The sequence below is a fragment of the Semicossyphus pulcher genome, unplaced genomic scaffold (genome assembly GCF_022749685.1).
Source record: "Semicossyphus pulcher isolate SPU_LCO1_2020_fin unplaced genomic scaffold, fSemPul1.0.p SCAF_22, whole genome shotgun sequence".
Lineage (NCBI taxonomy): Eukaryota > Metazoa > Chordata > Actinopteri > Labriformes > Labridae > Semicossyphus > Semicossyphus pulcher.
In genome coordinates, this window is record NW_027211696.1 from 14,567,877 (window position 1) to 14,712,055 (window position 144,179).

General features: G+C 41.9%; 4 protein-coding genes and 1 pseudogene across 5 annotated transcripts; 1 reads left to right on the forward strand and 4 right to left on the reverse strand.

The window, feature by feature from the left end:
- Window positions 1–1,097: 1,097 nt before the first annotated feature.
- Window positions 1,098–1,249, forward strand: LOC138602476 (U1 spliceosomal RNA; annotated as a pseudogene).
- Window positions 1,250–14,346: 13,097 nt separating this feature from the next.
- On the reverse strand, window positions 14,347–85,292 carry LOC138601741 (carboxyl-terminal PDZ ligand of neuronal nitric oxide synthase protein). Its single transcript, XM_069672898.1, has 11 exons — window positions 85,116–85,292; window positions 82,187–82,258; window positions 50,170–50,262; window positions 49,386–49,444; window positions 47,086–47,194; window positions 45,458–45,599; window positions 42,790–42,962; window positions 36,344–36,505; window positions 34,525–34,714; window positions 30,981–31,311; window positions 14,347–17,197 (listed from the first exon to the last, which is right to left on the reverse strand). The coding sequence occupies exons 1-11, from the start codon at window positions 85,218–85,220 to the stop codon at window positions 16,651–16,653; spliced, it is 1,983 nt and encodes a 660-aa protein (XP_069528999.1). The 5' UTR covers window positions 85,221–85,292; the 3' UTR covers window positions 14,347–16,650.
- Window positions 85,293–96,386: 11,094 nt separating this feature from the next.
- On the reverse strand, window positions 96,387–103,241 carry cacfd1 (calcium channel flower domain containing 1). 2 transcript variants are annotated; one of them, XM_069673601.1, is made up of 5 exons: window positions 102,653–103,241; window positions 100,306–100,378; window positions 99,349–99,474; window positions 99,017–99,124; window positions 96,387–97,582 (listed from the first exon to the last, which is right to left on the reverse strand). In XM_069673601.1, the coding sequence occupies exons 1-5, from the start codon at window positions 102,762–102,764 to the stop codon at window positions 97,492–97,494; spliced, it is 510 nt and encodes a 169-aa protein (XP_069529702.1). In that variant the 5' UTR covers window positions 102,765–103,241; the 3' UTR covers window positions 96,387–97,491. The 2 variants fall into 2 exon arrangements, with proteins under 2 accessions (XP_069529702.1, XP_069529703.1); XM_069673602.1 differs by lacking the exon at window positions 96,387–97,582 and adding an exon at window positions 97,769–97,834.
- A 1,123-nt stretch (window positions 103,242–104,364) lies between these two features.
- ptcd2 (pentatricopeptide repeat domain 2) lies at window positions 104,365–108,208 on the reverse strand. Its single transcript, XM_069673707.1, has 10 exons — window positions 108,079–108,208; window positions 107,524–107,616; window positions 107,297–107,426; window positions 106,547–106,664; window positions 106,329–106,407; window positions 105,929–106,020; window positions 105,683–105,796; window positions 105,513–105,587; window positions 105,310–105,423; window positions 104,365–105,026 (listed from the first exon to the last, which is right to left on the reverse strand). Exons 1-10 carry the CDS (start codon window positions 108,206–108,208, stop codon window positions 104,805–104,807), a joined length of 1,167 nt encoding a protein of 388 aa, XP_069529808.1. The 3' UTR covers window positions 104,365–104,804.
- Window positions 108,209–113,067: 4,859 nt separating this feature from the next.
- map1b (microtubule-associated protein 1B) lies at window positions 113,068–131,213 on the reverse strand. Its single transcript, XM_069672895.1, has 7 exons — window positions 130,859–131,213; window positions 128,629–128,730; window positions 122,086–122,168; window positions 121,165–121,305; window positions 115,773–120,906; window positions 115,426–115,664; window positions 113,068–115,316 (listed from the first exon to the last, which is right to left on the reverse strand). The coding sequence occupies exons 1-7, from the start codon at window positions 131,040–131,042 to the stop codon at window positions 115,161–115,163; spliced, it is 6,039 nt and encodes a 2,012-aa protein (XP_069528996.1). The 5' UTR covers window positions 131,043–131,213; the 3' UTR covers window positions 113,068–115,160.
- Window positions 131,214–144,179: the final 12,966 nt, after the last annotated feature.

Below are 144,179 nucleotides of genomic sequence, written 5' to 3' on the forward strand. Positions count from 1 at the left end.
TATTCCACATCAAACATCCCTGATGCAACGTTATGAGATGCGTTTGTGCGTCGGCTCTGTGAGTTGATTAGTGCGAACAGATTAAGGCTTCATGTTCTGCCTTTCAGGTTACATCTGCCTCCGTCAATTACAACATTATCTAACAAAGAAATCCCAGGTGGGGACGTGCAAACAGGTGTGTTAGAGATGCATTCCAGGCACACAGAGAGAGAGAGAGAAAAAGGAGGTAATTATGGAGAATAATTAGTCTCAAATGAGGATAAATAGGAGCTTTAAGGGAAAGAGTGAAGGGTGGGAGAGATTAGGAGATAAAAAGAAAAGGTGAAGGACGAGACAAACGTGAAAGCGAGAGAATGGAGCAGGAGGATAAACTGAGACAGAATGCAAATGTTTAAAAATGAGACTAATCTAATGAGTGTCAAAGGTCAGGGACAGGCCGCAGTCAGAGCACAGTCATCTATCTGAATGAGCCTGATGTGTGATGATCCTGCAGGCAGAACGCAGCTGCAGCGGCAGCTCTGAGGCTCATCAACCCTTTAAGATAATACCATAAAAACACCGTCTGCTGACGTGCAGCTTGATGCGATGAAGGTGGATGAATGGGGCTTTGTGCGTCCGCAGCCTGGCAACATGACAAAGTTACTGCAATGATACAGACGCCGTCTCCTATAAAAGAGGAGAGGACAAATTAAAATGCATAAATCTGTCTTATAGAAACAGATAAATCAATGCTCCTCGGCCAAGGTGTGTCCCCGTGTTTATGGCATGATGCATGTGTGTTTGTGTCCTTGCACACTTTCCTTTGTGACAAGTACAAGATTGAGTGCTGCAGATAAGACGGGATGTTTTCCCGCTACGCGTCCCTCCAGAGAGAGGCGCACATGCTGCTTCAGCATCACTCCGATCAATTTGTCACTGTAGCCTGAATAATCTGATTCATCTACGCAAGGGAGGAATTCGTTTAAAACAGTGAGACCGGAGGGAGTGGGGTGGCTTTAAAGCACATTAGATACACGCCAAAGACTCGAGCTTCTTTGGTGGGATGGCTGCGGATTATCTTCAAAAGTTAAAGAGAGTAGGAAGGAGCTTCAGTTTAAATCCTTACCTGGCAGGGGAGATACCATGATCAAGAGGGTGGTGCACACATGGCGAGGCCCAGTCATTGCACCCTGGCTGGGCTGACCTATGCGAATTGCACAAATGTGGGAATCTCGACTGCATATTTTCCTTTTGGGCTAGACGGTAGCTCAGTCTGTAGGAACTTGGCTTGAGAACCGGAGGGAGGTTTAAGTCCTGGTACAGACCACCCATGGAATTGGGGCTGGTAGGTAGAAAGAGGTGCCAGTTCCTTGGGCACTGTTGAGGTGCCCTAACTGCTCAGGGCGTAGCCCACTCACCCTGACATATCTCGATTAATGCATGTCCATAGGCCTATGTTTGTAGCAGAGTGAAAAATGATTGTCCTTGATTTTCCTCGCTGACGGTCGCTTTCCTTTTTAGACTGTTTGCCTTCATCTGAGCATCGAATTTGTTTATTTTTCTTTGGATTTTCACTTATTTTTGAAGTTGTATCTGTAGTCATCCATCTTTTCTTTGTTTGTTCAGCCATAGTAGATTACTGTTTACTCACAACACTTGCAGAGACCGGAAAAGCAGTCGCTTAGCTCCACCTACCCTCTCTGTCAGACCAACCACTGCTGGGTGATGGAAAACGCGTCACTAACTGGGCGCCGCTTGTGATTTATTTATATGAAAGTCGCCACAGACACCCAGTCTGTAATACTGCAAGTGCAGATAGTGACTTTATTTAAATAAAAATCTTCAAGATTATTACTTTAATGATAGATAGTTTCAATTAAATAAGAAAGGTCATGATATTGGGCGCTGGTTTAGCTCAGCCGTTAAATCAGCCGCCCATGTACAGACTCCCATCCTCGGCCCTTTGCCACGTTGCATCACCATTCTTTCTTCCCCTGTTTCCAACATAACTTACAGTCCCCTCCTTCAATAAAGACATAAAAGGCTAAGAAAATCATCTTTAAAAAAAAAATGAAGTGCTGAAGTGCCAAACACTGCAGTTCCTCAAGTGGCCACTTGAGACTGACTCCAAAAGCGAGTCAATCCCCATTAAACGCAATGTTAAAATGCCAAACTTTACAGCAGAACAACACGTTTACAGCCTGGTACAAAACATTTTTTTGTCTCTATAGCTCATTTTTTCCTTATGAAACTATACAGGGGGTGAGTTTAATATATCTCACCCTTTGAATCATTTTAAGCCTTAAAGGGCCGTGGACACTTTGAGTGACAGGTGGATACTGCTAGCTGTCTGTAGGTGTCGCCGCAGCTAATTCCAGTCACTCAACTTAACCACTCAGCCATGTTTGTGTGTTGGTGCCTGTTAGAGATTTTTACTGCAAATGTCAGACAAATAATGACCTGCCGACCTATTGGTGACGTTTGGGTAAATAACCCCACACTAATATAAGCGCAATGGATCAATCCAGGTCTTAGTTTTTTCCTCAGTTATTTCACAGGATAAGCAGAAGCAGAATAATCTGGCTAATGAATTGCATTTTATATTCATTAATACAGCTCCCCATTACATTACAGATATCTTAAAAATGACAAAGAACAGAAGCTGTGGTTTTATTTTTATCTCGTTGTAATTCTCTTCCAAAGACGCCTCTCGTGCTGCAGTCAGATCCGATCTCTCGGCGGGATGTGATGAAATAAATTGAGTGTGAAAACGCTCCACATTTGGAGAGAGCTGAAAGTGCACAGCTGAGTGAGCTTATACTGACTGACTCACCGCTCTGTGTCACTGATATTATTACAGTCAAGCACACACACACACACACACACACACACACACACACAAATCAAAAGCCGGCACAGGGGGTCTGATAAGAGGCGACAGGTATCTCATCTAATGAACGGGGAGGCAGAGGGGTAGGGGAAAGGGCTTAAAATGCTGACTCATGCTTTGGTATAATACATTTGGCACTCGTCCTGCATTTGCACTCTTCATGTACTCTTTGGTGTTTGGTAGCTGTCTGTCATGATGTATGTTATTGATTTTCACCAGGACAGACACGTCTAAAGCTCATCTTTAAAGAGGAGGTATTATGCTGTTTGACATTTTAAGACATATATATATAATGTTACAATGTTGGATGTCCAGACTAAACATGGGTGAAGTTTCAAATCTGTAGGTGAAAGTATGTTGGAGTAACCCCCAGGCTTCTCAGCACAGTCTGCAGGCTGCTGTAAACGCCAGGTTTCGCACAGTTTTTTCTACATGCTGCACTTTGTGACGTCACAAAGTCTGCAGGCTTCGGAGAGCTGGCCAATCAGAGGAAAATGGGCTTGTAGGGGCGGGGTTTATTAAAGGGACAGAGCTCCTTTCAGGCAGAGGCTGTATGAGGGCCTGCACAGAGCACCAGTGTGAGAAAAAAAAAATGTTTTAACTAGAAATTATGCTAAGCTACTCCACAGGTGAAATATGAAGCTTGAAATTAGCACAATACTCCTTTTTAACTGCCAATCAAAGCTTTTTTTAAACGCACCGATACAACTTCTGCATTACAAATCCTACCTAAGAATACAGTTGAGTACATTATCTTCAAATTATACTTTAAGCATCAATGATGAATGCTTTAATACAGCAGGAAAATGGCTCCTTGCTGCTGATACGTCACTGCATTGGCAGCATTTTGCTCTTGTTGCTGGAGTTTTAACGTCTCCGTATACACCCGTGGTCCAGTGTTTCCCACCGATGGGTCGGGCCACTTGAAAAGGATGCACAAGCAAAAACGGAGGTTTCTATGATAAATGAGGCTAGAATGATGCAATTTTTTTTTTTTTTTGCGCATTGCTATGCTTTCTGTAAAATATTCGATTCTTTGACCTTTGTGAGCCTTTAATTATTCAAATCTGTATCGGATGATTTATATTCTGTTCCAAGGTTATTTGTTATGACATCTTTGAAAGTGTCTTTTTATGTTATTTGTGTTTATTTCTGGACTCCAGGAGGAAAAGCGAATGCACTACCTCATGGGGGCTTTGTAAGTGTAGCACACTTGGATGGATAAACTGGGCTTTTTGACTGCATGACCAATCTTCTACCATCACTGGGTTCTGCCATGCATCAGGAAACACCATATGCCCGTACATCAAGAGTCAGACTTCCTTTAAACCTATATAAGGCCCCTATAGGCAGCCTGTCAGTTCTTGTCATGTAACTATTGATGATTCATTTTCTACTTTTGTTTCTTCACCTTCATATTCAGTGCAAATGCTGTAAAAAAAAAAAAAAAAGTGCTTCCCCTTTAAAAAGTTCCCATTGGCTTTACATATAAAACAGAGGGTGGAGTTTACCCAAAGTTATGACACTAACTTTAAGTCACACAAAGAGATACTTCCAGAATATTCTTCTTTGTTTGTAAAGGATACCATGGTGTAGAAACCAAGCTCAGCTGTTGAAGATAGGGGACGTTATCGAGTGCAAGTGAAGCGTTTTATAAACATACAGTTTTCCACTGCGAAGAACAGCGAGTAATTATCTCCCACTGACAATTTGTATAAAGCCTGCGCTCAGCATTTTGTCCAGATGGCAGATTACAAGCAAGGTCACACACGCAGATAAACACGGAGGATTGTAACGAAACGATCGCTCGCTGCTGGAAAATCAATGAGGCCATGCTCCTCTGGTATTTATGTTTTGATAACCATTAGAAGGAGTCGTGATTGTCTGAAACACATTCAAAATAACATGTCAAACACTGTCAAAAAACCACTTGGTATACATCTCTCTAGCCTCACCTTCAGTTCAATCTGTTAGGCCTAATAGTCATTAGTACATTTTCAACATCCAAAAGCAGATTCTTTTGGCCACTAGGGGCAGCAGTGACATAATATCAGGCTTTTAAGTGGATACAGTAAAGTTGTTAGCATCCTGCAGATATGGAGCATTCATCGGGGGGTTTGTGTATCGCCATCCAACTGTTTTCCCCTCCACCAATATATATGTTTTTAAAGGCTAAATGCTCTAAAATGTTCACCAGCTACACTTAGATTTTTACAACTCTTCGGCATAAACAGGCGCCTGCCTAGGCCGAAAACATCATTAAAGACACAGCCAGAAAAATAGTAAAATTACAGGTCAGAGAATGAAGGCATTGAGCTGAAACGATGAAGCTCAGTAGAGCCGAATGGGCCTGCGGTGTTGGGCGATAATACTGTGTATTCAATGCCACAAGTGATCCCTGTCACATATAAGTAGTCAATCGACTTTAAACTTGAAACCTTGGACAATGTCAGCACAAAGAGGAAGTGAAAGTGTGCTGAAACACTCTTTGACCAGGGCAGAAACAGGGTGGAGACACATTTTGGGTTTATGGGTGGGGATTGTTAATACAGCAGATTTAGGAAAAGTGAGAAGCGGGCATGTTGCACAATCTACTTGATCGCCTTGAGTCAGTAAAACACAGAGGAGTTAGCTTCCAAAGAAGTCCAATCTATTAAATCTCAGTTTAGTGTTTGAATTGCACAAAGTAGTACTATAATATATTATGGTGATGGAGACAGTAAGCTCAAATTCACTGTTGAGATGGACATCAATATGAGTATTGACTTTCTAGCAACAATCCCTATGATAAAAGGCCATATAACATATATTAAATTGCCCCATCAACCAGAGCTTGTCCAATCTCAGGAGCTTTGTCTAGGTTGTTAGCATAAGAAGGCATGGGGAAGAAGAACCCAGGAAACTGTCATCCTATTTATTGAATTGTTTTCACCCGTTCTTTCACGGTGTTACAAAGCCCAGTCACACGCTGCTTAAAGGACATAACGATGTACACCTGTTTTCAATCATCACCACAGTGATGTGAAGTTAATAATTTAACAACAAAAAAAGGTTACAATGTTGGGGAACAGGGCCTTGTTAAACAAACAAAAGCACCTGTTTCACAATCTGATTTTGTATTTCTCTATTTCTCATGTACTTGAGGAATAACTTGGGAACAGCAAAGGACCCAAAACGGGACCCTGGGGGACGCCACAATTTATTGACTGTCTAAGATGATTATTGAATATGGTTCTGTATAGGTTGGAATAGTAGGGGTTGGATGTCTGATTTTCTGAAGACATGGCTAGTGCTGTGACTTATGAATTTGCAACATTGCATTTTTTATAGCTCAATGATATTTGAGTAGACAAGCTGTGAAAACATTCTGCATTCCTAACTATCTCGTCTTACAGTGCTTTGGCTTTAATTATGACTTTAATATTGCATACTTTCTCAGTAAACAGGGGAAATTAATCAAATAAACATGAATGACTGAATGGTTCTTCAATTTCCTTATTGTTGAGGAGTGGTATTTCTATGACACGGCTAATGGAAGCTTTTCTGAATGCCTGTTTGCAGGAATGTTGATGTGACAGGAGCCTGGTGGGTGCAAAAACACCATCAAATAAATGACATTCTTTAACATACGGATGTTTATTGTGTCTAAAACTGTTCCATGCTATAAAAAAGGATAATTTATATAACAAATAAGACTGTGTGAGGGGAGGCTCAAATTAATACTTTAATCATTTAAATGAAAACATTGTCATGGGTTAAAAAATCATTGAGAGAATTTTTTAATAAAGGTTTTGTTATGGTTGGATGGTCCGACAAGAACTTGTAAACATTTACCACAAAGCGAGAAGGCAAAGTAACCTAGGGAAACAAGGAAAATTGTTCTTACAAATTACACCCAGCCTTTCCCCCACACTCGGAGGGACTGAGATGAGATGTGACCTGCTTCCCTAATTGGCCTTATTCAACAAAGAGTTCTGAAATGGGCAGGGGGCCGTCTTTTTGGCCTTTGTGATTATTTGAGTACTTGAAGGGAGCGGGGATAATAAGTCCTGTGGGTAATAAGATAACCCACAGGGAGCAGGAATGTTGGCTGTGGCTGATGTGCAAAGGGCTGAGTAGTTATCGAAGACATATGAGTTGTAAGGGAGTTCAGGTCGGTGTACAGCTAACAAGCTGACAAGATCAGATGTGCATGTACATCTAAATGTCTTATTTGTTTAGTGATTTTTGTTTGTTGCCATGCTAGTAAAAATGCTCTAGCAACAGCAATGCTTGAATACTGAGTTATATATCTTAAACATGGGATGAGTTGATGAGTCCTTGATTGTCTGTTCATCTAGTGCAAATTGTAATTTGGCCACTTTACAGTAATGTTTAGTGCTAATTAGCAGATGTTGCCATGCTACACCATAGACTGTCCATTCATGTCGTTGGTTTAGGGACATGGAGATAGAAGTTACCACATTAAGACGAGAGGGTAGCTTGCTAGTTATCAAAGTTGTACTGTTAGACAATCTATGCCTGAGGCTTTGGCTGGCTGTTTAGCTAATAAACTAGCTAAGCTAACACAGTAAGCACGGACACAGATACCTGTTTATTAATGCTTGATAAAAATAAAATACTCATGTCACAGACTTCTTGGAAGGTACAATAAACTGCACAGCAGGCCATGTGTCCAATATTTGCATGGAAAATGCCCCAACACAGGTGCCAATGCCTGCACGTTAGTATGCTAATGTTATCATTTAGCCTCACAGGGCTGCTAGCTTGGCTTAAGACTATCTTTTTGGGTTATCAGTGGAAATTGACTGAATCACTTAAATATTGGAGACATTTTTAGGAAGTCTAAAACAACAAGGTCCTTAAATCTCTCTACTTTACTTAATTTAAAGTCATCACAAAGTTGGAAATGGTGACGAAGACAAAGAGTAAAAACATGATGTGAATTGTGTAACACAGAAATTGTATTTTCTACATGAGGTTGCCTGCATGTGCCAGATTTAATAAAGTTATTTATCAATGATCAAAGTCAAGGATATAGACGACTTGTGACAATACATAGTGATACAGTTACGCTGTTGAAATGATCCCATGATGACTGTACAATGGCTGTAGGGTGTATATTTATTGGCAGTTTTTTATGGAGCAAGAAATTTAGTTTGACTGTTTTTTTCCCCATATATTTATATATGTTCGTGTGAGTCCTCTTATATTTAGATGTGAGAGAATTAATTAAAGTCCTATTATCTTTTACCCTGGTGAAGGTTTAAAGGTTGTAAAAACACAGACGAAAAATAATCAGAGTTGAACCGAACAAACTCTGTTGGACCTACAGTTCTGTGTGCATACTCTAATGGCACAGATGTTAAATCTCCCAGGCAGCTCAAGGCTTTCAAACACAAAAAAACCCCCCACTGCATTATTATTCTGCACCACACCACATCCATGTTCACAGAGACCAAAGAGTCGCAAACCACCGACCCCATGTTAACTCCTACATAACATGCAGTAATCTTCCTCCCTCCTGCTTCTTTCCTCTGATCTGAATGCAAAGCTGCTGCCCATCCCCTCCAGCATATACAAAACCACAGCGCTTTTCAGTCTGAGCTGCCAGAGATAATATTATGCTGTAATTCCATATTTCAGACATTCTGTGCAAAACCATCAATTATCATATTCCTGAGAATCCCTCTGGATATTTAGCTTTTTAACAAAATTATGTTTGCATTGGTTTTCCCACAATATAAGTACAATAATTCTCTGCACTTTCCATCCACACATTTTTAGACCTCACCCTCTTCTGAACACTTTGTTACATTTTTATTGCTGTTTGTGTCTTTCGTTGACAGCGAGAAATTGAGTGAATCACTGGTTACAGGATGTTTACGGAAATGCAGGTATTTGATATTAAATCTTAAATATACAATTAGAAATTGTATGTTGTGGTTTAACAGGCAGTTGTGTGCGGGACTATTTCTTGGCCAGGGGCTAACTTCCTGCAGTTTTTAAGCTAAACTTAGCTAGCTAATCATTTTCTGAGGTTTTTTTTTTTTTTTTTAAAGACACATAGTATGAGCGTTTTCCTACAAGGCTGCCAACAAAAAAAACTTGCAAACTGAGTTATTATCAACAGGAAAGACCTGGAGTTGACTCAATATTGTGTCAGTCGCTAGCAGTAAAGCAGCTATACTTTACCTTAAAGTTAACTAGCTTAGCTAGCTAACTATTTCCTGCCGTTTGTTTTTTTGAAAGACACATATTGTGATCTTATTAGCGCTGCCTACAAAAAAAGCTTGAAAATCGAGTTATCAACAGAAAAGACCTGGAGTTGACTCATATTGTGTCAGTTACTAGCAGTAGATGCCAATAACAGTAGATCAGCTACACATCACCTTAAACTTAGCTAGCTAACTATTTCCTGGTGTTTTTTTTTTTTTTTAAAGATACATATGAGCGTCATCTTTCAAGGGCCGCCTACAAAAAAGTTTGCAAACTGAGTTATCAACAGAAAAGACCCAGAGTTGACTCGTATTGTGTCAGTCACTAACAGTGGAGCAGCTACACATCACCTTAAACTTAGCTAACTTAGCTAGCTAACGATTTCCTGGTGTTCGTTTATTTGAAAGACACATGAGCGTGGTCTTACAAGGGCTGCCTACAAAAAAGCTTACAAAACAAGTCATCAACTAACAGACGCAGAGTTTACTTGCATTTTGTCAGTCGAATCTCCAGACTTTTGTTTTTAGCTGCGTCATTGTACACAGAGCCATGCAGGAGCAACAACATGGCAGCCTCAAAATGAGCCTTTAGTGTTTATAGGGAGCTAAATTATCTGCAGAGGTCTCATCCTCCAAAAGTTTCAAACAATAAAGCAGCTTCTCTTAGACACTGTTAGGGAAACACTGTAAGGATCTGCGAGCTGAGCTACTGCTAATGTTAGCTAAGCTGGTTTCTCTGAAAACGTAAGATAAAACCGTTAATGCTCAAAAAGAAAGTGAATCAGCGTGTTTTCCAAGATGCCAAGCTTACAGAAAAGTAGACCGTTCATAAAATATGTTCAAGTAAAATTTTATAGCACTAGGAGTGTGTCAAAGTGCTAGCATACTGTAAGTAACAGCTGGTGGGTGGTTAAAGATGTTTTTTTTAGCCCGGAGAAGTAGTCTGGTACATAATCCCCGGAAAATCGCTCTTTCATTTATTAAGCTTTTAAAGTGCTGGTGGGGTTTTTAACCTGTATTTCCAGACTTAACGTTGAACTAAACTAACTGCTGCTGGCTGTAGCTTCTATTGAGTTGCCAGACATGAGAGCTAGCTTGAACTTCTCGTGTAAATCTTGGCTAGAAAGCAAATATTTCCTAATCTCAGTCTTTTTCTTTGAGACAAATTGAGCAGACTGGATTGCTGCTTTGTTACAGGTGTAAATTACATCAACATACAGCGTGTAGCTGGATTTTTCCCGGAGCTAACAGGACCATCGCTTACTGCAACCCTTTCTCTACTGGCCTTCTCAGCTTCACACCCATAAAAGCTAAACATTGGACCATCCAAGCAGCAGCTCTGAAGCAATATATCCTGTGGAGCTCTTGTCAACTAGCTAAACATATTGAGGTAGTATTTCTTTCTTTGGACAACCCCCGTTAGCTTAAAAAAGCAACAAGCAAACATCACTCTCAAGCTTGTCATCACAAGCTAAGTTTAGCTTTTCAGAAAGGCCAGTTTGTATTAGATCTCAAGGCTCAAACAAGAGCTTCTTGGCTTGCAGACTGTTGCTGACCCTTTTTGGGCAGGCTGTAAAAGCAGTGGGTGGACACCCTGAGTATTTCTTCTCCTTCACTTGACCGCAGAAGAAAACATTTCTGTGGAAAAGGAAATGACTTTAACCCGAAGGTTATTGTGTCTCCTTCGGGGGATGACTCCAGACACCCCTCACCTAAAGCCCTCAATCAGAGTGGCCTCACGGGCTCTTCAAGCTACACAGCGACTCCAAACAACACTTAAAGCCTGTCTGTCTTGGTATTGAGCTTGCTAGAAGCTAATAAAAAAGGAATGTGTGAGTGGTTGTGTGCGAATTTTAGCATCAGGTTAAATGTCGGGCTAATCTAAATGACGTGTGAAGACTTTTAAAAGGCCAAAGAAAAGGTAAAGCAGCTCAATGTTCCTTCTGCGTGTTGCATGTCTCAATGTTTCCTCCTATTCCCAGCTCCATCTGTCTGCCTGACACCAGTGTTTACATTTCTGAGATGACTGTCTTCCTAATAAAGCGATGACATAGTGAAGCAAGACTCTAGCTGGGCAGGGCCTGAGAGGGATGCTTTATTACTATGTGTCTGAAGAATTTGGGTTGTAGCCTACCCGTACTTCAAATCCAACACACAGATATGATCTTTTCTGAATGGCACTTTTGTCTATTTGAGATGTTAACTTTCTCAGAGCATGGAGGGGCAGCACAGTGACAAATCAGCTGACAGCCTGCTCGCTGAATCATCATTTCTGATCAGCCGCTGCTCACAACGAGGTGACCCAGTTCAATGCGACTTCCTTTTCACTCATCCCTGCTACACCAATGCCGCAAACACATCGCTGCTGCTGCTGGCAATGCTTTGCCGTCACCACCCCAGCTTCCTCCTTTCTGGTCTGAAGCCTTTTTCCCACTCTGTATGCCCAAGGGAGGTTTTGCATTGCGCTCCCTTGAAAGCCGTAGCATGCTGCTCGGCTCACCCAGGGAGCAACCTAAGAGCAGAGCCAGTGTTCCTGACTGAATTTAGTTGAAAAATCCGTAAATAAAAGTTGTTTCTTCCGAACTGCTCTACCCGTGTCCACCGCGACCTCCCGGAGTTGATGGCGCCCACTCTAGTCAGTGCTCCTGTTTACACAGCACGCGCTGCATTCCGTCTCCGACGAGTCCTAGAAGAGGAAGAAGAATACGAGCCTATTTTTTTATACGGAGGAAAAAAAAGAGCAAATCGTTCCAAACAGGAAGTCAGACATGAAAACAGCATAGAGCATCCGATCATTTCAAAATAAAACACTATGTACAGACCGGTACAGACTCCCATTTTTAAGTAGTTTAGTAGTAGTGTACTCACTCATGGAAGAAGCACGGAAAATCACGGAATGAAATCCCAATGAGCAGATAATCAACCTCGGAGGTGCAACCTGAACTGTTGATGTTATGTTATTGCGTGATTTCGCAAATCATGCGATTTTGTGATCTCGGAATCCAGCTGCTTGGGCTGCACAGGGAACACGGCGGACACGGATCTTGTGGGATCCAGGCGTAACACTTTTTTATTTTTTTACAATATAAGACTTAATTCTGCATATAAATGTATAATAAAAGCTCTGACATTTGCCGTTACTGTGAAACGGAGCGGCATCGTGGTGTGGTTACTTTCACGACCTAGTAAGAGCTACACCATATCAGTAAGCTCGGGGGCGAGGTCGCTACAGCTACTGTAAGTTTATCATAAGACTAATTAAAAATATATATTCAGCAGAAATGTCTAAGATATCCACATTTTCAGTCAGAACTAAATGAAGCAGCTAATTTTCATCTACATGAAAGATGACCAAAACGGTGCTGCCATTATCTGTTTATCATTAAGCTTAATTATGCGACGCTTTGCTGCAGCTGCTGTTTTTTCTTAATGTGCAATCCTCTAGAAATGAAGACTGTAAATAATTCAGTGATCCATTAAGGCCTGTTTATCTTATAAAGGTCGATCAGAATTACACTGTGATGCTCAGGCATGTTGAACGATTTAAAATCTTTAAAAAGTGCCAAGAAAGCCAAACCTGCGCTCGTCTTTCTCTTGGAAAGCACCTGTTTCAGTGAGCCGGCGTGTGATGCGAGTACCTTCCTGTGCCTGTGATCAGCAGCCTCACACACGAAGCTTTGATCACTGACAGGCTCGCTCCTGTAGACACAAAGACTAATGACTTCTCAGCAGCATTAATGGGCACATGAGGGACTTTCTACTTTAAGCAGCTATGTAAAGCCACTGAGCCGAGGTTAACAGTGAGCGTCACGCTGTGATCTGGCTCTCTGCAGGTACGTGGGATTGATCTAAGATCAGATGCAGTCTGGTATTGAACAGGATCAGAAGGAGGCCACCTCTCGGGGGAGTAGCTTCAGCTATCCTGAGCTGCGCAGACATCCTGCATTATTGATCAGCCAGGTGGGGAACTCTTAAGTTGAAGGAGGGCATGAAGGTGCCTCAAATAAAACACACAACACATCAATTCTTGTTTTTTAGCCCGTACCAAAGGTGGTGTTTGTACTCCTGAGATCAGAGCGGTGCAGGGGAAATAACAGCTCTTATACCTTTGAGCGGCAGAATTTTGCTGCTTTGCCTCTGTTCTCATTACTGCAGCACCACTGAGGCCCTGAACGCATCAAGCCTGTCAGTCACCTGTTCCCGCCTCGGAGCGACAGTGTACACTGTGGAGGCGGGATGCGTTCGCTCGGGGACAACAGAGAAGAAAACAGCTCGCTTTGTGAGCAGACAAGAAGTGACAAGAAACTCTGAACGCGCTTTGAAAATGTCAGAAATAGTTTTGGAGACGCAAAGTTTTAATGCCAAATGTGGATGTAGGGAGGCATAATTAGTGGAAAGTAAAAGGGCAGACTTGTTACCATTCAAACTGAAGAGAGAAACCGTTTCTTCTTTTAATGGACACAGTTAAACCCAATGGTTTAAGTCGAGCTGTAGGCTGCTTGTTACGATTTCCTCAGCTGTCCCTGTTTGACTTCCATGTGACAGCTTTTCAATGTAAAGCCTCATCTTCCTGCACTGCATTCAATCTCAGTCATTAGGTGAAATTATGGTTACAGGGCTCGAGGTAAAATTATAGAGAAGATGCAATCACAGGTCATTTAAAGCGGACATATTTTAGCTGTGCAATCAATTTTCTATTATTCTAATCATAATGTTTTTGAATCACGTTGGTCACATTTTCTGACCCTCTCCTTCCTCCTGAAACGGACAAGCCAATTGGCCACTCACAGGTCAGACTTTAGCCACGATTGGCTGACAGTATTTGGAGTGTAGTGGCACTTCACTGTCACTCCAAAGTTGTAGAAAACATGGCTGCTCTTGGATCGTTTATTTGGCCTTTTTTGTACGAGCCGGAATCGCCAGGAGGTATGGGAATGGTAAGTTGAAATCTTGACGACGACTTGACTACAAGCTAGTGTGAGAAGGCAGCCTGAGGTGAACGACGGTGAATGATGATTGGTCGATTTCAGCGAAAGCAAGGCTCTACGTAGAAACCTGCAGCTGTTCTGAACGGCCCATTTCAGAGGCGACCTTTTTAAACGTGTCACTCAGGAAAAACACGGAATTATGCAGTTTTCACTTTTTCTCTGTGAACAATAAACACCCAGAAATGTGAAACACATGAAAATATGAGAATATCCCTTTAAAAAATATGGCCCCTTTAAGTGAGCAGAGGTGCACTACCTTCTCTCCCCGTCGTGTTGTGTGCAATCATGCAGTTTTCTAATGAAAAAAAACCCCACAACTTCTTCAACTATTCCTCTTTATTTTTTTTCTTCCACGTGTTATTGCTGTTTTAGCTCCCTGCCACACGTGATGTTGAGAAAAGCCTCGTTTCTGGGTGTTAAATGCCTTTACCTGTGGGCACTTTACACCTGCACCCCCCCTTCTTCTCACACCTCAGCTGCTTTTTCCTCTCGCGGCCTTTTATTGTCACTTCTACCTGTCAAAGGTTACACCGGTGCGCTTAGTACTTGAAAAAAAAAAAAAATGCACTTAGTCATGGCACAAAATCAACATGTAACCTGCTACACGTTCAACTCCCTGAAGGCAGCATATTATTCCAACTTATTTTCTCCTTTGTTTTAGTGCTTCACCTTAAAATGCCAAAAGTGTCAGTCTAAAACGAAACTTATTGAATATCTAAGAGTCAATTATGTTGAGAATATCACAATTTAGAAACCGTCTTGTTTGCCGAATACAAATTAATATCGACTAATCGATAATTGGCAATCATTGTAGCTCTAATCTGACAAACTACAATGACGCTAAAACAATATTTCCAATGTTTAGTTTAAGCTACAAACATTAAAAGGAAAAAGTATATACACAATGTCAGCGTAATTTGTCCTGATGGCTCTAAATGGACCACATTTGCGGCTTATTCAGGCTTTCACAAAGCCAGGAGCAGAACAGAGAAAGCTCCTCCTGCAGAGCTGTCCGTCTCCAAGGTCCTCTGTGACTCCCCGCTTATCTTCCCATTGAGACTGAAGGTTCATTTTATAACAGACTCCCCGCTCAGACAGGTGCCGCCCAGAGCTTTAAAGGCCATTAGCTCCATTTTTTTTGCTTTCTCCCCCCCAAGGACTGTTCCTCAGAACTGAGGTCTTTTTTTATTTCTGAATGGAAATCCTTTTATTATGAAGGATTGTAAATATGCCCTCAACAGAATCAATGCTGCTGTCCCACTAATTCTTCCAGCGCTGAAAAACCCAAACAGAAGTAGCATAAAACATACTAAAACCCAATCAACAAACAACTAGGGCTGGGTATCGATAAGGATTTCTCAATTCAATTTACGATCCGATTCAATATCGATTTGGTTAGGGGTATTTCAGCTACAATATCAATGCACTTCTAACCTGGTGCAATATCAACATTTTTCATGTTTACAATAAGAATTGACCCCGAAGAAGTTACATCATGTACTTTTTACCTTACATGAAACACAGCAGTCAGCACAATATTAACAATGTTATGAATTAGACAGCTTATTAACTTTTTTCCCAGTTCAGATTTTCAGTCTGAACATCTGGCTCGTGGTTTTGATTGAACGAACTGGGGTTCAACTCGCGCGAGATTTGGCAACGAGATCTCACAGCGCGAAGAACAAAGCCACACAAGAGTTACAGGGAAAGGCATACCGTCAACATGCCGAAAATACACTCGTGGTCAAAGCTGACGCTAACGGAGAGTAACATAAACATCAGTGCAAAACTGACTTACATATTCATGGCCGCAGACACGGAAGAAAGAGTCCGTCGGCGATCACTGATGTCTCCGTAGTAGGTGCAGTAAACAAGTCTGGGCATGTCTCCCTCACTGCTGTGTTTTGGGGAGTCATGCTATGTTCAGGAGCGCTCAGAAACATGAGCAATCAGACACGTTTTTACATATTTTTAAAGATCGTTCTCGGGATTTATGAAACGATATTCAAACAAGGATCGATCTGAATCGGGAAAATCGATTTTTTAAACCCAGCCCTACAAACAGCACAGCCACAAACGGACGTGCATAAACCAAAAACTACCTATTACCATCTCTTTTTCCTTTATCCAACTTTCTTGTTCTTTTCTTTCCACCCTTCATTCGTTCAGGTGCTTTACAGACAACGAGGCTCTTCCCAACATCAACAACAATAGCTTGCACCACAGCGAAGCATCATACAAAATAACGTTCTCATGTTGACTACTAGCAAAAATAAAATGTGTTCCCTCATTGCCTTGGAGTTCTACCGTAAATTACGTGACCTTAACAGTGCAAGAATTGCTACATGTATTCTGCTTAACATTCTAGTCACTAAAAAGTAAATTAGATCATTCAATTCATTACAAAAATACTAAATCTGTCCATTGGCTAATAATTTATATGATTTCTCAGTAACTGGTATATGCTACTGGACGTCTGGAGTGTCTCACAAGTGGACGGAATAATTAAAAGTCCCAGTGCAAACATAGGAGGGTCTGACAGGAAGTATTGCATTAAAATCTGATTGACGGTCTCCTAACTCCTCTGTGGGACATTAGCGTCTTCCTGGCTGTTCTCCAGCAGCTCATCCTCGGAAAAGCTGATGTGAAGGCAGGTATCATTCATGGGCGAGGAGAGTGGCGGGTGCTCGCAGGTGTCCGAATTTGAGATGATCGTAGGGGGCTCGGAGGGAGACAGAACCGCCTCACATCTCTCCTCAAGGGGGCTGTCACAGCCGCTGGAGGCCGTCATAAACGTCCCGCGGTCCCCGAACAGGTCGTCATCATCTCTCAGCGGCGACAGCATGGACTTGGTCTCGGAGCGGACGCCCGAGTCCTCGCTGGCCGAGCAGGAGCTGCTCTCGCCGTTGCTGAGGGAGTGGAAGTCGGCGGACGACAAGGAGCCGGGGGTCATGTCCGGGAAGGAGAGGCTGCTGCTGCGGCTGGGGGGCGGTTCGTTAGCGGTGACCTCACCAGGCGCGAGGACAGCTGTGACTTCCGACCCCGGAGACAAGGTCCGGCTGGCTCGCTTGCGGTTCAAGGAGGGCGGAGGGGGGTCGAGTTTGGGGATCATCTGTGTACACCTGCCAGGGGGAAAACAGAGGAAGCAGTTAGTGAAATCTTACAAAACATCTTTAGTTCATTTTCTTTTCTTTTGCTAATTCAGTTTCTCTCTATTAAAATAAGCCTCAAGCCAGTTTTCCTCTCCATCAGTCACATTATACCCCATTAACCCCAGCATGCTGTGACGTTAGCCGTTACTAGACAAGACAGTTTCTCTCTGGCTCCCTGTTGTTTCTGCTCCCTAGGGACTTATCTACATCCCACAGCTCCCCTGTTGCGAGAAGACAACCAGGGATACAAAAAAAGAGTGGGTGTTAGGGAAGCGAAGGAGAGAGCTGCAGGCTTTCCCCCTCCTTGTACACCAGAAATAGCAACGTCGCAGCCTCCTTGATTGTACTGCAGAAATGCCTCGACAGGCACCAGTGCGCACAACCACACACAATCACGGCCATTCTCCTGGAAAATGAGTCCTGACACATACCCGCTAACAAGCCTCACTTCCTCCCTGACTCCTCCCATCTGTATTGTCCTGGTGGCTGCTAACTTCGTTCCCCTGTGAGATCCGGGTCTGTGGTTGAATTCTGGTCTCTGTAATGAACTTATGTTACTCGCTGATGTATTTACTGCCTCTGCTTCTGTTGGATGTTGGGGTTGATGGATACAGTAATGACAGACGTGTGGTAATGGTGCAGGGAAAGTGTCTCCAGAGATGATTATCCGTTGTCTTCTTGCTGCCAAATATGGCACCAGCAGCGCTGTGGGGTTAAAGTAAAGGTGAACTCTGACTCCAGTGTCACAAGCAATGTTTGATTAGCGTTGTCGGGATGGCAATGTGGTCCGTCACTGTTCAATGCTTTGGTGCAGAAATATAGATGGATTGATATTGTACAGATATTTGTGGTCCCCACTGGATGAAGCTTACCGTCTTTGGGGATCCAATAACTATTCCACAAACAACATGAGGCGAATGTAGAAACATGTATTCATGCTTCCCAGAGGATAATTCCTGGGGACTACTGATTCATGATACCCATGGTCGCTCCTCTAGCGCCACCAGCAGTCAACGTTTCCCTGTGAAAGAGCTTAACCTCTACTTGGTGGTTTGACATGCATTCATGGTCCCCACTGGATCAAGCTCACTGTCCTTGGCGTACCAATAACTTCTCCTGAAGCGACAACATCTAACAAAAGTTTTTGAAATTTCACCACAATGTTTCAAAAACCACTGGATGGATTGACTAAATCCTGTTACAGGCATTCATGGTCCCCGCTGGATGAGGTTTCCCAACATTGTGAATCCACTGACTTTTAGTGAAGGGTCACAATGTGGCTAGCGTTTTGGATTTTTATTGCAATGCTTTGAAAAACAATTGGCTGTATTGACATAAAATCTGGTTCAGGCATTCATGGTCGCCAGAGGACAAATCCTGATGCCATTATTATTCCTCTTGTGCCGCCAGCAGATCGAACACTCCAGTTAATATCTCAAAATCTACTGGGTGCTTTGACATGAAATATGGATCACACGTTCATGGTTTCCACCGAATAAAGTCTACTGACTTTGGTGATCTCCTAAATTTTCCTCAAGCAACTCCAGGAGGATGGCGTTTGGCGATCTTTGGCAACCCTTTAAGTTTTTATTAAGCACCATCATTAGGACGAGTTCTACATTTTGAATTTACAACTAAAGAAAATGTTGTGGGAAAGATTTGCTTTTCAAATAATTTAAACAATAGAGTACTACAAGACTGGCAGCTACACTACCAAGCCTGCATTGACACTTTTCAATATTGTATTCAAAATATAATTGTGTATTTTGTATTCACCACTTAGTTAAGTCACAAAATATTCCAATAAGACAAACTGCGTACCTTTCCACTGGCTAGTCTATAAATCTGTGTGTCCATACTTTTGGCCGTTTCTGCTCCATTTCCATCAACAAATTTCTGCTCATGAAAACAAGATTTTGTTTATTTTGAGGAAATTACACAATGGATGCAACAATGAGAGACAGAATAGCCCGCATAGCGCTCTTAAGTGTTGTATTATTTTGTTTTCATCCCGATTGTGTGAGCGTCTTTGCGGCTTCTGCTGTGGTTTCTTATTGTGTTACTCGCGCTGCCGAGCCTCGGAGATGAATCTGCAGCTGGATCAAGGAGCGACCTGCCTCATTATCATAACTTTGAGTCAGCACTTCTCTTTTCTGTCACACCGACACTTCTCTCCACCTCACTGCTTGATCTCCCTCTGCTGTATCCCCCACCACCCGTTTTTCCTCCTTTCTCTTTACTACCACGTCTTCGTCTCTCCATTCATCCTGCTTCATTCATCTGCGATAAGGACCACAGTAGTCAAATACTCAAACCTTCCAGCTCATTATACCCCAATGCAGCACAACAGTTGTCACACTGAAGGAGATTATTAGGAGCTTGTTGAAGTCAGACAGCTCTTACGACAGCTCTTGTATACTTCATATTCCTACTTAAGAGGCAGATCTGAATGCTTTGGTCTACAGGACCCTTTAGGCAGCCACTGGTGTCAGTTCATTTCAGTGTGGAATGAAAATTAACTTGAAGACTTTAAAGTTACTCCTCTTTAAGGTTGTTATCCAGCATAGTGAGCAATTCATTTGTTTTTTCTTCTCAAACTAAGATCATGTTTTTGTTGTAATGCAGTTTAAAGAGATGATTTTTACCTCTTCTAAACTGATGCTTTTAATTGTGGATGGATTTATTTTATCCGTATCACCTTACTGTTTGTTTCTGACAACTCTGACGTACTGGGATGATTGATTATTGCTAGAAGCAACACTACAGTAGAGCTGCTTTCACACATGCACCACACTCCTGTTAATTTCCTGTCCCTGTGTGAACGCAAACAGACAAATTTTTCACCCCAACTTCAGCCTCCTAGTGAAATGTGTGTGTGAACGCAGCAGGTAATAGCAAAGACTGTATATATAGATGTACGACGCGTCTCCATCTGCTCTCATTGTAGCCAAAATATACCCCCGTGACGGCCGCTGCCATCTTGCAATGGTGACGTCATTTGGAGCCAGAGTTGCGCAGTAGAGATCGGCCGGTGGAGCCACCGTAGCCACTTCTGCTAACCAAAACACACACTTAACTTACAGATAAAAACGGCAAAGATTCCTCATGTCAGCGTTTTTAACAGCAGAACAGCTTCTTGTTATAGTTACGTCTCCTCTCGCCGTTCCTCCTCTACTCTGCTAATCTGGAGCAGATCGGCTGCAGGAACTGGATTTGTCAACAGAGCTGTCAATCATCCTTTTGACAGCATCAAATAACTAATTCAAACTAAACAAGTCCGAAAATTTACATTTGAACATAAATCAGCATGATAAGAACTAACTATAATGACAGAAACCATGTTTGAGAAACATTTATTTGTCGTGTATTCTGATTTTATAGTTTGACTCATGTCCCATCTGTTAACATGGAGCTTTATGACCTATACTGCAGCCAGTCAGCAGGGGGCGATAGAGAGGGTTTGGCTTCACTTTTAGGGAGCTGTCATGTCGTCCATCTTTTTATACAGTCTATGCATAATAGTCAGCCGCAAGCGAGTTTGTAGGATGATGACGGTTATATGATGCGACCAGAAGAGCGGCACCTAACAGGATGACGACAAGCGTACAAGGTTGAAAAAGAAGGAACATTTTTAAAAGACGACAAAAGCAAAGATGTCCTGAGATGAAGAGATTCAGGAGCTTCTGCCTGTGAGGGCTGAAGGGAATATTATTCGCCAGTTGCAGGGACAGCAGCGCGTCATGTCACGTCGTGTCCTGCCTCATGAGACTCACAGGGACACTCTGGAAATTTCCAGGGGCATGAAATGTTCCGGAAATTATCAGGAGTGCAAGTCTGAAGAGGGCTAATGTTACACCTCTGATGGAGGATAACCCTCAGGAAGGGAGTTATTTAGTAGGACTTAATAAAGAAAATACATGCACAAGAACAAAACACACACACTTAACACAAACTCTTCTAACAGCGAGTGTAAGACAGGTAAATCAAGAGGTACTTGTGCCTCTGCTCTGACAGCTTTACTGTGCAGCTGAAACTTCCACTGACAGTTTAATACCACATCTTGACGGGAACATTTCTCCTACTTTGCCAAAAGTACGCGAGACAAAACAAGCGCTCGCAGTCCGGCAAAGTGTGGCACAAACACAGACAGTGCCTCCATGCATGAGACGTGTGTGACTCGCTGATCGCCTCGATGCTAATGTGGTTATGAATTTGCAGAATAGCATCCGCAACGGAAATGGAGGTTATTATGCAGTCATTAGCAGAGAGAGATCGCTGGTGAGACCCACACACGCGCCGGCAAACACCCACACCGACGGTTCATCCACCACATGCCCGGCCCCCATGCTTGTGCCACATTCACCGGTTCCACATGCTGGTAGTCATGAGTTATACTCACATAGAGGGAGGAGAAGGGGAGGAAGAAGAAGAAGAAGAAGAAGAAGAGGAGGAGGAGGAGGAGGAGGGGGAGGAGAGGCGGGCTGGTGCAGCGAGCTACAGGGATGGGGGACGGGATGATGGATGTTTTTTTCTGGGGTTCAGTTTGTTTGTTTGAGCAGACTGACGGGGAAACGGGGGATGGTTAGAGGAGGAAGAGGAAGAGCAGGAGAGGGTCCTCGCACCTGTACCAAAGAGAGGCAACAGTTAGACTACAGACGATCAGCGAGCTAAGCTAAGCTAAGCTAAGCTCATTTAAAGCCAATTAAAGCAACTATGTGTAAGATTGCCCAGTGGGTGAGTCCAAAGAGACAGCATGAAGTAACAATTCTATAGATATAACTTTCTTTGAGCTGGAATGATGCCATTAGTTTGGTGAATACCCATGAGCCTCGGATGACGTGAGTAAAAAGCCACATCAATCCCTTTTTCCCAAGACGGAAGTTTTTGGCTAGCTCCTGATATTGGTGCATGAAACTAAATTGCTATGTGGATGTTTTTTGTATTGAAAAGCACCTTGGGAGTCGTAGTTCCCACCTTACATTTTGTACTTTACTTTTAATCGGAAAGGTTTTAGCACAATTGTTAATCTCAGCGGGGAAAGTTTCAGGCCCATCAGAGCCGTGTAGGAGCTCCAGCTGTGACTCACCAAACATCTATTGAGAAAATTAATGAGATTTTTACATCTGGAACCAGAAGAGTCCGAAATAGACCGTCTCACTGATCCACCACAGGAACACTGAGGTGGATGAAACGGCTCCTATTTTCTTTCATTAGTACCCCAAGATGAAAATGGAACTCAGGTCATATTTGCTCACTTTGATGTAGTTTGAGGTAGTATTTCACTGAAATGAATGCAAACTTAAGTCTCACTAAAGACAAGAGATGAATCAGTAAGGGCCTGTGTCCACTAACTGCGTTTTTTATGTTGGAAATGCCCAAAACCTCATTTTCAGAGCTTACTGTTGCTAGGTTACCAAAGTTTTCTTGCGGCACTTCCGCTTCCCTCCATAGTGACTGTTAAGATCCCAATCAGACAGATGACAGCTGGTGGCGGCTTTTTTGTATTTGTTTTCAAGAGGGAAGCTTTTTGTGCGCTGCTTTTGCGTTGCTGAGCGCCTCGCGTTTTTGAGGAAAAGCTCTTGAGCGCCCGAGTTGAAAAAAGTTCAACTCAAAGCAGAAAACCGCCCGACGTCATTGTCGTTTTTTTCTCATTGTCCAGTCAGACGAATGGAGAGGCGAGCCTTCTGTGGGGGTGACGATATCGAGTTTACCGATGGGCCAGCTGCTGCTACTCGCCGTGATCTTTCCTCTTTCTGAGGGTCTCACAAGGATCTCACCCTCCGTCAAAGCCAAAACCAACAGCCTGTTTTACAGCCTGCAGAATGTGCTCTGTCTGATCGGGACCTAAGTCTGCAATATTTGCTTTTATTCATGGAAATTTTACAAAGAAAGCATAAAAACAATGGAGGGAACCGTGTCCTGGCTTTAGCAGCAGCTTTACACCTGGAAATTGTACCCTTGAAAAAAACAAGGATTAGCTTCTCCTCCGCCATTGTTGCTGACGAAGTTGATATAGTAAGTCCCGCCCCTTTTTGATTTTGATTTGTCGGGAGAAGTGACATTGAAGAGCGTGGTTCCAGAAGTTGAAGGGCCTGTGTGCACTAACGGCGTTTTTTTACACTGGCAGCATCCACGATTTCAGAGGCGCTTCTCACAGGCGATTACTGTTGCTAGGTTACGAAAGTTTTCTTGTGGCACTTCCGCTTCCCTCATTAGTGATCGTTAAGTCTGTTTTAAATCGCTCTGTATGCTTAATATTCGCTTTATTCAAGGAAATTTTAACAAGGAAATCGTAAAGGTTCCGCCCCTTCTTGATTTTAATTGGTCGGTGAGGGAGGAGTGACTTTGGTGAGCGCCGGTGTTCCAAAAGTTGAACTATTTTCTAATGAGACTGAACAGCTGATGAGGGCAATTTTTGAGCTGAAAACACTGAACTGCTTTGATTTTGTATAGAAAATAGGCGTCGTTAGTGGACACAGGCCCTAATGGATAGTTTAAAAAAGACAACTTATCTTTTTATTACTTTTTCAATCGCCTTTTTGTATTTGACTGTGAATTACTTTGTGACCTTGCATGCGTGTTTACTTGTAGTTAGTGGAAGAAAACATGCAGAGGATGTGTCAGGCTGTTCACTGAGACTTGTTTGGTATTAAGAGCATTTTGTGTCACTTTAAAATCAATATAGAGCCTAAAGCAGAAAAGGTGTTTTTGAGAAGTTAAAACGAGCCTGTTGTCTGCAATACAAACTGTGTGACTCATGAGCACAGCGGTCTTAGTTACTCGTCCATTATATGAACAGGAAGTCTTTTAAAAACAAGCGGTAGGAAGTCTGCAGATCGACAGGAGGAGACAAAATAAATCAGTAAAACATCTTTAGTCATGTTTTAGCAAAGAACTGCCTTCAGTAAAAATCTTCAATACTTCAACCTTTGAGGCGGATAAACAGAAAGCGACTGAAAGAAAGAAGTAGGAGGTAAAAACTCAAAGGAGGGACACTGGGCCTTTGTGAAAGAATCATGCTTTTATAGATAAATCAACACGTAACACCCCTCTCAGTGCGAGAGAAGCGTGTGTGGGATGTTTAAGCATGTAGATGGATGAATGTGGGAGTCTGCGAGAGAGTGACGAAAACCTTAAAGTGGCTGAAAAACTTAAAAATCAGGAGTTTTTATCTGAAAGAGCAACCTGTCAAATATCACTCAGTGACTGACAGGCTGACTCACAGCGCTTTCGATACCACATTCAGCCCGAAATGATACTAAAAACACAGGTTGTCCTCGCCAAAAAACCCAGAAAAACTACTTCCTGTCTCGCGTGTCAGTCCAGCTGACGGAACCAGCTCCACCACAACGCCCCGAATCCATCATCCATTACGCTCCGATCACATCTCTGCTATTAAATTAGCGGCTAACGAGGCTGCCGGTTCACTCTCACTCTCGCACACACACACACGGTGATGTTAATGATGAAGGGGGGATAACAGAAAGGGGACAGAGGGGAAGAGAAGATCACCTGATGGGTCTGGAAATGTGATTACACAACATACAATACTGTCAGAGTACGAGCGCGTGTGAGAGAGAGCAGTCCATACCCTGCCAAAGGAAAACATGACTCACTGCTGAATAATATATCGCTGGATGTTCATATAAGCTGGTCACCATATGTGTCTGTTCCCGCTCCGTGTGGGCACGCTGCATTTTTTAGCGGCATGGCTCTAGGGATGTATATCTCAACATCTATTGGATAGATTGCCGTGAAGTTTTGCACAGATATTAATGCTTCCCAGACGGTGTGTGTTTCTGATCATGGTCATCATCTGACTCTTATTTTAGGGGCACTGAGAGGTTCACATTTGTGGTTTTTGAACAAGATTTCTCAACAACTTTTGGATGAATTGCTTTAAAATTTGGTACGTCTAGCGTTATCATCAGGTCGAATGTTTGAATGATACTTTTTGGCTGACCGCCTGGGAGAGAGCGAGTGCAGGGAGCGAGCGCAGCAGGAGACGTATCTGCAGAACACGGCAACGTGGACTACACTGTAGCCAAATAGAACGAGTTGTGTGCGTCAGGACTCATCACAATCCATTTTCACCGTGTATTATGGCCGAGTACCGCTCGCAGCTAACAGTAAACATAGGCGAGCCTCCTTCAGCTGTGTCAAGACTCTCGTCTGTTTTCATGTATTTAAAATGAAAATGAACACGTCCCGCAGCCGTCACACACACGCCACGCTTTTAGTGTGGCCCTCAAAAGCGCACATTGACCTGCTGCGGTCGGCCACATGCTAGGTTTTGACCTCGTCTTGTTTATAACAAAATATCATAGTCTGTATGTAAGCAATCTCGGATCCCACCGGCTATAGTCTGACAACGATTTAGCCTCTGGGGACAAGGGGGAACATGTCGGGCGTGTAGCCAGCAGTTAGCGATAAACGACTTTCAGTCAAGACTTCCTTTTCTGTGTGCTGCATTGTTTTCTTGTGATTTACTTTATTTAACTCCCGTCACCTTAATACGCCAGCAGCATACCTAAACTGTACATTGGTTCTGTTGTTTATAAAGCCACCGATCACTCTCTTCTGCTGCTCCGGTCCCCGTCACTTCGCGTTACACGTGCATACACAGTTACTTTGTCTCTCGGTCGCTCTACCACCCCACTCTTGCGCACCTAGCTCTTCAAACTTGATTGTTGGGGAAAAGTGACAGCCCTAATATGCATAGCGTCACCCCGTCTATTAACGGGATTGGCTCCTTGGGCTTGTGATGTCACAAACCTGCCAATCTGAAAACATGTTGTTCAGCCTGTCCTTGGTACACTGCAGTTTAAAAGCAGACAGGCCCAGCCATGGAGATGACTGCTGATGTTGTCCCTGATATGTCTTGTAGCACATGAAGAACACCACATGGAGATGTTTACAAGGTTAAAAATTGGCTTCGCACTGGAGGGGGTCTTTAAAACACTAGCATTTGGCTCAGAGCACTGCTGCTGCCTAATTACAGCCTAACAGAGAAGCTGGCGTGGCCGCCGCCTGTTGTTTTTGTTAGTTTTTTTGCATTTGCGTCATAAAAAGGTTGATGACTCAAAAGTTGCAAATAACACGGTTCAATGTTTGGCCCACAAAGTGTATTTTAAGTCGACTATTACATCCTGTTTGGATCCTGGTTCCATTCTTCTCTTTGTTGTGTTCAGCATGACTCACTATATGGTCAGATATGTGTGAGAATGGTCCAATGCCAACATACCATATGCAGAGATTATATACTGCTCGAGTCAGTTGGCCAGCTTTAGAGCACACATGGATATGTTGGGTGATAATGCATGTGTGATTTAAGGCTGCTCTGATAATGTGCGGTGAATGGATGCCAACGCTCTGCATGACCAGAGCTGGACCTGGGAGGAGGTCAGCTAAGGTAGGATGATGAACAGGAGGAGGATGAGAGACAGTGTGAAAGGATGGCAGAGGAGTATCTGTCTGCTCGTTCGCAGGACATAAAATAAAGCCACTCAGGCTGTAAACATTGATTCGCTGGGGAAATCCAGAAAACAAAAGCAAATGGAAGCAATAAAATTTGACTCGCTTAGGGGGAGGGCGGATACAAGAGTCTGACTGCGACAGAGGTAATGCAAAGGAGTTCGGAAACAACACAGTGAGGCTAAAGTTTCCATCTCTCCAAACCAATTATTTCCATATTTTTCCGGTGTTTTTGTGAGATTAAAAGCTGCAGTCGAGTCACATGAGCTTCATTACATCTCCGATTCCAAACACTGAAAGGTCACAGTTGTTTTCAAATCATAAACGGAGTTATTGGTGTTTTCTGCGCAGTAAAACTTCTCATTATGTTTATATGCCATTTGTGTATAAAACCAGCCTCAGCTTTTACGACGACTATTTGCAGAAAGATGATGTCACGCAGGAAAGGTGGCAAACAACAGCCAATAAAAGGAGGGGAGGATGGCGGAGAGGGGGGAAGTCACATTAAAAAAGAGAACATGGCTGCTTCATTTCTAAGCTGCTGCATGTTTTTAAAAGGGAGCAACTATTTGAAATTGGCTTTATAGCTGTGGAGAAAGTTGTACAAACACCTCATGGTTTCGCCCATTCTACATTCCTACAACACCCAGCGTGCATTGCACCCCTCCTTCTGTAAGGAACGGCCCAGCGAGAGACGCTGGAGTGAAATACGACCGTTTCGCTGCAGGCAATGGCTCAGAGTGGTACAGAATCGGAAACACGACGAACAAATACCGGTGGATCATCTAGAAAATCTTCAGGTCTGCAGTCTACATTTCAAACCTGACGATTTTGAACGAGACATGACATCGGGGGCGGGCGTCCTAGATTGAGGAAGTGTAGTTTAGCGAGCTCCCTGGCCTCCGCCAGATGACGCGTTTTACGTAGTCTGGTGGAGGTTTTCCAGGGCCCATTGGAGAAGCAGAAAGCGTCCTCCAAAGGCACAGAGACAAACTGCGTGTTTTCCTACCATAATTGCATTAGCTCCTCATAATAGCATGATAGGACTGAGGTTGAAAATCGGCGGACTGGCCCTTTAAGCCTTTGAGACAAAAAATGGAAAACGTGGTGGCAGAGAAGCTCAGGAGGAAGAGGAGAGATGCTGTGTGTTACATAATAACACATAAAAAGAAAAGGGAAGGAGGAGGGGGGTTCAGCCTGGCATTCAACACGCTCGCAGATGAAGCTAATGTTCAGATGGAAATATACAGTAACAAGGAGGAGATGTTTTCCTCTTGGTGCACATGCAAAAAGGAAAAAAGAATAGTTGGACATGTGTAGCCGGGTAGAGTTTCAGGTTGTGGAGGATTGAGGGCTGGGATTGGCTGGGAGTTTGTGCTGCAGGAAACCACAGGATGTGAGCCTGGCTGCATGGAGCAAAGCTGCAGACAAACGCACACATGCACACGAGAAGTACACGGTACAACCACCTGATCACGCCAAATACACACTACACCTACGACTCCTTGTCGGTTTTGAAATCGACTTTAACACGCTCTCCTTTGGGATTTCGTTGTTGATTACTTTCTGAGACAAAACAGCAAAAGATAAGAGACAAATTAAGTGAGGAGAGAGGAGGAAGGATAAAAGAGTTCGTCCTGCTCGAGAGCACGGCTTGATCTCACGTAGTAAATGTTTTCTCCTTTACAGTAGCAGGTCTTAAAGGAGATTAAAAGCTCATTGTAAAGCTCATTAAAGAGTCATTACATGCTGTGGCTTCATATATGTTTGCATTCAAGCTATAAGCAGCTTGTGTATCACAGAGCTGTAGCGTCGGGGAAGCACTTCACGAGATAAACTGTGCGAGACAGCGAGAAATAGAGCTTAAAACATCCTCGAAAGGCACTCCTCATAAATTATTCCAAAGAAAATGATTCCATTTACCGTCTTTACTCTCCCGACACGTGTTTCAACGGCTTCTTAAAATGAGTTATTTCACGAAACGGAGACGCTGGGACCGAGTTCAAGCTGATGGAGTTTCTGTGTTTCCTTCTTTCAAGCATCCCTGATCCTCTCTCTCTCCCTCTGTTTGTCTAACCTCGACCCCCTTTTCTCTGTGTGTTCTGTAATCCCATGATTACAGTCACACTTTCATTAGCTGGAGGCTGTTTCTGCTGAGTCGAGCTGTTTTTTACGCTAATAACACTAAAAGCTACGGGCTGTGTGTGTCACCGTGTGGCCCGCAAACACAAACCGACTGGTGCCGTATGAGAGATGTGTACGCACATTAGAGGAGCAGTTCGACATTTTGGAAACATTTGCTTTCTGGCTCAGTGTCAGGCGAGATGATCAATACCACTCTCATGTGTGCCCATTTAATCCCAATCTATAGCCAGAGGGCACTTAGCTTAGCTTAGCACCAAAATTGGAAACAGGGGCAACACGGCTCGGGCTAATGGGAACAAGATAAGAGCTACCAGCCCCTCTGAGGCTCACAAGTTTACATGTTGGAACTTGTTTGTTTTGTCCGAACAAAAACAGGTAAAAACAAAATTTCAATGAGTCTCTGAAAGGCAAAAAAACCCAGTAATAGTAATGTAATAGTAATCCTTTCTTCTATGCCGTTCCTTTTTAGTGTGTAACATTGGCACCAGGAATAGTTGCAGTTTTTACGTAAGGATTTGATAGCACAGAGTTTTCATGGGCAGTGAGAGCGAGCATGGAGGGGGTTGGTTCTGGGACGCCAGAGCTAACTGTTGGGGCTAACTTGACGAAACACAGGTGATAACAGGCGCCCACTTGATGACTACAAGTCTGAGTTGTGGAGGCCATTAGGAGCCATGTGGTTGGGTAGGTAGTATGAGTGTTGTCAATACCTGGAGCTCACATGAACGGAGCCTTGATCTGGAGGTGGTAATGCTGAATGGGTTGCAGTGACCACTAAGGGGTCATGTGGTAGGTTAATTATAAGTATTGGGATGAGCGCTTATCCTTATCCTTAGGGTTAGGGTTACCCCCTACCCTAATCTCTATTTATAGATTCTACATAGAAAGGTAGAATCTGTAGGCAGGGACGTGGATTTTAGGGACGGCAAGTGTTCTGATTTCCGTTTGTACTACGCTTGTAGCCCGACTAATATTGACCAATCACGTATCAGCAAGCTGCAGTGTACGCAGGAAAAACAGCCCGTGTGGAGAGCAAAAACATGTGGAAGTAATGCAGCGTAATGACATCCGAGATTGGGGTTGGGGCAATCTCGGATCCCACTGGCTATATTCTGATGACGATACACAGTGAACATGCCGGGTGAGTAGCCAGCTGTTAGCGATAAACAACTTCCAGTCAAGACTTCCTTTTCTGCATGCTGCATTGTTTACATTAAAAGACTGATTTACTTTTATTAACGGGTCTTACCTTTGCTGAAATGTCAACATCATGATGCAGATTAGTAAAAAGTAAAAATGAAGCTCTGTCAGGTCTGTCCTCGAGAGGAGAAGAAAACTACTTTAAAATGGTCGTTTGTTGAACGGAGGTTGGATCGATCTGATGCATTCGAGGAAGTCGGGAAATCTGAACGCTGAACGACTTTCGTGACACAGTGTCAAGGGAATATATCTCAAGTTGAATTTTAGATCTAGAACAGATTGTTAGCTGTTAGCATGCAGATTATTAAGAAGCAAAATCATGGTCAGATGGCCGCTGATGGGGATGTCATTACGGCGCATTACGCTCCGCCTGCTTTTGCTCTCCACACGGACTGTTTTTCCTGCGTACGCCGCAGCCTGCTGATACGTGATTGGTCAATATTACTCAGACTACAAGCGTAGTACAAATGGAAACCAGAAGACTTGAGAGAGATTACCCCCTACTCTAACCTTAACACCTCACATCTTCCTTGCTCTCTCCCCTCATGATAATAAGGGAGTAGGGGGAGGTAGAGCGTACATCCCGGCCCAGCGGGGGGTGAGTGCTAGCTCCAGACAGGGCACCTCACCCTGACTCTGCCTTCCCTGTCTTCTTTCTAACACACCTCTCTCTGCAAACTCTTCTCTCTATATTTTTTCACACTCTTGTGTGTTTAATTCAAAAACTCCCGTGTCAAATGTCCCATTGACATACTGTAGTTTTTATTTTCCAGGTACACTGACAGTTTCCTCAGCCATAAAGCCAAAAGGCATAATGACCAAAATGTTGAACTATTCCTTTAATGTATAATGGCTTCATGGCATGCTTCTGTGTGTTGGTACAGTTCTAACAAACTTTACCTTCTCTTTTTGTAAGTACTACAAGTGTTCTTACTTTTCATCCAAGCTGGCAGAGTTCCTCAGCGTGAACGGGACGATCTCACTGCACGAGCCCTCCTTGCTTTCCGCCGCCATGTTGGCCCTGATGAAGGGGTCCAGGTCACCGTTGACCGACGCGCCCGGTTTGGTGCTGTTCTCCAGGTTGAGCAGGTTCAGGTAGGACTCGGCGTTGTCCACTTGGGTGGGGGAGAGCGGTGAGGTTTGGAGAGGCCATGCGGGGGTGGAGGTGATGAGCTGGTCCAGGGTGTGGCTGTAGTGATTCTTCAGATTCAGAGACAGAGACTTTGCTGACGTAGGAACGGGGCTGCTTGAGGACTGCTGATCACCTGGAAAGACAAAATGCCAAAATCAAAAACATAGAGAGACGATCCAAACACAACCAACTTCTTTTCTTCTCTCCGTCTCATCACAGAAAGGAGCAGTTGGCGCTGGTCCAGCAGCAGCACTTAGGCCAGCCATGTCTGAGATTAGCAAGATTAGCATTTTCTATCAGAGGGACTAACATGATTAATACAAGCATGAAACATGAACACTTCAATAAGTATACAGACTCGTACACAGACTCTCACAGCTCGGCCCAGTGTGTGTGTGTGAAATTATTATTTGGCAACACTGACCGTTCTTTTAGCTGCTATAAATAATTCCCCTCCTCCAAAAAAATCCTCCTTTGGGATGAAGGTGTGTGCCTGTGTGAACGTGTGTGTGTAGGTGTGTGTTTGTTTGCACAAAAATAAAAGTTGTTCACACCATCAAAACTCTCACCGAGTCTGGGAGTGTGAGATAATGCGACAGAATGGTTTTTAATCCATAAATGATGATATAACCTCGACTGTAGAGAGGCTATTGTTTTGGAGAATATGTTGATTACGCACGTTGTGTTACGCAGGCTGAGAGTGGTTTCTAACACAATGTGGAGTCCTTGATTTTAATAACAAAGCTTATGTAAATCTCAACTTTCATTTCAAAGTGAGATCGATACCCAGTCTGTTCTGTAATGGACACAACTGCAGCAGCAAACACACTTTATGTACACACAGTAGCCTTTTGAAAATCTCACGCAAGCCATAAATTACACTTAATGAAACCTGAACATTGTCTTTGTATGACACTAACAGAGAGGAATCCATAGCTGCTTTCCCACTGGTCAAAAAACCTGCTAACACCCGGCTTTTTTGCTTAATGGGAAAGGTTAAAATCAGCATTCAGACCCGGGGCAAATAACTCTGCAGTAGACCCAGGTAACTATCGCCTTGGCTCTGATCAGCATTGATGGGAACACAAAACTTGTGCCGACGCGCTAATCTCCGCCCCCTTTCCAGCGCGATGCTATGCTCCGTCGGTAACTTTTGCGACTACTTGTCATCTCAGCTACAAATTCAGCCCGCCTCCGTCCGAGCAGCGCTCGAACATTGTTCCAGATTTGTCAGCATCGAGTTTTATAAACAGACTGAATGAGTAATAGATACAATAAAGACCTAACCGCCGTAACATCTTCACTGTTTACTAACCCTGCTTCTGGCGCATTTGTGACGTCAGACGGTGACACAGCAGAAAAGACACCGAAAGGAGTATACTTCACGGGCAATGGGAAAAGAGACAATCGGCATCTATAAGCAGCTCTTCCCAGGTCTGAGAAACCTGCGTCAACACGCCAATTTCGATGGAGTATAACTATAGCTGTGTCCCAATCCAGGGGCTGCAGCCTTCGAAGGATGTATTTTAAGGCCGATTGCGCATCGAAGGCTGTCCCGTTTCGAAGGCTCCTTCAGATGCGGCGGACAAATGCGCCCTCCTTTTCTCGGGCCGCGAAGGATCCATCAGGTGCATCCTTCGCAGCCCAACATATCCCGAGATTCATTGCACGCCAATTCAAACAAGATGGCGGACTCTTACGCTGCTGAGGACTACACATTCAAATGTAAACGTATTTGGTTTCAACAAGAATAGCTAGCGATACACATTAAAAATAAGAACGGAGACAAATTAGCTTTAAAATAATAGGTTAAGTTACGTGACGTTAGGTATGCTAGCTAGTTAGTCCGTTAGCTACCTGTTGCTGATGTAAGGGTAAGGACGGGAACAGCTGGTGACGCAAACAGGAAATGCTCCGTAGACCAGACCGTCTCATTTCAGTTCGGCTGTAACGGTCTACGCAAGCTGTGAATGGCTCATCCTCCGTAGACCGCCTCATTCGAAGGCTGCAGCCCCTTCAGCACAGCTTACATGTACTGTAGATTGCAGCGTTGTTGACCTACTGCACTGTATTGTGTTAGGTGTTGTGTATTTAAGCGGCACAATCATTTGGAGGGGAGTAAGATTATTGGAAACACAGTTCAATCCAGGACAAAAGCACCGTTAACTACGACCTTTGTAATAATCGTACAGCTGATTTAAACCTATTAGAGAGTGTAAACTTTGATCTTCTTAAATGTACTTTGGCAGATTAGTTCAATTGGACTGAATGAAACAGTACGAGTGAACCTAATACAGTCCAGACTGAAATACCTCAGAAATGATTGGACGGATGCATTACATTGATGGTTTCAGAGACGATAAATCCTAATGACTTCATTAATCATCTTACTTTTCATCTACCACCGTCATCAGGTTAAATACTTTAAATATAAAATATTAGGAGCAATAAAGTCCAATAAGATGAGGTGTGGCCCACTGCTGGGTGATGGAAAACACGTCACTAACTGGCCGCTACTTGTGATTTTTTTTCTGCTAATGTCGCCACAGACACACAGTCTGTAATTCTGCAAATGCAAAGACTTTCATCAGTGGGCCATAGGCTCACCATTGTGTTACCTCATTCGGCGATAGATAGTAACTTAACAGACATTTATTTACATGAAAATCTTTGAGATTATCACTTTAAACACTATTGCTAAGTTCAGCTTTCGAAAAAGTAAGATACAGAAGTTCTCTTAAGTCATGAACTATTTTTAGCTTACTTTGTTTTATATTTCATTTTCTTTAAATGTCTTTAAAGTACGATTTATTTTTATTGGTTTGTTTTATTGTCTTTTAAATTATTCATGTTTTCTTCAGGTCTTGTTTAATATTTATTTCTCCGCCCCTGTGAAGCACTTTGATTTGCCTTTTATCTGAAAGGTTCTATGTAAACAAACTTGCTTTGCGTGGCCTCCTTTGATACTTTGATGAAGACATCATAGACACAAAGTAATGCTTTAAAGTGCTTGTGATTGCACCTGCTGGACGACCCTTCAGTTGAGATAAAAGCAAAGCGCCTAATTGAAGGACATCCAGGTGGCGTAAAGGGAAAAGCACCCATGTTAACCTGCAGAGCGGGGTTTAAACCCTGGCAGCTGTGCTTCTGCCCCATCAAACACGGCCGAGGATGTTTGCAGGCAGGAAGCCAGTGAGGGATCCTAGTTTGTGTCATGACTGATTACACCATCCCCCTCGTCTACAAGGGACTGAGCAAGGACAGCAGCTCGTGAGGGACCCTGACCTGACATGAGTCCGTCTGAGGGATTACAATGTTCCTACCGGCCCCCTCGGCAGTCACTTACTGTGTCCGTTAGTCAGAGGCTCCTGTTGTGTTGATTTCGGGGAGCGGTCCTCCAGCTCCTTCAGCTGCTGCACCAGCAGGGCCAGGTGCTGCAGCAGGTCTCTGTTCTGCAGCAGCAGCTGGTGGACGCGGGCCTGGGCCTCCATACGGGCAGCCGTCTCCGCTGCCATCTGATCCTTCAGCAGCTGCACCTGGAGCGGACACAAAGGGTAAGGTGTGTTTGTTGAGTGAGGACATTTATGGTTTGATTTATGTGAACAATATAGCTGTGTTTTTGATCCCTTGAATATGATAAGAGTCAATATTCTGTCTATATTTATAACCCCGAGACTGTGAGCTAAAGCACTGACAAGGTCCTTTTTTTATGGCAGCGCAATCAAGTCTTTAAATACTTAAGTAAATATGCACATTTCCTTAGGTGATGTTATAAATAGAAGGCTTGATGAATCTCTGGAGATACTTTATTAAAAATGTGCATCTTAATTTCAGCATTGCTTGTATTTAATTCTGCTGCACAGACTGTCTTTCCATTTCTGTGTTGGTGCTGCCCCCTAGAGGAGAAGCAGCGGTAAAAGACAAACAACACAGCCAAATAATGGTTAATAATTCATGCCATATTGGACGAGGTGAATCAACAACATGAGCCAGAATCAATCTGTCGGATTCAGGGAGGATTAGAGAAATTAAACTAAGAGTCAGGGAAAATTGGAGAATTAATTTGTACATGCCCGTGGATTTAAAGAAGGTGAGTTTCTGGATTGATTCATTTGATAATGATTATTAGGGGCTGCGCGGTGGTCAAACACAAGCTCATTAGGTTCATTGGTGACCTTTAAATTGCCCGTAGGTGTGAGTGTGAGTGTGAAAGGTAATCTGTCTCTATGTGTCAGCCCTATGATTGACTGGCAATCAGTCCAGGGTGTACCCCGCCTCTCGCCCAATGACTCTGCTTCAGCCCCCCCGTGACCCTGAACAGGATAAGCGATGATTATTGAGATTCCCTCGCTTAAGGCCCCGTGTCCACATAGCGCCTTTTTCTGGCAGAAGAGCGCTGGGATGAAGCGCTTGTGCGGTGAGAAAAAAAAAAGCTGCACACGGGTTCTGTTTCTATGACAACAATAAGTTTAACTTACGACACAGTTAACAACAAGCGTAGGGCGATAAAAGCACTCTGCTCCCACAAACGGGCTGTTCAGTCTCTATTGTGATACTGTTTGTCACATGTACAGCTCTGGGTAGACAGAAACGACCAAAAAAAGTTGCTCCTCCATGTTTGGTGGTAACCAGGGTGACGATTGGCGCGCCCAATCTGATTGGTCGCCTGAAAAAAACGGCGGTGACGACACAAGCGTCTTTCTGAAAAGTTCTGAGATTTTCAACTCGAAGCGCTCGGAGCGGCCGCACAAAAAAGGCAGAGCGCTCTGAACAAAAGACGCTGTGCTTTTTCTCGAGGCGGCTGCATACACTCCGTCCTCACTGGGAACAATTGTAAAAAGACGCTTGCTCAGAAAAAGGCGCTATGTGGACACGAGGCCTAAGAGAGACTGTAGATTTGAAATTAGCCGGTCAAAGGATGATTATAAAAAGATCAGAGATTCGGGGAAATCTAATAAAGCAAGTGAAGGCGATGTATTTAAAGCACAAATAAACACTAAAAGAAGAGATGAGATTATTCGATAATAGATTTCTCTTTCAGCTGAAACCCTCTACCTGACCTTGTTATTGCAACATGTGTCGAGGGCTCACAAATATTTCACAGCTTGCTCATGAAGTGTTTCCAGCTCGGTCTGCCGCTGTCAGATTCTCATTCTGTTTCTCACCTGCGCGACGGCCACCTGCGTGTGCTGCTGCTGCTGCTGGAGCTGCTGCTGGAGAAGCTGCAGGTAGTGCTGCGATGCCAGCGGGGTGAGAGACTGAGAGCAAGGGCTGCTGGGAGTAACGCCTTGGGATGTGATGGTGAAGAGGGACCTTCGATCTAAGTCCTGAACACAGACGAACACATGGACAGAAAAACATCAAAAACACGACGCCAATTTTCCCCCCATTCCTGCTACATTATAGGAGCTATTTTTAGACATAAGTCTCCAAAGATTAATGCAATTAACAAACCAGCAGGAGAGAAACCACCTAGTGTTCCGAGTCCCTGTTTCCAGGACTGTGACCCACAGATCTGGTGCCCCCTGGAGTCCTACATTAAGTCCTCACCAGAGCCGAAATAATCTCTAAGCTCATTATCGCACCATTAAACACTCTGGCGCAATTTATGTGTCACATTCTGCTTCTTCTCCACATTTTTAGACCATTTTGCAGATGATCTTTGGTAGTAAAATGGTCCTTAAGCAGAATTTCACTTCATACCCAAAGCAATTATGTGCTTATGTCTCCAGGAATATCAGAGTTCTCTTAGAGAGAGGGTGTGTGTGTGTCTGTGGATGTTCAAGTAACACACAAAATTCACATCTGTGTAACTACACAATTTGGTCCTGCTGTGATGCAGAATTACTTTGCTGGTCAAGTGGTGTATTGTAATGTCTACCTCACACCACTAGAGGGCGTAGAAGTAGCACACTTCACAGAACAGGCGTGCATCTTGGTGAAAGGGGCCTTTACTTCCGTGTATCATCAGAAAGAAACTAAAAGAAAAGTTAAAGGAACTTGGTAGTAAAATTAAAAGATTCAAAACTGACTTTTAACAGGGAGAATCTGTCATCCTCTCTCTGTGCCCCGAACACCTGTTCTAGCGCTGTATAACTTCGGTTGAGCGGGTACGATCTCCCGGGAGAAGTCACGGCACGGCTTTCGAGCAGGAATCCCCGAAGGCGAACACCTTCCGTTACCCGTCTTAGCTCGGTGTTCTCAGTGAAAGCGTCATGGCAGAGACTTAAAGAACCGTTTTTGTCCACTGTTTCATATTAGAGATTTCTGTTTTGGTATTTTTCATCATGCTATTTTTTATTGGTCTTAATGTCACGTACCTCAATGCATCAATCAGGATTTAGCAGCATTTTAATCCGATCAGTTTGGTGACTGATCACACTGCACCATGAAGAGTTGATGAAGCAGATTATCTGCTATAATATAATTTTTGAGTGTCAAACTTTTTCTGAAAAAAGTTTTTACCAAACTTAATTTTGTTGCTTAAGTAGTAATGAATATTTGTGCAATTAAAACCCTTTTGTGCAATACTCACTCGTGAATATACAACACCTACAAGTGAATGTATATTTCCGCCTCTGCCTTAAATGTGTATATTTTGCCTACGTTGTATATACTTAGAAAAATGTACACATCCTTATTTTTTACTTTGTTTTATTACTGCATCCTTTATTGTTAATATATCATATTATATTTTATATGTCCCTTAGATCTAACATTAACCCTTGTAATTGGAGCCTCCCAGCATTAGAATTTCACACAGTTGTACTTGTATGACCGGAGTGACAATTAACGTCTTGAATCTTGAATAAAACAAACAAAACTGGCCGATTAATCAATTACTTCATTGTCAGAATAATTTTCATACTGATTGTTATGATCACTTTGGAGTTTAAGTCATAGTTTGGCTTATTTTCTGAGGCTGTTGGTCATCACAAATGGGCCATTTACTTGCATCACTTTAATCTCTTGTAAATTATAAAACATTTTTTACAAATCTTTATGTTTTCTGACATTTTTAGGACAAAAAAACGAGCAGATCAAAGCCTCAGCAAACTTGGTTTAAAATGTCAAGTATCACTTTAAATATGCACGAGTAAATTAGATACAATTAAAGATAAAATTCTAAAAATAAATTCTTGGTTATTATTTATTCATTGTAATTATTTATTCATGACTAACGAGCTTCATCAGGACTGTGCGGATTTGGTGTGATGTTATTGAAAGGAGCCCGCGGCACAAACAAACAACAAATAAACAATCCACCACGACCAGAAGACTGTCAGACTTTGACTCAAATGTTGCTAAGGTCAAAACCTAGTATGTGGCTGACCGCATCAGAACAATGTGTTTCAAGGACTGTCCTTATGAGGCCGATGACAACGTGTTTGAAAGCAGGTGCTTGCTGCAGACGTAGGTGAGGACAGCGGATGAGCAACTCTCTCTGTCAGTCAGTTACTCACTCAGTCACATACAGACCCATGTGTAGGGCTGATCCCGGTGGTCAGCCAAAAACACACATACAGATTTGTCTTGTGAAATAACTGAAAGTGTTCTAACTTTTAGAGAAATTGAAGAGCCTATAAGCCTGAGTCCAAATTTCCCTACGGAGACAATAAAGTATTTCATGTCGTATCGTATCGTATTATATCGAGTATCGAGTGTAGGCAGCTGAATGTATGCAGCATCTGAGTCCAAATGTACCTACTCAGACAAAGTATTTCACATCGTATCGTATGACATCATATCATATGACATCGTATCGTATCACATCGTATCATATCACATCATATCTTAACGTATCGTATTTTATCGTAACGTATCGTATCATTTCGTATCATATCATATCGTATCACATTATATCGTATCGTAGCGTAGCTTAATCTATTGTGTCGTATCAAATTATATCGTATCGTATCATAGTATATCGTATCGTAACTTATCTTAATCTATTGTATCGTATCATATTATATCGTATCGTATCGTATCATATTATATCGTATCATATTATATCGTATCGTAACGTATCTTAATGTATTGTATCGTATCGTATCGTAACGTATCGTATCGTATCGTAACGTATCATATTATATCGTATTCTAACGTATCATATTATATCGTATCGTAACGTATCTTAATGTATTTTATCGTATTGTATCGTAACGTATCGTATCGTAACGTATCGTATCGTGTCGTATGAAGAAAATAATCTCCACTGGAAACATTACAAACTATAGCCTGAAAAAGTCCATTCAACAGCTCAGATGATCTGGGAGTTGTTTCTGTCCACTCCAACACAACCAGCATCGAGTGCAGTCTATATCTTTTGTCAACTCTTTTTCCCACGTTATCCTGATCTCTCATCCCTCCATCTCGCTCTGTTCTCTCTCTTTTTCCTTCCCTCGCTTCTTTGCTTATCTACACAGAGCAGATGTTCGTGAACCCCTCAATGGGATTATCGTGGCGTTTCTCAGAAATCAAAGAGAACAGACCGGGGTTTTTGGGATTAGGTGTCCCCCTTTCACAGCCAGCAGGAATATTCAAGTTCCCTCAATCCAATCCCACTCCTCCTCTCTCTTTTAGCAGCCTGATAAAAGCTGCGTCTCCCACACTTTTGCTCTGATGACAAATCCAAATGAACACATCATGACACACCAAAGCTCTTATGTCTGCATCTTTTCACCCTGTAGCTGTCAAAATATTTCGTACCTTCATGCAGATTTAAAGACGTTTCAAATCCCAAAAAAAGAGACACAAATGTAGTCTTTTTCATTTTATGCAAGAGCGACCAGCATGGTTCATACCTACAGTATCTGCTGCCAACTTAAAAAAAAAGCTGCAGTCAATGATCTGGTCAGGTACTGCAGTAGATGACAAAGCACTTTGCTGTGCTTTCTAAGTTCAATGAGCCATTTGGCAGCAGATTGCCTGGATAATAGCAACACAACACGACTAAAGCCAAAGCAATGAATCAGAGCCGAGACAAAGTCCTGCAGCTACAAGGCCAGAAGGACTCCGGAGCGAAGAAACCTGTAATCATTCAAATCTAAATGCTGCTGCTACCTCATCAACCCCTACTACCGGTGTTGGTAATAAAGGAGAACTTTTATTACAGCTGTGATAGATCTTGGAAATGTCACACACAAAAAACAATCTGTTAAATCACATCAATTCCAACATTAAGTTTATCCAATTTGGCTACTTGTTAGCAACTTCTTTTCACAGCGACCTTTTTCAAAAGTCCCTAAGGACAAATCTTTTAAGCCTTACCCTTTAAGATACTCCCTTATACTTCTCAATAAAGGTGAACTCATGCTGACTTAAAGTGGCTGTGTTTTCAGTGAGTAGGAAAGAGCAGCAAATTAAGTCAAATGACCATCAGACAGACAGTAATGTGACTGACCTGTAAATGCTAATTAGGCAATATCACATGACGACCAAATCGCAGCCGTGCTGATATTCAGTACGACATCACGACCTCCAGTGTGATGTTGCTTTTATACAACAGTTATACACCAGCAACAGTAATAAGCGACGACAGATTACTTTTTGCTCCACCAACTGGACTAGTCCCACAACTTAACTGAAACTGGACTCTTGTTGCCTAGCAACCCAAACATTCTCCTGCACTCTAACTACAGGCTACCACAGATCAGCAGTTTTTTATTTATCTGTATGTTTTAATTTATCATCAACAAGTGAAATAAGAGTCTGCTGTGTGGTTCAGAGGGAGCAGCTTGATCAATGTAGAGTTAAAGAGTCTGCTGTAACGTTAATTAACAGTATTAAGAACATGTGGCTGAGGCGGAGTGATACACAGAGTGAAAAGTCCCAGTGAGTCTCATGGAATGCCTCTTGTCCAATCAGATTACCTGTTGAACTAACTGTTGTATAATAACTAATAACTAATCATCATTTTTTGTCTTCGGGGTTCCTTTGTGTGTGTATTAAATTATATAATTATAAAAAAATTGTTTGGGTCCTCTCTATTTTAAAGTTTCTAATATAATATATGGATTTACATGTATTGAGATGAGATACAAGCAGCTTAAATAACAGTAAAAGCTTGTCAAGTAATCATTTGAGTTAGTTGGACTTTTAATATTTTATTTCAATATTTAAAAAATGTCACCAACTTGAAAAATGGCAAGACAGTAAAAGGTCACACAGGTTTTAAATAGCTGACACATCATGTTGTCAGCTGCTGTTAGTCCTGCGTCGAGATTTGATGACAAAGTAAAGAGCACTGTGGTAACACAACTACTCTTTACTGTGAGTTTAAACAGGGTGCTTACAGACAGCTAACATTAGCTTAAACTCCTTTCTGTAGTGCAGAACAAACACAGCACTAAGTGTGCAAAAGCTGTTGGTGATTAAATAACAAAAAACAAGTTTGTAAAATTCAGTGATGTACTTTGAAAAAAAAAAAAGATCATCTAAAAAGTGGGCTGCGTCCTATATACCGGTGCGACCAATATACCAGTATAAAATGCAGAGAGAGGTATTTTATTGTGTTACAGTATTTTACCCAGACGATGGACATGCACTGTCATGATTGCCAGTGCAGCCGCCATCCGCACAACAAACAACGTTACCGTAGGCTGAGCTCAACTACCGCACAGTTAGCTAGCAGCATTGCAGACACGACACGGCGAAAACATGGAAATAAATTGAAATAGTGTTGAAATAACTTGCATACATGTTTTTATTAATAAATAGCTCTCTGTCATACCCCCCAAAACAGACCGTGTCTTATATTCCAGATTTTACGGTAACCTATAGTGGGAATTAGAGCTAATGTCAGCAAGCTATGCGAGCTAGCTAACAATGCCTGAATGGAACATAGTTAGCCTAACTTGCTAGCTTATAATTTCAAAGTGGAATACAAACGTAGCTTAACACCAACATTTTGGATGGAGTTTAAGTCTTTATATACACAAGAAATGCTGTAAGGGTGTTTTTTAAACTTCAGTATGCTACATCGCTAAGGTCATCGTACCAGTCGAGTCATGCTAGCTTTCAGATGTCCGTGGACTACTGCAATGAGATATGCTTATCCAATCTCCAACAAATACTGTGTGTCCAAAACAGTTTAATCCATTATTTGTTTTACATTAAATCTTAATCCCATTTTTGACCTTTGATATTGTAACGCTGGGTATAAGTCGCTGTTCATGCTGCTGTTGTTTTGCAGTTGTTTATTGAGAGAGGTGTCCACCGTAGTGGGTAATTGACAAGTAGCTCCAGGGGAGGAAGAGGGAGTTATTGTTATAAAGCTACTTTTAAGCGGGAGTTCGGCGTTCTGGGAAGAATAAGACGCATGTTGAGCTAGCGAGAAAAGCAGTTAGCCAACCTGTTTGTTGTATTTTCCGGGGACAACCTCCACCTCGGGTTAGCCATTGGTGCAACAAGGATATAAATCTGGGCTCTGTTGACATAGCAACGCACATCGCCTCTTCCTCGTTCCACCGGTCTTGCTAACCCCGTTTGCCTTTATACTTTGAGGCAGGACTGTAACCAATTATCATATCAAGCAAAATATGTCAAAAAAATATAGTAACCTTCAGTAATTGCATCTATATATGTGTCTGAGTGTGCTGCAGTCTCTTACTATGATAGTCTGTCCAGGTTTGACCATGTTCAGCTCAGCCAGACTCTGCAGAATCTCACTGACTGCCTTTTCACACAGTGAAGTGCCGGCTGAAGGATCTTCTCCTTCTTCTCTTCCTCCATTTTTGCTCTCCTCCTCTTCCTCGCCTTGCTCCGCCCCCGTCAGTTTACGACCTGTAGAGGAATACACAGAGAAATTAAACATGGCAGTCACGGTGTGGGTTTTATGTTTGGTCACTTTTGTGCAGCGTTATTTTCCTGCTTAGAAGTGTAAGGATATGCTTTCATGAGCACTTTAATGTTTAATGTTATTCAAAATACCAAACTGACAGTGCGTGATACATAGCAAATTCATGAGACTCCATTTTTTTATGTGCCGATTAACATTACGGCTCATTAAAAATAAATTTAAAGACAAAAATACCTCAAACATTACAAACATCTTCATTAAGATCCTGAATTAATTCTATTTTAAGCACATACACAGTGTTTTACCCTCTCTGACCGTCACAGAGCTGCAGCTCAGACCCAGACAACTACTCATTCACTGTGCAAATTACACTCATTACTGGCAACACTGGCAATCACCCGCCTTTGTTGTACGACAATGCGAAAGTTGTAATCATAGAGAGCTTTCCCATCATTACCCTCCTTTCCACATGACATAAAGGGAACATGAAACCTTGTAGAACACTCAAACCAGAATTACCTTTATGTTGTCCGGTCAATCTGTTTACATCTCCGCATAACACAACATCTGTGTTGTTGCTGTTTCATCGTTGTGTTGAATTAAAGAGCCAGAGACGTTTCATGGCTGTAATTAGGCCGTTAAAAAGGCGTGTTATTAAAATAAATGAGAAAGGTTGAGCTTTAGCCAGGAGAGAGATGGTCCTTATGTGCACAAAATGACCATTAAAGGATCGCCAACGCACAAATAGCACCATTACGTTATGGTATAATGTAACTTTTAATACACCAGCATGCTTCTCTGTGGGAACTGTTGTAAAACAACCACAAATTGTTATATTAATAACGTTTTTTATCATTAATTATCAATTGTGCCATCACTTGGAGAACACACTTAACACACTGTGTCATTTAAAATGGTCAAAACATTTATTAAAAGTTCTCCACATCAGGTCAGCCTATTGTACATTTCTTATTTATCTGGTTTAAACCATAAACTGTATAAAAACACGAAAGACATGACAGATCCCTAAAAGTGAAGCCAAACCCTCTCTAGCGCCCCCTGCTGACTGGCTGCAGTATAGGTCATAAAGCCCGCCTCCTCCATGTTAACAGATGGGACATGAGTCAAACTATAAAATCAAAATACACGTCAAATACATTTTTCTCAAACATGGTTTCTGTCATTATAGTTAGTTCTTATCATGCTGATTTACGTCCACGTGTTCATTTTTCTGACAAGTTTAGTTTTAATTAGTTATTTGATGCTGTAAAAATGATGATTGACAGCTCAGCAGAAGCAATAAACTTTGAAATTGGCGCCATAGCTGTGGAGAAAGTTGTACAAACAGCTCGTGGTTTCGCCCATTCTACATTCCTACAACACCCAGCGTGCATTGCGGCCCTCCCTCTGAAAGGAACAGAATCCGAAATACGACGAGAATATACCGGTGGATCATCTAAAAAATCTTCAGGTCTGCAGTCTGCATTTCAAACCTGATGATTCTGAACGAGACATGACATGGGAGGCGGGCGTCCTAGATTGAGGAAGTGTAGTTTAGCTCCCTGGACGTTTTCTAGGGCCCATTGGAGAAGCGGATAGCGTCCTGTAAAGGCACAGAGCCATAATGGCATTAGCTCCGTATTATAGCATTAATAGGACTGTGAACTGGCCCTTTAAGTGTATGTTTTGGTTAGCGGAGGTACTTATGGAGGCTCCACCCGCTGATCACTCCTAATGACATCATCATTGCGAGATGGCAGCGCCCATCACAGGGACTATTTTGGTTTCACTTTTGTACAGTTAGAGCAGATGGAGACGCGTCGTCCATCTTTATATACAGTCATTGTTTTTTTGAAACAGTACGTGTCTGTTGGTCCATCACTTTGGTGCAGCCTGAAATATCTCAACAACTATGGACTATTGGACAGACACTCATGGTGCCCTGAGGATCAACACATGAGTGTGTTGATACCCAACTTATCCTTTGACAGCACCAGCAGATTTTCCATCAGCATCAGCTGTGCTTTCTAATCATCAGCATGTTAGCATTTAACTCTAAATACCCCTAACAGCCTCACAGAGATCGTAGCATGGCTGTAGGTCCGTCACCCAAAACGACTTTTTATCTTTGTGCCTTCTTCTGTTTGTGCCACAAAGAGCTGTTGGCTCAGCAACAGCTGGAAGGCACAGAGAAGCAGCAGGTATTTGCACATTGTTAAACAGAAACTAAACTGAACAAACAGTCTCTGGATCCGGAAGTTATAGATAAACAAAGACAAAGAATCAGTTCATTGTTGGCAAAGCGCTCAGAATTTTATATCCAATTTTAAATCCCTCATTTTAAACTGCATTGCAAAAGTTCTGTTCTGATGTCCTTCAAATCTGCCACAGTTAACTAACCGAACATTTGAATGTGTCTTCGTGTAGTTGGATATCCGCTGCAAAGGCAGCACAGTAAACCATCTCATGTTGGCCTCACCCTGACTGCTGGATTCCTCTGTGGACTTGTCACTCTCTCCGTCCGCCTGTCCGTCTGCATCCTGCTCAGCATGCTGCAGACTGAGCTTATGGCACACCTCAAAGGCCTGACCTACCGTCCGCACAATGCGCATGGCCTGCGTCTGACAGGGGAAGACACACAGAGGGAAGAGTTGGAGATGAAAGGTCGATGTTTAGAGGAGAAATATCAACAATAGGTAGAGTGTATGAGGCTTTTCACTCTAGCAGAATGTGACTGATCAGCTCTGATAATCAGAGAAATCAACCACAGCAGTCTTTTAGACGTAAAGCATGCGCGCTTAGTCATCCTCAGCTCACAGTTGAGTACCCGCGGCTCAGACACTAATAATATCACTTCTGTGGAACAATTCTCATTACAGCTGCCTGATAACACCAGACGTCTGAGCTGAGATAGCAGCAACTTGCAACAGCTGCAGCAACACACATGGAAACAGCTCAAACCGAGCAAATGTGTTAGAGACATAGAGTCATGTACTGGAGTGCATCTATTCTGCATGCACTGCAGGGTATAGATCTGAAGGGCTTAGCCACCGGATATTAATAAACCAGCGGAAATTAGATTTTCTGACCAAACTTGAGCGAACACAATCTGGAAATTAGCTCTTAAGAAAAAACTACACATTTTAGTCTGCCTGCATTTTGTCTATATTTTCCATTTAACATGGAAATGTGACAGCAGCTACTTTTAAGTCAAGAAAAAGCAAATCTAATCTAAGTAATGTAATGCATCCGTGAGCCTACTCACGCAGCTGCACTGCTTTAAATTGATACCCTCTCCTCCTCTCTAATGGGTTTCTCGCTGTATGATAACTGGCAGTTTCATTTTCACTTATTTGAACAGGATATCTCAGGGGTGATGAAACATCAGAGCAGCAGCGTACTTGTGCATGAAGCCTATTCCCCAGGAAAGTGTTATTTAATATTTAACACTTCTGTATCGGTCTTTAAATGTTAAGGGAATAGTTCAACATCTTGGGAAATAGAGTGAGATGAGAGGTCTGATACCACTCTCGTGTCTGTACATTAAAAATGAAGCTACAACACGAAGATAGTTAGCTTAGCTTAGCTATGATTGATTGGAAGCAGGATAAAACAGGTAGCATTTTGAGAAGATATAATGTGTTATTCAGTGAGCTTTAGAGGTTTGGGTAGGAGGATTTGTTTTAACTTAAGATAGCACTAGGCTAGCTGTTAGCCCCTGCTTCACGTATTTATGCTAAGCTAAGCTAAGCTAAGCTAAGCTAATCAGCTGATGGCTAATATTAAACAAAAATGTATACGAGTGGTATCAATCTTCTCATCTAATTCTCAACAAGAAAGCAAATACGCTTATTTTCCGGATGAACTATTCACTTGTTTTGTATTAAACAGTAACTTCTTATGACTTTGCATTGGCCACAGTGTGTTTCCTGTTTGTATGCTAAGCTGAGCTAGCCATCTGTTTAGTCTACCAATATTATCTATATACAGATATAGTATCTGGTATCTGATATAGAGTGATATGAATAAGCATGTTTTTGCTTCAAACTATGGCTTTAACTATCATGGTTTAGATCTGTTGTTGTTTTGGGTGGACTTGTGTTGTACCTTCTTCTTTGACTTGAAGACATTACATCTGAAGGAATTACTTGAACCATCTCTTGCGATGTAGCTGAAGATCTTCAAGTCCTGGGAGTCGTGAGACACGTAGAAAATCCTGGAAAACATGACACTGAATTTAAATTTCTAAAAATATCATTTTCTTTCTTTTATTCACCGTCACTACCTCCCTAAAACAACTTAGATTAAAGGTGGAGTATTATGCTAATTTCAAGCTTCACATTTCACTCTGTGATACCTGTGGAGTGGCTTAGCATAATTTACAGTTTAAAAAACTCATCATGTTTCTCACACTGGTGCTCTGTGCAGGTCCTCACACAGCCTCTGCCTGAGATGACTCAGTCAGCTCTGTCCCTTTAAAGGGCCAGTTCGCTGATTTTCAACCTCAGTCCTATCATGCTATTATGGGGAGCTAATGCCATTATGGTAGAAAAAAAGCAATATCGCTCTGTGCCTTTGGAGAACCGAAGACTTCTTAGACGATCCACCGGTATATTCTCTTCATATTTCTGATTCCTTACTGCTCTGAGCCATTGCAAGCAGCAAAACGGTAGTATTTCACTCCAGCGTCTCTCGCTGGGCCGTTCCTTTCAGAGGGAGGGGCGCAATGCATGCTGGGTGTTGTAGGAATGTAGACTGGGCAAAAACCACGAGCTGTTTGTAGAACTTTCTCCACAGCTATGGCGCCAATTTCAAATATTATTGCTTCTATGGATTACAGAGAACACCAGCTTTGACTGACAGTGGCTTTTTCCGGGGGAGAATTGGTCCTTTAAGAAACCCCGCCCCCTACAAGCCCTCTTTGTTCTGATTGGCCAGCTCTCAGAAGCCTGCTGAGGCTGCACTTTGTGATGTCATAAAGTGCAGCGTGTAAAACCGTGTGAAACCTGTCGTTCACAGTAGTCTGCGGACTGAGCTGAGAAGCCTGGGGATTACTCCAACATACTTTTACCTACAGATTTGAAACTTCACTCACGTTTAGTCTGAACATCCGACATTGTAACATTATATATATGTCTTAAAATGTGAAACAGCATAATACCCCCTCTTTAATCTGGGAGAAAGAGATCTAATCTAAATGAGATATAAATCAATGAAAGGGAGACATTTGCAATATGGTACTTTAAATAAACACACGTCACTACACTACTGTGAACTCCTTTAGTGTTATACTGTACGACTACTCTGTCCTTTGCAGCAACCCGACAACAACACACTCTGCAGAGCACAGGGTCAGCCCTGCATCTGCATCTGTGACGTCACCGTGAACCATTAAGAGATTTCACTACTAAAAGTCACATGATGCCGAGCGTACTATACATCTCGTGCAAAAACACACACACATGCATGCACTTAGAAACTCAAGGAAGTATTAATGTATTCCACACACACATTTACAGGATGGGATGGGGCTTTGCTAAATGAAATCCTCCCACAGATATATACATAATTTACACTCACACACGGGTTGAATGTTTAATGTTAAGACACCTGAAAGTGGCGCCTGCTCCTCTCCATCTATCAGATTCCCATTTCCATAAAGAGGCGTCATTTTAAGCGATAACTGGGATTTAATCATTTTATCATACATTTAATTTTTGCTGCTCTAAATTCTCCCTCCTTTCTTAGACTTCTCCCGTCAGGTTGTATCATTTTGACAGCTTAACGTTCAGTCGCTGTGAGCTGTTTAGCTGTGACTGACAGCGTCAAAGGCTCGTTGAGGATTGGCACCATGAAAACAAAGAGGGTGAAGGGATGCTGAGTCCCTAATGAATGCGTTTCTTCTCTTTTAAGTCGAGATATTCTGCCAGACGGATGCTCTTAAATGCAAAATTACAATGCATATAATCTGAGAGTAGGATGCCTCACCTGGAAACATTACACAGTCAAAAGTACACTAACATATGCTCTACCAACTACATGTACAAGCTATAGATTATTCATCATCCTGTGATTGTAGCTGCATTTGGCACCTATAGTATATTACATGCATGCACATTAGCCCTGCATGGTGAAGTACATGTGCTGGCCTACAAAGCGAGAATCAGCTTTTTCCACAGAGGCCCAGTTAGAGGATCTAATTTCCACTGAGAGACATACAGTATGTATTATCTGCTGTATACTCACAGCGAGTGCTTTGGTTAGAGCTTACATGAACATGCAGAGTGCAATGAACAGACTGGGTTGGTTATAAGACGGTTTATTCCAAGGGGGGTATAGTGGCAGAGAAAGGTTTGCATACAGTGTGAACATATTAAACAGTCAGAGATGTAAGACGTGTGACTTACCTGTATATTGGATCTTGCATGATCAGCATCTTGCTCTCATCCCACGTCCATTCTTTCCTCTGTGTGAGACAGATGATTATGATTAAGCACTAAAATAGAATATGATATCAAAGAAGTAAAACACTTATCGATAACTTTTAGAGTTAGATTAGATTTAAGTGTCTTTTTTTGCTTTAATTAAAGGGTTATTGCTTGTTAAAGTACTAATCTCGAAGATTAAATGTCTGTTAAGTCACTATCTATCGCTGAATGAGGTAACACAATGGTGACTGAGCCTTTGGCTTACTGATGAAAGCCTTTGCATTTGCAGTGTATCGTATTTTTATAGACTGGGTGTCTGTGGCGACATTCATGGAAAAATATCACCCAGTTAGTGACGCGTTCTCCCAGCCGTGGTTAGTCTGCCAGAGAGGGTAGGCGGAGCTAAGTGGCTGGTCTCTGCAAGTGTTGCGAGTAAACAGTAATCTACTATGGCTGAACAAACAAAGAAAAGATGGATGACTACAGATACAACTTCAACAATAAGTGAAAATCCAAAGAAAAAGAAACAAACTCGACGCTTAGATGAAGGCAAACAGTCTGAAAAGGAAAGCGACCGTCAGCGAGGAAAATCAAGAGTTACAACCGGAGCCAACCGAGGACGTCACACATGCAACACTGTCTGGATATCTGGGACGTGTGCTCCTGCAATTACCGTTTATCGCCATAGGTGCTGCCAAAGAAAATGAAACTGAGATCTTCGAGATTAAAACTTTAACGTTCAAGTTCATCGCTGCTATTTTACCTTCTGTTTCTTCCTCAGCATCACCTTGACTCCGTCCACAGACACCACGATGCTGACCTTCTTCTTCTTGATGTTCTTGGCCTTGAATTCATACTACGGAAACAGAAGAACAAGGAACATCAGAATTGCAGTACGACATACTGATAATCGCCTTTCTTTCCTGTTTAAATTAAAAACATTGATGATGAGATCAGGCAGCACAGTTGGAAGTAGACTTTTACTGTCGGTTTGTTTGCTTCATAGAGACGGAGCTGATTACACATATCTGAACAAAGATACATAACAAGTCACTACCTTGTAAAATATTGGAAACCATACACTATAGCACAAAAAGCACCTCTTATATACTATGATACCATATCAATCACTAATTACTGTCTTCATTGTTATAATCGGCAGAATATTTGTTGATCACATGCAACAGTTCTTCACCCAAATATACACATTAAATATTAAGTGTCATATGAGAAAGCAAAGAAGGAAAACGTAACACTGTCGACGCTTTAACCAACTTTTTGCCTTAAAAAATGAATTAAACAATAAATAAATAATTTTTGTTTTTAATTAAACTTATTATTTAATTGACAAACTGTTTCATTTGTGCGTGCAAGCACATGTTTGACACACAGCTACACTGCACTAGAGGTGGGCGGTGTCACATTTTGCAACACCCACAGCAGTGTTTCCCCCCCACACCTCGGCGGGCACAACGCGGGTACAGCACTTGATGACTGTCAACAGAGCAGACACACGCAGGGAGAGACACACAGAAGGAGGCAGGGGCGGGACAGGCAGCTGTTCGCAGGTACAGCAGAGAGGTGTGTGTGTGTGTGGAGGAAATAACTCAAGAGAGGCAAGGTGAGCAGGTTAAAGTAGTTTTGTGAACAAACAGTAACATATGGTGGACAGAGCAAAAAGAGCTACAATCATGATTTGAGAAAATTCCCTCTTTTCATTTTGTAACACCACAAAAAGCAAAAGAAACACAGTGATGTAACTTTCAGGTCGTATCTCCCACCCCTACCCTGCACACACCTTCATTCCTCTACCTCCTCATTGCATTGTGTGTGTATGTCCTGCTGCAATTTGGCATGCCTACAGAATAGAGGACATCAATGGGAACAATCTGTCAGCATTAAAAGATGATCTTCAGTGCACTTTAATATATCAGAATCTTTAATATCTTGGCAGCTCACAATAGGAGCACTGATAAAAGTCTGTTGAATATTTGAAGCCACGCCAAGTGAAGGAACTGAAAACGCTCTCTGGTGCCAAAGGAAAAGAGAAAGGACAAATTAGGGTAACAGAGATACATCATTATCAAAGTTCACTGTAGGAGAGCTACCATCCAATACTCCATTCAAGCACATTCTGACTGATTGCATTTGGTTAATTGCACTATCACGGGCACAATTCATAAAGTACAGCAGCTATATATAAGAGCATGAAAGTGAAAGGCTCAGAATATAGTTTTATTTGCTGAGCGTTGCACAACAGCTGCGTCTGCACGGAGTTACTAAAATGTTTCCACCTCATCAGCTGGTCAGCCTCTCCGCTGAGGAACTCAGCAAGTCTGTCGACTCACATCAGTGTCGCTTTTGAACATGAAGCAGGGTTTAACCCTGAGTCACTACCAGCTGTCAGGACCGGCTCTGTGTTACATAATGCAGGTGTTTGACCTTTGAGCCGTCAACACTGGTTTCATTCTGTGGCCGTTATTAGTTCAAGAATGTTTGATGCAAGTCATCGGTGAAAAACAGTACTCCGTTTAAAATATGTTCGATACTTAAGCCCTTTCATTTGATTAAGCTTATTTTGATTTTCTTGCTGAAGCTAGAACCAGGCGGCGATTAGCTTAGCTTAGCATAAATACTTGAAAATGAGGGAAACAGCTAGCTTGGCGAGAAATGTTTGCATGCAAGCCCCTTTTAAGCTCATCATTGAGCAACTGTTTCCTCCTGCCAGCAGTCTATAGGCTAAGCTAAGCTAACTGCCTCCTGGCTGCAGCTTTTTATTTAGCAGATGGAAATGACAGGTGTATGAATTTCTTATCTCACCTTATGTTAATAAATACATTTCCCAAAACGTAGAACAATTCCTGTAATATAGCTATCATAAAAACAACAGTCCATTCAATGCCCTTGAGTGAAACCGGATGTTTTTGGCTGCTTGCGGGCAGCAGAATTAAGATGGACTTGTCGTCTATTAAGTTGATTGTTGGAACTTGCAACAGTTTGTTATTTATCCAGCAATACTGTTTCCAGTATTTACTCTCAGTACGCTCTGTTTTTGGTCCCCACCAACATGGCCCACTGTGGGGAAATATCCGTCTCTTTAGCAGCAACATTGTCCATCAAGTTCACTGGCTGGTTGCTAACATGTTCTGCCAGCCGTTTTGTGCCGAGCAGCTGCCTACCAAGGTTAAATAAGTAGTTGGTCAGATAGCTACCATAATACATTTTTCCCATCTAAAAAGTGGGCTGCGTCCTATATACCGTTATGACCAATATACAAGTAGAAAAGGCAGAGAGGTATTTTATTGTAGGGCTGGGCGTTATGGCCAAAATTTTACATATCTCGATTAAAGATGTATATCACGATAAATCATGTTTTGTGGTAATTCAACAAACAATAAGTCTATATGAAATAACCTCATGGTAAAGCGTATTTTTTGGATAATCCTGTGTGAATTAAATACTTTACAAATAAAAAGTTGTCACTCAGGCTGAGTCTGAGTCCAGGTTCACTCCCACGTGCAAGGATTAGAACGCAAACTGCTGTCAAACTGACGGAAAAATAGCCATAAAGCAGTTCAGCCGCTGGTTATATGACATCACGATAGAGACGGTATAGAAACACAGATATTTTCAGATTGTTTTAACGATATATTGTCATACTGCCCAGCCCCTATTGTGTTACTGTATTTTACCCAGACGATAGCGCTATACTCAAGCTAAAGCTTCGTCACAACCTGCGCCGCCACCCTCACAATAATCAACATTACTGTAGGCTTCCGGCTACCGCTAGCTACAGCACCGGTTGCTAGCAGGATTGCTAACTCGATATGGCGAAAACAGATGCTTGGCTATAATGTGTTTGAACTGAAAATAACACGTATAGCTATAGAAAACCTTTTTTTCCTCTGGAACACCTCCGAAAACGGACTGCGTCTTATATTCCTGAATTTACGTAGTTATTAACAAAGTAACGAAACTTGCTGTTAAGCTACATTAAGCTAGGAGGAGCAGCAGTCTATTCCTCTGTTGTTTCTACACTACAAACAACACCTTTATTACATTACATTGTTTTTTCCTTTTTCTTTTCATACATATTTCATTACAAAAATATAAATACACTAAACCCCCCCGGCTCACTTACTCACGTACAGACTAAATTGTGCCAAACTGTTCTTTCCAATTTGAGTAAATTAGTCAAAGCAGCATCTATATCTCCACTTTTTTTAATCACATCTTGTGTTCTTGAACTCAAAATGAGGTAAAAGTACAAGCTGGGACTTTTTCTTTTAAATAAAATCTGCTGCTGCTGACAAAGCTTTTCCAACAGGAGCTGGCAAAGCTTCACGCGACACAATAAATGTCCAGTCTGCTGTTTTAAAACATTCTGCCAATTTGTTAATATACAGCTTAAGTGAACGGTATTAGGAAAATTAATAAGTAAGAGGGAGAGAGGAGAGAATGTGTTGTTAAAAAGCAAAGGGGTAAAATGAGCGCCAGTTTGGAGATGAGCAAAAAAACTAAAGAATATTAGGGGAGAGGAGGAGGGAGAGGAGGAGGCAGAGGAGCGGAGGAGACAGCTGTTGTTATGTAAGGACCTCCTGCTAATTTTGACCTTTTATTGCAGCAACACAATGCTGCCATGGATCAATTAGCCGAGCATTATGAACAGGTCGAGACATACCAAACATGATTATGAGAGAATTTTATGAACCTTTTTACGTCGTCGCTGTCTGTGAATGTGAGCAGCGTCCGACAGCAAATCACTGTCATGACGTCAATGATGCAATTTTATGTCACATTGGTTTCCACGTTTCCCCCACACCTTCTTTCATGCTAATTCTCTGCTTGTGTCTGTTCGAAATGCCCTGCTCTTCCTGCCCCGGATCCATGGTGATTAAAGATTCAGTCTCTAATTATACAGAAGCGAGTCCTGAGAGAGCTGATTAAATGGAGAATAGGTTTAGAGAGGGAGAGCAGGAAACACACCGCAGAGACAGACAGGGAGGGATGTGGGGAAACGCTCGGGCTGCCGAGTGAAGAGGAATGAGATGAAAGGAAAGTGTCAAAGAGTGAAACCTAAAACCAGGCACTGAACTTCCACTTATATCTACCAGTACACTTATGAACCTCGAGCGAAATCCACTGATCCTGACAAAACAGTGTTTGCTCACGGGCAAATAATGACACAGGAAATACTAATTAAGAAAGAAAGGAAGTGTGAGTTCCGGGCATCAACTTGCCAAACAGCTCTGAGGCAGACAAAAGGTAGTAAAAGGACATCAGACGAGACAAGAATACAGTTATTAGCTGTGTCCCAGTCCAGGGGCTGCATCCTTCGAAGGCCGTCTTTGAAGGTCGATTGTGGCACGGCGCAGCGGCGCGTCGAAGGCTGTCCCAATTCGAAGGCTCCTTCAGACGCGTCCTCCTTTTCCCGGGCCGCGAAGGATCCATCAGGTGCATCCTTCGTGGCCCAACGTATCCCGAGATTGATTGCGCGCAAACAAGATGGCGGACTCTAACGCGGCCGAGGAATACACTTTTAAATGTAAAACTTTTTGGTTTCAACTCAGTCGAATAGTTAGAGTTACACATGTTGTACACAAACGAAAGGGGCCTTGTTTATCTTACGGTGATTTATTTGTGGCATGGAAGGATTGTTGTTGGCAGCAGAAAACCACCGTCCTTTTCACTCTAATGAAAAAGTAAACATCCAGTCAGGAGCCACAAATCATCTGTGGGAAAAACTTTCATTAGCTAGCTGTCAGTTAGCCAGCTAATGAATTACCCGCAGGCTTAAGCCCTTTTTACACTGTTACGTTCCGTCTTCTTTGTAGAACGCACGGAGGTTGAATGATGGGGCGAAGTCGTTCTGCCTCTGAGCCGGCATCGGAGGTAGTAACAGAGGCGAAACGGCATCTGTTGTTTACACCTCACGCACGTTTTGCTTGTGCAACGCTGGAACACTTTGTAAAAACACACACTAGGGTGGTTTCTTGGTCCAATATAAAATTGGCAAAGGCTGCATGACGGCGGAGCTTGGTTACGGTACTGAGGCGGATCCGCAGTGTAAAAAGGGCTTTAGACTGTTGACTATGATAACTTAGCCTCTGCCTACCACTCAAAATTCTCCAGCTCCACCCACTCTTTCAATGTATGTCTGGCTATAGAAAACCAACTTGCGCACCACTGTTACTGAGGACGTCAGTAAAGTGGCTAAGTGCAGTCTATACAGTCTATGACAGTCAATATACTGCTGAAGCTTCACTACAAACTCTCATCATAGAGGCTATTTTAGCTGGCAGGTTAACAATGAGTGATGGGTCGTGGTAAAGTTCATGCGACATCTTAAAAATATATTTCCCTTTGTTTTTACAGTGGCTGTAGCGCATCAGAAAGCTGTTTACTATCTGCCATTAAATAAGAACAGAAGAAGAAAGCATTAGTGCAAGGTGCCGGTGAAACAGGTGTTGTGCTGTGAGATTCAGAAGCAGAGAAAAATTTAATTAATAATAAAATTAATAATATTTGCATACTACAAATATTGAATAAAAAAGTCCCAGACTAAATGCTGGTAGTTTTGGACACAAAATCTGCTGGCAACCACATAAGAGAGTGAAATAAGGAAAACACACAGGGTCCAACACACACTGCAAACTCTGCTAACTTTACAAACACATCCGTGTGGAAAACCTCACACACAGCTCTTCTATAATTCACTGTTTACGCCACAATTCTGGTGTTCCAAAATGAGACTTTGCAACTTCATTTAAAAGTATGAAATTTTTATATTTTCTATGCTTAAGTGCCAAGTGTTTGAAATATTCAAGCTTCTAATGCACTTAGTTTGTTTCTTCCACAAACAGGCAAACAATTAAAAGCTTATGACTCAGGTTCCCATCAGCCTCAGCATGTCAGGTTAGAAATCTCTCCGACCAGGCAGAAAGAGGAGCTTAGTTTACTTTACTCTGCTTTTACACATTCCTGAATTTTCAGGATGCCTTGAGGAGTTCTAATGAAATGCGTATGACTAATATGTGTGAAGGAGCGAGTCCTAAGATGCACTCTTGGCAGATTTGTCTTAACACCTTAAAACTATCCTGCGAGTGCTGCAGAGCTACAGTAACGTTCAACATTCAGAGCGAGAGAGCGTTTATTTCAGACCCCTCTCAGCGTGGATGTGTGCATTACAGCCGTCAGACTCATCAGTCTTCTCAGGCAGTGGAACAAATTTCAGCCGGCGCTTCCCTCTGCAATCTATTATGAAAGTGTCACACAGAATAGTGATGGCCTTTGCTGTATGCACAAAATGAAGAAGGGGACGCAGGCCCTCAGTAGAATTTTTTAAACCCTGTTTAATAAATTCTCTCTTCAACAGACAAAACATATTAAAAGTTCAAGCCAGAGGAGACACAAGGCCACTCGCTCTTTATTAATAATATGTGAGCGAGCCAAGACAGTGGAATATGGTGTGACAGTTTCAGAGCAGTCGGAGCAGAACAAGCTGTGACCACAGCTCCACTATAATCACTATTTTATATCGGAAAGTCAGTCAGTATGACAGCTACTTTAAGCTTCTTTGTGTCGTGAACTCATAATATAATGACTAAATAGAAGGCTGAAGAATCAAACTAATTTTTGTAGCCACTGCAGATTCAAGATATTCCATCCATCCATTATGTATTCCGCTTATCCTGTTCAGGGTCGCAGCTGTCATTGGGCGAGAGGCAGGGGTACACACTGGACTGGACACACAACCTTTCACACCTACAGGCAATTTTAGACTTGCCGAGAGTGTCTTTGGATTGTGGGAGGAAGCCGGAGTACCCAGAGGGAACCTACGCATGCACGGGGAGAACGTGCAAACTCCACACAGAAAAGACTACCACGTCCGAACTGGGATTCGAACCATGAACCTTCCAGCTGTGAGGCGACAGCGCTAACTACTTCACCACGGTGCAGTCTATTAGATATAAAACTACTTCATAGCTCTCTCATATCTGTGCACTAAATATAAAGGGACAGCCGTTAGACAGTTAGCTTAGCTTAGCATAAAGAAAAAGGGGAAACAGATGTATCTTCCAATGACAAGAAAAATATATATGCCAAACCTCTTCAGATCTCTTTCAGAAGTTTTATCTAGCTATAACATGATCAGAATATAACAATGACACAAAGTGGTTTAACAGAGATTCTCAAGGTTTTTTATCTTTAGACAAAGTCAGGCAAACTGGCTCTACCTGCTACCCGGAGCTAAGCTGAGACTGATATTGATCTCCCCAAACAGATCCCAAGATACAGATCAAAATCCATTCCTGTCCAAATACCTCGACGGATAAGGAGGCTTGAGACTCAGAGTAAACTGTGGAGGACGTCCCAGAGGGCACAAGGGACTCTAGTCGACTCCAGTGTTATGAAGTGTGCACCCTGGAGGAACAGCGCTCACAGTCATTACTTTGAAGGAGTTCTACTGGAGCTGTTGTCTGTGAAGCAGTGGTGTAGTCGAGTCACCAAACCTCGAGTTGAAGTCGAGTCTTGAGTCCCCAAAAGAGAATTTGAGTCGAGTCCCCATTACCTGAGTCAAAGTCTGCGTGCTCAAGGTTTAACTATGTTAAATGCTACTAAGCTGAGCTTTAACTCTCCATCATCTGTGAGTCCTTATCCTAAGCTACAACACTGCTGTGAAGGTTCTCCGTCATCCAGGCAACAGTAATTTGATGCTTGATACAAAAGGCAACTGGAGTTGGTTGACGTTCTTCAAAAGTGAAACGTCCTTAAGAACTTCAACTTAGTCCAGCTGCCTTTTAGATTAAGCTTCAAATTACTGGAGATATTATAAATAAACCTCCAGGCTCCAAAAGGCACCCGTCAACAACCTCTTAATGAAAGGCCTCCGAGTCCTTCAGATCAGGTTATTTGATACACACTTGACAGTTTATTTCCTCCTGGTTTCATGAATATTCTTCGACTGAATAATTATGCAGGATTCAAGTTTTGCAAACCAAATCATGGAATAAGAAATTATGGGAAACCCCCCCCAAAACTCCCCTTGGTTGATCCTGAAAAGCAGAGGAATGCGGGGTGCATTGTGGGTCGTTGATGCTCCCTGTAGTACCATTGAATCCATACAGGAGTACACAATAGCCTCTATAGATCGCAACCTAGCAACCCCTTCATTACAATTCCCAGGATTTGGGGACTTCCAAGGAATTTCACTGCTTTTTGGTAGACAAAGAGAAGACTGTTGGAGCTGAGAAACACAACAGCTGCCCGACGGCGCGGCATTTCATGTGAAAAAAAAGATTCTTGGAAATCAGAGGAAACAATCTGAAATAAAATTAGCACTTTTATTTTATAACTCCAACAATTAGGGCTCATTTCTTTTTAGAAGGGAAGCACGTGTTCTTGCAGCTTCTCTCCACAACGTCCCATTAGTTTAACACAGAATTGGGGCTTTAATCACTGCTGCTCAACTAGTCTCCCTCCCTGTGAGAGGTATTTTCAGACAGGCCTCTCTGCCTCGCGGCCAAACGGGGAGGACGGAGTGACTCCCATGACGCCGAGAAAGAGGCCCAAACCTCTGGAGTGAACTGGCATGTCTCATCATTAGTCAGCAGGAGTGTGATAAGGGGAGCAATTACCCCGAGAGACGCCACGGACGACGACCTTGGCCTAAATCAGGAAAGAAGGGGGAGGGGTTTGTGCTTTGTGCAGGCTGGCAGAGCTATGTGTAAGAAAACGAAAGGAAGAGCAACGTGGATAGAGATAAATAGGCGGACATGATTAAAAAAATGTGTGTGTGCGTGTGTTCAGATGCTTGCTGGTGCCTGTCTCTGCCTGCGTGAGTGGTTTCCGCCTGAGTGCAGATATTTCCGATTGGACGGCAGTGTGTTGGCAGCCTCCAGTGAGCAGCAGCAGTCTGGTCCTGTGGGAGAGAGGGCGCAAACAGGAAACGGCCCGCTTAAAGGGCTGCTAAACGGGGGCTTCTGCATGGCAGCGGGGTTACATCGATCGGCCATAACATTATGACCACCCGCCTCTGAAGGTGCGCTGCGGTATCCAAGACATTAGCAGCAGATCCTTTAAGACCTGGAAGTTGCGGGGAGGGGCTTGTTTGTCCCGCACGTCCCACAGATGCTCCTTCTGGGGAATCTGGAGGCCAAATCAACACCTTGAACTTCGTGTTCCTCAAACCATTCCTCATCAACAAACAACACGTCAACTTCAAGGACAAAATGTTCTCTTGCTGCCAACACATCCCACATTGTAACAAGATAATAAATGTTATTCACTTGACCTGTCAGTGCTTATAATGTTATGACTGATCGGTGTACGTGCAACACTGGAATTTACTGAAAGGGCAACCAAGGCTTTTATTGTGAAATACATCTTTTTACACGGGGTTTGGTGTGGTTTTGATTGAAGGGATTTGTTGAGGGCTGTAGCAATTTCTTGAGAAAATATAGGCACATTTTTTTCATCAAAGACTAACTTAATCGACATAAGTGTGGGCAGTACTGTGTGAGTATTATATCCGTCACACAACAAGCTTGGGCACGTGACTTGAGAAGACCTGTGATCAGCGTGGTTTGCAAAGTGGAAAAAAAAAACGAGGGATGACAAGAAGAGAGAGACCAGGGAAGCGGCAGAAAGCTTCCAAAGTTTGTGATCATTTCAAGCCGATACACAACAGAAACTCTGCAAAGTGCGCCTTGTGTAGAGTTGAACACAAGCCAGTGTTCAGTATTTAACATAGATCAGTATTAACGCTTGTCAAAATGAAGGTAATATGTGACTGCTAGTTAATGCTGAAGAACGCAAGTTGAACATGCATGCACACGGAGAAGTAGCAACAATTTACTGAAGACAACCACAGATAATAAAAAGTTGCACTCAATTCATGAAAGTTTGAAGATTTTCAAACAGACACATAATGATGCATTAAGTACTCCAGAAAATATCAGATGCTGTGAGCTGCAATCGGAGCCTAAATGCACCAATCCATAACATATCCGATCAGCCATAACATTATGACCACCTGCCTAATGTTGTGTAGGACCCTCTTTGTCCACCAACAGCCCTGACCCATCGAGGCATGGACTCCACTAGACCTCTGAAGGTGTGCTGAGGTATCACCAAGTCCTGCAAGTTGTGAGGTGGGGCCTCCATGGATGCACTTGTTTGTCCAGCACATCCCACAGATGCTCGATTGGATCGAGATCTGGGGAATTTGGAGCCTGAGTCAACACCTTGAACTCGTCGTGTTCCTCAAACCATTCCTGAGCCATGTTTGCAGTGTGGCAGGGCGCATCATACTGCCATCAGGGAATACTGTTTCCATAAAAGGGTGTACTTGGTCTGTAACAATGTTACGGTAGATGGTATGGAATGGCAGGACCCAAGGTTTCCCAGCAGAACAGAACCAGCCCAAAAGCATCACACTGCCTCAGCCGGCTTCCCTTCTTCCCATAGTGCATCCTGGTGCCATGTCTTCCCCAGGTAAGCGACGCACCCGGCCATCCACGTGATGTAAAAGAAAACGTGATTCATCAGACCAGGTCGCCTTCTTCCATCGCTCCGTGGTCCAGTTCTGATGCTCGCGTGCCCATTGTAGGTGCTTTCGGCGGTGGACAGGGCTACGCAGCCCCAAACGCAACAAACTGCAATGCATGTGTCAGAACCAGCATTAACTTTCTCAGCTATTTGAGCTGCAGCAGCACTTCTGTTGGATCAGACCACACGGGCTAGCATTCGCTCCCCAGGCACATCAATGCTCCTAGGCCGCCCATGAACATGTCGCTGGTTCACTGGTTTTCCTTCCTCGGAGCACTTTGGTCGGTGCTGACCGGGAACACCCTACAAGTCCACAAGCTAATCAGTGCACATTCAGTTAAGCTTGATTGCAGTGAGCAGGGTCAGCAGGTTGTTAGTTTCTTGTTGGAATAATGGGCAGAATACTGTTTGTGTGTGCTTCTTTTTTCCATTTCAGGGTGTTTCTTCTTGATGTTTGTGATAAAATCCTGGAGGACAGATAGCTGCAGCTGGCAGTGACTCTGCACCAGCTCCATCTGGGAGCTACAGCTGTGACTTCTTTAGATAAATGACTTTCATTACTTACACTGCAAGTGTGTTTATAGTGGCTGACACACTGAATTGATCACTCCTGTACGCTGTGTTAATACGTCTGAGCAGAGGCAGGAAGGAATCAAAGCCCCTGAACTCGGAGCAGCAATTACAACAGAGCATGTTGCACACCTGATTGTTCACCATTACGCCTCAAGGTCAGGAGGAAAAGCCGCCACGGTTGAAAGCAGTTAGCGTGATGCGGGATGAGTCAACGTGTACCGTTAGAGAGGAATCAAATCCACGGGAAGCGGGCTTGTCAGAGGAAACAGCTAAGCCCCAGTGCGGGCCTGGGCAGACACTCCTCGAGTGTTGGCGCCCTTGCGGTGAGAATGGAGGCACGCCTGAGCGACTCGCTGACAGGCACAGAGAGAGGACAGCCAGTCCCAGAGCGCTGACGGCAGCTACTCAGGGTTAGTCACATGGGACAGGGAGGAAATACAAAGGAACGACCTGAGCATGCCAAACAACCACTCTCAATGAAATACAGGCAGAAGATGCACATGGATACACACTATACATACTCTCAGGCAGAAACCTTCAATAGATTTACTGTCCCAGAATAATCCCAGAGCCATTCTCGCATTCCTTACACAAGCTCAAATCCAAAGTGACGTATTACTCAGTTATAATCTCATCTGTGGAGTCAAAATGTTCAAGAATCAAGAAGACATGTACTTATTTCTGGAAGGATGGAGGAAAGGCAGAACTACACCTGCAGTCTCCACAGCTTGACTCATCTGAATCCAAGTTAAACACAGTGGCAGTGTCTCCTTTAAATGCAAATCTGAGAGACGAGTAACTCCACTGCAATTAAAGAAAATTAGTCCCAATGTAGCAGATCATTGTTGGTGTGGTTGTGGCGAGAGAGACTCACTTCCTGCACTGCAGAAGAGAGAGATGTTTGAGTAAAGGAAATGTTACATTAATATTGTTATTGATATGTAGCCTGCAAGAATCAGGTGTTGTGCTGTTTGTAACTCTGCAAAGTTTGGCACAGTTTAAAGGGCCAGTTGGCCGATTTTCAACCTCAGTCCTATCATGCTATCATGGGGAGCTAATGTCATTATGGTAGGAAAAAATGCAGTTTGGCTCTGGGCCTTTGGAGGACACTATCAGCATCTCCAATGGGCCCTGGAAAACCTCCGCCAGGCTTCGTAAAATGCGTCATCAGGCGGAGGCCAGGGAGCTCGCTAAACTACACTTCCTCAATCTAGGACGCCCGCCTCCGATGTCATGTCTCGTTCCAAATCGTCAGGTTTGAAATGTAGACTGCAGACCTGAAGATTTTTTAAACGATCCACCGGTATATTCTCGTCGTATTTCGGATTCTGTTCCTCTCCGAGCCGTTGCCGGCAGTGAAACAGTAGTATTTCACTCCAGCGTCTCTCGCTGGGCCGTTCCTTTTCAGAGGGAGGGGTGCAATGCACGCTGGGTGTTGTAGGAATGTAGAATGGGCGAAACCACGAGCTGTTTGTACAACTTTCTCCACAGCTATGGCTATCAAATATGATTGATTCTATCGATTACAGAGAACACCAGCTTTGACTGACAGTAGCCTTTTTTACACTGCGGTTCTGCCTCAGCGCCGTAATGAGGCTCCGTCCTCATGCCACCTTTGTCATTCTAAAGCCTCCTCAGTGTTTTTTTTTTAATAGCGTTGCAGAAGCAAAACGTGCGTGAGGTGTAAATAAACAGCGCTTGCTTCAAAACACACAAACTGCGCTGTTTTGCTCTGCCGACTCTGCAGTTTACACAGACGACGTTTCGCCTCTGTTACTACCGCCGATGAAGGCTCAAAGGCGGAACGACTTCGCCCCACTGTTATGCCTCTGTTCGTTCTACATAGAAGACGGTACATAAGATAATCTCGCCTTGAACTGGCAGTGTAAAAGAGGCTAGTGGCTTTTTCCAGGGCGAATTGCTTCTTTAAAAGGCCGTTGTAACTTTCATCTGCTAAAGAGGAAAAGTTTCCCTACGACAACAGTTAGTCTGAGTTTTAGGTGCCTGTGGACTAGCAGGATCTTGAGATCCTAGTTTGGAAGCCAACCATGACCGAGTGTGCAACTTATATAAGCGTGAGGTGGAAAGTTGAAGCCTCCATACACACCAACTACTCTGAGAATGGACTCTTCAGAGTAGTATATCTTGTGTCTACGAGTCCAACTTGTGAAACAAAAGTAATTGCTTATTCATGGATTCTGGATTTTTCAAAGTTCCTTTGAAGAATTCTTAACTCATTAATTAAACTTTGATGTGTGAAAAAACACATCAGAGGCGAGTTTATCATTCAAAGCTGATATTTTATGTTTCAACACCAATCTGAGACGAATCTTTTGTAACCAATGAAAGATAAAAATGTCCAAGTATTAATTTGGGATTTGTAGACGCTTTGAATGAATTAGGAAACTTAACAGAGCTGCTGCTTGTTTCTGATGATGACATCGTCTTTGTGAGTAACCTCTGCTTTTGTGTTGCAGACTTGTAATTAGCGTAAAAGCTTTGTGCTTAGTTGTTTAATCATTTTTACACAAACGAATATAATTATTTCTTGAAACTCGAAAAGAACAACTCTGTTACACTTACACAGTGATGTATAATCTTTGTCTGCAACAGTGACATTTGCATCGCTTTCAGGAGCTTGTAAATAGATGCACATCATTTCCTAAAGTGCTTCACTGGCTCGACAAGCGAGGCCGTCTGGGTATCATCTAGCAGAGACTGCTTGGCTCCTGTTAGTGTATCTAGACTGACTTTATAACAGATCAATCCAAACTGAAACTAGCTGTAGGCAGACCGATCGGAGGATAAGGTCGAGATCTAAGGGCAACAGAGCGTCCTGCAGCAAATAACAGGAGTCATGGTGATACAGAGATGCTGTCCGGGGGAGGAGTCCGGCAAAGCAGCAGTCAGAGTAATAGGATTACCCGGACGAACGCTGTCGGATCACAGCATCAAGTGCAGGGGGGGGCAACAAGCACCGATCTACATCCGTGTAATTAGGGGTGGGATCGCAGGGGAACTCACGATACGGTACGTGACCCACGATAACCGCCGGCCGACATTACCCCACTGTCTTCTTCTTCTTCTTCTTCTAGTATCCTGCTGTCAACTTCCTCTTCAGCCAATTAATTTCCGTTCACCCTCATTCACGTTATGCTCGTGGAGTCAAGCGCCACCATGAGTGAGGAGTCATGAAGCAGTGACGTGGTGAATAATCTGTCTGTCAGGACGACGATACATTGCTGTACGGATATTTTGTACCAACCCTACTTATAATGTGGAGACACAGTTTATGCTACTCTATAGGAAACACCTTAAGTTAAGGCTGCAGCAGACTCCTCACCTGGGGGGGTTTGAATATAGAGTGTGTCATGTCTCCAGGTCATGGTAAGTCGAAGCTTAATCCAAAAGTCTTCTTCAGTTCTAAACTGACTGGTGGACAGAGCTAGAAATAAAAGCCTCTGTAGGTCATTAATGTGTAATCAAGGGTAACCCAATCAAGGGTGAAATGTCAGGACCTTCAACCAAGTCCAGTTTCCTTTTGGATTAGGTGTGTCCTTTGATGGACCATCGCACGTTGATGAAAAAAGAGAAGTACACTAGAGATGGAATGATTAGCCGATTCATTGATATGTGAATTGGCAGAAAATATGTAGGAACTATTGTTTGTGAATTTTCAGACATTTGTAGTCAAAAATCTGAACTAATCAGGGTTGCAAGGACAAAATTGCTGGACCATTTAGCTTTAACCTTGGGTTATCCTCAGACTATGGGCTGGGCTTTGAACAGTTGGTCAGACAAAACACATTTCAAGGTGCCCCGTCGGACTTTGCGGAAACTGTTTTTTTTAAAGATGATTTGTTTGGTCATTTTTATTGCCTTTATTGATAGCACAGCTGACAACAGACAGGAAATATTGGGAGACGAAGGAGAGGGGATGACGCAGCAAAGGAACCTGCGGTCGCTGCCTCTAGGATGGGTTATTTCTTCCAGCGCAAGATTAAAGATGAACCTAGAATCTATTACAGCCCGGTGATACGAGCACTCATATCTGTTTCCAAATGATACCTATATGTCTGCCATCACAAAGGGGGAACACTAATGTGACTGGGCAGGATGCTTGTTAGCTGATTAGAAGGAGTTACATAATGAACGGAAACCATGGAGAGCAAAAAGTAGGTGAGCAGCTATTGAATAAAACAATGTGCGGTTTGAGGCCAAACGCACCCGCCTGATTAACCGCATGTTAACCCTGTTTAAGGGGGTAAACACGGGGTGTGAATCAGGGGCGCCATCTGTGCCTCACATGCAAACACGTCCCAAAAAGCCCCTCAGAAGAGGCTTTAAGAGTGTGTGCGAGCTTTCATAAAGCTCAGTCATGAGTAGCTTAAATCCTCGTCTGAGAGGTCTGAGACAGCTCCTCATGCAGACCGCGACGACTCGTCCGACAGCAGCCGGTCGGCCAAAGTGTGCCACCACATGGCACTGATTGATGACTGTTATTTTCACCTTATTCACTGCTGTCTGCACCGTCTCCCCCGGCTTACTGCTTCCTTCCATGTGTCAGGGTGAATATGAACTCACACCAAAGAGAGGGGCTTAAATTGCCGCACAAAAAAGACACCGAGTTCATATATTTGGTGGCTCTTATTGCTGAGGCTCTGTGATTCAGGATGAGCAATGCACTGCAATAGATTACAGGCAATCAAATGATCAAAAGCACAGAATGCCGTTTGAGCAGAATCAAAGGACTTAGTGGAGATGAGAAGTGTTCAGTGTGCAGTGTGATAACAAAGCTGATTATTACTATCTGTGTGAAATTACCCAGAAACAAGAACTTCAATCTACAGCTTCCCCAGTGGCTCTGTGAGGCTCTACTTCATAACGTTAGCGTGCTAACATGCTCACAATGACACTAAAATTATGATGTTTAGCATGTCACATAACAATGGTACCACCATGCTACCATTTTAGCATGCTAACATTAGCCTTTTCCTAAAACAAACTGCTGCTGAGGATGTTGGGAATGTGATGAGAGTGTTTGGTAAGAACCTCAAATGTTGCTCTGATGGAAAATGTTAATGTGAAAAGTTAAGAGAATGACGACCTAATTACAAATAAACCTGAGGGGTTATCTGGCCTTATCAGACCTATTTTTTAAACATAAATTATTCTGGAACATCTCAGCTCATGGGCTGCACGGTTGTGTAGTGGTTAGCACTTTTGACTCACAGCTAGAAGGTTCCTGGTTCCCAGTTCGGACATGGTCTTCTTCAGTTCAATTGATGGGTTTATACTAAATATTGTTAACCCTTTGCTAACCCTCTCCCCAAAGCTAGAAGGCTCCTGGTTCAGATGTAGGGGGCCTTTCTGTGTGGACTTTGCATGTTCTCCTGATGCAAAATTTGGTTCCCTCCGGGTATTCCAGCTTCCTCCCAAAGCCCAAAGACATGCTCGGTAAGTTAATTGGTGACTCTTAAATTGACGTAGATGTAAAAGGTTGTCTGTCTCTATGTGTCAGCCCTGTGACTGACTGGCGATCAGTCCAAGGTGTAACCCTGCATATCGACCAATGACAGCTTAGATTGGCTCCTGCCCTACCATGACCCTGAACACTACAAGCGGTATCGGATGGATGGAACCCAGCTTATTTTCATTATCCAAAATGACTCTTGACGCTATAACCAGTCAGAGACAAAAAACTTGAAACGTAGCAGTAGGCTAGGTAGCTAGCTCCAATATTAAATTAATTTATATTCTAGTTCAACAGATAACACAGACGTCTGGTACTACATGACTCAGTAGCCAGAACATACTAATTGTTTGTAATGCGAACTACTGTCTGGTTGCAGAACAGCTGCAGCCATAAATCTGCTGTTAAAAGACAAACAACTGTCTCGTCGTGATTAGCCGAACCAATCAGGCGAGATGATTGTCCGAATGGGGAAAGAATGAGGCGCATCTGCCAGAGCAAACACAATATGAGCTCGCAGAATTGTCTGGATCCAGGCAACCTCAGAGAAACATAGATGTCTGAACCAAATTTCATGTCAATCAATGGTTAGTGAGATTTTTAATCTGAAACCTAAATATAAACTCAGCTGGAGCCCTACAGGAGGAGCCAAGGATCAGTAAAGGGATTCATCTTCTGAGCATCGTGAATGCTTGAATAAAATATCACGGCAATCCATCCAATAGTTGATGATATATTTTGGTCTGAAACAAAGTGGTGGACCAAACAATTCCAATCCAATTTATTTTCTTATTTGTAAAAGACAAATCCAAGACGTAACACTCAATCTTGTAAGCTAGCAGTGACTGTATCCGTAGTACTCAGGATGTTCAGTTCATGGACCAAACCTTCAGGGATGTTCAGCTGGTGTACCATCTCATACCCACTGTGACTGTGACCAAAGGTCGTCAGAGAAGTTCAGCTCAGTAATACTTCCAGCAGGGATAATGGGGTCCGGATAATGTTAGGAAGTCACGACACACTCCTCAGCTTGTTTGATGTGTCTAATGTCGGTGATGGCAGAGATAATGAGACAGATATGAAAGAGATCTGAGGAGCGCAGGATTCATCAGAACACCCAAACACAGAGAGAAAAGATGACATCCTATTAGGATCTAATTATTCAAAGGAAGCACGAGAGAACATGAAAAAACAACAGAGTTTGCAAAATTGACATTAGCAAAAATATGCTAACGTCACCAGAGCGTCTCCGCTCTCATTATTCATTCAGTTTTTCCGCCCTGGCGAGTTGATGCACGTGGAGATAACAATGAACGCAGCAGAAACAGCTTCTCAAACTGTGGAGTGTTACATGAATTAAAAATTATGAATCACACAGCAGAACCAAGAAATGAAACTACAGCTTTGATTTGTCTGTTAAAAACCTATGGTGCCTAAATGACAGGCGTTGATGAGCGGACAGAGTGTGACAGGCAGTTATACGGTCCTCTGTGAGACTGAGATGTTGTTAATCTGAGCGACAGTCACATTAGCCTCGTCATTCGGCAGAGAATACGTTATCTTGTTACAGGGCTGTGTGGAGGGCAGTGCTGAAGCAGTTTAGAGCATTAGGATGAGCAGCAGCAGTTTGCACACATCATTTATCCTATTAGAGCAGAACTGGGCGCAAGAGTTGTGTCCCCAACGGTCTGAAGCGAAAATCCCAGCAACCCAAGACCAGAGGATTCCTCGATGATCCCAGAAATTAGTCAAACTAAACAGATGAAATGAGTGTTTTACTGACATCAGACAGACAAAATGGCAAATTATGGATGGGTAATGCAGGGGAATGTACCCAATGTGTGAAAGGGTCCAGATATTTACTATTATATTTGACCCAAGAGGGATATTTTGAAGCTGAGGTTTGAATCTATGTGTACTCCTAGATATTTGTAGTCTGAGACAGCTTGTAGTCTTTCTCCTGAGATGAGAATATCTTGCTTTGTATCTGTACCGTGGCCTTTGGAGAAGAACATACTAACACGTTTTTGACACGTTCAGTTGAAGACAGCATTGATTAGGCCAGGATGTGACCTTTAGTAAGGCATATGTCAGCTTAGTTGTGACCTCTTTTGTAGTTTTACGGTGAGTAAAAACCACTGTATCATCAGCATCCATAAAGGTATCAGTTTACTTCACTATTTTCACACACAGAAGTAGGTCATTGATGTAAATGCTGAATGGGATTGGGCCCAGTATAGAGCCCTGTGGGACACCAGTTGATTCAATTTACCCAATACGTCAGTTCTCCAAGTTTCCCTCTAAAAGCCACTGCAAACAAGACTAGGTCAAAACCTAGTATGTGGCTGAAAGCATCAGGTCAGTGTACTTTTGTGGGCAATGTGTTACAAGGACCCCGGCTGTCAGCCAAACACTGAAACTTGAAGGAAAAGTTTGATATTTTGGGAAACGTGTTAATTTTGCATCAACACCCTTTTATAGAAAGTGTAAAAACGACATGTTGTAGTTCTGTCGGTCTGGCACAGTAACTTCCAGAAGTCTTGTCGGTGTTGTCAGGTTTCCAGTTGCAACTCCAGGAAGTTAATGCGCCCTGACGAAAGTTGGTCCAGCAAACGATCCCCCATAAAACCACAATAGAACAGTGATTTTTACGTATTCTTTTTTGTATGGAAAAAACATATTGTGTTATCATTGTAATCAACCATGAGTTCGGTATCATTGCTTTCACATAACTCTTCATCAAAAAGTCCTACCTAAGTGCAGTTCAGTATTTGCCACAGAATCAAACACAGTGTAGAAGGTTAACTTTCTCTTGAAGAAGATGATTTGATGCCTTTTAAATGCCAATAAAAATTAATTACCTTCCCTAATATATGCAAAAAGCCATGTCATATTAGGTCTTGTTCACCTCTGATTACAGCCAAAGTTTCAGGATAGTGGTTGGGATTCCCGCTTACGCAACAGTCGGCCCTCACCCAGCTCAGGTCAGCTGACATGAGGTGACCCTTTAGCGTCCGATTAGAACCCATTCTGCCTTGTTTTTGCTGTTTCTCCATATGGAAAACAAAGAAATGCTTCATTAAAAGGTATTAAGTCATTCTACATTGTCAAAAGGAAGAGGTTATAGCTACAAATATGATGAACTGTATGTAACTGCTTAATGGAGATGTTGACAGCAGGAAGTCGGTAGCGATTTAACATCAACGTGCCATCAGAGCTTTTAAACCCTGCCTGCCTCCTGCATGTTTAAACAAACGCAGCCTGAGACAAGAGAAGAAGAAGAACGCAGAGTAAATGGAGCTACACTGAAAGAGACATGAAGGTAGTGTTCACAAAGAAGAGTCAGAGTGCAGGGAGGAGACCTTGAGCGATCGGAGCAGGAGAGCGAGACCTTGAGGCTTTCCGAAGCAGCACGCTGGAACAAGATGAGAGGAGTGAGATGAATGTGCACACACACACCTATACACACAAACACACAGGCACTTACACAACTCCAAATATCATTAGGAAGTAGGGCAGCCTATCTGCCAGCTCTAAAGCCTGCAGCGCTTTCCTCAATCATTATCCAACAAACGATACCATAATACAAAAGACCTAGTTTATCTGCCTACTCATGCTAAGAAAGAACGCAACCAGGCAGGGGAGTTGGATTTGCAAACTTGGCACATTTATTTTAGGTAATACAGGAAAAAGTTTTAGAAAAATATGGACTTTAATTGTGTGAATATGAAAGAAAGAAGTTTGTTTTCAAAACTGGATTAACGTGAAGCCCTATCTATATTCGTTTCCTCTGTAATTGCTTATATTTAGGGTTAATCCACCATGGTTCAGTTTCTCCATCCACACCAAACTTTGAGCCCATCCTAAACTTTAAGAGGAGTTGATAAGACATGTTTTAGTGGCAGAATTGGTTGCCAGGGAGACCTGAGGAGCGGCCAGACATATAAAAGCGAGAGAGAGTAAGAGAGCTCGACAGAGCCATTCATCAGAAGACGAACCAATGCAAACTGTGCAATTTCAATTCTGATCTAATTCAAATCTCATCGCGCTGCAGGGACAATCAGGATGATGGAACCAAATGTGTCAATTTACAGATCAGAGGATTACTTTGACCAAATACAAACAAAGTTACCAGCTTAAGTAAAAGAGGACAAGAAAGGAGGCATGAATAGTTTTGGCCCTTTTGGTAGCATGTGAAGCACTGACCTCGTGCAGTGAGGAGCAGGTGCAGATGATGTATGATGTTCAATTTCACTATAAAAGAGGATCTGAAGCAAAAACAGAAGCTAACAAGACTAAAGATCCACAGCCACGCGACTATCTCTTTGGGGTAAACATTAACTTAATGTGTATTATGTTCCCCATATTAGCTTAGCATTTTGGCATGCTAACATTTGTTTTTGGTTAAAAAAAAAAAAAAAAAAAAGTTGTGAGGGAATTGAAACATTGACCTACTGATGGTGCTAGCCAAAAAAAAATTTGATATATCGAGCAGGGACAATGCAACAAAAAACATTAACCTGATACAAAACAAGGAAAGATGTATTGTACCGGGTTTTCCATACATAGTCCCCGGGCAGGTAAGTAAAACAATGACATCGTAAGAAGACATAGACATTAGAGTACAAAATACATTCCCCACCCCCTTAACACACACGAGAGTCTGGGCCGAATAAATCTAAGAACCCCTCATTTATTAAGTTTCCTCTCCAGTCCACCTAGCAACTTGAAGATTAGTAATCGAGTTAAAACGACGGCATCATCTGCAGATAACTGTTTGTTATGTTGGATAACCGGTGGCTCAGTGGTAGAGTTGGTCGTCTTTCATTCGGAAGACTGGTGGTTCGATCCCCAGCTCCCTCAGTCTACATGTTGAGGTGCCCTTGGGCAAGACACTGATCCCAAATTCCTCCTGGTGGAATAGCCAATGGTGGGACAGTTGGGCACTTTACGTAGCAGCCTCTGCCATCAGCGTTTGAATGGGTGAATGTGACATGTAGTGTAAAGGCGCATCAAGAGGTCGCAAGAATAGAAAAGTGCTATATAAGTGAACTTTTTACCATTTATAGAGATTACCAAAAAGCTAAATGGTTGTCCGTTGATAACTGATGAGTTGTGGGAAAGTATATTGGCCAACGTCCTCCACACAGACTGTTTTCTGCTTACTACCAAAGCCTGCTCAAATGTGACTGGTCAATACTACTCTGACAACAAAACAAATGGCCGACTGACCAACCAATCGACAGATATTGCTAGCAGGCTTCAAATGAACAAACCTGAAACAGGCCAGTTACCTAAAGTAGTATGGAATCCCATTGTGAAATCAGGTTATTTTAGGGTTTTCCCAAACCTGGAAGCACATTGACACTTTATTTGGAGTGGCTGTAGATCCCAGTCTCACAATTGGACCAGGAGTTGGCCTAACTCGTCAATACAGTTTGCAATGAATAGCCTGTTGAGGAACCAGTCATTTTGTCCACCCTTTGTACATATACAGGACATTTTGGCCTCTCACATGGTATTCTGGAGAAACCCAAGGACAAATGAGCTCATGGATACAAACATGCTCGCATGACTGCAGAAATGCAGGTGCACACCCAATACACCCACACACATGTCCAGCTCCAGCTCTGTTGACTTTAGCTGTGTTTGTACTTGAGATTAGCGACTGGAGGCTTTTCAACAGGCAGCAGCCACAGTAACAGGCAGGTTTCAGGACTGATGAGTTTCTGGCTTTAAGCTCCACAGGGACCTTTATACGGAAATGTAACTATCAGCTTTGACTTGCTGACATATTGCAAGAGCCCCAAATAGAGTAAAAGTTATAATCCTGCCTTTATGAAGCCGACCTGGCTGAAAATGTCAAACCTAGTCAGTTTATGTGACTAGGATATTAAAGTTCTATCTGCCCTTTATCCCCACTAACATCACTGTTGTGTTACCCTTGACTAATAAGGATTTTAAACTCTGGAAATGCTACAAACAACCCTCTGTATATTCATGTATCCAGTACATACAGGAAACAAAACCCCAACTATCTCAACTGTGCACGCTGAGGCTGCAGAGAGCACTGGTCAGGGAATGTCCATGAAGAAAATGTGCCTTCAGGCGCAGCAGCAGGATTGGTCTCTTTCTTAGGATGGGGCTTGTTTTGGGAGAGCGTGGGTAGAGAGGATCAGAGTATATAAAGCTTGACTAATTGTAGTGCTGAAAGACATGGCACAGCCTCAGGGCGGATGATGAAAGCAGAAGCCTGTGTGTTTATGCGTGCGACATGATGCTGGTAGTGGAGGCAGGGACCACTCACCACCTGTCTGTCCACCCATGTGAGCAAAGACCTGCTGTCCCTGCAGTATATTTATCCAACCACAAACCAGTGTCAAAGAGAGCACGAGCGAAGCTGAACATACAGTAAAAAAGAAGTAGCTTACGCAATCAAATGTTAACTCAAATAACTGTAGACACTTCTTACAATGAGCGATATATCTTCCACCTCAGTGTGAAGAGAAATCATGTCACTGGTGATGTTTTTGGACTCAGGTGGTTCAAGTGTTTCTCTAGATATCAGCTCACTTGGAGGTTTAAGGACCACAACTAATGACAATTTTCATGATCATTTAATATACAGAATTTTTTAAAGACAGCTGAAGAGAGACAGGAGGAGGAGGAGAGAGTGGGGGATGATATGCACCAAATGATCGGCAGACCGGGAGTCAAGCCTGTGATCAGTGCGTCGAGGACTGTAGCCTCTGTATATGGCGCCTCACTCTACCAACTGAGCTAAACCAGCACCCCAATATACAGAATGTGCTTATGTATAATCAATAATCATTTAGTCTAAAAAATGTGAAAAAAGTGTTCAAATGCTCAAAAACATTTCAAGTCAAAAGTAACATTTAGTATAAAACCCTGAGAACCTTCCTTTACAGCAAATACTAACATTTAATAAGGTCCAACCAGGAAGTGTTTGACTTTTTTACTTGAAAAAATTACTTAAAAAGAGAAACCGGTTATTAAATAGTTGGAAATACTTTTTAAAAAATCATTTCAGCCATTAGATTACTGTTTACTCGGAACAAAAAAAAATCGAGGTCTGCCATTCTCAATAACAGACCGTTGCTATGAAGAACAGACCGTTGCTAGGAATGCGGCTCTAATCACAGAATCTGGAGGACTAACTGTGATAATATCAATCCGCTTGAAGAAGTCTGGTAAATTTTACGAGTGTCTGTTTACAGAGTGAAAATAAAAGAGACAAAACAGCAGAGAGAAAGCAAATGAGGTTAAAAGACGCAAAAACTGGAGGCTACGACAGAGAGATCTACAAAACTTAAGATGGAACATGAAGTAAACATTAAACGGACACGGCGCATCCTGAAGGGGGTCCATTCTGCTGTAACAACCCGCTCACTATACATTATCCCTCACTTAGCAAGTAGCTAGCAAGCTTGTTAGCTCAGAAACATTCTTTATCTCTTTAATAAAACTCAAATGTCAGGGCAGGTCAATCACACAGAAGAAAGAGAACAGAAACAAGCTTAGGGAGCTATTTTGACGAACTAGCTCTGGCATGCTAGCTAGCTTGTTAGCAGTTAGCTTGCCGGCTACGTTAGTCCACTAACTAACCCTGCAAGTACTCACTGTCACCAAGCTCTTGAAGCATGTACTTTGTAAAGTTGCCTCAGTGGATTTCACTATGCTACTTTCTAAACAGAGCAGATCAAGCAGAAGTTGATGACAGATTGTGGCTCATTTTTAAGTGACTGTTAATCAGGAAGAATGGGACACCCGTTCTTCAGGGGGGTTGGATAAACAAAGGTCGCCTGCACCCTTTTGAAAGCTGAAATCACATCTAATCCAGTTCACATATAGGTCACCTACTATGCTATTGTACATCTGCCATTAAGCTAGCATGAATAGGCTACAAAGTGAAAACATTGCCCCTCAATATGTGTCACGTCTCCCTAAATGCAGCATATCCCTCGTTCACACATGTGCACACAAAACAACACCCCAACCAGCCGCCCCCACTTTGCCACAGATCTGTAACCCCCCCCTGGAGTTAAGCTGTGCTCCCATTTCTCTCCTGGTTTTCTGGGACTTGTGGGTGCATCATTTTTACGCACAAATAAAATTAACTGATTTTAAGAAGTTGTTTACGTTCGGTCCTGCTCAGTTTTCATCATGATCATCTAATTTGATCAGCATCTTTTTAAACTCTGGTGCTAACGGCAGGTTTAGTTCAAAATGCCTTATTTGTGTATTCATACAAAGTCAAATGTGATCTCATGGCTGATTTGTGTGTGTTTTGAGTGTCCTGTAGCCTTCAGGCATGGCTAAGCATTAGTTATGGCTGACAGCAAAAATCTGACCATAAAGAATCGAGTGAAAGGGACAGAAAGACTGAAACACTTGGTTGCTAAAGGAGGTGAAATATGGAGTTATTTACTTTAGCTGTGATAGAAATAACTGCTGCCAAAGTCTTCCATGAATGAGTGACAGGTGGTCACATGAGAAGAAAAACAAGCTGGTTATAACAAACAAACCTTGCTACACTGGTGCCTCAGCTGAGATTAATGACTTGGCAGCCGTAACAATCTCATGTTGTCTATGGAGGATGTCATGCCAATGTGTGCATGGTAATTCGGGTTTTGACACGAACCGTGGCCACAAAAATGGACCCTGCAGCCAACAAATATTTAGAGTAGGTGCCTCCCTGTAGACACAAATTTATTCCTTTTTCTTCCAGCATTCGCCGATCCAAATAAAAGTTTGTAAAACACCCCAATGCCTTTGTGCCAGCGTTAGCAAAGACAGATGCAATTTTTCACATTATTTTTAGGAAGTGCTGATTTTTAGGGACCGAGCGCCGTGATAAATATCTGTTTTGTATTTTGATCTCTGCTCGTAAAAAAAGTGATTACAAGGCGCTGGTTGCTTCCTGACCCCCCCAAAAATACATGAGTGGATTGATAAAGTAAATTACATTTATGTTATGGAAAAGTTTTGTCCACGTCTCCAGAAACGTGTTCATTAAATGCTGGACCAAGTGGGTCAAATATGTGACGCCCTTACGGCCTGATTTTGTGGAGGTATTGAATGAATAACTCTGTTATACCTCTTTCCCACTGAAATGAGCATGTTGACGCGGGATGTTCAGACCCGGGAAGACCCGCTTATATATGCCGATTGTCTCTTTTCCCATTGCCAGTGGAGTCTACTCCTGTCGGTCTGTTTTCTGCTGCGTCACCTTCTGACGTCAAACTCGTGCCCTGGAGCGATGTACGAGCACTGATCGGAGACGCGCTGAATTTGTAGCTGAGATGACAAGTAGTTGCAGAAGTTACCGACGGAGCATAGCATCGCGGCGGAAAGGGGGCGGAGATTAGCGTGTTGACACAGGTTTTGTGTTCCCATGAATGCGGATCGGAGCAGAGGCGATAATTACCCGGGTCAACTGCAGAGTCATTTGACTCGGGTCTGAATGCTGATTGTAACCTTTCCCACTAAGCAAAAAAGCCGGATGTTAGCGTGTTTCTTTCTTTCAAGTCTACCCCTGATGCATTATTACTTCTATATGCACACGTAATCTGCGTTCACTTGGATTCAGGCGATTCAAACACCTTTTGCACGGCACGGGAAAAGTAAACAAACACTCCGACGGAAAGGCAGGACGGCAAAACGAAACACGCAGGACGAGATGTTGCTATGGTGATGTTAAATAAACTATAATCGATACATTTATTTCGTGTCATCATTCAATGTAATAATTGATTATTATTGTTGATATTCGATTGCAAACAAAACAAATATTGTTTGATTCCCTTAAAACGTAATTCTTTCATTTATGGATAGTGAAAGGTGAACTGCACTTGGTGTATCTCCTGCATATCTGCATCTGAAAAATATTGTTGCCAAGATAGCCATGTTTTCTTGCTGTGATAGGGAGGTACGTCACATCCGGTTGTAAATTCCGTTGCGGAGGACGGCAAAAAGTCCAAACTTTGCACGGCAATGCCGTCTACCGTTACCGGCGATCTCTGCCGGCCTCACTACATTTTACCGTCCTGCTCTCGTCCACTAAAATGATATCCGGTTTGCTGTCTGCCGTTTGCCTGAATCCATGTGAAGGCAGCATTAAGCTCTCCCAAATTGTACAAAGTTCTTAAAATCTGTAAAATGTGTGGATGGCTGTATACTGTCGTCCCAAAATAAAGAATTATATATATATATAAAAAAAAATGAATTCTCGAGTAGCAAAAGCGCTTGAGATGTAAAAGGTACACACTTACAGCAACTAGACACCACATCCTCTGCTAGGCTGCTTTTGGGGTTTTAAATTTGTATAAATAATAATTAAAGCAGATTTCTAATCCTGCCTAAAAGTGAACGTATTAGTTGAATAAGGCTGTGTGACTCTCCCTTTGTGTATAGATTTTAGGTACGTTTATATTTGGGCCACAATAAAAAGAAAAGTACTTTGGCCATCCAATTTAGGACTTTGTTGTCCCGTGGGGCCTTTCCAGAAAACATTAGTCCATCCCTAAAACTTATTTACCCTTACATAACTCTCAGTGCTTCTGTTTTTTCGGTCCACTGTTTGAGTCAAGTCTGAAGACACTTAAGGACACAAAAACAAAGGATAGAGTTAAAATTTCTAAAAAAGGTCTGGAGGGCCTGTTTTCTCTCCTACATGCATCTCGTCAGCCAAACATCTGCTCCTGACTGATACACGACAGCTCAGCGTGCTCTCAGAAGACCGACACGGACTCAGCTGACCCTTACTGAAAGAGAGGAACAAGAAAATAAATAAATAATTGAATAATGTTTGCTTCTTTTCAACACAGAAAAAAACAACAAGAGATCTTCTCATGAGACGCTCCTGACAGACGCGGGAACGAATGCCGAAAGAAGGGCGCCGTGTAATATCAAGCAAGACTCTTGGCAGTCTGGCAGAGGAAGCAGGCTGCATCCTGACGGACATGTGAGGGAGGCTTAAAATCCCATTAGAGCCGATCAAAATTCAAAGGGGAGCATGCATAGCCTGCCCTCAGCCGAAAAAAATCTATTCCTGTCCGCACAGAGTAGATGGGCAGAGATGGGCTAAATTGAGACAGGCTATTTTGGTGGGAGGAGAGTGAGGGGTGAAGAGAAAACAAGTGGAGGGAGAGGGGGGGGTGACAGAAGAGAGAATAGCCTGTAAGTTGTTTCCTTTTTAAGAGACACAGCAGCCTCCTGTAAATAGTGCGTGAGGAAATTCCAGTATATACACACGTCCTTTTGGAGGCAGTGAGCTGTGGACGACTGCACCCAATCTCTCCATGTGGGGTGCAGCAGCCCAAGCTTTTGTCATTCAGCTTCGTTAATCAATTGCGGAGGTTGTTAGAATGCAAAGGGTCTCGTTATTATGTAGCACCCGAGCTCACACACACACACACACACACACAAACTCGCAAACATGTGTGTGAACGCACTTACACACTACTCCGGTGGTTTCTATACCACTGGTCAAACTGAATGAAACTTACACAGGAACACAGTAGGAGCAGTCAGCCATAAAGGGAGAAGGTTTAACAAAACACAAGTCTGAAAAGATCCACAGGGTACAGAACTGGGTCCTTTCACTTTCTCACTGTGGGAATGGCAGGTGTGTGTGTGTTTGTAAAAACGGCTGAGGTCTTGACTCGGCGAGCACACGGCCCCTCCGCTCTGTCAAATACACTGTTTGCTCAGAGATGATCAGGCGGTGTCGTCTGCCGCCCCTCTCTCTCCTCTCATGTTTGCTCCTGTTTTCACACATCGACTGAGACTAAAGAGATTAGCCGAGGGAGATGAAACGACTACGCCTCTGCCAGCCACCATGCAACCCCTCTCCATGCCAGGACTTCCTCTCAAATCTTTCTCCCACTGCCATCACTTCATTTCTCACTCTCTTTAATCACACTCAACCCTGCGGAGTCTCTGCGCAGTCCCTCGGCTAAAGGGTTGTGCTTTTAAATTAAAGACAAGGCCTTTTCTTTGGTGAAGAGAGATGAGGGGAAAGTCAGGAAGGCCAGGCGATATTACTCCACACAAAGCTAATTGCATTTGACTTGGCAGTCAGTCTTAAAAATGGGCGCCTGCCCTCTAAAACACTCATGTTTTCGTATCCACACAGAGAGAGGGTCCACCCAAAAAAGAAGTGGTTAGCACACAACAGTCTTTTCTTCACATGTCCTACTTTTACAGAAGAAAAGTTGAAGTCATAAGCAGTAAAACACGCCCTTGCTTGGTCAATTACTCTTGAAGTTTTGCCAAAACAATCTCACTTGGTCTTGTATGACCAGTAGCATAAGAAGGCTAATGCTAGCTAGCTAACGTTTGCTAACCAAATATTAGCACGACACTTTTTCTAGTACATTTGAAATGATGTAATTTATGTTTATTTTGTTATTTTAGACACTGGAATGTGCATATTTACTTTTTGAGTGTTTGATTAAAAGACTTTAATTTCTGTCCGTTTAATACAATGACTGTATATATGGATGGACGACGCGTCTCCATCTGCTCTCATTGTACGAAAGTGAAGGCAAAATAGCCCCTGTGACAGGCGCTGCCATCCTGCAATGGTGACGTCATTTGGAGCCAGAGACTGTGCAGTAGAGATCGACGGGTGGAGCCGCTGTAGCCACTTCCGTGAACCAAAACACACACTTAACTTACAGAAAAATAACAGCAAAGATCCCGCACGTCAGCGTGTTTAACAGCAGAACAGCTCCTTGTGTTGGTCTGAGGTTAACGTTCACAGATATGGAAACTTCGATGACTGTAGTGATTGTTTTAGTTACGTCTCCTCTCACCGTTCCTCTTTTGATCTGCTAATCAGGAACAGATCGGCTGCAGGAGCCGTATTTGTCAACAGAGCTGTCAATCGTCCTTTTAACAGCATCAAATAACTAATTAAAAATAAACTTGTCAGAAAAATGAACACTTGGACGTAAATCAGCATGATAAGAACTAACCATAATGACAGAAACCATGTTTGTGAAACATTTATCGGGCGTGTATTTAGATTTTATAGTTTGACTCATGTCCCATCTGTTAACATGGAGGAGGCGGGCTTTATGACCTATACTGCAGCCAGTCAGCAGGGGGCGATAGAGAGGGTTTGGCTTCGCTTTTAGAGAGCTGTCATGTCATCCACCTTTTTATTCAGTCTATGGTTTAATATAAAGCTACAGGCGAGAAACGGTTAGCCTAGCTTAGCATAAAAACTAAAGACAGGAGGAAAGATTAGTCTATATGACATCTCTTTTGTGTGGAAAAACAACTATTTGTGGCATCACAGTGAGGGACTATTTCTTTGCTGGGTGCAGTGACTTCCTGAAGTTTTATGCTAAGCTAAGCTAAAAATAACCAAACCTTACTTAGCAAGAATTCATATAAGCTTTTTTCCTATAATACAGGACTGTTATTTTAAAGTAACATGGGTTTCTTTGACATCTTCAAGGGGAAAACTCCACATAGCTTCATGTCGCGGTTGCAGCTTGTGGCCAAAGTGGCTGCTGCTCAACTTAGCTAAATTATGAAGTCTCACTTGAAAGCTTCATCTGCAAAGTTGACATGACACAGTAAGAACTAAGCCAGAGTCATCCACCGGTCAGTATACGCTAATAACACAAGTCTATAAATAGCAGCATCCCGCTCTAGCCACAGTCAGCAGAGACAACATTAAACACACATGACATATTGATGAATGAGAGGTTGCGTTTTTTTATAGATCGGTCTTTCCTATCGCTCTCTCTGTTTACATCTGTCACAGGGGACTCCAGAGAGCCGCACTTTGCTTTATTCATTAACCATTCAACAGCAAAGGTAGTCTATACAATAGGCTGAGAGTTACGACCTAAATAGACCGACTCATCTATTATTCATTCAAGGCTTTCTTTGGACCTCAAGGGGAACTAAATATACAGAGATACACAAACGCAACATGTTTGCATCTATCCGAGCACACACTCGGATATAAATAAGCACTAATGATGCAAATTTTTAAATGAGATGATGCACTAAAAAAGCACCATCCTCCGCCTGTACCTGCTGTTTAATATTCTGCCTTGGCCTGCGGTGCATCAACCTGATGTTTACTTTACAACCGTATCGATTTGTCAGTTTGGAAATTGCAGGTAATAACAAGCACCATCTGCAGCCTCGGTCCTCTTAAACGAATAAAAGATACACTGCCTCATAAACAGTCTGGATTTGTCTGCCTTCCACATATTTGTCAACGGCCTAAAATGTCTCAAGCGTCCTCTGATTTTATGCACACACAGTTTCACATTTAACGCAACAAAGCAGCCGCCTACAACCACAATCTTTTAGACTACACGAGCCAAAACAAAGTCTCCAAATAGGATGATTCCCTTACAAAAAAAAGGGTCAAAAAGTGTTCTACCTCAGAGCTCATGCATTTTTCAGAGGATAAAATGCACATTATGGATTTTTTTCGTAGCTCCGAAAATGAAATCTCACATTTCTTTCCGGGATGCTCACTCAGCCGGGCTTAAGAGCCTTGTCGTGTCTGAACCGAGCGAGCCTAGTGAGTCACACTCGAATTACAGAACCGCCCCAGCTGTCTGATAGAGCTCTGTGTTTAGCTTCTGGAGGGAAATGCTGGCCTGCTGGGACAATGAGAGGGGAAAATGATTACATGATCCCCATAGTAACTACTACAGATAGAGCTCTATGGGGGGAGAGGAAACTGACTATGGTAAGATGGTGTGAATAACAATGAGGAGAGAGTGAATCTGAGGGGACGGAGAGTAAAAATAATGAGGTTCATAAGTTTAAGAAAAGCCTGACTTGTGGAATTTTAACAAGCGAACAGCGCAGCACAATAATAATAAGGCACGGTCCGACTTTAATTAAAGGCAGTGCTAACACGCACACACACACACAAGCGCACACTTTTGTCCTTCGATTTAAGAGAGCCACAAAAATCCACCTCTTTCATTTTCTTTCTTGAAAATTCATCCTTGCGTTTCCCAAAAGTCGAGTTCGCTTGTCAAGACAGTGAACGCATCACCGCAATCTCAATACTAGTTTGAATAAAAGCCACACGCTCTTTATAGCGCGTTGTTCTAAAGATAGTTTACGTCCTCCGTCAAGGAACGACTACCACAGGACAGACATGTTTTCATCTTACCCTGATTCTCCTCATGGCAGCCACGATCTCCATCCGGCTGTTGGGTCTGGGCACGTCAAGACTCCCCACGTACTGTAGGAAACAATCACACATGTTCATATTAGATGGTGCCACACACAGTGCAGCTGCACAGTTAACCTGCCACAATCACAAGTAGCAAACTCAGTGATGCCATGTACTAAATCAATTAATTGTCTCACTAAGTGTCGGGACTTCCAGTGAAAGTGCAGCTTATTCAACTAAGGCCACGTCTACACATACTAAGGAAGTTTTTCTCTCCGTCCACACTTGCACAGTCCCTGTCCAAATGAAAACGCAACAGAAACGCAACCCAGTCATGCAAAGAATGCAAGAAAAAGAAATCTATTGCCGGAAGACTACCTGGCGGGCTGCAATGGTGCATCGAGCAAGGGGGACGATATATCAGTATAGTGGACAAGTAACTGTACATATATGTGTGAACATGTAAAAAGTCCTGTTAGCACGGTTAGAAGCATCACTGTGTTTGTCACGTCCATCATTTTGCCTCATTTGTGACGCCTCACAAAGGAGATAACGGGCGCACAGCCTGACGTCACGAGCCAAAAACGCAGTGTACCTCGTCCACACGTCTCCGTGGAAACTGAGTTTCTAAAAGTCTTCAAACTCCTGGCCGGAGTTTTACAGAAGATCAGTGTTCAGTGACGTAAAACGGCGTTTGTGTGGACTTAAGCTACATTTTGAAAAATTCCCATGTATGTGTAGACGTGGCCTAAAGCAGCTCCAAAGTGAGGTTCAGGTTATAGACTGCATATAACAAGTAGAGGTAGCCACTGCGACGCCACCAATTAGTGTGAAGTACATCTCTGAAGCCTTGAGTTGGGAGTTTTGGGTGTCGCCATCTTGGATTTTTGGGGGCCTGAAGTGACCACATTTGGACAACAGGGTGGAAATGCATTGCGACGTCTCTATCCTGGTTAACAGGTTGCGGTGCTAGAGACTTGTCAATCACAGTTAGACACATCCTGCAGCATACCAGGCTTTATTGTAATTTTACTCTAAATGGGACAATATTAGATATAATGCTGTATTTAGAAGGACTTGAAACTAAAGATTAATTGCATAAAGTCAATAAGAAATTAAGAAATGTATACTGAAGCAATGATTGACTGAGAAGTTGGGTCATTTTCTTATCTCGACTTCTATTTGTAACCGTTGCAGTTGCCCCCTGCTGGCCATAAGATCGAACGCAGGCTTGAGGCACGACAAACGTCACTACCCTAAGTCTCATATTGGTTCGGAACATGTTTTAAATATTCTTCCATTGCAGGTGAGTTTTGTATTTAAAGCAACATTATGCAAGAAATTGTTATTTTTGTGATTTGGCGCCCCCTACAGTTGTGGAGTTGAATTCCCTTTTTTTTCTTGTCTGAGATTTATTTGCTTCTGGCGTCCTTTACTCTCATTTTTTTTATGACATCCTCTTTGGTCTCTTCCTAACCTCTGCCATGAAGTCGTACTGAGAACACAAAGCTAGGACAGGTAACAGGAGGAGTTTGCCTTCGGGGCTTACTGGCGGAGAGCTGTGCCTTACTGCTCCCAGGAGATCGCACCCGCTCAACCGAAGTTACATTGCAAAACAACAGGTGCACAGGATGCGCAATGGGAATGAAAGAAGCCTCGTTCTTACTAATATCAGTCAGTGTACCATTAAAGTGATTTTGAAGCATATAAACATAATGTTGCTTTAATGGTAAATCATATTCATGAGATATTTTTTCTTCTTATCAAATATAATTTATGTTACATAAGACATACTTGATGCTAAATAAGAAAGATTAATGTGTGTCCATCTTTGTGTGTTCCTGCTCCCACCTGATGTATTTCATAAGAAACTGGGGAAAGTTTTTGTCATGGATATACTATAACGACTACTTAACTACTGCTATGTACTCTCAGGTAGGATGGCCTGGCTCTGTTATTGTTACACACATATACAAGTATATAAGGGAATTCTTGGTTTGCTTCCTATGTACCCTTATCACACAGAGAAGTGCAGGGCAGTACTCTCTGCGCTCTCAGGACAGTTTTATGCTTTCTGTCCAAATGTCCGTACAGAAATTGAAGGGGAAAAAAAGGGCTTTCGTGTATTCTGCACCTGCCACATGTTATAAAATGCAAAATGACTTCAAAGTCAATAAATTAATCTTGTTAAATGCATTTAAATCCAAAATGAAAGCACTATAGGTGGACTCTTTCGGATGTGTATGATCTGTAACTGTGTGTTTTTATCCTAGCCAGGACTCCCTTGAAAAAGAGATTGTTCATCTAAGTGTGACTTTTCCTAAATAAAGGTTATAATAAAAATGTGTTTGAACACTCTGTTTGAAATAAAAGACACTTCCTAAGAAAACAAAGAAACTAAGATGACAATACTGCTTAATGAGCAGGCTAAATGAGATACAAGATTCAAGACACAAGCAGCCGCGTGAATGAACTTTGGACCAACAACACTCCTTGTTTACACATTTCTATCAATGTTTCCGGCTCAATCCTGAAAGGAATGAAGTGTATCCCTTTTAAATAAGCCCAAGATAAAGTTACAGATTAATAATACAGCCACTAATAACAGAATACTGTCTGGCTTGTTCCCTTCAAGCTCAATAATTAAATGAGGAAAACCTGAAAATACACTCCCTTCACTTTTGAGCATCAATCAGCTTCATTTATTTTTTAGATTATTTCTTGCTAATGACAGTTTGAGACGAATAAACTACAACTTTCCATTAGACGTGCAGCACTGTGTGTGGCTGCCATGCGTTCAAACTTCATGGTGAATCAGTGCACCTGCCACTCAGCTCCAAAACAACACAATGCGACTCTCAACTGACTGAGGGTCAAACAGCGCCAAAAAAAGAAAAGAAAAAAGGAGCATAAATGTTTATTTCACCTTGGCTTGGAAATAAATCCCATGCTGGTACGCCTCTTCATTGTGGAGCGGAACCCTCGAGTCCGCCAAATCGTCCACAAGGTTGTACCTGTTCCTCGCGGGCATCACGGGCTCAAACTAACCGACGACTCCCCCACGAGACACTTAACACTGTTTAACAAGTACACAGACAAACGTGGTCCGGGTTTGAAACGCTACAATCCCATGAGAGTGTGCAGCACGGCTCCAGGAGTGAGTTCCCAGAGGAAACGAGGTCCATTGTTGTTGCTTTGAGCGTCAAAAGGTCCCGTCCTCAACAGGGGCAGATTTGGGCGCCCCCTTTACTCTCTGACAATCCACCACCAAGAGACGGTTGAGGATTAACTTCCAGATAAAAACACGCAACAACGTGGAGGGTGTCTGTTTCCAACGCCACGAGGGATATCCAGCGTAAGGAGCGGTGTTTCTCTCCGCAGGTGATGTTTCTCTCTCTCTCTGTGTGTTTTAGTGCTGTGATGTTCGCGAACGATCCGATTCTTTTGAACGGCTCTTTGGTGCGAACGGCGGGAATCGAGTCGTAGGTGAGAGCCGTTCGTCTTGTAGTCTTGCCCAAATTTCACTGCCCGCCCTAGATCCTCCCCTTTATGCCAAAGTACTACAGGCAGCTTTTTTCAACTGCAACTCTGCTATACCAGGTCACATGCAGAATCATGTCAACTTAGTGGCGATGGTGACCAACATTATAACCCTCTGCCAAGTTTGTTGTTTTTTTTGTTGACATCTCTGTAGTCATACTAGAGGTCTGCATGGGTCAAAAATTTCGTGCCCGAAACCCTAAGAGATCGGTTATTGTTCAACCCATCTATTATTTGAAAGCTGGGACCCGTACCCGAGCACATTCGAGAAATGCCGGACCCGAACCAGACCCATCTATTATTTGAAAGTTGGGATGCGGACCCGTGAAGAACCAAGAAATGCCGGACCCGGACCTGTCTATTATTTGAAAGCTGGGGCCCGGACAGAATTATGTCGGACTTCACAGCTGATTAATATTAACAAGTTATCGTTAGTCAGCTGTCAAAACAAACCTTTTTGTCCTACTTGTGTGACGCAGCCTTCTCCCCTGTGCCTTTCCGTGCATATAATCCATCCTCCGCCAAGAAAGTTCATAAAACACATCCAACAACAATTTACATAAACAAGGTTTTACCTCTTTATATTCATTTTCTTTTAGCTTTTTTGTCCACATCAGCGAGAAAGGTATCCATCGTTACCGACTTTGGCTTCAACTTTTCTCTGAACCTGCAGTCACGTGACACGTCACTCAACTCGTTGTTGCTCTTTCTTATGTTTTTCTCCACTTTAATTCCCGGACGTTCTCATGCGAATGACACATTGTTGCAAGTTAAAATACACACACAGACACACACAGCACCTTAACACTTCTAATCACGGCTGGGTCTTCCCGGATCCACTCGGGTATTACACATAATGCTGAACAGACCTGGAACCGAGGATTATAGAACAAAGCCCGATCCGGACCCGTTTGACCACGTAATATGTGGATGGGAACCTGTCTGGGTCCCGGGTCTGGTCCCGGGTCCTCAGGTTCCGGTAGGTACGTGAAGACCTCTAAGTCATACCCCTTTCTCACCGAAATAAGTGTGTTGACACAGGTTTTTCAGACGCAGGAAGACCTGTTTATAAATGCCGATTGTCTCTTTTCGAGACAGACAGGCGGAGTTTGTAGCTGAGATGACAAGGAGTTGCAGAAGTTAGCGTAGCATCGCGCCGGAAAGGGAGCGAAGATTAGCGTATTGACCCGGGTTTTGTGTTCCCATCATTGCTGATCGGCGCCCAGGCCGGGTCTACTGCAGACTCATTTGACCCGGATCTGAATGCCGATTGTAACCTTTCCCATTAAGCAAAAAAGCCGGGTGTTAGCAGGTTTTTTGACCAGTGGGAAAGCGGCTATACGGAGTCGTATCATAAATTATTGCCAAATCAATTATGTTGATTAATTGTATCTACATTATTCTGTTGTTTCCTTTTAAATTTTAAAAGTGCACTACCACTCTCTCGGATCTTATGGCTGCGTTCAGCTCCCGGAAAGGAACGGAGCCGTAAGATCCGATTCCCTTCATAGAGCCATAATTCCCAAGACTAGTGTGTTTTGGTGGCTGCAACTCTTTCTCTCCCTGTCTCTCTCTCTCTCTCTCTCTCTCTCTCTCTCTCTCTCCCCACAGAGCACAAAGCGAGCTTCTCATTGGAGCAAAGTTCCCGAGCATGATGCAACACGGAGCCGACACACGAGCGAGTCCTCCTCCTCCCCCTCAGGAGATGAAAATTTGATTCACTTGTTCCTGAGAATCAGAGGTGGGGAGGTTTTCTGTAGCGAAAAAAATCCAACAGAAACACTGCAAAGAAAAACAAAAATCTGAATCGACACCATATTTTTACATGTACTTACTTGAAGCCTACTTATACTTGACACTGTTATTGTAGCCTACTAAATATTGCACTCTACTAATCTATTAGTGGACTACTCATTTTATGATAATTAATTGGTTGCATTGTTATAGCCTGGATATTGCTATAGAAAAGTTTACAGTACCATTTGCCAACTAGCCTACTTACAAATTCTGGCTAAAAGATAAACCATCAATTATTACAGACCAATAATGTTAAAAAAAAATGATATTGACAGGAGCCATTCTGCTTTATGAAAACCTTTACTCTTGGTATATTTAATCTATTTAAAGCTCCTGTGAGGAACTTTTGGTTTGTGTTGATTTTGGCGCCCCCTGTGGACAAAGCCGTCCCTCTTATCTCTTTGCTGATTTTGTCCTGTTCATGCTTAAGTGGTGGTTTTAAACAAAACATCTCATCCTGCTTTCTTTAACAGTCACATGTATCACTCACTTTAAATGTTTACCCTGGAAAATGTAAACAAAGGCAGTGTGCAGTTAATCACTTCGTCTGACACCTACCCCCCCCGCCAGCAGTTTCAGGCATCAAAAATAACTATATAGAAATAATCAATCTTGTCGCTGATGGTCTGGTTTGCTTTTGTAGCTCATTTAGAGTCATCAGAATTAATTTCAGTCTGTTTCATAACCGCGGAAAAACTCTTCCCAGTAGCTTTAAGTAGAGGTTCTCACACTTTCATGTCAAGGACCCCATATTTGACACAAATAAGACCACAGAGCCCTATTTGCCCTATTTCATTACAGAGCGTGTGTGAAACCCTTGACCATTACAGTAATACATTATTTCATTATGCTCCAAATGAACCCCCTTAGGGACCGCTGGGTATCCCCGGACTGCCTCTTTAAGAAACTTTGCTGTTACATACACATGTTGTCTATACATCTCTGTGTTTACTTGACTAGATTATATTACTAATGCAGAATTTAAAACTGTGGTTTTACCACTTTTAGTAGCTTTAGTTGAGTAAATGATCAGAGGAAGTCTTCCACAAACTTAGAAACAAAAGGTGTGGATGGATTCATATTGACTCATGCCATATAGCAAACCCTAAACTAAAAAGATTTTCAGATCTATGTTCTATTTTTCCACATGCAGTGATTCTACTGTATAGCCAAAAACCATCTGGCTATGTATCGATGTAAATATATAAAAAGACCTTTTATGATTTTTCTTTTCATAACCGCGGTTCAGAGTCAGGTTGCTGATCAAAGGCTTATACTCATCACACAAATCCTCATTTTGCCGCTTTCATCACGACAAGAGTTCAGCCACCAAACAGACGTTTCTACCTGCGTGACAAATCGCTTTATGACTGCAGAATGACTTCTCTGCTTGGACGATAAACGTCTGCCTGCTGCTTATAAAGTAGATATGATGTGTTGATTTTATGATGCTCGGCCTTTATCAAGCTTTCATCATTAACCATGTTGTTTCATATTACTGCACCCGCTAATATTAACATTGAACCTGTCATGAAGATGCATGATAATAACAATTGGAGCATCACCTCACTCTGCACTATTAGTAATAATGTTACTAATTCACAAAGGTTAAATACTTAATTCAAGCTCAGGCATATTACTCAAATAGTGCAACAGCGCCCTCTGTTGAATAATCACTATTATAAATACTGAAGCAATTTACACCACATTTTAAAACATTTTTAACATTATTGGTACATATTAAAAAATGATCTTTGTCTTTAGTTGGCAGCTTTATAGTTCACAGACAGCTAATGCTACATGTTACATGGACAAGTCCCTAAAAATCAAATGAATTACGATTTTGAAAGAGGCATTCAGGTGCCGCAATTAAATCCTACGAACTGTTACATCAAAACCTTGTGTCAGTATGTAAGGTTAATCTACTGACAGTAATATGTTTGTCTCATAGACATTGCTTTTAAGCCGCTTGCTGTGATGTATACAATCACTTTGACTTGCGTGCAATGTAACAATACAACTAAGCAAACATCAGCTGTCCACATATAAGTCTGGGAGTGTAACACAAAGGGTGTGGTTTATTTGCTAATGCGTCCAAGTGTAAAAGGACATAAAGGAAAAATACCAAGAGAACTCAAAGAATGGCCGATACAGCCTCTTTACTACACGCTCCTAAAGAGGGAGACTTCCTGGATCCCTAAACTGGCCCAAGAGGATTCAACAAAGAACCAAACTTACAGCCATTTTTGTTGTCCAATCTGCTAGGTTACACAAATACTCAAAAAGGAGACGTTTTGGAGGAACAATAGGACATAACTGATGTCATGTTTAGGGAAGCAGCCATATTCTTCACAATAGTAGTAACAATATTTGCATATTTAGATAAAATGGATAGATTGATACCTCTCTCATGTCTGCACGTTGATTGTAAGTAACCAGTTAGCTTAGCTTACTATGCTGTCACAGTCAGGGAGAAACAGCTAGCCTGGCCCTGTACGACAGTTAAAAAATGTGCCTCTCAGATATTTATTATTTAGTTATCTTATCCATCTTTAATCGGAACAGACCCAAAGGTAAATGTGAACATTTGATGTTTTTACAGGAGGTTACTGAAATGCCAGACTATCTCCAGACGCCAGGAAACGCCGTCATAGAAAGTGTATAAAATGCTCTCCCAACTATTCTTTTCAGGTTAAACATACTGACCATGAAATGATTTGTGGTTTTCCACATTAGGCTCAATGACAGAAGAGATCGAACCTTTTTCATGCCAGACAGTTCTTTGTCTTTTCCAATACACATGACTAATAGTAAGAGACAGGCTGTCATCTGTCTATTAGCAATACCAAGAGAGAAATTCCCATCTGGCTGTGTCATTATTGTGTCACATTCACGTCTAGACAGCAGACAGCTTTCAGTCCCACCATCCGATTTTTACGTCTGCTATAAAAAAGAATAACGAACAAAGCCATGCTTCCATGAGTCAGAGGGTCGAGCAGCATTAAAAGCAAATTGGAGACGTTTTGATGAGAAGCAACAGTCTGGGTGATTCTTGGATCTAGCGGCTGTAGTTGAGAATTAGACGTAGAATCATTTGAAGCTACAAAATTGAGACAGGACGGCCAAAGAAAATATCGTTGTTGTACGTGTTGTACAACAGTTAGTTCCGACTAGAGCCTGACTGATACTAGATTTTTAGGGCCGATGCTGATTCTGATATTAGGGAGTAAAAAAAGTGATGGGCACTCTGCCAACGATAGGGACGGTCCTCATTTCCCATCATGCCTGCATTAACACTGGAGCATAAATTGCTGATACAGATATATTTGCAAAATGCTAACATAGGCTGATAAAGTCGGTCGACTGATAAATTGGTCGGGCTCTAGTTCCGACCAAGTAATCTGATTGGACAAGAGGCATTCCATGAGTGCTGACATCACTGGGACTTTTCACTCTGTGTATCACTCCGTCTCAGCCGGGCGTTCTGAATACTGTTAACGTTACAGCAGACCGTGTACGTCTACACTGATCAAGCTGGTACCTCTGAATCACACAGCAGACTCTTTATCATTTGTTGATGACTAATTAAAACAAACAGATGTACATCATCCAAAGCAGCTGATCTGTGGTAACTTGTAGACGCAGAGTGCAGGAGAATGTTTGGGTTGCTTGGCAACAACAGTCCAGTAGTGGATAAGTTGTGGAACTAATTGAGCAAAAAGTAATCTGTTGGTGATTGTTACTACTATTTGCCGCTTGTAAAACTGTTGTGTAAAAGCAATATCACGCTCAAGGTCGTGATGTTGTACTGAATATCAGCACGGCTGTGATTCGGTCATAGGCACGAGGCCGCATGTGATAAGGCTTTTGGCCCACAAAGAGAAAAGGAGATAAAAACAGGGCAGTTTTGATTCAGACAAGAAGACATCAAAAATGGTGAGCATTGATATTCAGCCAGGTTTACATCAGATACTTCAACATTACTTAAAAAAAGCCTTATATATATAGTCGGATTTGTGATTGATACAGCAAGCAAAAATGTAACAGAATGATCATAGGAGCTAAGTTTGGTGTCTCTTGTATGTGTACCTTCTGGAAAAATTAGAAATAATAAGTCACTGGTGTGTCAAGACTGATTTGAACCCCTTTCTATCACTAAAAGAATAAACATCCCTTTAAATATTAGTACTCCAAATCAGAAAACAGTTCCTGTCACTCTTCACTTTTCTATCAAATAAAGTCAAAAGGGCCAAAAAAGAAGACAAAAATGCTGTAATCCGGTATATAAATAAAAATATGTAACACCTAGTGGCTGAGGTAACCTGGATTTCAGTGATGACACTGTCACGTTATGAAGAATTCTTCAACACTTGTGTCCTGAAATCCTCAGACGTAGGTTGCACTTTGATCGTATACAAAAGAAAAGTACAAACCTTTGAGAAGATTGTGAAGGTTCTCACATCGTGTGCGATGTTACACTTACTTTAAAGAAGCTCGTACTGCTGTATTCACAGTGGTATGTTCCAGAACGTGTACTGCTCCTATATCCCATGCAGCGTTCCTCTTTCTCCTCTGTAAAAAGATCCTCTGAAAGAAGCACCTTTAAGGAGTACATCCCCAACAGTGACTGTGTTACAGTGCTGTAACAAATACCACCGGGAGAACACAGGTATTAAGTTTAATTAATTATAGACAAGTGTAATCGTCATTGGGTCAGTAATAAAGGACTGAAATTAATTTCAAAGTGTTATCTTTTGATGTCTCAGGCTGAATTACACAGTTCTTTCACAGGCTGAAAAAGAAAGATTTGAGATTAGATAATACAAGAAGTAGAATGCGTATTACCCCGTAAAAAGTTTAATTAACTTAAAAAGCAGCTGTAGTTGTGTCCTTAAAGTTAATTAAATGCTTTATTTAAATTCACTCTAATTACAGTTCTGCTCCACTAATCAGGTCTGGTTTCAAGTGTCAGTAAAGGTCACAAGCACGTTTCATGTAAAACAGCATCTCTTTGAAAAGGACGGTCTCTGAATGAGCTCAATCATCATAATAAACGCAGAGGGTCACGTCAGTGCAGTAACAATTAGCTGTATTTATAAACTAATTAAGAGATGAAACAAAAATCACTTTGATGTGCCAGTTTTCAAAACACCAGACAACTAATGGGTATCAACAGAGGTCAAAGGAGTTCTCATTTTGCAGGTGCATTTTGTTTTGACTACCTTTCGACTCTATAATGTGTTTTTTGTGTTACTTTGATGTTGTGTAGTGCAGTTTGAAACTCAAAGGTTGTTTCCACATTCATTTGTAGAAGGGGAAAAGTTTGTTTACCTGCGACATGCGACATCACAACTGGTGAGGAAGCGCATCATGGTCCAGCATACAACTTAAAGGACCAGTTCGCCGATTTTCAACTTCAGTCCTATCAAGCTATTATGGGGAGCTAATGCCATTATGGTGGAAAGAAAATGCAGTTTGGCTCTGTGCCTTTGGAGGACGCTATCCGCTTCTCCAGTGGGCCCGGGAAAACCTCTGTCAGACTACGTAAAACATGTCACCTGACGGAGGCCAGGGAGCTCTCTAAACTTCACTTCCTCAATCTAGGACGCCCGCCTCCGATGTCATGTCTCGTTCAAAATCGTCAGGTTTGAAATGTAGACTGCAGACCTGAAGATTTTTTAGACGATCCACCGGTATATTCTAGTCGTATTTCGGATACTGTACCGCTCTGAGCCGTTGCCTGCAGCGAAACGGTAGTATTTCACTCCAACGTCTCTCGCTGGGCTGTTCCTTTCACAGGGAGGGGCGCAATGCACGCTGGGTGTTGTAGGAATGTAGAATGGGCGAAACCACGAGCTGTTTGTACAACTTTCTCCACAGCTATGGCGCCAATTTCAAATATTATTGCTTCTATCGATTACAGAGAACACCAGCTTTGACTGACAGTGGCTTTTTCCAAGGGAGAATTGCTGTTCACATTTGATAGGAACATATGGTTTTTGTGATCAGATCTCAAGTGGACTACAGGTGTGAACGCACCCAGGACGCATTGAGGGCACATTCAGAGGCCACATACGGAGGTGGTCTGGGACGCATTTGTGCAGTGTGTACGCACACGTGTCCTGGGCTACATTAAGCACCACCCACCCTCCCCATATCCACGGCAACAATCATGTGATACGGAGAGACTCGCCTCTCATTCCTGTTCCTCATGTTTTTTCAATATTTTCAACTGGCGGCCATTTTTCTCTTCTGTTCTTAAAGGGGCCATATCTTTTGAATGGATATCTCTTTATTTTGCATGGGTTTCACATTTTTAGGTGTTTATTGTTCACTTCGTCATTCACCGTCATTCACCTCAGGCTGCCTTCTTGCACTAGCTTGTAGTCAAATCGATTTCAACTTACCATTCCGATACCTCCTGGCGATTCTGGCTCGTACATGTAAGGCAGAATAACCTATCGTAGAGCAGCCATGTTTTCTACAACTTTGGAGTGACAGTGCAGAGCGGCCGCTCCCCCACATGGGATCACACACATGGGGGAGGGGCTACGTGGCCACTCCAAATACTGTCAGCCAATCGTGGCTAAAGTCTGAACTTTGAATGGCAAAACTGCTTGTTGGCAACAGAGGAAAAGTCAGGTAGGGGCAGCTCAATGAAACAGGAAGCTAACACCATGATAGTAGTAGCAAGTTTGTTTAATTCACTAATTGACAAAAGGATCATGACTCACATCACAACACTCATTATACACGTATCCCTTACAGCAAGATAAGCAGTCAAATCAAAAGAAAAATTGATGCGTGGATGGATCACTGTGGACACGGAAAGCAGTGCGTTTTTGTTCGTACATCTTATTTAGACTGTAGTGTAAGAGTGTATCGTGTGACCGTAGTGTACTGCTGGTGAATGTAGTGTTTGATCACTTGTGAATGCCAGTTGTGCATTTTTTTTTAAAGCTTCACAAATGCTTTTCCATTGGCTCAATTGAGAGTCCCGTGTTTCTGATCTATTTGTATCTCTACGCTGTGCATTACTATGTATGATACCTGAGAGCTGGTGGTAATGTGTGAATAATCCACTCAGTCACTGAGCAGCCAGTAATAGACTCGAGCTGTAAGAGGTAAGTGTAAACAATTATTCCCGAAGCATCCTTATTAACAATGACACAACAGAGGCAAGGCAACAAAACAACACAAACCGAACATTGGTGACCACTGCATGCCTCATTTGAGAGACAAAGGCAAACCATGGCTCTGATGACTGTGTGGGATACAGACCAATTAGTCCCTGAATCACGACGCTTCCCCTCATTAAATTTTAATAGATTTTGGTAGAGTACCAATTAAGACTCATAATAAATAAAGCAGATATTCAGTAACGGATCCTAAAACATATGTAACACGTTTAAAAACACATTCCAGTTTCCCAACACTTAACGTAACACAAAAACTGCGGCCACAACTTGGCTACTGGCTGCTTGATCATGAGGTCTCACGTGGAAACAAGCTGTCCTGTGCACTGAAAGCTTTTAATTAAATTCCCTCATGCTACCAAAAGTTTAGTGCACAAATGCCTGAGCTGAGCTTAAACCAACTGTAAAAATAAATATGTGAAAGCATGAAACAAAACCAAAGTTAAACTGTTTTTGTCTTTGGATTTGTCGGATATATTCCCCACTGTTAAAAACATCCTTAATGCCTTTTTTATGTGCATTTACAAATGCAAACAGGCTGCAATTCAGAGTTGTGTTTGCCCGGTTGGTTCAACACTTTAATGCCAAAGTCCCTTTGACCTTCTTTTCAAATCAAAACTACAAAATCAAACTACAACTAGGGCTGTGACTGTAACTGCATGACCGCTGTTAAGTGACGCCAACCGCGGGATGGACCAAGTGACCGTCATCACCGCGATGTGTTTTTAATATCATAGACCCAGTGATGTTGCTTGGTACGTGTCCAGCATCCCTGGTGCATTAAAATCTAATAGGACACAGTAAACTCACTATCCATACGCAGAGCCGTCGCATGGGCAAGTGTGCAACCGGGGCTCGCGCCGGGAAAACCTGGCAACCCTGGCTTCGCATGCTGCATTTTTTTTTTACTATATATAATATTTTCAAGACTGCTGCTGACCCACCATTCTTGTGAAATGTAATTCCAGTTTGTCAGTTCTATTGTGCATACTAAAAAATCCAACCTAACAAATGATTCTGTTTTTTTTTCATATTAGATATTGCGTCGTTACGTCCATCTCGCTGATCACTGCAAGGATGAAGGAGAAGGAGAAACAACGTCGGCCGCACGAGAGCGTGACAGATTTCGTAAACACGAGTCGGGTGCTGAGAAAGGACAAAGAACTTATTAAAAAAGGAAGAATTTAAGGAGTCACTTCGAGGATCGCTGGAAAAATCAGTCAACACTTCCAGTGATGTGGGGGTACATGTCAATGAGCAGGGCTTTGCATGGGGCATCTCACCCCCCCTGCAACGGTCAATACGTCCCAGAGGCGCACCTCATCTTTCCGTACAGAACGATACAGTGTGAATAACAAAGTCGTTTTAAAAAACACAGTAATCAGAAAAAGAAACCTGGCTGTCAGAGCGCCGCTGTCTCAACCCCTGTGCATCTAATCGGCGCAGTCTCGCAACATGCTAGATTAGCCCCTACTACAACAACTAGCCCGTCACCACGGATTACATTTCAACATTTAAGGATATGAACTTAGTAGTGATAATGCTGTGTTCACTCATGTCTACGATGTTTTACCGCCTGGGGGACGCGCTGTAGTGGAAAAAAAACGCTGAAGCAGTTTACTTACGAACTGCAAGGGGGCGTAAGTGTTTCACCGCGGTTAGAAAAATCATCACCGTCACAGCCCGAACTACCACAAGACTTTAAAGACTAACAAATCAGATTTTCCTCCTCAGGTACTTCCCTCAATCTAAACTAGTACGATGGAAAGTACCACCACAAAATCCTATCACTATCAACACAAAGAGCCTGCTACAATGCCGATACTGAAAAGTAGTCAAATAAAGGTAAATACTGGGACTCAGATAAAGGGAATATCTTAAGGAAACACTTGAGGTTATTTGCAGATCTGTGCTGTAGCGGTCACTTTGAATTGCCTTTAAAAGAAGCAGTTTCTTTCAGTAAACAGGAGCCCTTTTCAACACAATTAAAGAGGATCAATTCATGTAACAAACAAATGTAACAAGCACAGACAGGCCTTTGACGTCAACTCTAATGCCTTGTCTTAAAAGCCTCAATAAGAGCCCTAATTTTAAATGGAAACAGAATTTTTGTAGCACGAGTTTTCAAGGTTACTTTTGTCGACTTTTACGCAAAAATGGACAGATTTTCTCTTCCATGAAGCATTTGTACATTCTCAGCTTTAAGTAGGTCCTTTCCAAAAGTTTGCAGTGGTAATGCAAAATACTTTATCCACTGAGCTCCCTAAATCAGACAGCTCTGAATCACAACCTGAAGTCAATTATTTACATGTTACAATCATATTAATTTTTGTTCCGACTTCCTGAAAGGCCTTTGGGCAAAAAAAAGAAGTACATCATATTTTTCCTGCCAAAGTAGGGTTTACAAATGACATCAGAAACAAACAACTAAGGAAAAAAGACAATAAATATAACCCATAAGAAGAATTTAAAAGATAAAAACAAAACATACAATCTAAGGTGTCTAGTCACAATGAGATTTAAACATCAGGTTCCAAATAATGGACTGAATAACACGTCAATCGCTTTGGATACCATCATATCAGGCAAACCAAGAATGCAGCAGTTCAAGTAAATAAATTAACTCAGTACCGTTGTTATGTAGTGACGGAGAGAGAGAGGGGAAAGGAGCACGGAGGGAGAGGTAGGATGCATGTAGGACAGGGATAAAAGTCAATCTTTAAGAACTGAATAAAAGAAAGGAAGAGGAGGGCGGGAAAGCCAGATGCCTCACTCCGGAGCCCCGTTTGTTGTCCCCGTCATCCTCTCTTCATCCCCCTGTTTCTGATGCTGCAATCTGGCGTAAGTCACTGCGTCTCCCCTGAGAGAGAACACGAAAGAGAAGGAGGGAAGGATGCCAGAGGAGAAGGGTAATGAGGAGTTACAGCGAGGGAGAGGTGGGTAGAAACAAAGGAACAGGGGATAAGACAGGGGGAGATGACAATGTTAATTGCAAGGTTATTACACGGCTCACCTTGTCAGAAGTTAATGTGCATGAGTAAAAAGGCTCATTAGGGCTGTTAGCACAAAATAAAATCTTGTTAATTTGGAATAATGATTTTAATAGTGGAGCCTTTTTAATATGAAGAGTGAGACATCAAGAAAAACAGTTATTACAAAATGATTCACTGAAAATAAATTGAGCCTTCGCTAAGCCCCTCCCTTGAACGGCCACTGTCCAATCCTACGTTAGCAACCGTAACTAGGCGCGGGAGGCCTGACAAAGCTGCCATAAAGCAGACATCTTGCACCCTTCTTCACGCTTAACGGTACAGGCGTTGTACAAAAGGTCACGTGTCTGAGCGCACCTGAATGCAGCTTCCCTCTGAAACACGGCAGTGAGGGAGACATGCCCGGACTAGTTTACTGCATCGACTACGGAGACATCAGTGATCGCCGACGGACTCTTTTTATCGTGTGTGCGTCCATGAATATGTAAGTTAGTATTGCACTGATGTTTATGTTACTCTCTGTTAGCGTCGGCTTTAGCCGTGAGTATATTGTCGGCGTGTTTGATGTTGCTAAATCCGGTAAAATGACGAGAATGTGAGCTAACAGTTAGCTAGTTAAGAGCTGTGAAAGTTGTTTAACTTCTATTTATTGGCTCGAGTTTCTGTGACTTTTTAGTCTTTATTTGTAAATTGTTGATAACTTTGTGCAGGCAGTGCGCACGCACACTCCCGCCGAGTTAATGTTGTAGCATTAAGTCAAACTTTTTTCAGGAATCATCGAGCATTTAGGCAGAATTAAATCTTAGCTAATTATATCTGCCGATGCTGATATGTCATTTTCAGATACCTATAATGTGCCAATAATTTCGTGCACTTACCCTGCTGTGCAAGAACATTATTGTTCCTGTATGTGATTGTCTTTAACATGAATTGTCGTGGGGTGCCTGACGCTTTCATTTGGACCGTTGAGCTTTTGCCCTGATTTTTATGTCCTCTTCATTCTCAACAGTCCGATGACAAATGCGTATTGTCGACCTTTCTGTCGACTTCTCTCAGATATTTGGAACTACTTTTCCAGAAATGTTCTATTATTTCCCTTGGAACATCTCTCACTGTTATAGTTTAAAACGCCATAATATTTACATGCCGGTGCGAAAGCTTGATAGGCGTAGCAACAGTAACCACGGGGGGCGGGACTTAGCGAAAGGTCAATTGTATATACAGAAAAAAGCTGACATTTCTCTGATGTTTTACAGAACCTTTGATATTACATTCATACAATATGCTACGAAAAGATATCTTACTTTTTGCCTAAAGACGCCAGGCCGTACAGAACTCCTGTAGCAAAGGCGATGGCATTTCCAAACAAGGTTGTAAAGGAGAAACTCAAGAACACGGGAAACAGAGCCATCCTGAAAACCATCAACCGAGGGGACAGCCGACAAGAGACAAAAAAAGTCAGTAAGTCATATTAAGTACATGCTGTAGATAGAAGGAACACATCCTCAAAAGTATGTCCAACAGCTTATGCAATATTAATAACTATCAGAAATTCACATTCCAAAAACTTAATTTTTCATACAGTGAAGTACACTCTACAATGACACGAACCCGTACAATGCATAGCTGTGCTCACCCGCAGTAGAAGAAGGCTTTCTGCCAAGGTTTGAATTTGTCTGCACGGGCGGCGATCGCATTGGCGAACTCTATGAACTGGCAACAGAACGGGACTTCACAGAGAAAGAGCACGAAGGCGTTCAACCTTGAGACGGGAGGAGAGAGGACACAAACACAGCAGTGAATCAAACTGTGCACTGTACAAATGAAGGGGGAAGAAAAGACCTTTTATGATGCTGTTGTCATCATTCAAGGTACTTAAACTACTGTCATGGAAACAGACAGTCTCTACAGCGTGTTGATATGTGAAATTCGGGCTGCGACTAACAAGAAGATGATTTAAGTTTCAAGATGACAACTTTAATTAGAGATTAATTTGCAAATTATTTTCTTGATCAACCAGCAAACTAGCTGGAGAGAACAACAAACCACAGATGGCTCTGCTGAAGCCTGCAAATTCAAATCAAAGCAGTCTTTGGCCCAACATGTTCATGAGAAGAATTTCTCCACACCTCTGTCATCCGAGCCGTAGGTGTGGCCACATGGATACATGAGACTACTTCTCGCTACTTATGTAAGGCAACACTCTAAAAGAGGAATGAAGAGGTAATACATGTGAATAATGTGTGACATGCATTCATTACAAATCTGTAAATCTGCACAAAAAACTCTTTGGTGTTACATAAAACTTAAGTTGTAGCAGTTGTCATCTGTTTCAGTATCTGTCAGTGAGACCTGAGCCGAACTGCAGCAGAACAATTAAAGTATTGTCTTATTCAGCAGATTAAATGATCATCAGGCCGTTTCACCGAGCAACCGTATTTAGACAGCAAAGTGGACCTAATCTAAATGAGTAAACAAAGACGTGATTGTTTTTGCTGCTTTTAACCGACAGCATATAGAAATGTCTCGGATTACACAATGTGAATAAGCTAATATATGCATGCTACAAAAAAAGCGTCAATTTGAGACTTACACCATCCACACTCCTGCAGCGATATTTAAAGGGTTCACAGTGACACAGTTCCACACTCCCGCGATGGCACAGGCTGCATGATTTGGACAAAGACAAAATAGAAACGGATATTATTATGATGAGACATATCATATCTAATGCAATGATAAATATCTATTAGGCCTTACCATTAGCTTTTTAGGTAGATGTTTTAAAAGGCACAAGAAGTTTGTATTTATGCCACTTGACTACCGTTGAAGATAAAGCCTACAATAAATGTAACATTGTAAACAACACAAGAAAATACGCATGCATAACTTTTGGAGCATGCGCAGTATGTGGATGTCTTTTGCTTTAATATTGCCTGGTTTTTAAAGCAATTTGGAAAAGTCTAAAAAGACATGAATAAAATTAAGGAACCCAGAGTTCATATCTTGATGTAAAAGCGATTATGAAACATGCTTAGCCTGAAAATTAATTGATAATATCAATTTTGAAACACAAATTACAGCTGAGTCAAAATCAAAGCAGGCTACATTTGATAAGATAATTTGTTTCAGACGATTCCTTTGAAGATAATTCTTAGTGATTGTTAATTTCTGAATTTATATCAGTGTTCCACACCCACAGGGCAAATGGGACCTGCCCAAATCCAATGTGTGACTACCCCCTGTCTGAAATATGTGTGTACTGCAATTTGAGATGAGCTACAGGCATATTAAGACGAACAAGTTCATTGGTTAGTAGATCACTGGTGTTCACAGGTTATGAAAAAGCTGTGAAAAACTAAAAAAAAATCATGTTATATGACAACATCACACATTGTAGAGGGTGTGAGCTGAAGCAATTAACAAAGAAGCACTTAATCAACCAATAAAATCAGTCCGACAGGTATAAAAAAACCTACTGTATTCACACTAACATAAACCAATAAAACAGACAACCAGTGAGCTGCTATGTGTGTGATGCAATCAGTTATTTTGGCAACACGCGCCCTTTCACATGCAGAACCTGCAGCTTATGAACACACTGTACAAACAGACAGGGTGACTAGTCAAACACAGGTGTACAGGTAAGATTTATAATGGTTACATGCCACGTAGGAGCGCTACTGAGTCCTGGCTAACTAACGCACAAATAAAACACAGTAGGGCTGCAACTAATTTCTGTATTAATTAATGTGCCTGGGAGTTTCCTGATTATATAGTCAGTAAAACAGAAAATAGTGAACACCAAAGTTTCCCAGAGCTCAAGCTGACATCCACAAATGGTTTCTTTTGTCCAACCTGCGGTCCAAAAAAGTTTTTTAGAATTAAATCAAAAAATTAATTATTAAATTTTTTCTTTTTTTGTCATAGTAGATTAAGAAAACGATCAGAACCAGAGCGGCAGGCGGACCTGGAGATTTCTTTTTTACTTTGTTAATAATAACATTGATTACTGACCAATTGCATCATCATCAAAACAGTATAAGTAAGATCTATCAAAAGTGTCAAACCTCCCCAATCAAGAAAAAGAAGCATTTTTTTGGATAAATAAATAAATAAATAAAGTAGCTCTTAAAACAAGAGAGTCAACCGTGCAAAGGAATTTCAGTCTGAAACACCACAGTGAGAGGAGAGAGCAAATATGCCTCGTCTCCCTGTGACCTGTCAGGCCAGACGGTCTACAAACAGTGGAAGAACCGGGTAGCATATCCTGCTCCTTTCGACCATTCAGCCTCCTTAATAATAGAGAGCCACATTGAATATGCAGTGCCCCAGGTGGTGAATGTGATACAGCCACTGTGACTCTGGTGTCACTGTGGAGGAGAGACGGATAGAGGGCTGCAATGCTGCTGGAAAACTGCAAAGCCAGCAACATCCACAATCACTTCTATTCTGCCTCACACTGGACTTCTAAGGGAACATACCTGCTTTGGACTATTTCTGTTCAAATCATGAAGTTGAGTTAGTAATAACAAGCTGTTAGGGCACGATCAAGCCAGGCAAACATGCAATGCACAACAGTAGCTGCTGCAGCGAGGGGACAATAGGCTGTGACAGAGCTTTTGTCTAACCTGAGCTGAGTAATTAAAAAGAGGCTTACACACATTTCTCTCAAAACTGTCCTGTTTCACCCCTCATCCTCATAATATTAAAACTTCAAAGAAAATAAACTGAGTAAAGAATGCTGAATAATCAATCATTTCTCAAGCCTGTCGCAGAAAATGGCACAAACTTCAACTAAACGTCATTGTAGACAGGCGCACACAATGGTTGCATTCATAATTCATGTACAGTAGCTATGCCAGGATGCATGGAAGTACTAAGTTATCATTTCTTTACTTATAAAATAACACAAGAAATTAACTTCGACATCTACTTACATACTCCTCCCAAAACCCCTGCTATTTTGCAGAGCCATCGGTACCACCATGTCATGCCATCATCCTCCGGAGTGGGTTTAGTGGACGCTGCTGCAGTCTCTTCAGAGCTCATTGTTTGTGCTAGCTGTTAGCAAATGCTACCCAAAGCCAGTCTGTACAGATGTTAGCCGGAGGCGACCCAACAACAGCTAAAATAAGTTAGCAATTCTAAACAAACTATAAACTAGCTTATAAGGTAACACACTTCTACCCCTATAAGTAAAAGTATATGTAATTTTATTTTTTAAAGTATTTTTTAAATCTTTTCTTTCCTTTGTCTGTTCGTGTGGCTGCCTGATATATCCAGCGGCTATTCAAACAGCCTTCCCCGTCCGTCAGTAAGACCAGCTAACCCGGCTAGCTGATGCCTATAAGCACCGCCAGGAGTAGATATATTACCGCTTCATTCGTCATAAACCCTCAAGTAATACTACAAATTAAGAAAAACTATCTTGAACCCGCTTTTAACTGCGTTATATCTGTAAGATATCCACTCGGTTTGTTTGGGTTCACGTAGCTGCTTCGTTGTTCTCCTCCCTGGCTACCCAGCCCGATGTCAGCGGTGCATTGTGGGAGGGATTTCATATGCGTCATAGATTGTTTACATGAACTATGATACGATCCGTACATCACAGGATGGTATTAACATTTTAATAAACATTCATAACTATCAGCGTGAATAGATAATACGGTTTTGAGCGGCAGTTTGGGGGATTTCAAAGTTTTAATATAAATAGAAATGATAACATGCTGGGTGTGGTTTCGTCCCCAGTTTGTGCCTGTCATGTTGGATATGTTTTATTTATATGGCCCCAAATCACTGTTCTAGAAAAAAAAGCAGAAGGTCGTTTAAAGGATTTGGTTCATATTTTTGTGCATCTATCTTAAAAAAGTACACCTGTAAAGTTTATTTCTATCTAATATGCAGCTCTAGCTATTCTAAGTTAGGCAAAGCTACTGTTTTTTAGTACAAATTCCCCGATTGTGATAGTATCCTTCCACAGCATGAAATCTTTAATGACACGTAAATCACCTGGAAGAAACAAAATATTTCTTCCTAGTTGCAACTCCATTTCTTATTCAGGTGGCTCGTGGGCAGCCGACATTGTTCTGATAAGGGAATCAGAGGTGCAACTTGGGAATCTGATTAAAGATCTTTTTCATCTAGTATTATTATTTTTTCATACAGATGGATAGATATATCTTTTGGGTGTCTGGATTGACATTAACAACAATGGTTTGTGTTTTTAAATGACCCCCTGGCTTGTCAAACATAACCAGTTAATTATTTTTGTTAGAGACTGACAGTTAATTTATGCTAATACATGTGTGTCACAGATTAGGCCCAGGAGCTACAAAATAGACAAATTGTACTTAAAATTAGTTAGTTAAGTAAGTAAAAGTTAAAACTTGAATGAACTTGAAAACTTGAACCTGAATAAGTCCATTAATACATTTCCTGGTTCTCTTAACAGATCTCTTAATAGGCAGTTTGAATAGGAGGAATGTTTACTGTGAGCAACACTTGTCTCAAATTCCTTTGGGTCGCGGATTATTGTTGTGGAAGACTTGGAAATTAAGAACCTATCCATTCAGGAATGCTAAACAAACCTAATTTCACCACTAACCCTAAAGATAAAAGAAACACAAAGAATCTTTATCATTATTCAATTTCCCATTTACCTTTAATAACTCATTCACACTTTTATATACAATAAATTCTTCCCAAATCACTTATTGCAAGGAAATCCATACCGATTTATGTTGTGTTATTTCTCTTAGAAGCTTTCTGTTGAAGCACAAACATGAACTGTGACCTTTTTCCTCTAAACCTGGATAGGGAACAAAAGTCTTGATAGGGGACAAAAGTCTGGATAGGGAACAAAAGTCTGGATAGGGAACAAAAGTCTGGTTAGGGAACAAAAGTCTGGATAGGGGACAAAAGTCTAGATAGGGAACAAAAGTCTGGATAGGGGACAAAAGTCTAATCTGCGGAGGGATGACTTTGAGTTACGGAGAGGTAGATAAAGCAATCGTGATAAAGTCAAACCCAGCCAGAGTCTGTGTTTTTTGACCACTTATAGGAAGCATTTTAGACGGCAACCTGCTCCCATCACTCTAACAGCAGAGTGGACTGTAGTGGTTTCATTGTCCTTCGGCTGGTCCTCCTCTCGACTGTTATCGGCGATGGTTTCCTCTTGCCTGACGGTGTGTGGCAGAGCATGTCGTCGAGGGTCTGCTGGGTCACCTGATCGGCTCGCTCCAGCTCAGTCACTATCTGCTCCACTTTCATCATTAGTGATGTGTCCTCACTCCGCAAGCGCAGTATATCCATCTGAAACAGGTCGGAAGAAACCGCAAGGCTAAGTATTTTTAGGAATATTTGCTTGCAGTAATTCTGATTTACAGTACAAGTAAACCTATACCTTAAACCTTTTTATTCTTACATTAGGTTTGCCTTAATTCTGCTCACAGAAAACCTTCCCAGCACAAAAATGAACTACTGCATGACTTTATTTACACATATAATTACTACATATTTAACTAACCTTCTACTGTTACATATGTTGTTCAAATATAAGTAACATCTTAAGCAAACAGCTTGATGTCCAACTCACCACCTCCTGGGAAAATTCAGGCCTCTTGACAAAAAATGGGCTTTTAGGCAACCTGGCTGCAGACAGGTAGGAGATGGCGTCCGTCAATGCTCCTGACATTACCAGTATTACAACCTAAATCCGCAAAAAAATTAAATAATAATTACGGAACAAAAATGGCAATATAAAGTCCACCTGTCAACAGTTACATGATGCACCCTTACCTTCAAATTCTGGCATATTCTGCTGTCTGTGTTCAGGATTTGAGAGTACAATGATTGGGCTTTTTCAATGTCTTTCTGGAATAAAAAGAACAGATTATTGGTGGTATATATTAATTTTCTCAACGTCTTTCTGCAGGAAAACGGTAAAACAAGAGGTAGATATAACTGACCTGTTTAATTGCTAACACTACAGCAAAGCAGTAAGCGTGTCTGGGGATGAAGTTCCCTTTCGTTTGTCCCTCCTCTATCAGAGTGGTGCAGATCCTGTACGACTCCGCCGTGTTCTGACCAACAAAAAACAGAACATTAACTATCTAACAGTAAAGTTTTACACATCTTGAAACATCAACTTTTCACAAATATAACTCAAGGGACTGTAATGTTAATAATAATACACAAATTAACTTCATTGTTACCAGTTTGTAGCAGGTGCCAGATGCCAGGATCAATGTGTCTTTGTTGAATGATACGCCTTGGTTCCTCATGTTGCTCAGTATCTCCAGGGCCTCTGCAGCAGCAAAAGATTGGAACAGTGCATTCAAATATATTCAGTTCAAAGGCTTTACTGGCGTGAACGTTTCAAAACCTTTTGCCAAAGTATTAAAGAACAAAATGATATGAAAAAAGTGTAACATTACCAATATGAAAACATAAAAAAATAAATATTAAAATACATTATGGAAACATTAAAACTGTCAAATGTATGTGTATAACAATGTACGGGTATGTGCTGTTGTGTGAGTGTGTCTTTGTTGGGGTCTAGAACCTTCCCTGTCCTTCAGGTTGTGGCATGTTGTTAGGTTATCTGTCACTTACCTGCATAAGAGCCTTTTGTGAACACCATGTCTATGGCGATGTTAAAGGAGGTCGCATCCCTGAAAAATCCTGTCATATTCTGTTCAGACAAGGGAGAGGAAAATGTTAGCGGTCCAAGTCTGCTCTTACAAAATTAACAACACTGTATCTTTTCTTCCACTTTGTCAAAAGTCACAGTTTGGGTTAATGTAATAATTTAATATTAATAATAATTTTACCTTATCTGTTAGTGTAGCAGCAGCCAAGTCCTCCATACCCAGCTCATAGCACTGTCTCATGAAGAGAGGGCCAAATTTGAAGTCTCCATGTACCAAGTTCCGGTTCTCCGTGTGATACCTTGTGAGTGCAAATTAAATGATTATTAATGATTAAAACAACAACAACAATGACATTTGTTGACAATACACTAGTTAATTTTTTTTCTAGGTATATCTATTTATACACATTGTTTATTGTATATTCATCACATACCTATTGTCATTTTTCTATTTTTGACATTTATTTAAATATATTATATTATATTTTATATTAATTACATTAATAAAAAATATCATATTTTAACATAATGTAATTTATACATGTATATTCCCTAAAGTTTTCCTCATTCTTTTCCCTATTCATTTTGCTATTCCTTGAATGGTCAAGCTGTCAATCTACAGCTGTGGGGAATTTTCCTGACCAGGGTTTTGATGACATTAGATAAAAAATAGAAGATAAAATAGGCTAACAAATATGTATTACAAAAATATAAACATTTAAAAATGTATTTAATGAATACATTCTGATGCAAATGAACTCATACATGTGAAATAACATTACAATTACATTTTGTTTTATATTATATACAGTATGTCTTATTATTTATTAAATTTTTTTAAGTCTTCCAGATTTTTAGGATCACTCCTTTGACTCCATAATAGTGCTCTGCTGTAACAAAATGTGTTTGCTTCACAAAGTGTGTACATTACCTATAAATGGCATCTCTGGCTATCACCAGATCATCTGCAGACTGGCACAGGTGAAGAAGAAGCTTCAGCTCATCTCTCAGTATCAGCTCATTCCTTTGCAACTTCTGGCTGAATAGCTCAAAATAATTTCCTGTAGAAGAAGTTGGAAAAATTAGCTCTATTGAATCGTAGGACACAACATAAAAACTGAAGCTTGGACCAAGTTAGAAGGAAAAAAACGACTTCACCTTTCGATCCAGTGACCAGGTGAGCCACAGTCAGCTTCCTTTGCTGGAAATCTTGCAGTTTGATGATATCTTCTGACAACAGATGCCTCTTTGCTGCAAAGGAAACAGTACTTTGGATGTCAAGAATGATAAAACTGCTTTGAGGTTGTGTGGTTAACAAAGAATGGGTGTTGTCATTTCAAGTCAGGAATCACCCTTGTGCAAACAAATACAAAAGTCAAGTCAATTTTATCAAAAGCTTGCTCCCTGAGAAGCCCTCATAACATACTTTAGCAGGTTAGATAGCCAACAGTTATGATGTCGTACATCTCAAAGCATCAAAGAAAAGGATCGGCATGCAATTTTCACAAACCATGCAGGTAAAACAAGAGATAAATCGACTTTTGCTGATTCTTTTATAAACTGTTAAACCAATTACTGCACAGTATCTTTGTACACATGTGGGTTATTTACATGGTGCTAAGTTGATGTAGCTTCTCTGTCTGTGAACCAACCAGATTTAATGGTTACCTTTCTATCAGAAAAGACACTAATGACGATTTTAGTTAAGCCTACCTCCTATGCAGCCTTCAATCAATCCTGGCTGTAAAACACCACAAAACAGTCCTTTAGAGGGCTCACGTACTAACGACCGACAACACTTAGCGAGCCTAGCCAGCGCCATGGTGCCCACTGACTGTACCATAAAGATGAAAACAAAGGGTACGCTGTCAGATATGTTTAAGAGTTTTAAAACACCAAAGGCAGACCAAAATTGTAAAGGATATACTAAATTATACAGGTAGTTGAAAGTAATGTAATCTGCGTGACTTATTGAGATAAGCTTGGAGTTTCAATTTTGCAATACAAATAAAGCAGTTGGTACCGTCCAACATGGCGGCGCCCTGAGATCAGCGCAGAAGTAAGTTACTTGTTTTGGCTAAAATGCTCCATTATTAACGCCACTGTCATTTATTTCTACTCTGTCACCGAAATGAGCATGCATTATTTTTCGTGGCACGGGTTATATTCGCCAGAAATGAGACAAGCATCGTATTACTAACCAACACAGCAGCCAAAGGGATGTACAACGTTTAACCGACAGCTGGTGCTGTTGCACTGCACATGAAACCTGCCTGACGAGTAGCTGCTGTGGGGAGTTTGGAACCTAATAAGGTACAATATATAAATGAAATGTTTAATAAATATGTTGACGTAAACACGTTATCACTTATTAACTTCTGGTATTATATAAGGCCATTTAGTTTTCAACCACCATTGATTTATCAATAGTAGTTTCGTGAGAAATGATAATTCCATCCACTTTTTAAACTAGCGATCATGGCTTTCTATGCCTTCCTGCTCATCATTTAATTAAAATCGATTACTTAATGTTCTTTTTCAGATTGCTTACATTTTAATTGTGTTTTATTACTTCCTTTTCTACTCCAACTGAAGACATAAACGGACAACATTAAAACATTGGAATGAAGCAAAAACAGAACTATTTACAAATCAACAAATCAATTTATAAGGCTTGTCTTTATTTTCATGTGAAAATAATGTTGAAGGCCCTACCATGTAACCTTAAACATTAAAGTGATAAAGATTATGGATAAAACATAAACCTTCAAGAACCTTTGAATGATATGTTTGGATTTATACATTTGTATAGTGTATACCTCTGTGAAATACGTTCTTTTTCAAACAACTTCCACGTTCAATACTCTTGTATTGTGTCAATTTAGTTACGCTGTTTTTTTATGCCCTAATTGAATAAAAAATAATAACCTTTATTTATAGAGTAGTTTTCAAAATCCTAGTTACAAAGTGCTTTACAAAGGCAGCAAAGCAAATCAGACAGGTCATAAAATCATGATCAAAGGCAGATATTAGATATAACAAGTAATTTAACAAAATATGTAAAATTAATTTAACAGAAAAAATAAATAAATAAAATTCAAGTAAAATCCGGAAAGGCTCGCCAATAAAAGTATGTTTTAGGAAGGGATTTAAAAGAGATCACTGACCTGACCTGATAACCCGATAATGAATTTAAAATTGTGAGATGTAGTACACTGCCGTTTTTGCCAGGTATTGATCTAATTATGGTAACATCCTGCAGCTGTGTCTTTTTTTTTTTCCTTTAACTTGAAACCCAATTATCCGTAGAAACAAAACCATTATGTAAAAAAAAAACAACTTCTGGCACAAGGATCATTTTTGGTCCAGCTGTACACAAGAATGTTACAAGTTACAAGTAAGCCTTTTATTTATTTAAAGCAATTAGAAGTGCTCTATGAATCACCAAACCCTGCCATCCTAGTGTACCCGTTGACCTACAGTATTACATAACCAAGGACTTAGTGTACATCCTTACCAAAGAGTTCTGCTGCATCCGCTCTGTAAAGATCATATTGTGGTAATACATTTTGAATTAAAATTAAAATTAAAATATTTTTTGTTTCCCTGTGACTCCTTTTTACTTGGCTGAATATATTATTTTCTCTCAATTTATCTTTTATCTTGCCCAAATCTTCTACAAATATACACGACACATTTGTTGGTTTCATCACTGAATTTAATGTTCTCTCGCTCTTATTTCTTAACACAGAATTTGCTGGTGATAAGAAATGTTCCTGTGCAGGCTTCTGTGGTAACAAAACTGCTGTGAGTAGAATGTAAGCCGTTAAAAAAGCATCACACTGATTAAGGTGTTTCTTAAATTAACTCCTAAGATAGACTATCGAGCAGAGAGAAAAATAGGGCTGGGGCAGGGAGGTTCCCCACTGTTGCCTTGGCAACAACATCTCAGCCCATCCAGCTGAGATTGCTTGCTCAGCCAATCAGACACAGGGCTGTGGATAATTTATAGTATCCTTCAAGGTGTGTGCATCTCTGTGGGCTTCTCTCTCTGTCTATGCATGCATATGTATGTGTTTGCATGCAGCTTTTCCAACATGTAGCTCATCTATAGCGACAGGTTGAGGGTTAAGTGAGGTGGCAGCTGCTAACCTGCTCAAAGGGAAATAAAGTACTATTTGTTTGAGAGTCTATTTCAGTACTCAGTGATTTCCTGACAGATAGCTCCTCCATCGTCTTTGATTTATCCCCGTGTGCACTTCCCTTTGGCTTTGGAAACTGCCTGGGGTGTCCCATTATCATTAATAAATGTCCCCACTGAAAGTGTTTTGGCACCGAAATAAAACAGCTGGTCCTGATTACTGTGTCACATTGTGCCACAGCTCTAAAGTCACCGTGCTTGAGTTGAAAGACATGAAATAGGTTTGCTTCCATCTATAGCAAGACTTATAACGTACATTTATGCATGCATACAAAGCACTGACTGACTTTGCAGCTGCGTGTTTGGTTTGGATAAACTGAGGGATCTTTCATTTGCATAATTTCTATATGATAATGTCACACAATATGAGAGGGAATATAAAAGCTTTCCACTCACTGGTGTGCAGTGTATTTGCTGAAATGGCTCTGAGAGGCCAGCTTTGTGACATCAGACATGTGCACAACCAAAGGATGTTGAATTATAGAGACATGTCCTCTCACCCTGCTCTCCTCTGTTCCTTCTCTGCTGTCTCAGTCAGTCTCCCCGGGGCGTCTGATCTACTGTGAGAGGTCACTCAGTTCACATACTGGAGGAGCTACACTGATGTTATTTTTCTCATACCTTTCTGACTTATTTCATATTATCTTACATACTATTGGATCTGTTGCTTTGTTATAAGCTGTATTTTTTTTCTTCAAATTCCTTTTTTGCATTAGAGGCAGTAGTGGTGGCTCAGCACTTCACAGAATGGTCCCGCAGGGTTTAAGCTTGTGCTAATTGCAGCCCGTTTACATGTACAGGTGTTCTCCTGGCACCCGCTATGTAGGATATGCTTGCGTGGCATTATATCCTATTACTGAGTTGTTCCACAGGAGCGAGTAGCTGCCCGCTGCTCCTAAATAGGATGAAGGAAGGAGGAAGGCAGCAATACAAATCCGCCTGCTATTTCAGCACCATGGACAGCACCCTGGGGTTATCAATATACAGCACAGTAATGCTTTTTCATAGCCAGGGTTGATGTCTAAATTTAAAAACTCTAATACATTACATATAAACTAATATATAACTGAACAACCCCTCTGCTCTTGCACTATCTCTGTTACTAAGGGAAGAACGGAGGGTGGCAGGTTTACGAGGGGGATGCAGTTCAGCCATTTGTCTATAAAGGGAGAAGCCATACTAGGTTATCCCCCCTAAAAAGGCAAGCAATCAAAAGGAACTCTCTTATCTATTGAGGTGCGCTTTCTTACATCACTAAAAAGTACTCTAGCAAAACCCTAATGGTCTTTATTCATCTCTCTAAAGGATCATAAATCTCCCATCAAACCCATCTGGCTCTCAGGGACTCTTGTCATCAAGGAGGTCAATGGTAACGACTTCCCTCCTGGGCCACATTGTCACTTATATCCAGTAATCGGTTTGCACATGACATTCACTCAGCAGCTGATGTTTCCTTCTCCATGATCAGAACAGAAGAGTTAGTTAGGATTTTTGTTGCTGCAGTAGTTATGTCAAAATACTTGTTAACACCATAAGATAACAGCCTGGGCTTTACTTTGTATTTAATGCTACTTAGCATATGCAAGTATGCTTACATACTAAACTCAGGTGGGGATTATTATACTTGCTAAACATCAGAATGTGAACATTGTTATGGTACCATCGGCGTAGTTTGAACTTTAAGGTTGGGGGTTCACAACTAATAGAGGAAATGCAGTGCGTACAATAGAGCCAGAGTGATGAATTATTGTGAGAATAAGGCCTAACACACATACTGTAAAACCTGAGAGTAAAAAAGATACACATCCTCTACTGTTTATTCATAGACCGACCTCGTGGGGTCTAATTTCAACCTTAGCATATATGTTAAAACACAGAGAGGTCTGTAGTGTAGTAGGATCTCTGGGTATTTTTTATTAATTTAAATTTATTTTATTTTATATTGTGCAATAACAAACAGTATACAACAACAACGCAAGACAACAAAGTGTGACATTAACACCAACTACAAGACGATCTTTGGGTCTTTATAACCCAGCCTGTGATGTTCCCTGCTTCATGAGCCTCTCAGATAATTTACTCTCGTACCGCACACCTCTCTTCGTTTGCATTTCTTCCCCTCTTTATTTCTTAGAATGTTGACCTCTAACCTCTTCTCATGGGTGTGTGTGTGCGTGAGTGTCCCTGCAGGCTGCCATACCACAGCTTTATGAAAATAATTAGTCACAGAATTACTTCACAATTTGTTTCAATTATTATAGAGCAAGGCATTACAATAAATTCTGTGTTATAAAAAAACAGATATTGAACTACTTTTGCATTTTTGTCTACGGCCACTAGGGGGTTCAGTGAACCCTCTGAACTCCCCCAGTTCTATGTCTATGTATCTTTAAATTCCGTTTATATGAAAGGGATTGTAAAGGTGTAACTTTTTAGAGCCTATTCATTATTCAATAAAACAGTATGAATATGACAAAAAGAGACGAAGACATCAATTCTTTTTTCACAACAGATTTTATTGTGGTTCTTTTTGAATGTTTGTTCTTTAGTAGTGGCTCCTCTTACAGATTCAGATTCACCATATGGGTCGAGGAAATATTGCACACAAACATCAGAAAGCACTAAGGAATACTTCCACTTGAAACTAATTGCTATAGGTTACATATGAGTTTGGGAAAAAGGGGGCAGAGAGGATGCAAGTTTTCACAAGACAAATATACCACACAGCTGCAGACAAACATTATTAAAGTTCTCCCAAGAGAAAGATGGAGAGAAAAAGGCAGAGATTATTAGCCAGAGAGAGAAGTAGAAGAAGTGTAGAGAAAGAAGACAGAGAAAAGAGAAATGTCCGTTGAAGAGAAATGTCAGTTCAGAGTTTGTAGGTTTGTTGTTGGTTTAAAGTGGCATCATGAACACCTGACATTGTTTCAGAAATATCTTGTGAGCATGGTGAGTTGTTTGTAAAGCCTGTAGTCGTCGAGTTGTGAGTAATGTGTCTCCGGAAGCAGGCCTGTAAATGTTGATCTGCGGCCTGCGTACTGTAAGTTTTGGTGTGTGTCATTTCTGTGTTTAAAGTGTCTATTCTTTGTTTTACATACTCTCATCTAAAACACACAGGTCACTCTCTCTCATCTCAAGCTCTCGAGAAAACCTCCGCTGCTGGAAGCTGTTTCCTTTTCATCAAGAGGAGAAGCTCTCTTGTTACAGCTGCCAAAAAGGCTAACCTGTGCCCCACCCTAAATCAAGTGTATATTGATACAGTGCCATTTAATATGGCTGAAGTTGCAGAAGTGGACTATCTCATGGCACAACTTGCCAAAATCTTAAAATGCACCTATATAGCCCTGTTGTTCTTAATGCAAGTCTGAGCAAAATAAAAAAAAAATCCTAATGAACCATAACTCATGCATGTCTTCCAATCACTCCTTCGCCCACAATGCTATTTATAATTATAATACAATGCTTTAGAAAACAAGACATTTTAAGGTTTATGAAAATATCCTGCCTCACCAGCTTTACGATGGGAAAAAGGCTAGCTCCCCCCGTAGCTCAATGAATACATAAAAAACGGATATAAGACATAAGATCTGATTCCACTGTTTGAGTTGACTTCAAATCTGTAAATAAAACAATCTGAAATAGAAGGCAGTCCTCTAAAAAGCATTCACATTGTGGAAAATTATATAAGACATTACAGATGCAAGAAATGCAAGGGAGAGCATTATGAAGCAACTTCCTGTTGCACAGTGTTAAAAGGCAATCCGGATAATTAACGCAATAAATTAAGAGTAAAGCAATAAATTAATATTCCTACATCATCAGCAAAATGTGCCAGACCAAAAAAACATACAACCATCCGCTTCAAATCAAAGAAATCCCAGCTAAACACAAAAGCAACAGTTTCAAAATGGAAGGGGCACTTTGTTCGCCCATGATGAATATGAAGTCAGACATCATATCAATGCTGATGTTGAGTTTCCTTTCAAGTTGCAGCTATAATACCATTTAAAAGTCCTTTCTGGGATTGACATCTGGTGTGTAGAGTTACCTGCCTACTATTCCGCTAGTTCCACCAGTTCTTATACATTCATTTTGACTCCCTAAGGCAATAACAGAAAACGTCTTGTTTTATCCTTTGGCGTGGATATTCAACAATATGCCATCTGAAGGAATAATTTGTTCCTCGACAGCCATTAAAATGATTACAAGTTCTCATATAGTTTGTTCTGGGGATGCAGAAGAAACTCAATACAGCAACAACATCGTTACATTATCTGCATTAGCATAATTGGACAATAATCTGTAATTTCCTTTGAGTACAATCCATTTATACCTTTAGATAAGATAGCTCTTTGAGGAAGTTTAATAGAAAACACTTTCCTTCGCATGGAGCCCCTCAAAGCTAATTTGTATTAGTGTTATTCCTCATTGCAGATATTGATTTTGGGGGATTAGTACACAAGAAGCATCATTTTAGCATATAAGTGTTTAAGTGTCTGCTTGGGTTTAATGCTACATGGATTTGTTTTCGGCCTCACATAATGATCCCGCTTATTATCAGTCACTAGGCAACCCGATCTCTCGTTGAACAGACCTACATCTCTATCTTACAAGCTGGGAAGGACTCATCCTGCATGACAACAGTGCTGCTGCTGGCCAGAACCATGATGTTGAGCTCCTGCTGCTTGTCGTGGGTCTCTTGGTACCACTCCCTCATCACATCCGTGTCATGGGTTGGAATCAGAGTGACCTGGTAACCAGAGAGAAGGAAAGTTTCTTAACGCAAGCATTCAGAGAATTCGAGTCTCAGTTGTTCAACCAAAAAGTCATAGCAAAATATGTTGAAACTTGAACCTTACCTGCAAATTGTTTCCCCACTGGGCTTTTCCTTCCAGTAAAGCATCAAGGACAGGCCTACTGGGCTCTTGAGCTGTCTGATCATTGCCACTGACCACATAATAAGAGGAGCGCACCCGCTTAAAGAACTCAGCATCCACATTCTTGGCACTGCAATGATTGGGGATATAAACCAAATCCATGTACATGGGAGGACAGTTGGGCAGAGGTGCCCCACCTGATGCCTTTCCACTGCCAGTACCTGAAAGAGGGAAATGACGTGCGTGTAAGATAAGATCTCAAAAATATGAGTAACTTTTGTGAAGCATTGAAGTGAAATAATTGATGACAATTTTAAAACTGTACTCACCTGATGTGGCACTTTTTACACCTCTAGATGCAGAGGTATTGGTTGCATTTTTGGCATCTTTCCCTTCTCCAACACTCTTCTTTGGAGAGGCAGTCTTTGAGTCCTTTACTTTCGAAAGAGCTGTCTTCCTGGCTGGTGAGGAGGACTTTTTCATGAGCTTTTTCTTCTTGGGCTTTTCCCCTCCCTCTGTATTAGCATTGTGAAGGTTTTCTTCAGCCTTGAGGGCCTCTGGGTCCACCATGCAGACGTCATGGTGGCCTGAGGACGGAGCAGAGTCCCTGAGTGCTACTGGAGGAGGATCGACATGTCTGTAGGTTAATGTTCTGTCAGTTGGCAGAGTCTCAGAGTCGTCCTCAGAGTCAATGTTGGCATCTGCTGTAATGGAGGGGCACTCTTCGGTCCCTGGTGGAACATCTGAATCTGTCTGTGTGGGGGCAGATTCACTGATGGATGTGGGTGGGGTCTCCTCACATTGTTTCGCAGAAAGCTTACCTCCTGGGGGTGGGGGCCCTCCTCCAGACTTAGTCAGGGGCTTCTCCTCATCCAAGGCATTTGCTTCGTTAATAAAGTACTCTATAGGGTTAGGGTTGATGAAAGATGGGGATAATTCTGTCTTGGGGTGTCTGTACTCACATGAAGTAACTAGGCAGAGGTCGACATCTGTCTTGGATGGAGCAGAGGGACTCTTCTTAGTGAACTCTGGGTCCCTGGAGCCGCAGGCAAAATTATAATTACATGGATCAGAGGAGAGGGGTAGATATGATGGGGAGGGTACTTTGGGGCTCACAGGGGATTTTGCCTCAAGGGTAGAATCCTCACATTTAAAGGGATTGGTCTCCTTTACTGGGGAATAGGTCTCCTGTTTTGAAAAGGTTAAAGATGAGGCTGATGGGGAAGTAGCTTTGGGAGGTGAAGGTGACTTGTCGTATTTAGGCGGTGTGTCTGATTTAGTGGAAATCCTTTCCAAAGATGGTGAAGTTGGGCTGCTGCCGTCTTTAGCTGGAGGACCTCCTAGCACTGGGGATGGCTCAGTGGAATGGGGAGAGTGGGTGAGAGAGGATGCCTTTGGGGTGACTGGAGATTTCTCTGCCTGCTCAGCCACAGCCTGTGTCATCTCTGTCATTTGGCATGGGGTTGTAACAGAGGGAGTGGATTGAGATGCATCAGATGGGGTTGCAGAAGTGGCAAGGACTGAATCACTCTCTTCAAAAAGCAAAGATTTTTCCATAGCTGAACTATGCTCTGCAGATGGTCGTCCATCTGTTGCGTCTGAGGGGCTGTAGTCGACTTCAGTTGGGCCATTCTCTGTTGCGCGTGAGCTTCCTATAGATGGATGCTCTGGGGATTGTTTACTAAAATCAAGGGCTAAAGAGTGATCAGGGGACTCCTGGCCAAACTCTATTGACATGGTAGAGTGCTCTGGGGATTTAGTGTCTTGCATCTGGGCTCTGCTTTTTGACTTTGGTGAGATGTCTGGGGAGATAGACATGGGTCTTGGGCTGTCTTCCTTGGATGGAGATCCCTCAGCTTCCTGGAAAGTGGTTGGGGTCTGAACCACAGAGACAGACAATGAGTCGTCTACCTCTGTAGAGTGAGGAGAGCCTACTTCAGCATGAAGGGAAGGAGAGTCGGTGGTTGGTTCTGGCAAGGAGCTTGTGGCCAGAGATGCAGTGGATGCTGAAGCTAAATGTGAAAACGTATCTTCTGCTACCACTTCTTCCAAAGGGGTTCCTGACTTGTCTGATGTGGTACCTTCTGAAATGGACATTTTACTCTCTTCTTTAAAAGATGTGAAAGGATTAGTATCTGATTCATGTTTGGTGATTGTTGCTGGGGACAAGGCTGATTGGCTGTTCTCTTCAGTTTTTTTATGATCTATGTCAAAGGGTGACTTTTCCATCGTTGGGTAATCAGGTTCAGTTGGAGGTGGGCTTTTTGGAGAGGACATTCCCCTCTCTTCAGGGGAGGAACTATCTGGTTCTGGCTCATAAGGCTCTGGGGTAACTCTGTTAGAGGAATCCTCTTTATCACTTGTGACTTCCACAATTGTTGGACCCTTCAGTTCTGACATAGGTGGTATAGCACCAGCTTTTTCATCTACTGGTGACTGATAGTAAGGTGTGTGACCTGAGGACTGAGGTGAGCTAGCTCCTTCCAATGTCTTGTCATCCGGGCTAATGGAGGAATCAACTGTTGCTTTGGGAGAACCTGCCAATGTGGTGGATAGTTCTATTGGGGCAGCAAACAGTGATGGAGAGTCAAACTTGTCCTTGCGGTCAACTGAGGGAGAACGTACAAGAGGTAATGTTGTGGACGTTGGACTGAGTCTTGCTGGGTCTTTGACATACTTCTCACTTGACTCTTGACCTGAGGCAAACTCTTCAACTTTCCCTGCAGAGAGAAACTCCTTACAGAATTTGTCCTCTTCTAGTGATGAAGGAGGAGAAATCGTGCAAGCGGAGTGGTTGTAGTCTTGACCTTCTGTGGCATCACTCTGAGAGTGATCTGACTCTGGCATATCTGGAGGTGGAGACATCCTCTTCCTCTCAAACTCCCCAGATGCTGATCTTCCAATCCTGCCAACGTCCTGTGAAGGAGACTCGTCATTGGTGGTTTCATCACTCTTGATGTCGCTGGGAGTCAGCATCTCATCCATTGGAGTTGGAACACTGGACACTTCAATGGTGGACTGTGTGTGGCCAGAGTTGACGGTGTAATCCTCAGGGGGTTCATCTCTGTTCTCGTCATCTGAGGCTGTTGGGCTCTCAAAGCCTTCTGGAAGTATTTCATCATGGATAGATGCGGCTGGAGAAACAGGCGAGGACACTTTTGGTGAGGCTGAAGCAAAGAGTTTAGGCTTCTCTGTTTCTCTGTCACTTATATGCAGACTTTCTACATTTTTATTAGTCACATCTTCGTTGTCTGCAACAATATCTCCTGGTTTGACTTCATCTTTCCTGTCCTGGTGTTCATCTTGACTGAAATCTGGTACTGCTCTCTGTGGTTCGTACACTTCTTCTGTCTCTCCCTTTTCTTCATAATCCGCTCCTTCGGATGTCTCCTCCATTACAGTACCTTCGTCTTCAAACTTCTCACTTACGCTGCCATTGAGTTTTCCCTTCAGAACTTGCTCATCTGGTGTTTCTCCATTGTCTCCTTCAGCCTCCGTTGTGGTTATACCCTCATCCACAGATTCTATTGTCTCAGGGGACTCTTTGGTTTGTATAATTTCTTCATGGTGGATCATTACGGCCTCTTCTTCCTGATTCTGTTTCACAGTCGCATCATCCTCCACCAACTCTTCATCTCTAAGCTCCTCAAAGTCCTTAGTGAGGTCCTCTGGTGAAGACATCATTGATCTTTCTACTTCTGGATCCTCTGGAACAGCAGCTGCACTTGCAGCAAGTTTCCCACTATCCACCTTTGTCACCTTTGACTTCACCTTTTCTTTTGACTTTGGCGGGGTTCCTGCATCTTTCTTTGAGCCAGTGTCTTTTTTCAGAGGCTTTGGTTTTGGTGCTAGACTCTTTTCTTCACCCACGGCAGTTGTCTTTTTTATGTCTCTTAAGGGCCTTTTTATATCTTTCTTTTGGTCTTTCTTATCTTCCTTCTTCTCCTTCATGGGTGAGTCTCTTCTGATATCCTTCTTTATAACTTTCTTCGCCTCTTCTTTCTTTACTTTTTCATCCTTTTTACTCTCTTGTTTGGTTGCATCGTCTTTCTTCGCCACATCTTTTTTAACCTCCTTTTTCTTTTCTACAGACACTTTGCTCTCCTTTTTAACAATCTTCTTTTTTTCTGGTGTTTCATGTTTGACTGTTTGCTCTGGCTTCACTTTTGATTCTTTCTCAGGTGCCTTTGCCTTTTTCAGCAGGGGCTTTTCTTTTTTCTCCGTCTTCTGCACTTTTTCCTGAGATGATTCTGCATCCGTCTTTGCCTTTTCTGGTGCTTCTTCCTTTGATTCCTTCCTGGTGCTTTTGCTTGGTGATGGTTTTGGGGTAGACTTCAGGCTTTCTTTACTGTCAGTTCTGTGTTTCATCTTAGCTTGCTTTAGTGTTGGTGTCAATGGCATGCTAGAAGACAATGCTTTTTGAGTGACAACCGGCTGCTTCAGGAAGTCCAAGTGCTTTAGTTTTTCCAAGCCCTCAAAGATCTGTAGTTGGGTGGTATTTCCAGGAAAGAGAACACGGACAACCTTGTCTGCGGGATTTGCAGGATGCCACACGATGAGAGAAGAGATAGACGTCAAATAGGACACAGGGAACTCTGATTCTTTTCCATTTGGCAGCAGAATGGAAGCAGTGTCTTTTTCACTACCTGTCCACTGCTTCATAAAGTGCTGCATCTCCTTTGTGTTCTTTGATGGATTAAGCACATACATCTCAAGTTTTCCAACACCCATCTTTTGGAAAAGTATTATTGGTTCTATTGTGTTTCCAACAGGCCTCTGCAAAGGTTCTATCCTCAAATTCAGCTTGGTGAGGAACTGTTTAGTGAACGCCGCCTCCTCAAGATTCTTTCGCACTCTGTAACTAGGTTCGGGGTTATCCAGGTTTTCAGGAAGATTCACAAACACAACACCGATGTCTGGAGAAATCATGTTCTTCACCCAGTCACTGTTTGCTGTTGAACCCTGTGACTGTTCCTCCTCAAGCTCTGCAACCTTCCTCTGCAGCATGCTATTGATTCCTGACAGGTTATCATCACCAATGTGGGTCAGGAGGATGGAGTCCACGCGGTCGAGGTGTCTCACCAGTTTCCAGAAACACGACTTCCTGTCTGAGCCCCCATTGATGAGCATGTTGAAGCCATTGACGGCAAAAAGAGCAGAATCGCCATGACCAGCAGGGAAAATGTAGCAGCATGGTTTGGAGAGTTTGAGAAATCCACCTGAGGTTGGTGGTTCTAACATGTCAAAAGGAGATGGGATCTCTACGGATTCAGATAAATACTCTGTGAACTCTGAGAGGCCCTCCATTTCAGGGAGAATGAGAGTGGAATTTAGTTTCATGTTGATGAAGTCCTGAAGGTTGTGTTTGTCCAAGTTGGTGTTTTTCCAGTCCCCTTGTTCCGGGCAGGAGAGTGTAAGGTTGGCTTTGTTTGCTGGGTGAATGGTGCTTAGCAATTCACCAATCTGTGCATGAAAAGAAATGTGTGACTTTAATTGATAATATACTGGAATATGTTTCACAGTTCCCTTGTGTATATGTACACACCTGTTCTGTGTGTATGGTCAGTTAGTCAGTTAAAAATGTAAAGCTAGAAAGGGAGTTTTAAGGGAGGGCAACCCCCAAACATTTTCATGGCAACGAAAAATTTAAATGAACACATGAAAAAGAACACATATTGAATTTTGGGTGCTTAGAAAAAGTAGATAATCGTGTTGGCTCACCTCTTGGTCGGTGAATATGTCGATGAAGTTGAAGAAAGAGAAAGATCCAGACTGAAGAATCAGCTCCCCAGTGTTTTCAGAGCATTGCCCTGAGAGAACCAGAAGCTTGTGTCTGGCCGTGTCTGAGATCATCAAACGAACCTAGAAATGAAAAATAGTAAATGACATTGACTTTGGTTGAAATTAAATATTATTGGCAACAGAGATGGGTAATGCAAAGCATTGCTGCTGCAGCAATCAGCTTAATGATTTAGTGTGTTTGCTATTTCACCAGTTTCACGTCACTCACATCCATTAGCTAATTAGCTGACGTGTTCTTTTTCTGTCTATTCTGCCAAGTTCCCTTTCCTCCCTCTGTCTCTTGCCTCTCATTCTTTCCTTTGGTCTTTTTCCACTTCAGCAACATCAGCTGTTATGGACGGCTGGCCAGGTCAGTCCTGCTGTGCTCAAATATATTTTAAAGCACAGTTTGACTGCAGACATGGCTAGAGGGTGAAGGCAACACTAAAAAGGAGCAGTGACACAAGAGAAATATCTTGTGTCACGTGTGCTCCTGACCCTCCTATGACTTCTTCCCTTCATTATGTACCAAAAGCTTTTCTACAAACACAAAAGGTGAACGACAGCACTTGTTATTCTAGCATTAAATGAGGCATTAGTCCTGTCCCTTGGGCTCCTAATTGCTTCTATTTTTTTTTTTTATTCCAACGAAGAGCAACAAACAGCCGTTCGTATTAAGCGGGTGGATAATTGGCCAACCGTGGTGGATGGGTCATGGCTGAATAATTATCCTTTTCAAGCTGTAACTGCTTTGTAAATGTGCGTTTTAATGGATTAGTGTATTATCCCGGAACATTAAATACCAGAAAGACAATGGAAGAGGTTATGAATTATATGATAAACAATTATGGCTAATTTTACCTCGGTGCTGACTGCGTCATCTGAAGGGTTGATAAGCACCACCGTTTCCAAGGCATTGCTCTTATGATGAAGAATTCTCTGCCCTTAAAATAAAAAAAAGAAACAGTTATAAATAAACAACTCATTTCAAAGTCACATAAGACACAAGAAATTGGATTGTTTTAATTTAATGCCTTTGTATTATAATGTTGATACAGTGCAGACACAACTAAGGTCAATTAGTCTTTGAACAGAATAAAAATATCCGCAATCCGCAATTGAGAATTGTTTACGTTGTTTTTGTATCTCCCTTCCAATTTGTAATAATGAGGATTTCGTGCTTCCATCTAAACGACATAAAACACTGATTACAAAGTCCCACTGAATCTCAACTCCTCTGGCTCTGACAGGGGGCGGGGCTCCGACAATGTATCATCTAATTTCTCTAACACCGTTGATTTGGCAGCAACAATATGGCTGCATAAATGTTAATGGTCTCTGCGGAGTAGAGCTGTTTATCCCTAAGATGGATGAAAGCTCTAGTAATGGAAGTATAACACATCGCACAAACCCTGAATCCCTTTCCTTGACATTAAAACCTGTTTTAGCCTAAAACTACTTTAAACGAGCTGCACGTACAGTATATTCATACACTGTTGGCAGAGACTACTATGTGCCAATCTCCTACCATTCACGCTCTTTCATACGCCAATGGCTATGCCTTCAGGAGCAATTTGGGGTTCAGTGTCTTGCCCAAGGACAATTCAACATGTAGACTGTAGGAGGCAACGCCAACCTTCCGACTGGGAGACAATCGACACTTCCACGGAGCAACAATCCGACCCAAGAATTAGGCGGTTGCGGTTGGAGAGTAAGGGTTGGGGTGAGATTAGGGTTACGGGGTTGGGTTACAGTTGGGGTTAGGATAAAAGTTAGGGTATGGATGGGTATTCAACCTGTTATCCTGGAAGAAGAAGAAAACCAGCAAACATTTATGACGAGCTGGGAAGAGGGAATTATTGGCAGCGGTGAAATGATACATAGATTCCCAAAATAGAAGCTGTTTTATTTTCGGTTGACTGACTCAGCTATTGATCATCGTTTCAGCTCTCCTTGACTTCAAGATGAATAACAATACCTACAAGACATGAGGATTATTTGCTTAAAAACCAATACCTGCTTGTTCTGTTATCAGTATAATGGGGACTATTTGGTTTAGTCTACCACACTCTGTCACAAGCGATATGTTCCCCTCAGGAGACAGAGCCGTTTGATAAAAAATGAATAGCAAGACGTGACAGGCTCATGATCAATCATCCTAGGATTTGGATGATTGATTGTGATAATGACATTGATCCCAGCGTGGGCGTGTCCCTGTGTGTTTAAGGGGGTTTTCCTCTGGTTCAGCTGACTTGACATTGACAGGGTACCTCTAGCATCGTTATTCACCCAACTCAAACCTACAATCTGTCTTTGTTTCTTCTCTTTATTGTGTCACTTCTTCCTTAATACGCTACTCAATGATTTCCCCTAAAACCAAATGGAAAAGGACTGGTTTTATTTTGTTAATGTCAATCATTTTTCATTGGTATAATGAAAAGAAATGGAGCCACCCCCACACTGAGAATAAGACAACAAGAGTATGTTCCCTGTGGGGGTCAGAGGGCACTGAGGTGTTGCTTGAAAACACTCTTTAAATTCAGAACCATGCCATCGAAGAAAGAGAGTGCCTCATCCCCAGAGATGTGGTACCGCAGCAGCTATAAGGCTGCTGGGCCGATCGCTCCATACATATTTCATATAGCAAATTCTCATTAAAGAGCACAGAGCCTGGCTATTAACCCTGCTGCTTCCTCCCAGAGGGCTGTCACTCCATATGGAAGAAGTCTTTCCATCACTGCTGTTAATAGTGAAGTGGCTACTAGACTAGACTATCAGCATCTAATATTCTAGGGAGTTCAGTGAGGGTAGAAGTAATGACTCTTGCTTTGGTTATTTCCAGGGCTCTCGTCTGGAGGGGAAATATTCCTGGGATTCCTTTTCATGTTGGCTTTATTATCATTTTGAAATCGGGGTTTGTGTCAGTCCAACACTGCTATCGTTCAAATCCCAGTTGACTCAGGGAGAACCAGTTTCAGCAGCCTTACGCTGACGACCAGAGCTCCTTCATAAGAAGAAGACTGACTAAGAAAATGGTTCCACTGGTCTGTGAAATTAGAGAACGACCAATCTTATGCTTCATCCTGTACTGGCTACTGTACACAAGTCATTTCTGTAATCGCTAAAAGCATTTCGTTTTTCTTTGTCTGTCTTTGTCTGTTACACCCTGCAACTCTTAAGGACTGGTGAAGCGCAATGCAACCACCATAACCATCGCCATCGCCACCGCCATCACTAAACCCGTGCCAAATTGCTGTGTGTTGACGCTAACTCTTCAAAAAATGACAGATTGGTCACTGGAGCTTGATCGACCCTGACAATTGCCTTGATCGATATAAAAACCCTCGACTCCCAGTGCGTCTCGGTCTCAGCGGGAGGCGAGGTAATGTGACATGCATCAATGAGCATTCTCCTCCTGGCTGAATAGAAAGTGCAAGACTGGTGTAGCCTGTCTGCCACAGACTGAGCCAGACAGGGGAACATCAATGAGGATGGCACCGCACCAAAAATAGATCAGTGGAATAACGACATTCACTTTCTCCTTCCCTTTTGCACCAAAAAAAAAAACCCTTGCACATTTGGGTTATAATTCAATCTGCAGGTGGTTTCCCTGTGTGTGTCAGCACCTTTCTCCTTGATTTCATTTCATTTTCAACCATAACAGAATAATTGATCACGGTGACTTTCAGCAGCAAAGATTGGGGCTCCCCTGATCACCGTTTTCAATGTCACTTTCTCCCATGTGCCAGGACAACTGGATTAGAAAGGGATCTAGTCTACGTAATAAGTCTGGGCAGGGAGCTAATCACACTGTTAAGCCGTCTGACTCACACAAGCGTCAATCACCTGTGTTGTAGCATCAATGCCTCTAAATAACATTCAGTTTTAAGCTCCTTTAAGGCCTTTATATTGAGGAATTACCCCTGTCAAAACAAATGACAACCTGTCAGTAGAAAGAAAATAATTACTTTATTTAAATGTCTCCCCACCACCTCTTTTTTCCAATTCCAGTTATGTTTATGAAGAGTAATGAAACTTGGTAGATGCCCAATTAATCTGATGATTTACAAGCATTTAATGGCCATTGAGAGAAAAAACGGATTTTGAAAAATAGAAGGATCTTAATCTAGGACGATTTCTTTATCACTAAACTGATTGCGGTTAAGACACAGCCTTTAACTCTCAGACAGTTCTGTCTGCACCGAATGCAGAGTGCTGGGAACTCTATACGTAACCAGATGTATCATATATCCATCAAGGAGACACCGGGGGTCTCTGGTCGTGCCCCTTTTTCCTCCTCACTGTGGGGTCCAGGCTTTCTGTGCACTAAGGCAGTTTGATGGATGGCATGTCATCTATCAAGCCGACAGATAATTGCATTCATCCTCCCACGTCGGATACCACCTGCTGGTTTGAGTTTCCCTGTAAGCTCTGAGTGCCAACTAATGAATGCACTACAAGCTTAGAGGTAAGAAAAACATTTTTTTAATACCACTAATGTTAAAATTATACCTTGCATGAACTCAGCGTCTTAACTATTATCTCTATCCTGAATTTGATGTTTTGTGTATATTTATAGATATAAATGTGTATCTCAACATTTTCTGCAAATTTGCTTTTTTGGCAAGAGTTAGAGGAGAAGATAGATACCCTACACATATATCTTTCTTGTAAATATATGGCTACAGCGGCTAGCTTAGCTTAGCATAAAGACTGAAACCAGGGAGAAACAGCTATTTGAATATTTTAAAGCACCTGTGAGGAGCTGGTTATGAAACAGATTACTCTGTATGACCTAAAATGGCAAACCAGACCATCAGCGACAGGATTTATTATTTCTATGTAGTCACTTTTAATGCCTGGAATCGCTGGCTAGTCGCTGTCAGACGAAGCGATTAACTGCACGCTGCCTTTGTTTACATTTTCCAGGGCAAAAATGTAAAGTTAATGATACATATGACTGTTAAATAAAGCAGGATGAGATTTTTTGTTAAAAAACACAACAAACAAGATATACACATTTTACCAATGAGGCTGGAAGATGCCAGTAGGAAGATTTTGTTACCTTCAGATAGAACCAGGCTAGCTGCCCCCAATTTCCAGTGTGTATTATAAGCTAAGCTAACCAGCTGATGGCTGTAGCTTTATATTTAGCAAACAGGCATGAGCGTGGGTGATTGATCTTTCACATGTATGTTAAGATTTAAACTTCACTCGTATAAATGGTAATTTATGGAACTTATATGCAGGGCAACTATCTTTAAGGGATATTAAATTGTCAAGCAAAATTTTGTCGTTTTCTAGGAAGCCGTAAAAAGGTCATGTTATAAAAGAGTCGAAAAGAAAACTTAAAATCCTCCCCTCGAGAAAGAGACTTAGCAAAAAGCCGCTGAAATTATGAGGACAATATAATTCAGTTTAACTGATTATGCAGCATTAACTCTCAGAGTCTTAGCCTCATTAATTCAGAGATCAGAACGGTGTCACATCTTTTTTACCCCTCGCATCTGTATTCACCCTATTCTTTCCCCCTTTTATCCTCTTTTCTACTCATCCCCCTCCCTTCTTTGCTCCCTTGTTTGCTTTCTCTGCCTTCTCCCCTCACCCTCTCTGTTCCCCGAATCCTCTGTGCTCTCCTCCCTTCTTTATTTTCATGGACACTTGCCACAAGGGATTCAATGCTGCTAATTACTCCCGAATCAACAGTGCATCTAGAGCTGGGTTGCAAGGCAACAGTGCGCAAGGAGTAAGAAAGATAGAAGAATGGAGGATGGGATGGTTTGATGGTAAAAAACAAGGTGGAGGATGAAAGGAAGGGGGGAGTCTCTTTAAGTGCCATCATAGTTCAATCTCCATGTTTTACCTCCATCTCAAACTACTGTATTTCATCTCCATAAACTCGAGAGATTTGAGACCTGCATTAAAATAATCAACCATATTTAGTCTGCAGTTTGCCGGCTGGATCAATCTATGGTGAAGTATGGAGCCCTGCTGGTCAGATCCAATATGGAGCCGAGCCAAGCAGAGGCTCTAACTGCTGCTGACCGTCAGGGCCGTACCGCCCACTGACTGCCCACATGTCCTGCCACACTGGATCTCTGCCATCTTTATGGAGCCGCTCCCTCACCTTGCAAATAATCCAGCTATAAAAGCAGCATGCGGCGAGATGCTGAGAGGGCGGATCGAGGGGGAGGTAATAAAACTCCTCTGCTTAGTGTGCTGCGCTGAAGGTATAGCTGACAGCGGCCAGACAGTGCACGCTGCTTAAAGGTGCAGCGGTGTGCAAGAATATGTTCCAAAGTACTGTGTTTAAGTACAGCTTAGAGGTAATTATACTTGACTCGAGTGCTTCCATTTTCTGCTTCTGCTTTGTGTTGGACTTCTTTCTCCACTACAGTGTTCTGATAGGTGTAGATACCGGTTGCTCTGCATATTTTTTATGCAAACCTAGTGTTTTGAAGAGCAGCTCCAGGCATATTTTAAGACATATAAAATGCATATTAAAATACGCTTAACCCTCCCAAGGCATCTCCTCCTTCTCCTCATTAAGACTCGGCATAGTCCCTGCGACGCGAAAACAAAATGCGTCTCTTCCATCGTTTAGTGGCAACTTGTTGAAGCTTAGCTAGCTTGAAATGTAGTAATTAGCAGTAGCAACGCTAACGTTAGTAGTCAGTAGTGAGTTTGCAAAAATTACGATGACGGCTACAGCTGGCTCGTGCATCGCTGAAGTGGTTGCCATAGGTTACACATAATGATACGCACAGCGTCACCCCGTCCATTAACGGGATTGGCTCCTTAGGTTTGTGACGTCTCAAACCTGCCAGTCTGAAAACATGTTGTTCAGCCTGTCCTTGGTACACTGCAGTTTAAAGGCTGACAGGCCCAGCCATGGAGATGACTGCTGATGTTGTCCCTGATATGTCTTGTAGCACATGAGAAACACCACATGGAGATGTTTACAAGGTTAAACACTTGATTTGCACTGGAGGGGGGCTTTAAATCAATATTCATTTTCAACTTTATTTTTTTTACAAAAATTGAAAAAGATGGAGTAGGAGAATTTAAAATATTTTTTACATTTTCTCAAGTCAAAATGCTGCATTTTCACTAATTTCAAAATACTTAGATACTTATTTCTAGATACTTCTCTTTTTTCCCCTTTCTGTCATTTAGACATGAAAGCTTATGTACTATAACTTAAGAGTTTACTAAGTATAATGAAGGATGGGGAGAACTTACTTGGGCACTAAAGTAATATTTTGTATGCAGGACTTTCAGTATGTTTCCATTGTTATAGGATTACTTTAACATAAGTTAATAATTATAGATTTAGTTTTAATAGTTCTCTTATCAATAATTAATCCACTGCTAGTGTGAAAACGTCTTTTCCTTCCAGTTTACCTCTGACGTCTGCAGAGAAGCGCGCCGAGTGTCTGGAGACAAACAGTTTCAGTTCCTGGTCCAGGTTGCAGTCCATGAGGTTGGTGTCCCATGAGCGGATTCCTGCCAGGGAAAAACAAACGCACACAACATAAAATCAACAAGAAAATAGTAAACCAAGGAGGAGGAAGCACACCAGGGAGGAAGAACATATGTTTGCTCTGCTGTCGGATGAATCGATGCGCACAGCAGACATTACACTTGGCATCCAATCGCACCAACACGTCCAGTTCATTGAGCAGACTTAGAGGGAACATGTATGGACCGTTACTGGTTTGGCAAGAGAAAACAAATCTATAATAGGAAATATCTATAGCCCAGTTTCTGTTTTGGCATGAAGGCCAGACGCACTGGTAGCCTCCATTCAGCTCATGGTGGGAACGTCCTCTCCTGATAAATGTGCGGAGGGAAGGCCTGCTGGAGGCCTCGTGGGATGACACGACAAAAGGACTTAAAACAGAGAACTTAGTGATGGAAAGGTGGATTTATATTTAATTTCCCTCAAGATATATTTTGGTTTGATTATATTTAGGGTGTGGCAATAATATGAGACGATGAGAACCTATACAAAAGTCAGAAGACGCATTAGAAAACAGAACAACACATGCGTATTTGAAGAAGAATATTTTCCCCTGGAAGAGGCTGTATCTTTATCCCTAATACAAACAACTACACCTCTTGTTGAAATAGTTTCCTAATAAATAAGGTTCAGATGTGCTTAAAGGTGCATATAACACAGAATAACACAAACAAAAATACATCAGAAGAATTAAATTTGATACTTTTTTTTGTATTTTTAGGGATAAAGTTGCAACAATCAAAAATACAAACAATATGAAATAAAACGGATTTTTAAGAATAAAAGAAAAGACATTAAACAGTCTGGAAAAAACTCAACACTTCTTCAAAAACTGGGCAAACTCTGTGTGCTGATGAAGACTAAAGGGTCATGTGTATTGATTTCTTTCAAGGTCAAGAGTAAACTTTCAGGGCCGACAAAAAATAGGGCCAAAAAATACTAAACAAAAAATACAAATAAAGACAGAAAATGGACTGTTTAACTCTAGCAGGTAGTTAATTTGTGATACCAAGAAGTAAACACTTATAGAACAGTTTTTATCTCTATAAAGCAGCTTTGTTTTCACACGTAACTGCGCCATATTCCTTCCTCTCCTCTCCTCTCCTCCCCCTCACAAACACAGCGCTCAGGCCACAGGCGCAGGCCACTACAGCAGCTGGAACATTTCTAAACCGCCCTGCTGCTCCGTCTGAAAAGCGTTCCTTGTGGCTTTCCGTAGGGACCGCAGTGCGGACCGAGCCACGCCCACCAGCCGGCGAGGGGATGAGAGAGAGCTGGATGCGGAGTGATGATGGAGAGATGTTCCCACGGGATTAAGAGGCCAATTATTCTGTTATCGTAAAAAGCAGTCTTTTTAAAACACAAGGCGTTTTTTTTGTGTGGCTTATTCAACGAGGAAATGAAGCTTTCTTCCACAGCAACACGAACAGAAAGGCTGCTGCATAACCCCGTTATCGCTTCCTGACTGTAAACTGATGCGTGAGACCCTCCTCTCTCCTGAAACAAAAGCCTGACGCACCTGAATAACGCCCTGGCAAGGTGCTGTGGGAGAGAAAAAGCCGCAGCTGCACCGGAGCCAAAGAAATAATAAACGCTGCATTACTGGCGCATAGTCCAGATTTACTGCTGAATCACTGCTGCCTGCTCCGTTAGAGGAGCTGGCCCACGTGCATGGATGACAACAATTGGGCCTGGTGACATTAATAAGACTGTAAAAACAATAAAACTGAGCTAGACTGCTCGTAAACACAGCGGGTGGGTGGAAATGAAAGCACCTGTGGATTAAAAACATGTGTTTTGGAGATTGTATGTGGCGATATTTAAAGGGGATGTTACTGGGAGGGGCTGTTTTATATCCATATAATAAAAAATCACTTCAAGTTCAAATAGTAACCGAGTAAATGATGGATAGAAGTCGTTAATGAGCCATTAATATGCGTAATTTGCGCAGGAATAATATCGTGCGTAAAATCCAGCGTTGCAAACAGGTGCAGCATCACTTTAAAAGCTTAAATCCGAACTTTAAAGCTTCACGTCTCTGTTTAAGTTGTTATCAGGGTGTTAAGTTCAGCTCTGGGTGGCCTACACCCACCTCTCCGAGCTCCATCTTACCTTTCTCTATGTCCGCAATGGCACACTTTAGGTGATCCTCCGTTACGATCTCCCCGATCACCACCAGCAGGTAAAATTTGCCGTCGTTAAAGTGCTGCGAGGGGCTCGAGGATGTCGGAGACGCCCCGGTGTTGCTTTGGCCGCCTAAAGTCTCCATTTCTGCCGATTCTACCAGGGTGGCCATCCTCTCCTCTCCTCTGTATCTGTATCTCTTATCTCCTGAAGGCTACGCGCGCAGGATCCAAACAGCAGCAGTAGCAGCAGCAGCCCCCTCCCTTTAGATTCGCCACTGCAGCGCACACAAGAGTCTCCAGACATACAAGTGGAGCCTCGATAGGAGTGGCCCTAGCTTTTTATACCAGCAGACATTGTGTCATGTTCGGTAACCGGGGAGAGAAGAGGGCGCCGGGGCTTTTTTTTCGCACACTCACTCCACAGCTGATGTCATCCGCAACGAATCAAACGCCTCCGGAAGTCAAGGAGGTTTGAGGCTTTGTGTTGTATATACTCACCAGTGCTGGAATTCTTATGACTTGTTACTCATTTGATTTTATGTGGAGGACTTTAACTCACCACCTACAACAAGATGATTTAATTAGAGATGCATTCATGGTATGGTGAGGAATTCAGAGACCTTCTGGAATATTCTCTGTTTAGGAAGACTTCATAGATGATAATGCAGTTTCTCTGGACTTGTTATATTGTAATCTTACATTTTTATATAAAAGCGGTGGCTGTTAGGCCCTGAAGAAGCTTCATGAGGAGCAGAAAGGTTGTGAAACTCTGTATGCCAGTTTTATCTTCCTAATCAATCACTTTTTAATAGTTAAAGTTTGAATCCATAGTGATCATGAGAACGTGAGATCATCATTTCAAATCCATTTCAGATCCTTTAGCTCTAAAAAAGGTCCCTATTAGAGTCCCACTGTGTTTTTGCTGCTCTTGGAGATGATGAATAAGAAGCAGGAATTCATCAGGCAGTCAAATGAAAGATGCTACTGAGTTGCATTGTGGGAAATGTAGGCTCCATGTTTGTTTTTGAGCTTCATCAGAGACTACTCTCTGACATTTCGGCCCCTGCTGCTGTCGCCTAACTTTATGCAATACAAAACACTGTGCCCCCTTTTAGTGCTCTATTTCTTTCTGTTTCATTAAACACGAGCTTAAGCTCAGTTTTCTGAGGACATACTGTTTTACAGAGATTATGCTTCCATAAATAGGATTCCGGGGGTTTATTCTCTGTGTACAACCACAATCTGTGGTGTGATGATTGTTGGGTTTTTTTAAAATAACAGTGGACACAGTTCATGAGAGGTTTAGTCTATTCTGGGTGATCTTGTTCTGTGGTCCTCTGTAGGCTACTCCACTTTGAAGCCATTGTCTTTTAGATACAATGCCACTGTGCAATTAAAACACAACAGTGATTAAAGAAAGCAAAGTCTGATGAAATAAATGTGGCATTTAGCAGTGTAGCGAGTCTAAAGTAAACAGGAAATGAGCCCCAACCCCTTAAACCTCATGGCCTATAAATAAAGCGTAACCTGATTGCACTGATGTTTAGTTTAACAACTTGTCAAAGTGAAAGGAAGTGGTAAATGTGTTTATAGAGCACCTCTGTAGTGTTCCGACCACTCAAAGTGCTTTGACACTACATGTCACGTTCACCCTTTCACACTCATATTAACACATTGAAGGCAAAGGCATAAGTGCCAGTCTCGAATGAGGATTAATGCAGACTCATACACACATATGTGGGTTCAGTGGGGTTTGGGGTTCAGTGTCTTGCCCAAGGACACTTCGACATGTGACTGTAGCATACAGGGATCAAACCCCTAACCTCCCGATTGAGTGACGACTGACTCTACTGCTGAGCCACAGCCGCCCACCTTGAGTAGGAGTAAAATATGGTCAATAAATTGAGTTAAAGAGGGGGTATTATGCTGTTTCACATATTAAGACATATATATAATGTTACAATGTTGGATGTCCAGACTAAACGTGGGTGAAGTTTCAAATCTGTCGGTAAAGGTATGTTGGAGTAATCCCCTGCTAAAAAAGTCTGCAGGCTGCTGTAAACGCTATCTTTCAGACAGACTTCTCGAGGTGCTTCACTTTGTGATGTCACAAAGTGGAGGAACTCTATATTTGGGCATCAACCTTGGACACAGGAGAACGTCCTGCCCCTGCCACACCCAGCAGCTCAGTCTGCCTCGAAAATTGTTTTCACTCAACCACTCAGCGGCTCTGCTCGTCAAGCTGGTTAAGAATGTCTTGTGTTTCTTTCTTTGCATTGGAGAGCTGGCCAATCAGAAGAAAGCAGGCTTGTAGGGGCGGGGTTTCTTAAAGAGACAGAGCTGACTGAGTCGTTTCAGGCAAAGGCTGTATGAGGGCCTGCACAGAGTGCCAGTGTGAGATTGTAGAGATTGAGTGTAATACTTTGTGGTTTTGTTTTTAAGGTTCAGGTACAATCTAGATTAACATCATCAGGATATTTGGCTCTTTGGTTATTTGCATAAAAATACAGGACATATTGATTTAACTTTCAGTCATGATACAGCAAATTAAACATCTTACAATGACCAAAACATTGTCCAAATGTCGAGTTTTGTCACAATTACCATAAGCATCAAGTCATTGGCTTCTAACTCGTCCAGTTTCCTTCATGTGCAGATAATGGAAACGAATGCCAGATCACTGTATCCGTCTTTGATCTTACTCAGGTTGGCCTCTCGCTGCCTAATAAGCAGTTTCAAGAGATTCACTTGGGAAAAAATCCCCTTTGATTGTGGGAAGCTTGCATCTAGGAAAAAGCCAGTCTTCATATGAAAGAAAACTCAAATCAGAGGGGGGTTAAAGAAGTACAGCAAATGAAAAGAACGCAGATCACAGGATTCCAGTCTGTCATATGTTATCAGAGAGGAAGCCGTGTTTTTGTGTGAGTGTGTGTAGACGGTAAATGCAGTTGGCAGCGCTTAATGAGCCAGTCTATCTTATGATACGAACATAAAAGATGCTCAGTTTTTCCCTGGAGGATAATCTGAAGCAGCAGCTGAAACTTTGCCCTCTGTGAAAGAGAAGAGATGTCAGAGCTACAGCCGACTGTTGCAGGAACAATAGTCACAAATTTTACAGAGAGGGATAGACACAAAAGCATGCACAAAAAGACACACGCCTTGCATTTCATATTGGATTTCCCTCTGGCAAGCATTGATGTGATTTGATCTCGTGGACTGGCTCGATGCAGGTGCGTTATCGACTTTAAAGGGACTACGCGTCCACTCAGCAGCTCCTGGATGTGAATATTTCAGACCCTCTGTGGCCTGGTGGGCTGGGCTCGGTCTGATTCACCTAAGGCCATGAGAGGTCGAATCAAACATTCATCACACACAGCTGGGAAAGAGGAGGGCATTAAATATACAGCAGGCTGCCACCAAAAGTCTCCCAGAGCACAGACAAGGATGGGATGGATGTAGTGTATATGTTTGTTGCTTTCGGGGGGAGGATTGATGGGACAGACAGCTATAGGATTTGGTGTGTGGTTGTGTGTGGACGGGCAGTTCAAAACTGAACATGGAAGGATTTTAATAATTCAGAGACTTTAAACCCTTCTGGGTCTTACAAAACATCAAATCCTGTTCAGCCTCAGGTCACTTATAAAAACAACAAAGAGGAGAGAAACACTGTGTGATGCACTCTGGGGGAGTCTGGAAAGCAAAGGGATTTATTCAGGGAAGAAACAAAAGACAACAAAGAATAGAGAGACAGAAATGTAAACATACAGGTACAGACAGCAGCAGTAGAATGACGAGAACATTTAACAATCAATTTCAACCCTCTATATGCCTTCTATATTGTTGATTGTCTGTTTGGAAGGGTGGCCATGATTATTAATACTGTTTTTCTTTTCATATTAAATAATTTTGAAGCTTTTTTTTTTTTTTAAATGCACCTGCTCTGTCTTTGTTCTCTCATGTTGCTTTGAAAATCAGAATTCAAAGTGCTGCTTGCCTCGCCTCTATCAGCTGGTGGAAGGCAGCTAATTGGCCTTAAACCTAATGTGACTCATGTTGAGAGCAGCTGATTAATGTTAGAGAAGTAGAAATCTACTGTGGATAGTTAAGAGTTGGTCCTATTATCTTGTCAACTGCTCAGCGTGGCCTTTGTTCCTTTTGTAGTAATGTCTGCTAGTCAAAGAAACCAAAGCAACTGTCAATTCTGTCATGTTTGGCATTTTAATCGCACTAAATTTGAGTTCTGTTTGCTACTGTTGCAAATAATTTTAACTGATCATTTTTGTAAAGTGGGTTTAGCATTACAGATCTACAGCTCTTGACTGTTTCCACTCTCACCTTTGTGATAATTTCGATCTTTGATTGGGAGAGACCCCTCCTAAGGCTGCATCACTCATCTGTGGTGTTCCACAGGGATCAATTTTAGGTCCTCTATTATTTTAATGAAGTTCTCAAATAATAGCTTGAACATAACAAATAAAGGACATGAATCATAGTTTGAATACATTTTTGGTTACCTTTTCACATGTTGGACACCTTGTCTTGTAATTCTTGGTCTTATGCACTTTGTGATAAGATAAGAAAGTTGGATAGTCTCTTGAGTGTTTCTAAAAATATTGGATGTCTCTTTAAAAGGAAACTGTAATTGTAATTTAAGTTTTTTACCCCTTCATTTATAAATCAATCTGCTCATCCAACACTCTGTTCTTATTCTGGCACAATGTCTCCTATCCACCTCAGTAGAGGTAACTCCCTAACTGGAGTTAGATCACAGCACCTTACATCCTCATTTAAAGAACATTTAAAAGACAGTAAGCCAAAGAAACTATATTAATCTGATAGCTCTGTTGACTCCGTAGACTACTTTTGTACTGAACTGAGCTTGGACTAATTAACAGAAGTGGACAAAACATTGGGCCATATGTTAGGTGATGCGTTCGCTGACTATCAAACATACTGCATTAAAATGGTGATGTAACAACTTCTTAAGAAAAGAGAGAGAGAATGAACTACATATTTATTGACTACAAATCGGTGTATATCGAACAAAGTGATTTGAATCAGTAAATTAAAAGTGATTTCTAAAGCTACTCTAAACAAATAAACAAAAAACTATGTTTGTTCATGTCAGGCAAAATCTGGAGTGCTTTCAAAAACTTTTGAAACTAAAAGCTTTCTCTTAAATTTTATATTTTTTATCCTGATTCTCATTATTTACCTATTTCATGTTTATTTGTCTTGGAAAATTTCTCTTCATTTTACATATTTTCCTGCTTTCTTTTTGTTTTAGTGTTTACCACTTTATTTTCACATTTTTATATTTAAGAAAAAGCTCTTTTAATAATTATATTGTATCAAAAATAGCAACTATACTTACTGGATCAGTGAGGCAAAAGATATTCTTAAATCAAATTTATAAACGTCAAATAGCTGTAAATGAACATAATAAGATCTAATATGACAGGGTTTATTGTCATGATTTATTGTCATGGAAACAACCATCTGCCCTGACTTGGCATGTGGTCACAAATTAGAACCTTATTGCCATGGTGCAGCTCAAGAGAGAGGGTTTGTGGGTAATGCGGTACCACATCTTTTCACTGGCTGCATCTCGCTGGCTCCTCCTGTGCACAGTTGGCACATAATGTTCATAATTGCACATATGATGTTATTAACATCTATATTTATTACAACATTAAATAGACATCTACTTCAACCTAACACTTAAATAGCTATAAAGCACTTTAGACCTTTAAAATAGCAGGAGAAGCAACAGTGTAATAAAGACGGTTCATGTATTTGTCCTTGAAAGTCACACAAGTGCCAACATCTACAATGCCCAGCAGTGACACCGCCAACAAGCTCAATGTGTTTGATAATCCATCTTAATAATACATAACGTGTGTTTGAATTACAAAGATTAAGTGGAGAAAATTCAGGTACAAAAACAAAGTGATATAAAAATATGTTTAAAGAAATTAACCTCATCCCAAAAGACAACAAGAAAAGGAATGTAAGACTGCTTGTTGACAGTTTTTGCTGCATTAATTTTGGAATATAGGTCTTGAAACGAACAAGGACAAAACGTTATCGCAGAGAGGAAAGTCCAGGTGCACAGACTGCCCTCCATCTCTGAGGAGTCCCTCTGTCTGCCTTGCCTGCATCTCTGCGGTGTTTCTCTGGGCCAGCCTGCACCCTGCTGAGCTGACAACACCGATGTATCAGCCCAGTGTGTGTGTGTGTTAGCGTGTGTGTGTGAGTGTGTGTGTGTGTGTACATGTAATTGACTGAGAGAGACAGAAACGGAGAGGCAGAGAGGAAGTGATGCAGAGTTCAATCAATCAAAGCTCAGAGGGTTTCAGATGCTCGGTTACGACACTCTCACAACATTATTTAGCATCTGAACTTAGATTTACCTTTCTGTCTCTTTTTTTGTCTGTGCGTTGAACGTGTTGAAAATGTCTTGTAGAAATGTATAATGTCTGACCTGTTTTTCTGGACATAACGCACAGAGACAAGCTAACTAAACTAGCTGTCCTGCCAGTTATAGTTGAATGCTACGCATGACTGCCTACATTTCAGACTAGCTAACCAGCTAGCTAAATTAAGCTAATTGCTAGTCTCGGCTGTAGGGATGGCAAAGTCAGTCTGTCCAGAGTCAAATATCTCTAAGAATAACTATTTCATAGATTTTCATGAAATAGATAGTACGGATATTTCTCAGATTATGTATCATTTGACTTTAATGATCCCTTAAAATGTTCCTCTAGCATTTCTGGCTAGGTCTAAACTAGCCTTTTTAGTGAAATATCTTCCCATCTGCTTGATGAATCGGCACAAAATTTGATACAGACATTTGTGGTTTCCTGACTTTTCCTCAAATGCTCTGATATGGGTGACATTTTAATAAAATGTCTCAACAAATATTAGATGGATTGCCATGAAATTGTGGTTAAGGTATTAGCTTCTCTGGATTTAGTCTGTTATATCCTGCGAAGCTAATGGCATTAGCATCAGCCTATGCTGTGCTTTGTGTTTCATACTAATTAGCAAAAGATAGCATACTAACACTCTAAACTAAGATAGAGAACATTAGAAATATTTTACCCACTAAATATCATAATGCTAACATTGTCACATGGCTCAGTTAGCATGCTGATGTTAGCGTTTAGCGTCAGGCACCCAAGTTGCCCATGTTCTCACAGAACTTTTAGCGTGCGTGAAGACTTGAACTTGAAGATAGTGTACAAGTTAGGAAGCTAAATTTAAGTTGAACATACAGAAATAGCCTGATTAACATTCGCTGAATTGCACTTTTGATATTAGAAGCTTCTCTGTTTTGTTTTTACGTTCGAGATAAAGCGTGTCATATTTTTGAGGCTGGCACTCACAGGGAAGAAGGGTCATTGCATAGTCGATATCCTGCCTCCATGACCCTCTGATCTGCACTTTGCTAAGTGATCTCCTGCAGAGACTGAGACAGAAAGGTATTACTGGCTGAGGAAAGCTAAGGGGGAATGGACTTTTGGTAGAGATCCCAGGAGGCATTAGCTCTGACTTAAAGAGCATAAATCAGTGCATTGTGCAGAGTGCTGAAAAATGGATGTGTAATTCCGGGATGATGCAGCAGAAAATATAGATCCATGTTTCATAAGGTAATCTGTTTTGAATATAGAGAAGGGACCAGCGCGGCTGTTCAGGGTCTAACTGATGAGAGTGCAGGAGAGGTTTGCAATAATCAGACTGACAGCTCCCTCTTGTGGTGACTCAGTGGAACTATTTTTGAAGCAGAGGTGGAGCAAGTATTCAGATTGTTTACTCTTACTTTAAAGTATATAAATATGTAGGTTATATAGAGGTTCTTGTTACATCTTTAATCCCAGTTGCTGGTTTATCTTGATCTTTTGTGGCTGCAGATTCTGATGACTAAACGTTGTGTGAGTGGGCAGTTAACGCTGTTAAATAAACATTACATCTACAGTGCCGCCTCCCTGCAGGTAAAGACTTTTCTGAAGATTCCACAGAGAAGAACATGTCAGGGCCACCCACGAGAGCTCATGGTATTATCTATAAGCTTTATCTCTGAGTCACTGTTACATCACTGCTTCAACAAGGTACAGCCTTCATCATTACAACATGCACTTCCTCTCTGAAGCTCAGTTTAAGTGCTCAAACTTGTTATTACCTGGAAATCACACACAAAAGAGGTCTTGACAATGGCCTCTATATAACTTACATAAAGCACAGAGAGTACTCTGAGGTCTTGTTTTTGCACTATGCAGGCTCATCAGCCAGCTCTGTGTCAGCTCTTTTTCCACACAGGAGGCTGACAGCAAAGTCAGCCTGATCTTTATCTAAATTTCTATAGTGGGCCACAACCAGAGAGTGGAGCTGTGGTTCCATTACGTGAAGTGATAACACCTGCAGATAGGAAGGAAACTCTATCCTTTAACAGTGCATTAGTTTGAGATATGGCAGTTTGAGATATTACAGTTAACGTTGAAGGTTAAAGGATTAGCTTTGGGAAAGTTTGGGACATACGCTAATTGTAGACTACTTTCCTGCCAAGAGTTGGGTAACAGAAGCGATAGCCTTACACTCAGATCTGAAAGGTGAATATAAAGACGACAGTTAGCCTAGCTTAATGACTAGTAACGGGGGGGGGTTCAACTGGCTTGCTTTGTCTAAATGATAGTAAAATCCACCTGAATGCACATCTAAGCTAAGTAGCATGTTCAAGCCATAAAACCCCAACACATAAAAATAACAGTTTTACCTGGGGGTGTTTGCAACAATATTCAAGATAGTTACTGCTTCTGGCTAAGACAGAGTACCACACATAGCCTTTGGTAAAGTTAAGCTAGTAGTCGGTCATCTTAGCTAAGCTTACCGACTGGAAAAGGGGGAAACAGTTAGCCTGGCTCTGTCCAAGGTTACAAAATATGCTAAGTAGCTACTTAATAAGTCTCATCTAATTTGTTGGCAACAGTTTAGCTAGGGGAAACAATTAGCCTGGCTCTTTCCAAGGCTACAAAATATGCTAAGTAGCTAAAAGTCTCATCTAATTTGTTGGTAAAAGTTAAGCTAGGGGAAAGAGTTAGCCTGGCTTTGTCATAGGCTACAAAATATGCTATGTAGCGAAAAAGTCTCATCTAATTTGTTGGTAAAAGTTAAGCTGGCAGTTAGCTTAGCTTACCGACTGCAAATAGTTAGCCTGGCTCTGTCCAGAATCTGAAAACAAAATATGCTAAATAGCTAATAAACAAGTCTCATGTAATGACTTTAATTCCTGCAAAAAATTAATAGCAAAAGTTTTATGGGCGAGGTTATTGAGAGGATTGTTTCTTGGCCAGGCACGTGACCTTCTAAAGTGCTTTATATTTAACGGTAAAATAGTTTAGTAGTTAATAGTTCGTTTTTAACATACAACATGCTATCCATTGAGCTTTAAAGTTGTTGGTATATTATTATTTATTTATTTTTTTACTGTTGGACTCATTTTAGGCTAAAATAGTAGTTTAACAAGTAAGTAGAGTTTGTCTTAGGAGGACATGAATCCATGAAGGCATTTATGTCAATGTAAGTCAACCCACACGTGCTCTCTGCTTGTGTGCCAACTGTTTCCAGCTCAACAAGGGCGTTAAGACAACAGTGGGTAATATTAAATCAACTAACAGTCCTTCAATGAAAATACTCGGGAACTGCAGCTCAGTATCACGCATGGCATCGCCTTTTCCTGACATCTCAGTGTGCTGGAGCCACTAACGACTCTGCGTAGTGATAAACAGTAAGTAAACTATAGGAAAACACACAACAGAGATTCTCAATCTCTACTGGCTGCTGCTCTTAGCTGGGTACCACTATACAACCAATTATTGTACAAACATAATCGGAAATTTAAATTATTCTGTTTTTTAAAATCATAAAAAAAAAAAAAATTCATTGATAACATTGTTTCATTGGAAACAAAATAGTATCAAAGAAAGTTACTAGATAAGCGACATACTGCTCAATTTGGTCATTTCCAAGAGCTCCCTTGTGCGCTATAAATTCTAACTTAAATCAAAGGCTTCCCTTTATATCAGGGCAGTTCTTCCTGTGGTTAAGAACAAGATGTTAAAACATTTCCTTCTGTGCAGACCAGCTGAGAGATATCTCTCACGCGTCCGTACTGTTCTGTTCACTGGTCCGTGTCAGTCTGAAGGCCCTGTCGGTTCTTATCTGACTCCTTCACTGTACGATATCCACCGACCATCTGACTGATGTTCATCCAAAGCTCTTGCCCAAATTAAACACACACACACACACACACACACACACACACACACACACACACACACACACACACACACAGACACACATGCATTCTTTTGGCTGACTTCATTAACAGTGTAGATTGATATCAATGGTCAGGTTTTATGTGAGGGGCTTGGTCAGAACAGTATGCACTGTTAGCTGATACAAAAGATCTGATGTATTAAAATATAATACATATGTTTTAGAGACCTGTTACTTCAACTTCATGGTCATTCTGGAGGCCCCTTTATGTCAACAATTTAGTGTAATTTAGACTTCAGATGATTGCTCTTGGACTGCACGGTGGTGCAGTGGTTAGTGCCTCACAGCTAGAAGGTTCCTGGTTCAAATCCTGGTTTCGACATAAGCGGCTTTTCTGCCTATGTCTGTGTGGAGTTTGCATGTTCTCCCCGTGCATGCGTGTGTTTCCACTGAGTACTCTGGCTTCCTCCCACGGTACATGGGCTTATTGGTGACTCTAAAATTGCCCGTAGGTGTGAGTTTGAAAGGTTTTCTGTCTCTATGTGTCAGCCCTGTGATTGACTGGCGATTAGTCCGGGATGTACCCCGCCTCTTGCCCAATGACAGCTGGGATTGGCTCCAACTAGCCGCTACCAGTGCACTGTTGTTGTAGGCGCTAGCAGTTGCCATAATATAGACTATTGTTGTGAAGGCTTCTGTTTTAGCGGAGAGGAAACAAGAAGATTTTTAATGGGGCTAATAAATGATGGTGTCATGACGTACACAGCCAGTCTGTACATTACTCGCCAATACTTTTAAGTATTTGTGGGCATTGCACATGGGGCGGCTGTTGCTTAGTGGTAGAGATGGTCATCTCATTCGGAAGGTTGGTGGCTCTGCTTTGACATGTGACTGCTACAGTCGAAGTGCCTTTGGGCAAGACACTGAACCCCAAATTGCTCCTGAAGGCATAGCCATCGGGTATGAATGGGCATAGGTCTGATTGGAGATTCAGTGTGTGAATGTGACATGTGGTGTAAAAGCTGCTCTGAGTGGTGGAAAGACTAGAAAAGCGCTATAAGTACAGTCTATTTACCATGATAACAACTTCAGGCTATTTATAGTGGCTATAAAACAGTGACCGTTTCTTTAAGCAACGCTAAATGTATTCCATCTAGATGCAAAAGAAATATATAAAACATTGACCTAAAATACTGACACAGATTTATCACTATCATCAGCCTTCCCTTTGGGTTTTCCAGCAGGTCAGGGTTACAAAAACATCATTTGGGAAGTTTTATGAAGAGGAGGACAGAGAAGGACATTATTCAGATATATGAGTGCACATTTCAATGTTCAAATGTTCAAATGTAAAGCCTATTTGTCGTGGAAGTACAGAAATCTGTCATTTCCAGATATTTAATCCACACATTTTTACATTACACAAAGTTTACATTTCCAAGTCTGAGAAATATTAAGAGGAAACTGCTGATTTCTTTTATTTTTCTTTCTTATACTTCCGTAATAAGCAGAACAGTTTATCCATGTAATCATTTGCTTCTGCAGTAATCTCACAGATATTTAGGTCTGTTGTCTGGGCCAGATGTGGTTAAATCCCAGCTGCATTATGACGCTGAAGTCCGCTGCAGAGCTTCTGTGGAACGACCTTTAATGGAAATGTTGCCCTCGAACAGTTCCTGGAGCAACCTGAACAAACACAAGACTGTACGCAACTAAAAACATCACGTTTACAGGACAGTCAAACATCTGTCAACACATATGAACAGATACATCCTTTAAGGTGGTAATCTTGAAGATCTCTTCTCTTTGACAGCACCAATAAACGAACATTGTGGGAGCGCACTTCCCAGATATCCAGACAGTGTTGCATGTGTGACGTCCACGGTTGGCTCCGGTAGTAACTCTTGATTTTCCTCGCTGACGGTCGCTTTTCTTTTTTGCCTTCATCTGAGCGTCAAATTTGTTTCTTTTTCTTTGGATTTTCACTTCTTTTTGAAGTTGTATCTGTAGCCATCCATCTTTTCTTTGTTTGTTCAGCCATAGTAGATTACTGTTTACTCGCAACACTTGCAGAGACCGGAAAAGCAGCCGCTTAGCTCCGCCTACCCTCTCTGGCAGACCAACCACTGCTGGCTGATGGGAAACACGTCACTAACTGAACGCTGCTTGTGATTTTCTCCGTAACAGTCGCCACTGACAGCCAGTCCATTATAATACTATATACTGCAAATGCAAAGGCTTTCATCAGTGGACCACAGGCTCAATCACCATTGTGTTCACGATAGATAGTGACTTAACAGACATTTATTTACATGAAAATCTTCAAGATTATTACTTTCTGAAATTCAATTGATGAGTGCTTTATATTTTATATAACTTTATTATAACTCTCAACAAGATGAGTCATAGTTTTAACAATTTCATTAATAAAGACTTAATATTTCTGCTTATAAGTGTCATGAGTTTCTAGTTTAGTTCTGGTTGTCTTGTATTTGGTGTTTACCTTGTCACCTTGTCTATTGTCATGAGTTCTCATTGTTTAGTTTTGTTAGTTTATTCTGTGTTGTCAATTTAGTCTTGTTTAGTTAAGTATTTCACTTGGTTAGATTATTTCCTGTTTTACTTTGTCACCTTGTCTCTCGTGTTGGTCCACTTCCTGCCTTTGTGTTCCCGCTTGTTGACTTGGTAATGTTGACTCTTGGAGAGAAAGAGTATCATGACTCAAAAAGTGTTGAAAGTAAAAGATGAGGTGTCTTAATAGCAAGTAGCTGAGTTACTAACATGGTGAACAGTCTTACCCAACCATAAATGGGAAAATAATGTTCTAATGTAATTAACAGAACGTGGAGACTTTTCTATTTTGCCCACAAGCTATGTCTCAATTAAGTGATTTACTATTAATGTGACTCACTGTGCTGTGTTATCAGCCAGGGTGTTTTTTCTCATCAGTCTTTGTTTTCATTTCCTTATTCTGTGGAGGTGCAATTACAAGGAAGCAAAACTGGCTGATGACACAGCACAAGGCTGGATCG

Bases quoted from the DNA above. Each gene is read 5' to 3' on its own strand.
- LOC138601741 (XM_069672898.1), bottom strand. From the start codon at position 85,220: ATGCCCGCGAGGAACAGGTACAACCTTGTGGACGATTTGGCGGACTCG. The intron at 49,445-50,169 runs GTAAAATAGCAG...TGTCTCACACAG, and splicing joins TGCTGAGGAAGAAACAGAAG to AGGAAAGAATGGACGTGGGA. The intron at 47,195-49,385 runs GTAAGTCACACG...CATGTTTTCCAG, and splicing joins ATGCAAGATCCAATATACAG to GATTTTCTACGTGTCTCACG.
- cacfd1 (XM_069673601.1), bottom strand. From the start codon at position 102,764: ATGAGCTCTGAAGAGACTGCAGCAGCGTCCACTAAACCCACTCCGGAG. The intron at 99,125-99,348 runs GTGAGCACAGCT...GATGGTTTTCAG, and splicing joins AAAGCCTTCTTCTACTGCGG to GATGGCTCTGTTTCCCGTGT. The intron at 97,583-99,016 runs GTAAGATATCTT...GTTCTCTCTCAG, and splicing joins CTGGCGTCTTTAGGCAAAAA to GGGAGACGCAGTGACTTACG.
- ptcd2 (XM_069673707.1), bottom strand. From the start codon at position 108,208: ATGGTACAGTCAGTGGGCACCATGGCGCTGGCTAGGCTCGCTAAGTGT. The intron at 107,617-108,078 runs GTAGGCTTAACT...TTTCCTTTGCAG, and splicing joins GATTGAAGGCTGCATAGGAG to CAAAGAGGCATCTGTTGTCA. The intron at 105,424-105,512 runs GTAAGGGTGCAT...TTGCGGATTTAG, and splicing joins GAATATGCCAGAATTTGAAG to GTTGTAATACTGGTAATGTC.
- map1b (XM_069672895.1), bottom strand. From the start codon at position 131,042: ATGGCCACCCTGGTAGAATCGGCAGAAATGGAGACTTTAGGCGGCCAA. The intron at 122,169-128,628 runs GTAAACTGGAAG...TTTTATTTTAAG, and splicing joins CTTCTCTGCAGACGTCAGAG to GGCAGAGAATTCTTCATCAT. The intron at 121,306-122,085 runs GTAAAATTAGCC...TTTCATTTCTAG, and splicing joins ATGACGCAGTCAGCACCGAG to GTTCGTTTGATGATCTCAGA.